This window comes from Caretta caretta, chromosome 13, assembly GCF_965140235.1.
Source record: "Caretta caretta isolate rCarCar2 chromosome 13, rCarCar1.hap1, whole genome shotgun sequence".
In the NCBI taxonomy this organism is placed as follows: domain Eukaryota; kingdom Metazoa; phylum Chordata; order Testudines; family Cheloniidae; genus Caretta; species Caretta caretta.
In genome coordinates, this window is record NC_134218.1 from 37,362,724 (window position 1) to 37,503,828 (window position 141,105).

General features: G+C 49.8%; 5 protein-coding genes, 1 long non-coding RNA gene and 2 pseudogenes across 10 annotated transcripts; 2 read left to right on the plus strand and 6 right to left on the minus strand.

The window, feature by feature from the left end:
- Positions 1-9,217: 9,217 nt before the first annotated feature.
- LOC125622049 (mast cell protease 1A-like) lies at positions 9,218-12,121 on the plus strand. The gene is made up of 5 exons (XM_048819611.2): positions 9,218-9,375; positions 9,701-9,848; positions 10,763-10,898; positions 10,987-11,256; positions 11,828-12,121. Exons 1-5 carry the CDS (start codon positions 9,312-9,314, stop codon positions 11,987-11,989), a joined length of 780 nt encoding a protein of 259 aa, XP_048675568.2. The 5' UTR covers positions 9,218-9,311; the 3' UTR covers positions 11,990-12,121.
- A 4,407-nt stretch (positions 12,122-16,528) lies between these two features.
- On the minus strand, positions 16,529-28,830 carry LOC125622042 (duodenase-1). The gene is made up of 5 exons (XM_048819604.2): positions 28,523-28,830; positions 27,412-27,556; positions 25,136-25,271; positions 24,546-24,800; positions 16,529-20,379 (listed from the first exon to the last, which is right to left on the minus strand). Exons 1-5 carry the CDS (start codon positions 28,740-28,742, stop codon positions 20,233-20,235), a joined length of 903 nt encoding a protein of 300 aa, XP_048675561.2. The 5' UTR covers positions 28,743-28,830; the 3' UTR covers positions 16,529-20,232.
- An 8,249-nt stretch (positions 28,831-37,079) lies between these two features.
- On the minus strand, positions 37,080-44,225 carry LOC125622543 (cathepsin G-like; annotated as a pseudogene).
- A 2,738-nt stretch (positions 44,226-46,963) lies between these two features.
- On the minus strand, positions 46,964-81,913 carry LOC125622544 (mast cell protease 1A-like; annotated as a pseudogene).
- Positions 81,914-86,003: 4,090 nt separating this feature from the next.
- On the plus strand, positions 86,004-101,110 carry LOC125622043 (granzyme B). Of its 4 annotated transcripts, none has more exons than XM_075118910.1 (5): positions 86,004-86,105; positions 98,379-98,526; positions 99,285-99,471; positions 99,650-99,925; positions 100,279-101,110. In XM_075118910.1, the coding sequence occupies exons 2-5, from the start codon at positions 98,426-98,428 to the stop codon at positions 100,495-100,497; spliced, it is 783 nt and encodes a 260-aa protein (XP_074975011.1). In that variant the 5' UTR covers positions 86,004-86,105; positions 98,379-98,425; the 3' UTR covers positions 100,498-101,110. The 4 variants fall into 4 exon arrangements, with proteins under 4 accessions (XP_074975011.1, XP_074975009.1, XP_074975010.1 ...); XM_075118908.1 differs by lacking the exon at positions 86,004-86,105 and adding an exon at positions 96,103-96,635; XM_075118909.1 differs by lacking the exon at positions 86,004-86,105 and adding an exon at positions 96,103-96,264.
- Positions 94,046-96,418, minus strand: LOC142068838 (uncharacterized). Its single transcript, XR_012664762.1, has 2 exons — positions 96,185-96,418; positions 94,046-94,732 (listed from the first exon to the last, which is right to left on the minus strand). It is a non-coding gene; the product is annotated as an uncharacterized LOC142068838 (long non-coding RNA).
- An 8,883-nt stretch (positions 101,111-109,993) lies between the features above and the next one.
- LOC125622057 (mast cell protease 1A) lies at positions 109,994-117,682 on the minus strand. 2 transcript variants are annotated; one of them, XM_075118588.1, is made up of 6 exons: positions 117,480-117,682; positions 115,880-116,024; positions 114,413-114,548; positions 113,912-114,166; positions 111,172-111,320; positions 109,994-110,162 (listed from the first exon to the last, which is right to left on the minus strand). In XM_075118588.1, exons 1-5 carry the CDS (start codon positions 117,550-117,552, stop codon positions 111,174-111,176), a joined length of 756 nt encoding a protein of 251 aa, XP_074974689.1. In that variant the 5' UTR covers positions 117,553-117,682; the 3' UTR covers positions 109,994-110,162; positions 111,172-111,173. The 2 variants fall into 2 exon arrangements, with proteins under 2 accessions (XP_074974689.1, XP_074974688.1); XM_075118587.1 differs by having other exon boundaries at positions 109,994-110,123; positions 117,480-117,625.
- A 6,946-nt stretch (positions 117,683-124,628) lies between these two features.
- LOC142068763 (uncharacterized) lies at positions 124,629-127,080 on the minus strand. The gene is made up of 2 exons (XM_075118589.1): positions 126,094-127,080; positions 124,629-125,358 (listed from the first exon to the last, which is right to left on the minus strand). Exons 1-2 carry the CDS (start codon positions 126,948-126,950, stop codon positions 125,208-125,210), a joined length of 1,008 nt encoding a protein of 335 aa, XP_074974690.1. The 5' UTR covers positions 126,951-127,080; the 3' UTR covers positions 124,629-125,207.
- Between the last annotated feature and the right edge of the window lie 14,025 nt (positions 127,081-141,105).

Consider the following 141,105-nt stretch of genomic DNA (forward strand, 5'->3'; position numbering starts at 1 on the left):
CCCCACCCTCTGTCACGTTCTCTCGTTCCACCAGCAGGTGCAGCTTCAACTGCCGCCGGCGGCGTGTGATGGAGAGGCGCTCAAGGGGTCCTTCTTGGTCCCCTACCAGGGGGCCTGCTACCAGGTGCATTATTCTACGGGGGAGGCCCAGTGCTACCTCTGCCGGGTGATGGGGCACGTCCGGAGGGACTGCCCCTTGGCCTGGCACGGAGGAGCGTCCGGGACCCCCGAGCCCCGGCAGGGCTCTGGCCCCATCATCACAGGCGCCCCAGGCTGTCCAGCGCCTGGAGCCCCCCTCCTCCCTCCCAGTCCACCACTGCTCCCGTCGGGCCCAAGGGGAACCTCTCCCACTATGCCCAGACGAGCAGGAGAGCCCCGCCTCTGCTGCCTGCAATCTGGCGGGGCCCGTGGAGGAGGGTGCAGCAGGGATACCGCTGGGCATAGGAGGGCCCGCCTGAGGGGAAATCTTCCCTCCCTCATGCTGCCCCACCATTTCCTCCCCGAGTCCCTGAGCCATCGCCCCTGCCCCCTGACCCGACCCCTGCTAGCCAGCCCCCAAATGATGCCATGGAGGGCTGGGCCCTAGTACAGGGAAAGCGGGACAAGTGGAAGGCTCGAGCTCTGCTCCTGCCGTCGGATGCGGAGGTCCCCCAGAAGACCAGGAAGCGGGGCACCGATGCCGAGCCTTCTGCCTTGCCCATGGGTGTACTCTATCCACTGGTGCCGGCTGGGGAAGACGTGGCAGCACCAGAGGGTAGCACTGCCCCTCCACTAGAGCCCCTCCTTGTGGAGGCCCCTGATGGAGCCCCCCCTGCCCCTTTGACTCCCGCGGCCCCTGCAAGCCCCAAGGCGAGCGTCGCTTTGGGCGCTGGCGGGGAGAACCCCAGGGTGGTGGGGGGTGATCTCCCCTCCATTTTCGAAGAAATCGAAGCCCTGGGTCTGACCCCAGTTACCCAGGGGGAGGACGACCCTCTGCCAGCGGGCCTCGATCTCAGTGACCTCACTCCAGCCCCGCTTTCCCCATGCTCCCTCCCCCTAACCGTTGCTTCCGCTTCCGACTCCGAGGGTCCCCTGGACTCTTCCATCCGCCCGGAGGCAGATGACACCCCGCTGATGGCTGCCGAGCCCACTGAGGTGACGGCCAGTGCCTCACGGCCGGACCTGAGATAGCAGGGGCATCCCTCGGTGGTGTGGGGCAACCGACCTCCTTCCCGGGCAGGGGCCGCACCGAAGATCGTTCATCTCCTGATGCCGTGGCTGTCACACCCTCCATAGAGCCTGAGCCCGGCATCATGGAGGGCCCCCTTCCCACCCCCCAGACCTCTGTGCCAGATCGAGAGGGACCACCTCCCAGCAGCCTGGCTCCTGGGGCCCAGGATCCCGCCTCTGCCCCCTCCCCAACCCTTTTCCTGACCCGTGCCCTGCCCCTGATCCTGACACCTGCCCTGCTCCACCTCCCATGACGCCATTGCCGCTGCTGGGGCTGTCTCCTTCCCTTTCCCAGAGGATGGCCCCCAGGTAGCGGCCTTCATGTTCCCCTGTCCCAACCCACTCAGGGCTGCTATCTTCCCTCCACCGCCCCCCATTGAGCCGGGATCTGAGGCGGGCCATGTGGTACCAGCCTATCGGGCGCCACATTGGGGATCCGCTCCTTGCCTGCCCATTCAGTGGGCCTTGGGGCTGTGCTGGGAGCCCCTCTGGAGGAAGGCTGGGGGCCAGTGACCCCGGACCCCATATGCTGAGAGAAGAGCGGTGGGAGTTTCTTGAAGACATCCGTGGCTCCTGTAACGAGGTGCAGCTCGCTTTCCAGCGATGGGGGGATTTCCATCAAATCCTCTGGGCCGCGAGGGCCCTTATGGGGGAGGGTAAAAGGACCAGGAAGCAGGCTGCCACGGCCTACCAGCGGGTCCGTGGCTTCCGTGACTCCTTACTCACCTACGGGGTAGGTCACGGTTTGCTGTGCAGCCCAATGGGGACCGTGAGTGACCCTGCCGGTGAGGATACCCTGCAGCCCTCCTCATGGCACCCATCATCTTTGCAACATTGAACACCCGGGGCTGCAGGATGGGTCTCCGCAGGTGCCAGGTGCTCTGCTTCCTTCGGGAAGGGGGATACTCTGTGGTTTTCCTGCAGGAGACCCAAATGAATCTGGCCGCCGAAGACAGCTGGCGGCTGGAATGGGGGGACAGGGTCTACTTTAGCCATCTCACAGTTATGAGAGATGTATGGCTGGAGTGGCGACCCTGTTCCCCCCCACCTGCGGCCGGAGGTGCTGGGGGTCGCCGAGGCTGGGCCGGGCTGCCTGCTGCACCTCTGGGTCAGCATGGAGGGGATCGTGGTCAATCTCGTTAACGTCTATGCCCCGATCACTCTCCTGTAGCCCTCTGGCCTGGAGGGAGGAAGGAGGGAGAGGGCTGCTCCTCCTGCTGCTGGGGCTGCTGCTAGGCCCTAAGCTCTCGCTGCTGCTGCTGCTCCAACTGCTCCCCTGTCTGGGCCAGACACCGCCCCCCCTTCTCTGCTACCTGGTTGCTGGCTGGCTGGTGTACCCCTCACCCCTGGTTGCTGCTGCTAGTCCTGATGCAGCCCCTTGGGGGGTGCTGCTGGCCCGCTCCCCACAGGAGAGGAATGAGAGACCCCTGCTCCATCCCCAGGCGCTGCTGTGGACACCATCACCGCCACAACCACCACCTAAGAGGGGTCCTTTCTGCCTGCCTGGCCACCGGATTGCCACCTGCAATTGCTGGAGTCAACCTCATTAATGTTTATGCCCCGACATCGGGCCCAGAGCGGCTGCGTTTCTATCAGCCGGCGTCCGCCTTCCTCAGCTCCTTGGATCCCCGTGAGTGCCTGGTCCTGGGCGGGGACTTTAATACCACCCTCAAGGAGTGGGACCACTCGGGGACGTCCGCCTTTGTCAAGGTTCCTTCCCCACTCTGAACTCTAGGGTACAGATGTGGGGATCTGCATGAAAACCTCCTAAGCTTACTCTTACCAGCTTAGGTTAAAACTTCCCCAAGGTACAAACTATTTTACCCTTGGACTTCCACTGCCACCACCAAACTTTATCTGGGTTCCTGAAAAAACGTAGTTTGGAAACGTCTTTCCCCCCAGAATCCTCCCAACCCTTGCACCCCACTTCCTGGGGAAGGTTTGGTAAAACTCCTCACCAATTTGCATAAGTGACCACAGACCCAAACCCTTGGCTCTTAGAACAATGAAAAAAACATTCAGTTTCCTTACAAGAAGACTTTTAATAGAAGTAAAAAAGAATCATCTCTGTAAAATCAGGATGGTAAATACCTTACAGGGTAATTAGATTCAAAACATAGAGAATCCCTCTAGGCAAAACCTTAAGTTACAAAAAAGACACACAGACAGGAATATTCATTCTATTCAGCACAGCTATTTTCTCAGCCATTTCAAGAAATCATAATCTAACACATACCTAGCTAGATTACTTACTAAGTTCTAAGACTCCATTCCTGTTCTGTCCCCGGCAAAAGCATCACACAGACAGACCCAGACCCTTTGTTTTTCTCCCTCCTCCCAGCTTTTGAAAGTATCTTGTCTCCTCATTGATCATTTTGGTCAGGTGCCAGCGAGGTTATCCTAGCTTCTTAACCCTTTACAGGTGAGAGGATTTTTTCCTCTGGCCAGGAGGGATTTTAAAGGGGTTTACTCTTCCCTTTATATATATGACAGCCTTCCTCGGCTTCTTGGATCCTCGTGAGTGCCTGGTCCTGGGCGGGGACTTTAACACCACCCTCAAGGAGTGGGACCGCTCAGGGACCGAGCAGTGCCCGGCCGCTGCGGACGTCCTCCGGGAGATTATTGAACATCACTCCCTGGTGGACGTCTGGTGCGACCGGACGACATCTTGACGTTTACTTTTGTCCGGGTGGAGGACTATCAGTTGCGCCACTCCCAGTTGTACCGCATCTACTTGTCACGCTTCCACCTTTCACCGGCCCACTCCTCCAGCATCCTGCCGGCCCCGTTTTCGGATCACCATCTAGCCACCGTGACGGCCTCTCTCTGCGCAGAGAGGCAGGGGCCAGCCTATTGGCACTTCAACAACAGCTTGTTGGAGGATGTGGGCTTCATGGCGTCCTTCCGGGAGCTCTGGCTGGCCTGGCGAGGGCACTGGCATGCCTTTCCCTCAGCATGGTGGTGGTGGGACGTGGGGAAGGTGCGCTCCCAGCTCTTCTGTCCTGACTACACCCGGGGCGCCAGCCGACGGAGGTATGTGGCGATAGAGCGGTTGGAATGGGAGGTCTTAGAGCTGGAGAGGGGTCTGGCTGTCAGCCCCGAGGATCCATCCCTCTGCGGAGCATGCCGGGAGAAGGGGGAGGAGCTCCGAGCCCTCGAGGACCATCGGGCGCAGAGTGCCTTTGTTCGATCCTGCATCTGCCTCCTTCGGGAGATGGATCGCAGCTCCTGCTTCTTCTACGCCCTGGAGAAAAAGAGGGGGCCAAGAAGTATGTCACCTGCCTCCTAGCAGAGGATAGCACCCCCCTCCCGGATCTGGCGGAGATGTGCTGGAGGGCCAGGGCCTTCTACGCAGATCTTTTCTCCCCAGATCTGACCGATCCTGACGCTTGCAAAGTGCTCTGGGATGGACTCCCACTGGTGAGCGCGGGCGACCGAGACCGGCTAGAGCTGCCTCTCACTCTGGCTGAGTTCTCGGAAGCCCTCCACCGCATGCCCACCAATAAATCTCTGGGCATGGATGGGATGACTGTGGAGTTCTACCGTGTGTTCTGGGATGTCCTCAGCCTGGACCTCATCACTGCCTGGTCCGAGTCCTTGCAGAGAGAGGTCCTCCCTCTCTCATGCAGGCGAGCCATGCTCGCCTTATTGCCGAAGAAGCAGGACCTCTGCGACTTATGGTATTGGCATCCCATCTCGCTCCTCAGCATGGACTACAAAGTCGTAGCCAAGGCCATCTCGCTGTGGCTGGAGTCCGTGCTGGCGGATGTGGTCCACCCAGACCAGACCTACACTGTCCCGGGCCGTACCATCTTTGATAACATCTATCTGGTCCGGGATCTCCTGGAGCTTGGGTGTAGGGATGGTCCGTCGTTCACCCTCCTGTCCTTGGATCAGGAGAAGGTGTTCAACAGGGTGGATCACGGGTATCTCCTGGGCACTCTGCGAGCGTTAGGCTTCGGACCACTGAATGAGCAGATCTCCTCTTGGAGTCCCTGCTACACAATCCCCAGCTACGTGTGCAGGTGGCGGAGTCCCCCTCGGTGCACCAGAGGTTGGTCCTGGCAGAAGTTACCAGAGTTGGAGACCTCCTGAACTATGACCGGGGAGACTGGCTGGATCCCCTGACGCTCGCTCTGCGCATGTGGCTCTCCAGACCTCGTACTCTCCAGAGTGTACTTCAGGAGGTGAGGGCCGCTTTACTGCCCGCTGCTCGGGCCTACTTCAACGGGGTCCTGCGAGAGGGCACGCCCTGCCCACTTGGTTTCCAGGTCCTGTGGACCCGCCCCCCCTCTTAGGCTGGGGGTGGGGAGGGAATCCTTTAACAGTGGTTCCCAGTACTATCACTCTCCTGTAGCCATCTGGCCCGACCCTGTCACACTATCTATCCCCATCCATCCACTCCATCCATTGATTAATCCTATCCTGATTTATCTATCTCTCTAGCCAATCCCCATCTATCTATCTATCTATCTATCTATCTATCTATCTATCTATCTATCTATCTATCTAATCCCAATTCATCTATATCCCCATCTATCCATCTGTTTCCATCCATATATCTGTCTATCAATTCACACCCCTATCCATCTATCCCCATCTATCTATCCATCCCAATTCATCTATCTTTCCAGCCCCTTCCCCATCTATCTATCCCCATCCCCATCTATCTATCAATAACACAGTTTTTCTAATCCATTAATCATTCTCATGGCTCTTCTTTGAACCCTCTCCAATTTTTCAACATCCTCTTTGATTTGTGGGCCCCAGAACTGGATACAGGATTCCAGCAGCAGTTGCATCAGTGCCACATACAGAGGTAAAATAATTTCTCTGCTCCTGCTCTAGATTCCCCTGTTTATGCATCACAAGATCGCATTAGCCCTTCAGGCCACAGTGTTGCATTGGGAGCTCTTGTTCAGCTGACTATTCACAAAGACCCCAAAAACTTTTTCCAGGTCACTTCTTCCCAGGATAGAGTCCCTCAGCCTATGAGTATCACCTGTAATTTTTCTTCCTACATTAATACATTTATGTTTAGCCATATTAAAACACTTATTATTTTCTTGCACCCAGTTTACCAAGAAATCCAGATGGCTCTTTATCAATGATCTGTCCTCTTCATTATTTATCACTCCCCCAATTTTTGTGTCATCTGCAAACTTTATCAGTGGGGATTTTATGTTTTCTTCCATGTCACTAAAAAAAGTTAAATAGCACAGGGTCAAGAACAGATCCCTGCAGGACCTCACTAGAAACACTCCTTCGATGACGATTCCCATTTACAATTACATCTAGAGACCTGACAGTGAGCCAGCTTTTTATCCATTTAACTTGTGCCATCCTTATTGTATATCCTTCTAGTTTTCCATCAAAATGTACGGTACCAAGTTAAACACCTTACAAAAGTCTATGTGTATAAATCAACACTATCACCTTTACCAGGGGCTCTTTACATTATCCTCCTTTAGTTCCTTATTAATTGAGTCCCATAACAGCCACTCTGTCTTCCTTGGGATTGATATCAGACTGACAGGCCTATAACTACCTGGGTCGTCCTGGTCACACTTTTTAAATATTGACTCAGCATTAGCTTTCTTGCAGGCTTCTGGAACTTCCCCAGTGCTCTCTGACTTCTTGAAAATTTGCTGCCCCAAAGAGCATCCAATGCAAACAGAGACATTCTTCTCATTGTACAGATGGGGAAACTGAGACCAAGGAAGATTGTTTCAAAACCTGCCTAAGGGGTTTGGGTGCCCATCAGTGATCCATGAAAATCCTTGCCTACTGGGATCCTGGGCACAGCTGGGAAGAGGTCCCAAATTTCTTGGGTCCCTAATGTCTAACCTCCTTGCTGCAGATTAAGCCCATTACTTCTTGATCTGCCTTCAGTGGACATGGAGAACAATTGATCCTCATCCTCTTTGTAACAGCCCTTCACATATTTGAAGACTGTTATCAGGTCCCACCACCGCTTGGCATCTCTGAGAGGCAATACTTCTCCACTTGCAAGCACAGAGTCTGAGTGTAGAAAAGAAACTTTTAATGAAAGGAGGGAAGTGACCTGACATTAATTAGGGAAAATTCCACAAGCAGGATTCAGAATCATAAAACTGTGAGCAGGACGCCCTAGCCCCGCATGTGTGAGGCAGTGTCTCCTGCCTCATGTTCTTGAGTTCTACAACCAGAAGTTCCATTTCTGTGCCCCTCTCTGCTCCTCACCACACCCCACTCACAGGGATTGTCATTGGTTGGTGAGGACCCAGGGTTCAGAGGTGCATCTGTGTGAGTTCACCTCCCACCCGGGGAAGAAGGTTCCTTGCTTGCTCCACCATCTGAGTGCTGGTTCTGGCTGGCTGCCCAGCCAGCCACTGTTCCGCTCCACTGGCCGCTTCACCAGTTCCCGCCACCCACCCTCACTGGCCGCTTGCTCGCTGCTCCCACCAGCCCCCTTCTCGCTGGTCACCTTCTGCTGCCACTTGCCTCTCTGCTGTCACCTCTGCAGCTCAGTCTCTTGAGATTCCACCCAACTCTTAGTGATTGTCAGCTCTTAATGGGGGAACCTGAAGCAAGCTGGGCAGAAACGCTGTCCCACCACAAGTGATTTCAACTCTTGTGAGCACTTAACAAAACAAAAGACTCCTAATGGAGCCTATTTAGCTCTATCTTTGAAGAGTGGGAAGGAACAGGTTAAATCATACCAGGGACCCTTAGGCAGAAGCCACATCTTCTGGCAGGGACACCTGTCCCCACCCCCTCTGACTTTCACAGGGGTCTGGCATTTGAGCCCCTGGCTTAGTGAGTTCCTTTCAGCTGAGGGTGACCCCCTCAATAGGGCCAGGCTAAGCACAGTTCTGCTCCCTTTCCTCATACAATAAAGATAACAACACTGATAACAACACTTCACTACCCCTGCATTCAGTACTAAAATTATTTGAAACCCAACACCAGCCAAAGATGATCACTTTGAACAACACAGCTTCTGTCTGCCGGATACCTAGGAAGAGTAGGTGTGTTCATCTACATACAGTTTGCTCCTGAAGTCTCCCCCTGTCCCAGCTAGCTGTCCAGGGTGAGCTCATTCAGACCCTGCTTACACAGGTATCAAAGGTAGGCTGACCCACTTCACTCCAGTGGGTCCCTAGACACCCACCACAGTGCCCCCATCCCAACAGTCTATCATTCCCTGGGTCCTCTTTGTTCCTCTTTTTAAAGATAAGTTCTATGTTCGCTCTTCTCCAGTCCCCTGGGACCTCACCTGTCCGCCAGAGGTTCTTGAAGATAATTGCTAACAGTTCTGAGGTTGCTTCAGCTAGTTCCTTAAGTACCCTAGGAGGAATGACATCAGGTGCTGCTAAGTTGAATACATCTAACTTATTTAGATGTTCTTTAACCTGTTCTTACCCTATTTTCGCTTGTGTTCCTTCCCCCTTGCTAATATTAATTGCATAGAGTATTTGGTCTAGTGGTTACAGCAGGGGGCTAGGAGCCAGGACTCCTGGGTTCTATTCCTGGCTCTGCTGTGTCATTGCCCCTCTGCTGCTGTACAGTCATAGCTCCCAGCTGTAGCATGTCACAGAGCCTGCCGCATCCCCTTTGCATGAAACCCGCCTGTACGGTTGCTGTTATCGGGGTTGATGGCTGGTCTGCCCAGCCCCAGCCTGCTCACGGCTGGGCCACTGTGAGAAAGATCAAAGGGCCGGGTTCTCACCCACCACTGAGGTCAGTCAGTGTCAGCCACAGAGACACGGGCAGGGAGCTGAGCGAGGGTGGGGCCAGGTGAGTAAGAGCCCCAGATGCGCCCAGCTGTGAGCCGGCACTCAGAGAAGCCCTGGATCCTGCTAGACACGTCCCCAAGGGGGTCTTCTCCATCCAGTGGTGCATCATCCAGCTGTGCTGGGACCCATCTGCCAGGTTGATGCACGGCCTGTCCTCCCCCCAGCCCGTGTGGTTGGTGCGGCTGGAAACTGAGACGCGTGAGCCCCACATGCAGATGAGTGTGTGAGCGACCTTGAGGTTTCCTCCCTTTTATCTTTCCCCAGCTGAGTCTATAAAGCCGCCAGGCGTGAGGCCAATGCACCGTCCCTGCACTGACTCTGAACATGCAGCTCCAGATCTTGCTCCTGCTCCCCATGACCTTTTTCCTGTCCCCCGGTGCTCATACTGGTGAGTACGGCTGGGATCGGGGGCCCCTGGGGCTTTGGGAGCTTTGGGGGGGTCTAAGGGATGGGGGCACTGTGGTTGGTGTCTAGGGACCTGCTGGAGTGAAGTGGGGGGGTTCTCAACATCTGGATCGATGCAGAGCTGGACAGCAGTTGCTGGGGCTGCATCCAATGGACCTCAGTCCCGATGGATGCCAGGCGAGGGTTGGGCAGCTTGGCACATCTGGGGAGTAGGGTTGCCAGCACTGTGGGTGACAAGGCCGCTTCTGCTGGAGTTTTCCATCTGCGCCTGCTCTAATCTATCCCCTCATCTCTCTCCGGGGTTCCAGGGGAGATCATCGGCGGCCAGGAAGCCAAGCCGCATTCCCGCCCCTACATGGCCTATCTCAAGAGAAAAACCTGCACAGGTGAAGAGATGTGTGGGGGGTTCCTGGTGCGGGAGGATTTTGTGCTGACAGCTGCCCACTGCGGCGATGGGTAAGAACCTGTGTCTGCGCCCCAGTGTCTCCCCCAACCCGGGACCCAGCTGTGCAGAGCCCCAACTGTGCAGGGATCCAACTGCGTAGCATGCTGAGACGTGCAGGGATTTAGTTGTGCAGCATCCATCCAGCTGTGCAGAAACCCAGCCATGCAGGAATCCAGATGTTCAGCATCCCCAGCTGTAGAGGGATCCAGCTATGCGGGGATCCAGCCATGCAGCACCCCCACTTGTGCAGAGATCCAGCCATGCAGCATCCATTGGGCTGTGCAGGGCTCCTTTTGTGCAGGGATCCAGCGGTGCAGCACCCTCAGCTGTGCAGGGATCCAGCTGTGCAGGGATCCAGTCATGCAGCATCCCCCACTGTGCAGGGATCAAGCTGTGCAGCATCCATCCAGCTGTGCAGCGATCCAGTTGTGCAGCAGCCCCACCCCCCCCTTACTTTAATGTTTTTCTGTGTGAAAGGCAAACAGAAGACTAACGACCTTCAGACCAATAACTGGATCATTCGTAGTCTATTGACACATTACAATTTATTTAATTTGTTCGATATCAGTTAAGTCGTTATTTAATATCTGCATCATGGTGGTATTTGGGGGCAGGTCTCCGGCCTGTGTTCTCCAGGGGGCCAGATTAGACAATCGTATGGTCCCTCCTGGCCTTGGAACCTAGGAAACTCGAGGAGCTGACTGAGATCAGGGCCCCCAGTGTGCTGGGCACTGCACAGAGCCCGAGCGAGATGGGTGACCTAAGAGAAAGAGACAGATTGCAGTTTTTACAGGGGAGCAACCCCATGCTGAGCTCCACCCCACTCTCTGCAGCACGGCACTCCCTACTGAGCCCCCCATCTTACCCACTGCAGCACTGCCTCCAAGGACCTCCAGATCTAGCCCAATCTCTGTCTGGCTTCCAGGGACATCACCGTGCTCCTTGGAGCCCACAACGTCCTTCGGAAAGAGAAGACCCAGCAACGAGTCTCTGTGCTGCAGAAGATCCCCCATCCCAGATACAACAAGATGAGCATCGAGAATGACCTGATGCTGCTGCAGGTACCTCCCCCCGCAGCTCCCAGCACCCACCCTGGCCTGGCTCCCACCCAGGCAGTGCGCTGACCCCTCTGCCCTCCCCCTATTGCAGCTGGCAGAGCCGGCGGAGCTGGACGATGCCGTATACACCATCCCCCTGCCCCAGGCTGGCCGCACTGTGGATCCGGGGTCCGTGTGCAGCGTGGCAGGATGGGGCAAGACCAACCACGATGCTAAGCTAACCACCAACATCCTCCAAGAGGTGGAACTGGAGGTGATGTCAGATGAGACCTGCCAGAAGGACACGAAGCTCCGATACTACTACAAGCCCTCGAAGATGATGTGTGTGGGGAACCCTAATGAGGACAAGGCCACATTCTCGGTAAACGCCCAGTCCCTGGCGGGCGGCTGCGCTGGGAGCTTCCCCGGGAGGCCAAGGGAGTTAGGGGATCAGTTAGGGTGACCTTCAGTGGGCAACACTGAGACTGGGGTCTGTCTATCTGCCTGTCTGTCCATCCCCATACACTATCTATCTATCTATCTATCTGTCTATTCATGCCCTGAATACAGAGAAGGAAACACCGTGAAGGTGGGAAGGTTTCTATCACGTGGATGCTGAGCTGTTCGTAGAGCCGGAGAGATGACGGCCAGCGGAGACCATCATACCATCTCCTCTGCCCCCACCCCCACACAGTGTGGGCCAGAGCACCCAGCCCAAGGGATCTGAATGACATTGCCTGGGAATTGGCCATTTGAATCCCTTTAGTGGCTGGGCCAGCATCAGGCTCGGAGACGCTGCTGCCAAGGCCTGGGCTGGATTCTCTATCTATTTATCTAGCTAGCTAGGTGGGGCAGTGGGGGACTGCAATCCCTGCTATAGAACAGTTCAAAAAGGACAGGTGAATGCTGTGCTTTGAGCTCATATTTACCCTCTACCTGCTTTGATTTCTCAGGGCGACTCCGGGGGCCCCCTGGTGTGTGACGGGACAGCCCAGGGCATCGTCTCCTTTGGCAAAAAAGACGGGTCCCCTCCGAGGGTGTTCACTAGGGTCTCCGCGTACGTCCCCTGGATCAAGAAAACAATGGGGTCTCAGCAGCCCAGGGTCCCACGCTGAAAGCCCTGCATCCCTTCATTGAAGGGGGCAGAGCTGGGTTTGGGGAGTTTTCTGAGTACGAAGGAGTCCTCCCAACCCAGAATGGTGGTGCCAAGCCCAGCGGGTGCTTGAATAAAAGCCCAGCTTTTTACTCCCCCCACGTAATAAAATCCTACCTGAGAAGAGACTCTTTGGGGAATCATTGTCTGTCTGTACTTTGGCGTCCCCTGAGGGTGAGTGCCCTGCACTGCTGTCCCGGATGCCTGGGTCCCATCCCATCTCCCAGTCTCTACCTCCCAGCATATGCTAACTCAGGGAGCCCCCTAGGGGTGAGTACCCTGCTGTCCCAGACACCTGGGTGCCGTCTCTGTAGAGCATTTGCCTTGCACCATCCGTAGCACCTCTCCTGCCTGACTCCCTGCCACCAATTTTAAAAGGCAGGACCCAATTTTATCCCCCTGCCTTTCCACTCTGCTCCCTCCCCCCACCCACACACACATGAAGGTTCACGAAGGGCAGCATTGACTCGGCCTCAGCCACATGCCTCGCAGGACAAGCTGGAGCTGGGTGTGATGAATGTGGGACTAGTCGTCATATTTTTATGATGCCTGGTCATGCCTCAGTTTCCCCTCTGTGCTTTGCATTGCTGGGCATGGAGGTTAAAGGGTTAAAAAGCTGCTCTTGGAATAGAGCAGAAGACAGGAGGTGCTGGGATATGTCATCCTCTGGGGGGTGGCGTGAATGTGTCATTAACAACTAGCTGAACCCGACCCAGATTGTTGGAGGAGCTGGAAAGCCAATGGGAGTTCCACACTCTCGTGATGGGAAATCCCAGCAGGCCATGCAGGAGGGCTCAGCAGGAGGACAATGGCCCAGATGTGCTGGGGAGCTGGGGAGAGAACTGGCCTTTGCAGAGACATGGGCGCTCTCCCCTGGGACAGACAAAGAAACAAGGACGGGGAGAGGGAGCAGAACTGGGGTGTGCCTAGCATGGCTGGCTCCGTGCACTAGCGGGGCCAGATGGACTATGCCTAACCCAGGCTAAGCCGAGGACATCCCCAATCTGTGTTCAGTCCAGGGAACCAGTACACCCGGCTCTCTTTGGAATAGGCGGCTGGGTGTCACTGCCAATCCCGGCTGGGGTGCACAGGTCCCTGGGGAGCGTAGACACCTGTTAGCAGGAGTCTCTCTCAGTTGGCTTCACCGGGCAGAGCTCACGGTGTGAAGCAGGGGGGCTGGAGCCCAGGGGCTCAGTCTTGGAGGCAGTGAGGCCCCGGGACCCATTCTGAAGGCAATGTGGCACCGTAGGGGGGTCAGCAGAGTGACGGGCCTACACCGAGCAGCGGTTGGAAAGCCAGGGCACAGCAGAGATCCTGTGGAGGCGTGACACCGGGCAGAGGTGAAATGCATCAGCGGGGAGATGCACAGGCCGGCCTGGCCCGGCCCTGGTGATGGATGTGCCTCAGAGGGGGATGTGGAGCGCCCGGGAAGGGGAAGCATGGCAACAAAACTGAGTGCTGGGCTCCAGATGTGCACATCCACCAGGGTGTGCTGGGCCCCAGCTGTGCACAGCCCTAGGGGTCAATGGGCCAGACCCTGAGCGGGTGTGAATGGGCAGTAGCTCCACTGGAGTCAACGGGCCAGATCCCAGCTGGGGTCAGTGGGGCGTAACAGTGCAATAACCTGCAGTGTAACTGCCAGCGGTTAGGGGTCTCCCCTCCCAAGTGCTGGGAGAACCCCGCGGTGTTTGTTACACGGCCAAAGACAGACTCTGTTTAACAGGAATTGCCCTGAATACAGAGAAGGAAACACGGTTGTCAAGGTTCCTTCCCCACTCTGAACTCTAGGGTACAGATGTGGGGACCTGCATGAAAACCTCCTAAGCTTACTTTTACCAGCTTAGGTTAAAACTTCCCGAAGGTACAAACTATTTTACCCTTGGACTTCCACTGCCACCACCAAACTTTATCTGGGTTCCTGAAAAAACCTCCCAACCCTTGCACCCCACTTAGAATCATAGAATATCAGGGTTGGAAGGGACCTCAGGAGGTCATCTAGTCCAACCCGCTGCTCTAAGCAGGACCAATCCCCGACTAAATCATCCCAGCCACGGCTTTGTCAAGCCTGACCTTAAAAACTTCTAGGGAAGGAGATTCCACCACCTCCCTAGGTAACACATTCCAGTGTTTCACCACCCTCATAGTGAAAATGTTTTTCCTAATATCCAACCTAAATCTCCCTCACTGCAACTTGAGACCATTACTCCTTGTTCTGTCATCTGCTACCACTGAGAACAGTCTAGATCCATCCTCTTTGGAACCCCCTTTCAGGTAGTTGAAAGCAGCTATCAAATCCCCCCTCATTCTTCTCTTCTGAAGACTAAACATCCCCAGTTCCCTCAGCCTCTCCTCATAAGTCATGTGTTCCAGTCCCCTCATCATTTTTGTTGCCCTCCGCTGGACTCTTTCCAATTTTTCCACATCCTTCTTGTGGTGTGGGGCCCAAAACTGGACACAGTACTCCAGATGAGGCCTCACCAATGTCGAATAGAGGGGAACGATCACGTCCCTCGATCTGCTGGCAATGCCCCTACTTATACATCCCAAAATGCCATTGGCCTTCTTGGCAACAAGGGCACACTGTTGACTCATATCCAACTTCTCGTCCACTGTAACCCCTAGGTCCTTTTCTGCACAACTGTTGCCGAGCCATTCGGTCCCTAGTCTGTAGCGGTGCATGGGATTCTTCTGTCCTAAGTGCAGGACTCTGCACTTGTCCTTGTTGAATCTCATCAGATTTCTTCTGGCCCAATCCTCCAATTTGTCTAGGTCCCTCTGGATCCTAGCCCTACCCTCCAGTATATCTACCTCTCCTCCCAGTTTAGTGTCATCTGCAAACTTGCTGAGGGTGCAATCCACACCATCCTCCAGATCATTTATGAAGATATTGAACAAAACCGGCCCCAGGACCGACTCCTGGGGCACTCCACTTGATACCGGCTGCCAACTAGACATGGAGCCATTGATCACTACCCATTGAGCCCAACAATCTAGCCAGCTTTCTATCCACCTTATAGTCCATTCATCCAGCCCATACTTCTTTAACTTGCTGGCAAGAATACTGTGGGAGACCGTGTCAAAAGCTTTGCTAAAGTCAAGGAACAACACATCCACTGCTTTCCCTTCATCCACAGAGCCAGTTATCTCGTCATAGAAGGCAATTAGATTAGTCAGGCATGACTTGCCCTTGGTGAATCCACGCTGACTATTCCTGATCACTTTCCTCTCCTCTAAGTGCTTCAGAATTGATTCCTTGAGGACCTGCTCCATGATTTTTCCAGGGACTGAGATGAGGCTGACTGGCCTGTAGTTCCCAGGATCCTCCTTCTTCCCTTTTTTAAAGATGGGCACTACATTAGCCTTTTTCCAGTCATCCGGGACCTCCCCCGATCGCCACGAGTTTTGAAAGATAATGGGCAATGGCTCTGCAATCACATCCGCCAACTCCTTTAGCACTCTCGGATGCACCGCATCCGGCCCCATGGACTTGTGCTCGTCCAGCTTTTCTAAATAGTCCCGAAACACTTCTTTCTCCACAGAGGGCTGGTCACCTGGTCCCCATGCTGTGCTGCCCAGTGCAGCAGTCTGGGAGCTGACCTTGTTCGTGAAGACAGAGGCAAAAAAAGTATTGAGTACATTAGCTTTTTCCACATACTCTGTCATGAGGTTGCCTCCCTCATTCAGTAAGGGGCCCACACTTTCCTTGACTTTCTTCTTGTTGTTAACATACCTGAAGAAACCCTTCTTGTTACTCTTAACATCTCTTGCTAGCTGCAACTCCAGGTGTGATTTGGCCTTCCTGATTTCACTCCTGCAAGCCCGAGCAATATTTTTATACTCATCCCTGGTCATTTGTCCAATCTTCCACTTCTTGTAAGCTTCTTTTTTGTATTTAAGAGCAGCAAGGATTTCACTGTTAAGCCAAGCTAATCGCCTGCCATATTTACTATTCTTTCTACACATCGGGATGGTTTGTCCCTGTAACCTCAATAAGGATTCTTTAAAATACAGCCAGCTCTCCTGGACTCCTTTCCCCCTCATGTTATTCTCCCAGGGGATCTTGCCCATCAATTCCCTGAGGGAGTCAAAGTCTGCTTTTCTGAAGTCCAGGGTCTGTATTCTGCTGCTCTCCTTTCTTCCTTGTGTTAGGATCCTGAACTCGACCATCTCATGGTCACTGCCTCCCAGGTTCCCATCCACTTTTGCTTCCCCTACTAATTCTTCCCGGTTTGTGAGCAGCAGGTCAAGAAGAGCTCTGCCCCTAGTTGGTTCATCCAGCACTTGCACCAGGAAATTGTCCCCTACACTTTCCAAAAACTTCCTGGATTCCCGGGGAAGGTTTGTAAAAATCCTCACCAATTTGCATAAGTGACCACAGACCCAAACCCTTGGATCTTAGAACAATGAAAAAGCATTCAGTTTCCTTACAAGAAGACTTTTAATAGAAGTAAAGGAATCACCTCTGTAAAATCAGGATGGTAGATACCTTACAGGGTAATTAGATTCAAAACATAGAGAATCCCTCTAGGCAAAACCTTAAGTTACAAAAACGACACACAGACAGGAATATTCATTCTATTCAGCACAGCTATTTTCTCAGCCATCTAAAGAAATCATAATCTAACACATACCTAGCTAGATGACTTACTAAGTTCTAAGACTCCATTCCTGTTCTGTCCCCGGCAAAAGCATCATACAGACAGACACAGACCCTTTGTTTTTCTCCCTCCCAGCTTTTGAAAGTATCTTGTCTCCTCATTGGTCATTTGGTCAGGTGCCAGCGAGGTTACCTTTAGCTTCTTAACCCTTTACAGGTGAGAGGTTTTTTCCTCTGGCCAGGAGGGATTTTAAAGGGGTTTACCCTTCCCTTTATATTTATGACAACCGTGAAGGTGGGAAGGTTTCTATCACATGGATGCTGAGCTGTTCGTAGAGTGGAGAGATGACGGCCAGTGGAGACCATCAGACCATCTCCTCTGCCCCCCGCTCCCATACAGTGTGGGCCAGAGCGCCCAGCCCAGGGGATCTGAATGACATTGCCTGGGAGTTGGACATTCGAATCCCTTTAGTGGCTGGGCCAGCATCAGGCTTGGAGATGCTTCTGCCAAGGCCTGGGCTGGATTCTCCTTCCCTGGTGATGTGTAACGCAAGCTGGGACATTTCTCTAACAGCTCTGTTCTAGTTCAAGCCAGGATTAGCTCAGGGCTGTCCCAGGGCCACGGCTATGCAGGGGTCAGACGGGACCAGCACCGTGGTCCCTTCCGGCCTTGGAATGGACGAATCTATCGAAGGAACGTGGGTCTCTTATTGCAGTGGATCGGGGTGGAGGGACCCAGGATATCTGCAGGCAGCTCTGGGAATCTCTGTCATCCCTCTGGCTCAGACAAATCTGGTCTTTATTCAGCCAGGGATCAGGAACACGGCATTGCTCGGTACTGGGGAGCACTGGCCAGCAATGCCCCTGTTAACAGGTGGAGAGAGAGCCAGACGGAGGGGAGTGTGGAGACACACAGATCAATTCCATCTGTATCTGCTTGTCAGCTACTGGATTTGGGTGTCAGGGTGGGGGTTGGGCATAATTCCAGCCCTTTAGGTGTTACAGCCCCACAACCTGTAACCAGAGACCTACCCTGCCTGAGTGGAGTCAGCGCTTGCCCCAGACGACACGGGTCAGCAGGGAACTCAGTGCTGGAGACATTGGTATCAGATCTGTACTGATTCCAGAGTATATAAGACAGGAAGTGAAATTTACAAGCAGTGTGGCGGAGGAGTTTGGGGCGGCCGCAGGTCCTAGAACCATCGGACTGAGGTGCTGCAAGTTGTGGTGAAGCAGTGTGGCCTAGTCGCGAGACCACAGGCCCGCACCTCAGGATACCTGGGTTCTGTTCCCAGCTCTGCTGCTGGGTAACCTTGGGCAAGTCATGGCCCCTCTCCATGCCTCAGTTTTCCCATCTGGGGCTAATGAGCCCAACCACCTTTGTAAAGTGCTTGGAGATCTGCTGATGGGAAGAGCTAGGGGCCCAGATCCACAAAGATATTTAGGCTCCTGGTGATTTCAATGGGAGTTTTGCACCTAAACCCTTCTGTGGATCTGGGCCTAGATGTTCATATTTAGTTCCAATTTTGCTAATTGCTCAACCCAGCTTCCCTGCATCCTGCCCACCGCCCCATTATCCTTACCCAACCCTGGTTCACTCACACACGCAAAGTCCAATCTACAGGCCAGTAATGGAAAAGGCAGCACGAATTGTTCAAACAAGACTGTTCTTATTCAAAAATGGCTTTTTTCCCCTCAAACAACCATCCGTTTTCAATATTTTCCAAATATTTGGAAATACACAATTCTTCATTTTGTCCCAATCTATGCTTTCCAGGTTCCCAGGATTTTGGTTTTACCAACCTCCAGTTAGTATCAAGTAATATATAATAAATAATTAAATATTTGTGGGGCGGGGAGAGGAAAAAAGAAAAGGAAATACTGAAAACAAATAAAAGTCAGGTCTGGCTCAAACTGTGCGAAACAAAACATTCGAAATTTCATATGTTTTCATGCAATTGTTTCAATGTTCTATTGTCATGGGCTGTTTAATTTGACTCGCCACGCTTCGTGGTGATAGGTTGCCCACCTAAGCCACATGGCCCCATTCCTGCTCTCTGGTTGGATGAAAGAAAGTTTTTAAGCCAGCCAATGACACACTGCCGCTAGGAATTTTGATGGTGGAAAACTCCTGAAGAATGGATTAGGTATAAAAATGATCAGCATTTGTAGAGGGTCTATAAAATTCAATAGAAAAAATTTTTACCCTTGCTCCAGAATCCCCTCTGCTGAAGTAAAACCCTGTACACATGGGGGAATTCTAATGACTAATGAATGCTACAGACTAGGGACCGAATGGCTAGGCAGCAGTTCTGCGGAAAAGGACCTAGGGGTGACAGTGGACGAGAAGCTGGATATGAGTCAGCAGTGTGCCCTTGTTGCCAAGAAGGCCAATGGCATTTTGGGATGTATAAGTAGGGGCATAGCGAGCAGATCGAGGGACGTGATCGTTCCCCTCTATTCGACATTGGTGAGGCCTCATCTGGAGTACTGTGTCCAGTTTTGGGCCCCACACTTCAAGAAGGATGTGGATAAATTGGAGAGAGTCCAGCGAAGGGCAACAAAAATGATTAGGGGTCTGGAACACATGAGTTATGAGGAGAGGCTGAGGGAGCTGGGATTGTTTAGCCTGCAGAAGAGAAGAATGAGGGGGGATTTGATAGCTGCTTTCAACTACCTGAAAGGGGGTTCCAAAGAGGATGGCTCTAGACTGTTCTCAATGGTAGTAGATGACAGAACGAGGAATAATGGTCTCAAGTTGCAGTGGGGGAGGTTTAGATGGGATATTAGGAAAAACTTTTTCCACTAAGAGGGTGGTGAAACACTGGAATGAGTTACCTAGGGAGGTGGTAGAATCTCCTTCCTTAGAGGTTTTTAAGGTCAGGCTTGACAAAGCCCTGGCTGGGATGATTTAACTGGGAATTGGTCCTGCTTCGAGCAGGGGGTTGGACTAGATGACCTTCTGGGGTCCCTTCCAACCCTGATATTCTATGATTCTATGATTCTATGACTCAGGAGGAAAGTTTTTCACCAAATATTGTTCTGGGGGTAATGGGGCACTTGGATCGGACAGACACAACACAAATGGAGAGATACGGGGACAGAAGCAAGTCAGACACAAAGTAAAAAGCCAGGCAGAAACAACCTGGAAGCAAAGAAATATGGCCCCGAGAGACAGCTAAGAGAAGAAGCTTTTTGAGCACAGAGATGGAGATGCAGGCTGGAGATGCAGGCTTGGGACAGTGAACAGAGTTGCTGTCTGCTGCTGTTTGATTCCAACTGTGTTCAGGGAAAGAGGACTTGGGATATTCCTTGTAAATAAATAGATCACAGCAAAGGAAATACCAGACTGCATCATCAATCTGCTTCCAACTGGAACACCCTCAGGGTCCCAAACATTGACTAGCCACTTGGGGTGAAAAAAACATAGAATGAAATTTCAAACATCGATGGGGTATTTCTAGCCACAAAAGGATTTCAGGACTGAGCCATTCGTAGCATTTCTCTAACACTAGGAAAAAATACTCTGATCTAAAGCACCGCGGGGGTTCCACACAGGCACATTGCCCAGTATGGCAATATTTGCCCTTTAAAGGGGAGTGTCTCCTTTAACGCAGCTTCTGCAGAGTTTCGTTGATCCAGGGGATGAATTTGGAGATTCTTGTGTATATGCTGGGGGGGTGTCCGTCCGGATCTCCATTGGAAACAATGCCCTGGACCACCCCGTTGCACACCAGGGGCCCGCCGGAATCACCCTGCCAATAAGGAGAATAACATCAGTGACTGACATTACCCAGCCCAGCCTGTCCTGCGGAGATCTCAGACTGCATGTGGTACAGGTGTTCTCTGCAGCTGAAGGCCCAGCCCTTTCCACCACACAGAACAGTCCTCTCAATGGGTGGTCAGAGAGAGAAATCTAGAGCTGGACAGAATGATGTAACCGTGGAAAAGGTAGTTCCTACAATACTGAAATTTTCCACAGCAAACAATCAATTTTCAATTTTTGCTCTAGGCAAATTGAAAGGAAATATTTCATTTTGGGTCAGTTCCACCTGAATCAGAATATTTCAGTTTTTTAAAATGAACTCAAACATTTAGTTTGGAATCAGTTCAACAAAATATTAAACTGCTTTTTCCTATCTGTGCATTGCCTTTCCAGAGTAGTAGTTCAGGTCTGTATTCTCTCCTAAGGGGTTGGCTCCCTTGAGGACTACATCTCCCAGCTCCCAACCTGGAGTTGCCTCTGATTGAATGTTCAGGGCATCAAGGGAATCACCTGACTCAGTGCATTGTAGGAGTTGTAGTCCAGACAGGGCCTACATAAGGGAAAACAGAGGCCTGAACTACAGCTTCCAGAAGGCAATGTGCTGATAAGGAACTGAAGTTTAATGTTGTACTCACTTGAAATGAAGCATTTCAGGTCAGGTCAGCAAACCAAAATCCTAGAATTATAGAAATGTCAGCCTGGAAGTGACCTTGAAAGGTCACCTAGTCTACCCCTTTTCACTGAGGCTGGACCAAATAAACCTAGACCATCCCTGACAGGTATCTTGCCAACCTGGGCTTAAAAACTTCCAATGATGGGGATTCTGCAACCTCCCTAGTTAACCTGTTCCAGACCTTAATGACCCTGAGAGTTAGAAAGTTTTTCCGAATACAGTAACTCCTCGCTTAACCTTATAGTTATGTTCCTGAAAAATGCGATTTTAAGCGAAATGGTGTTAAGCAAATCAAATTTCCCCATAAGAATTAATGTAAATGGGGGGGTTAGGATCCAGGGAAATTTTTTTCACCAGACAAAAGACTATATTATATATATACACACATAGTATACGTTTTAAACAAACAATTTAATACTGGTACACAGTGATGCTGATTGCGAAGCTTGGTTGAGGTGGTGAAGTCAGAGGGTGGGATATTTCCCAGGGGTTGCCTTGCTGCTAAATGATGAACTAGCACTTGGCTGAGCCCTCAAGGGTTAACACTTTGTTGTTAATGTAGCCTCACACTCTACAAGGCAGCATGAATGGAGGGAGGGGAGACAGCGTGGCAGACAGAGACAGAGACAGAGACACACACCCTGTGTGTGAGAGAGAGATGTACATTGCCCCTTTAAGTACGCTGACCCTACTCTAAGCACATTGCCTTTTTAAGTAGATCAGCAAGCTGAGACAGCAGCTGCTGCCAGGAACCTCCTTCCGTCCTGAGCCCTGTCGTGTGTCCTGCTCTATGGAAGATGGGGTAAGTGGGGTGCAGGAGCAGGGGGGAGGGGGACACCCTGATATTAGCTCCCCTCTTCCCCCCCACTCCGCACAGCAAGCAGGAGGCTCCGGGGAGCAGCTACAAGGCAGAGGGCAGGAGCAGCACATGGCAGTGGGAGGAGGGACAGCTGAACTACCGGCAATTGATAGCCTGCTGGGCGGCTGCCCCACAGGGAACTTAGGGGAGCGGGGAGCTGATGGGGGGCTGCCGGCCCACCCTGGTTCCAAGCCCCCACCAGCTCACTGCAACGGGCTGCTCTTCCTGCAAGCAGTGGACAAAGGAGGCGGCTGCCAAACGACGTTATAAGGGAGCATTGCACAGCTTTAAACGAGCATGTTCCCTAACTGATCAGCAATGAAACAACGTTAACCGGGACGACTTTAAGTGAGGAGTTACTGTATCCAACATTAATCTCCCTTGCTGCAGATTAAGCCCAATACTCCTTGTCCCACCTTCAGTGGACATGGAGAATGTTTGGTCACTGTCCTCTTTAGAACAGCCCTTAGCATATCATAGAACCATAGAATCTCAGGGTTGGAAGGGACCTCAGGAGGTCATCTAGTCCGACCCCTGCTCAAAGCAGGACCAGCACCAACTAAATCATATTTGAAGATGGTTATCACATCCCCCCTCCAGCCTCATCTTCCCTAGCCTAAACATGCCCAATTCTTTAGCCTTTCCTCCTAGGTCAGCTGTTCTAAACCTCTGATCATTTTGTTGTTGTTTCTCTCCTCTGGACGCTCTCCAGTTTGTTCACATGGAAGCAGGGGTGAAGTGGGCCGGTACCGGCCAGTACGGTGTAGCGGCAAAAAGCCGGTACCGGCCTGTATGGAGCCAACGTTAAAGCGCTGCCACAGCAGTGCTTTAACGTCACTTCCCCTTTTGCCCCCACTCCGGGCTGCTGCCGGGGGGCAGGGCGGGGGGGAGGGGGGCAAAAAGGGAAGCTGCCCCAGAGCTGGCGATTTTAAAGGGCCCGGGGCTCCCAGCCATTGCCGCTGCTACCACAGCAGCAGCCTGAGCCCCGGGCCCTTTTAAATCACTGCCGGAGCCCCGGACGGCGCAGGCCAGGCAGTGCGGATGGGCTGGCTGGGGGAGGCTGACCCCCAGCCCCTCCCCTTCAGCCTGAGGCCCAGCCCCTTCCAGGGGCCCGGAGCTGGTCCCCTGCACTGGTAAGTGTTTCATATTACTTTCACCCCTGCATGGAAGGAAACATTTCAATCTGTTCACATCTCAGCATGTTTCATTTCCCTTTAAAATGTTGCAATGAAACATTTTGACTTTTCTGAGTCAAACCAGATTTTGGAATTTCTGCTCTGCCAAAAATGTTGAAATCTCAACTCTTCCTCAAAAACAAAGATTGAAATCTTGCCATTTCCTGTGAGATGGGAACACTGATTCTCCCTCAGCTCCAGTGACATCCTGGCCCTATGGATGTCAATAGCAAAGCTCCCATCCACATGTATGGGGCCAGGATTTCATCAGGGTCCTGTCTGTTGGGTGGCCTCAAGGTTGAGTTCACCAGTAGAGCCTCCAGGGAAGGTGAAGAGTAGAGACATGAGAACATGTGGTGGTGGTGGGGGGTCCCCATGTTTTATTAACATTTTCCCTAGAACATGTTTAAAAAAATCAAAGCCCAAAAATGTCTACTCATGAGGCATCATGGGAGTTGTATTTCAGGGGCCTCATGCCATTATGGGAACACAGGATTGGAAGGGGCGTACTGGGTCATGCAGTCCAGTTCCTGCTATCCCAGGCAGCCCTGTCATATCATCCCATCCATAAACTTATCAAGCTCTGTCTGCATCCTTGTTAGGTTGTTCCCCTTGCCCACAACTGCTGCCGTTGGAGGTTGTTCCAGAACCTCCCACCTCTGATGGTTAGAAACCTTCTCCTCATCTCCAGGCTCCATTGATCCCTGCCCCATTTATCCCCATTTGATTTTTCCTGTAGCTTCCACAGCTCGTCTCCCTCCCTGCTGTCCACTCCTCTGCCCACCCTGATGTATTTGTAGAGCAATCAGACCCTGCTCAGCCTGTGTTTTAGGCTAACATAGCTCAGTATTTTACTCCCCTCTCATGAGACTGGCTCTCCATTCCCCCGACCGTCCCACCAGCCCTTCTCGGCACCTGGTCCAGCCGGAATCCTTCTTTTTGGGACAGGGCTGCCCAGAACTCTGCACCGGATTCCAGCTGAGCTCTGCCCGGTGCCTTCTCTGCTGGCATTAAACCCTCCCTCTCTACTGGAGACACCTGAACTTCTCCATCCCAGGATCGCATGGGCCTTTCTCCTGGAGGCCCGTAGTCACCCTGCAATTGACAGACACACCCAGGTCTCCCTTCCGCTCTGTTGCTTCGAGCTCATGAGCCCTCAGCTCAGAGCAGCAATTTTCTTGTTTCTTGTCCCTATGTGCATGAGCCCATGTTAAATTTCAGCCCATTTCCACCAGCACCTTGCACAAGGGCACTAACACCAGAGATACCTCTCTGGAGACGTCCTAGATACTGGTTTCCCTGGGTGGGCTGCATCTCCCATGACGTACTATGGGCTCCCTTTGGGGAAGTGGAGCATGGGAGGGGCACGGCCATACTGGTTTCCACCAGCTCCTTCCCCTGGAGCAGCTTGCTGCACCCCCAGTGGCTCTGGGCTGGGGGGTATTTACCTGGAAGGCTGATTTCTTGGCGTGGGGGCTGCCGGCACACAGCATGGTGGTGGGGTCGTAATGCCGGTACCGCTCTCCGCACAGCCCGTCCGACACCACCTCCTGCTCCGCCTCCTGCAGCCTGTCGGTGGTGGTGTTCACTCCGGTCCGACCCCACCCGGCCACGCTGCACTCGGAGCCTGGGCTGACGTGGTGATCGGCCTCCGGCAGGGGGATGGGCATCACCCATTCGGTCAGCTCCGCGCTGCGCCATAGCTGCCATGGGGAGGAGAGAGAGAGAATGGACCCGGATCAGCGCTGGGACTGGGGCTGGGAAGGGGCAGCACCACCCGGCCAGAGCATGGATGTGAGTCCAGGGAGTGAGTGTGAGGTCACTGGGGGAGGGATGATGGGACGGGAGTGCTACCTTCAGCAGTGCGAGGTCACTGGGGGAGGGATGATGGGATGGGGGTGGTACCTGCAGCAGTGCGAGGTCACTGGGGGAGGGATGATGGGATGGGGGTGGTACCTGCAGCAGTGCGAGGTCACTGGGGGCCGGCTGATGGGATGGGGGTGGTACCCTAGCAGAATGAGGTCACTGGTGGCGGTACCTTCAGCAGCATGATGTCGTTATCAAAGTTCTCATTGCTGAAGTCAGGGTGCTGGATCCAGCGACGGGCCCGGATCCGTTGCCAGTTCTGTCCTGGCTTCATGAAGTCTTGGACTCCCAGGTAGACAAAGATATTGCTGGAAACGAGAAGGAGAGAATATGGGGGCGTTAGTGCCCTTTGGACAGTGAGGTCGGGCCATCACAGCCCCTCGAATAGGGACACCAACCCTGCACCTGGCCTGTGCAAATTTCTATCTATAGTTGTGCAACTGAGTAACACAGAGACCCTCTTATGCACCTACATGTGGATGGACTTCCTCCTTCTCCCCTCTTGTTGGCTAAAGAGACCCCAAAAGACTGACCAATGGACTGTTCTCCTATTCAGAGTGACCCATTGTCCAGTTCTTGTGTCCATTATTCAAAAAGGATGTTGATAAATTGGGGAAGGGTCAGAGAAGAGCCACGAGAATGATCAAAAGATTGGAAAACCTGCCTTATACTGACAGGTTTCAGAGTAACAGCCGTGTTAGTCTGTATTCGCAAAAAGAAAAGGAGTACTTGTGGCACCTTAGAGACTAACCAATTTATTGTAGCTCACGAAAGCTCATGCTCAAATAAATTGGTTAGTCTCTAAGGTGCCATAAGTACTCCTTTTCTTTTTGCCTTATACTGAGAAACTCAAGATCAATTGGTTTCTAATTTAGAGGGACTATAAAGGATTCTGTTTGTTTTTCTTTCTCAATTATTGTTTCATGGTATGAATTATTAACAGGGACTGTAACTAACCATTGGGAGAATTTACCAAAGGTCATCATGGATTCTGATTCACTGACAATTTTTAAACAAGACTGGATTTTTTAAAGATCGGCTGTAGATCAAAAGGAATTATTTGGGAGACATTTTCTGGTCTGTGTTATACAGGAGGTCGCACAAGGTGATCACAATGATCTTGTAATCTCTGAATCATTGAACTGCATACGGCAGAAGAAGGAAAATACCCATCAGAAGGTGTAAGGACCTTACCTGGGTGTAACTTTGAAATATTAAAAGAAATTTCTTAAAGGGGGAGAATCCCAGACGCCTTGGCTGGGCCGACACAGAAATAAGGTCGCTGGAGTGAATGAAACATACAAATAAGAAAAGGATCAAATAATATTTTATGCACCGTCGCCATCTACTGGGTATGGATGGAAGTAGGAAGAAGCCCAAATCTGCAAATGATCCTGGAGAGAGAGGTCATTATGTGAGATGAAAGAGCTTGCTGAGTGCCTCAGAGAAGATGCTGAAGTCCAGAAGGGTTCCCGGACACTTGGCCCAGCACCTCTGCATAGCCCCTTCCCTCCTCCAGAGTTAGCAGGACATGAGAAGTAGTGGTGAGACTTGATGGCAGAGATTGAATCTCTTCATCTTTCTTTAACCTCAGTATCTGGGTGTTCCCCTGTTGTCTCTGCTCTCGGCCTAGAGAGACCTCAAGGAACCATAACTTGGATTTTAACTAAGCTACGCTCTATGCCTGTTTCTCCTTCGTCAGTCCAAGTCAACAGCCTACGACAACCTCCAACAAACAACTTGAGGCAACTGCTTTTGATGCTTTAAACTAGTGTCCCCCCTCCAAACTAGAACTATCAGGGACCACATTCACAGAGCACCTTAAGGCAAAGTGCAACTTTAGCGCATGGAGAATTAATGACAGTGTGAGAAATGTGCTAGAGACATGAAAGTATTGATGGCTGATGATCGTAAGTGAATGTAGTAGGAAATCCTGGGGATTGGATCAGTCTCTGGTGCAACAGCTGAGCCCCAGCGCTGATCTACATCAATTGCTTACAAGGTTGTTGGGTTTGGCAGGGCTCAGATCCCCAAAAGGCAATTATGGGATTTCTTGATTGGTTAAGAAAAACCAAGTGCCTGGGTTTGTGAGGTGATGGACAAGGGAAAAGACCAGAGAAGAAGCCACATTTCAACTGAGTGAAGTGACTCAATCACAGGCATTTGAATACAAAGGTCAGCTGGGATATTCACCATGCTAGTTTGGTGGGTTTGGGCTTTAAAATCTAACAGGCACCCATGAAAATTCATAATTTTCACATCCCATAAACGTCTAGTCTTTGGGGCAACATATTTCCAGCTCTGATCCTGCCCCAGGGTGGGGGACTGGCTGGCTCGGTGGATGGGGAATGGGACAGAGGGCCTTTCCCCTCTAGGGGCACCAGCCCCAATCCAGCCCTAGGGCAGGTGACCAGCTGGCTCAGGGGTGCGGGATGGCATGTTTCTTACCCCAGGTTGCAGTTACAATGAGCCGCCGTCACCACCACGTCCTCCTGGATCAGGAACCCTCCACAGCTTCCCATTGACCCGATTTGCACGTAGGCCATGTAGGGTCTGGAGCCGAGCGGGGCTTCCTGGCCCCTGATGACCCGATCTGGAGAAAGACAGGGAGGGGTTCAAAAGGGAGTCTGGAGAGTGGGACCAAGAGCCCAGTGCAACGCAGACCCTAATCCATCAGCGCCACCTCCTGCTGGCCTGGATCAGCCCCTTGCCCACCTCCAGCCCGGCCTCCCCCTGGATCATCCCCCCAGCCTGGTGTCTACCCATACATGTACCCAGTGTAATCCACATATTCCCACGTGGACATGTCCATCCATCCATCCCTAATCCCACACCCAGCCATCCATTCATCTGTCTCTGGGGCTGCCCCAGGCCATCTCCCCACGCAGAGAAGTAGGCCAGGGATTCCCTAGCATTCTCCAGCCCCATTGCCCCCTCTCCTGACACCTACCTGAGCCTGAGGGCTAATCCCAAACCCTGCCCCTGATGTGGGCTGCCCATGAGCCCTGGTCTCCCTAATCTCACCACTAGAACTGGGCAAATTTTTCTAAGCAATTGGTAAATTTGCCAAAAAATGCAACTTTGGGGCATCAGAAGAACCTGCGAATTCCGGTGGAATTCTGAGGATTTATTTTGACTACCAAAAAAGGAAATTTTTTTCTGGAAAAAGGAGTCAACTTTAGTTCTTGGCATTGGGAAACAAAACAGCTCACCTTTTTCTTTTGAAATGTTGATTTGTTTAGAAATGGAGTGAATTATTTTTGAAAACAGCGGGAAAAAACCCCTCTAAAACAACCTGAAATCAAATGAAAAAACACCCCCAAAGTGTTGTTGGGATTGAAGTAAGCACATGAAAGCAAATGAAAAAGAAAAAACAATTGGTTCTGGATCAACTTTTTTAGTGAGAAAAACCAAATAAAATCATTTTTGGGTTGAAACCAATTTCCCCCAGATTTTATATTTCAGCCCCTGAACCAAAAACTCAGCGATTCGCTCAGCCCCACTCTGACCATTAGCCCCCGAGGGCTGGGAAATCAACCAGTCACTCAGCTCAACTCACCAGCATGAAGCCTCCAGGGCAGGAGAAAGGCTGCAGCCACTGGGAGAAAGGCCGTGGGGAGCAGGAGCAGCAGCATCCTTGGTACAAATCCAGGGGCTGGGTCTGGTGGGTCTGTCTCAGCCCCAGGGTTTATATAGAGCGGGTGGTAGAGAGGGGACCCTGGGAAGAGGTGATCCGGGAAGTGCAGGGTCATGGACCCAGCTACCAAGAAATGCCCCATCAGCGATGTGTCAGAGGTGGAGATTCCCCAAGAGGAAACGCCTGCATGGGGGGGGGGAGGGTTTCCTTCCTGCACTGGTGCCCTCCCTGCCATTGGCTGGGGCCATGGATAACGCTGCTTTCTTCCTGCCCCTGGTTGGGACAGAGCCAGTGCTGAGGCCTCTCAGCTACAGATGGCAGAATCCCCCCTGGTCTGATCTTCCCCTGGATACCTGTGTAAGGGAACTGTTGCCCCCTAACTAACATTCATGGGGGTGTTTTAGTTGCTAGCTGTCAGTACTAAAAAGGGTGAAGGGTCGATGGGGAATCAGGACCCTGAGACTGACAGTCCCCAGGTATAATGGGGAGAGGCCAATGCTCCAGGTCAGCCTGAATGACAGGGCGAGCAGGCTATTCAGGGAGTCAGGAAGCCAGGGAGGTCCCGTTCTCTGTGTGAGCTGGATTTGCCTGGGTCAGACAGAGTGGGGCTGAGCTAACGAGAAAGCAGGGGCCTGAGCTGAGCTGGGGAGCAGAGCTGGACCAGATCCAGAGAGAGCAGACCCTGTCCTGGGAGCAGAGCTGCAGCCCCAAAGCCAGCACAGTCCAGAGAGAACAGACTTGCCCTGGGAGCAGAGCTGCAGCAACCAGAGCCAGAGGGGCCAGAAAAGCAGCCCAGGAAGCAGGTCAGTGCTGGGAGCAGAGTCACAGAAGCAGCCTGCAGAGCAGACCTGTCCTGGGAGCAGAGCTGAGGCAACCAGAGCCAGAGGGGCCAGAAAAGCAGCCCAGGAAGCAGGTCAGTGCTGGGAGCAGAGTCACAGAAGCAGCCTGCAGAGCAGACCTGTCCTGGGAGCAGAGCTGCAGCGACCAGAGCCAAAGAAGCAGCCCAGGGAGCTGGAGGCAGAGCAGCAGCCGTGCAGAGACCGAGTGGTGCAGCCGGGGCTGGAGCAGTCCGGAGCTGGGTGCAGTGAGCAGCTGGGGAGAGCGAGGGGGACCCTGGGCAGTGGGCCCAGCACAGGGAGACCAGGCTTGGATCGTAACCCCGACAGGGCGGGGGCGACACAGGGCAGAAGGGTCCTGCCACTTAGAGCCTGAGACCGTGCGGCCATCACCAGAGCAAGTGTCCAACCCAGAGCATCCCTGCAGCACAACCAGGGCCTGAGCAGGAGGCCTGGGGCTTACAAGGAACAGACTGTGAACTGCCCTGACGTTCCAGAGACACTGTTTGTGATGTTCCCTGCCACAGAGCGGGTTGATGTGTTTCCTTTAACCTTTCCCATTTTTCCTGATTCTTTTTAAAATTAATTGTTGATTAAATAACTTGCATTTGCTTTAACTTGTATGTAATGGTCAGTGGGTCAGAGAAGTGCCCAGTGCAGAGAGAGTACCCCTGGAGTGGGGACACCCTAGCCCCTGTCCTAGGTGATCACAGCAGGGTTGGGGGTCGAGCCCCCCAGGAATCCTGGGCCCAGCCTTGTTGGGGTTACGAGGACTCTGCCAGACAGGAGAGTGGAAGGGGAGTCCTCAAGGGCAGGGAGGCCACTGGGTAAAGGAAGTGGGAGCGAGGACTCAGCTCCTTTCGCTAGCCCACTTCACCAGGGTAGTGCAGAAGCCAGGAAAGTTCCCCACAATAGCGGGACTATTCCCCCGCTTACACCTGGATCCATAGATGTTCGTGCCCTCCTGAGTGACCCCAGCCAGAGAAGCTCACCGAGCTCCCCTGGATTGAGCCCGGTCACTGGTGTTTGACGAACGCCTCTTCCAGCAAGGCAGCAAAGCCGGGTCTGCTGCCACCTGGAGATGGAGGAACCCCCCTGCTCTGTGGAGCTGGTTCCCCTGGTGAATCCCCCTCCCTGTCACATACTGGGGACTCCTTTCCCATTGGATTTGATCAGGCTCCAACTTCCTCTGTTAGATCTTGCTCTGCCTTTCCCTTTTGGATTGAAGAGCCCCCAGCACCCGGCTTTGTCTCCCCGCGAAGGTCCTTGTGCCCTGAGCGGCCACAGACTTGTGGAGAGGCCAAACAGAGCGAGTGCTTTCAGTCTCTTCCTGCCAGGTGTTTTCTCCAGCCCTCCAATCATTTGCCTGGCGCCATCCTGCCCCATCTCCAGTTTGGTGCCAGCCCTTTTAAAGTGCGCAGCCCTGAACTGGGCGCAGGATCCCTGGATCCCCCGGGAAACACCCTCCCTGTTCCTGCTCACCATGGCCCTGTTGCGGTCTTAGCAGCAGTGCAAGTCCAGAATCTATCTATCTATCTATCTATCTATCTATCTATCTATCTATCTATCTATCTATCTATCTATCTATCTATCTATCTAAAGAGATCTCTGAGCCGTTAGTGATTATCTTAGAGAACTCATGAACAAAGGGAGAGATCTCAGAGGACTGGAAAAGAGCAAAGATAGTACCTGTCTATAAAAAGGGGGAATAAGGGTAACCCAGGGAATTATAGACCAGTCACCTATATTTTGGTACCTGGAAAGAGAATGGAGCAAATAATCCAACACTCAGATCTCCATCCTTAGAGGCTTTTAAGGTCCAGCTTGACCAAGCCCTGGCTGGTATGATTTACTTGGGTTTGGTCCTGCTTTGAGCAGGGGGTTGGACTAGCTGACCTCCTGAGGTCTCTTCCAACCCTAATCTTCTATGGATCTATGATTCTATAATTTTAAGCATCTAAAAGAAAAGAAGGTAATAAGTAAGAGTTAACATGGGTTTGTCAAGAACAAATCATGTCTAACCAACGTAGTATCTTTTGACAGGGTAACAAGCCTAGTTGATAGGTGGGGAGCAGTACATGTGATTTATCTCAAGTTTAGTAAAGCTTTTGTTATGTCTTGCATGACCTTCTCATAAACAAACTAGGGAAATATAGCCTAGAAGAACCTACTATAAGGTGGGCACATAACTGGTTGGAAAACTGTTCCCAGAGAGTTGTTATCAGTGGTTCACAGCCAAGCAGAAGCAGCATATCGAGTGGAGTCCTGCAGGGATCTATCCTGGGTCAGGTTCTATTCAATAACTGCATAAATGGCATAGAGAGTACACTTATAAAGTATGCAGATGATACCAATCTGGGAGGAGTTGCGCGTGGTTTGGAGGACAGGATTAGAATTCAAAATGATCTTGACAAACTGCAGAGATGGTGTGAAATAGATAGGACACAATTCAATAACGATAAATGCAAATCACTGTACTTAGGAAGGAACAATCTGTTTCACACATATGAAATGGGAAATGACTGCCTGGGAAGGAGCAGATCAAAAATTGAATATGAGCCAACAGTAATCCTGTTGCAAAACAAGTGAATGTAATTCTGAGATCTATTAGCAGGAGTCTTATAAGCAAGACACAAGAAGCAATTCTTCTGCACTACTCAGCACTGATTAGTCCTCAACTGGAATATTGCATCCAGCTGAGGGTCCCGCATTTCAGGAAAGATGTGGAGAAATTGGAGAAATTCCAGAGGAGAGCAACAAAAATGATTACAGGACTAGAAAACATGATCTCTGAGGAAAGATTGAAGAAACTGGGTTTGTTTAGTCTGGAGAAGAGAAGGCTGAGGAGGACATGATAACAGTCTTCAAATACCTAAAAGATTGTTATGAATAGGAGGGTGATAAATCGTTCTCCTTAATCACTGAGGACAGGACAGGAAGCAATGGGCTTAAACTGTAACAAGGGAGATTTAGGTTGGGCATTAGGAAAAACTTCCTGACTGTCAGGGTGGTTAAGCACTAGAACAAATTGCCCAGGGAGGTTGTGGAATTGCCTTCTTTGGAGATTTCTAAGAGCAGGTTAGACAAACATCTGTTAGGGATGGTCTAGATAATACTTAGACCTACCTCAGTGCAGGGGACTGGATGAGATGACATATCATGGTCCCTTCTAGTTCTTTCTTTCTTTCTTTCTTTCTTTCTTTCTTTCTTTCTTTCTTTCTTTCTTTCTTTCTTTCTTTCTTTCTTTCTTTCTTTCTTTCTTTCGATTTTTGAGTTGTTCAGAGCTTATTTGTTTAATTACATTTGTTTGTTGATGTTGATTTAATTCTGGGTAATTGTTTGCGGTTAGGTTGGGCTTACTAAGGCAGGAGGGTTCGTCAATGTTGCAAGTGTCATCCTTATGGTGGAAAAGACCATCCCTCCATCCAACCATCCATCTCTCTACCCGTCCATGTGTCCATCCGACCATCCATCCATTCATCCTTCCGTTCCTCCATCTGTCTATCCATGTATCCATCCCTGCCTATCCATCCATCCCTCTATCCATTCCTGCACTATCCATCCACCCATCCATCCATCCCCATACACATCCATCCATCCATCCATCCCCACACCTAAATTCATAGATTCCAAGGCCTGCAGGGACCATGGTGATCATCTGGTCTGAACTCCTGTGTAACTCTGCCCAGAGAACTGCCCCACAATTATACCTAGAATGAATTGTTTAGAAAAAACATCCAGTCTTCATTTTAAAATGGTCAGTTATTAAGAATTGACCATGACTCTTTATTAAATCTTTGTTCCCTGTGTAGATACTTATAGACTGTGATCATGTCACCCAATAGCTTTCTCTTTGTTAAACTAAACAGATTGAGCTCTTTGAGTCTATCACTGTCAGGCATGTTTTCTAATCCTTTGATCATTCTCATGGCTCTTCTCTGACCCCTCCCCAATATATCAAAATACTTCTTTAATTGTGGGCCCCAGATTTGGACACAGGATTCCAGCAGAACTTGCACCAGTGTCAAATCCAGAGGTAAAATAACCTCTATACTCCTACTCGACATTCCACTGTATATGAACCCCAGGATTACATTAGAGATTTTGGCCACAGCGTCACACTGGGAGATCATGTTCAGCTGCTTATCCACCATGACCCCCAAATATTTTGCAGAGTCTCTGCTTCCCAGGATAGCATCCCCCATCCTGTAAATATGGCCGACATTTTTTTTCTTGGATGTATACACTGACATTTAGCCATGTCAAAATGCATAATGTTTGCTTGCACTCAGTTTACCAAACAATCTAGATCACTCTGTATCGGTGCCCTGTCATCTTCATTATTGAACACTCCCCCAATTTTTGAGTCATCTACAAACGTTATCAGTGATGATTTCATGTTTTCTTCCAGGGCATTGATAAAAATGGTAAGTGGCATAGGACAAGAACTGATACCTGACCCCACAAGAAACACACCCATTTGATGATGATTCCCCATTTACAATTACATTTTGAGACCTCTAATTTAGCTATCTTTTAATCCATTTCTTGTATGCCATGGTAATCTTATATCATTCTCGTTTTTAATCAGCATGTGCAGTACCAAGTCAAATGCCTTCCAGAATTATAAGTATATAACATTATCACCAAAGTTGTAATCTGATCCAAAGGAGACAAGGTCTGTGAGGGGATATCTTTTATTGGACCAACTTTTATTGGTGAGAAAAACACACTTTTGAGCCTACACAAAGCTCTTCTTCAGGTCTGGGAAAGGATATCGGGGTGTCACAGGTAAGTACAAGTGGAACAGGTTGTTTAGCATAAGTACTTAGTACATATTTCTCTCCAAACTCATCAGAAGCAAGCTCCACGAAGATCAGGACCAGGACCCACCAACTCAAAGTAGCATCAGACCCTGCCAGAACAAAAGATGCAAAACATGCAGAAATATCTCCACTGCTACAATGGTCAACACCCCATCCCACAATGCACCTTTCAAGATCAGTGGGTCCTACACATGCCCATCACAACATGTGGTTTTCCTCATCCAGTTCACTAAATGCCCCAATAAGAACAAAGTGGGTGAAATGAGACAACCACCTTCAAATGAACTCACACAGAAAAATGATGGAAGACAAAAACATGTTACCATCCAGGGACAAACACTTTTCACAAAATGATCACTCCATGTCTGACCTCTCAGTCCTCATCCTCAAAGGAAATCTGCACAACACTTGCAAAAGATGAGCCTGGGAGCTTAAATTCATAACTTTACTAGACACTTAAAAAAAAATAAAAAAAAAATAAAGTGAATAGAGACACCTGATTCTTGGCTTATTACAAGAATCTGTAACCCACTAAACCCCTTTCCCCACACCTTTTCCACCCTCTTTCTCCCCCTATGACTGGAGAGATGTTAACAGGCTACTTCACCTTTTATGATCCCTTGAAATATGTGTTAACTTCTTATGCTAAACAATCTGTTTCCACCTTGCATTGAGCTGTGACACACAGAGGACCCCTCCCGGACCTGAAGATGAGTTCTGTGTAAGCTCCAAAGCTTGTCTCTCTCACTCAGATAAATTAATGCAATAGGATATCACCTTACCCACCTTGTCTTTGACATATCCTCGGATCCACATGGCTACAACAAAGCTGCGTAAATCCAAAAAAGATATCAAGTTCAACAATCGCTGAGCTTTACACCCATTGGGACAGTAGTGGGCACTGTTGCCACAACAGGTGAATTCCTGCTGGGTCGGTATCTCTTGGAGACAGGGAACAGAGTGGCAACAAACCCTCTGTTTAGTATTCAGGGGCCATGAGGTGCAGATGTGGGGCGAATGCCAGGCAGAGCAGTTACAGTCAGACGCAGAAAGGAATCCAGACACACACACACAGAGGCTGCTGCATCAAGCATTGCACCACAAGTGGCATGTGCCGGGTGGAAAGAAGAGGTTAACGAGGGCTTACTCAGCTGTGTCAAGGAACCAGTGTGAACAGAGTGAAGGGTTCATGCACAGGGCAGAATGATGGTCCACACCAGGAGAAGTAGGAACTGAAAAGTTCAGATACAGGACCTGTCCCCTGTAGAGGGTAGCAGCTCTATTCGGACCTCAGGAAGTGGGGATTTGATGGCTAATGGGGGAGAGGGAAATGGGACTTAGGGACTTTTCCCTCTAGGGGGTGCTGGCTCCAATACCAGCCTTTCTATAGTTGTTGTTGTTTTTCTTTTTTTTTTTGCACCATCCAAAAGGGTTTAATAGAGAGAATCTGATCCCTGCTCTAGAATCCCACAGGAGAGTCAAAAAACTCTGAGAGACACAAAGGGTTTTATCTCAACATCTATGGACTGCTTCCCCCACCCCCAATCCATTTTGATACCAATCAATTCATAGCATTTTTCTAAGAGTAATGAAGATAATCTGCATTTCACACTCAAAGCCTAGTTAGCCCATGGCTGGTCTAGCCAGGCAAAGAGCCAGGAAAATGGATGTCTGCTTCAGTGCTGTTTCTGCAGAATGTTCTGGATCCAGGGGATGAAGGTGGAGAGTCTTGTGAACACGCTTGGGTGGTAGAAATTCCCATCAACATATGAAGCGATGCCCTGGGCCACTCCCTCACATACCAAATGGCCACTAGAATCACCTGGGATTAGGAAAAACCCTAATTATGTTTGCATTTCTCTAGCATGTCTTTTTATCTACAGATGTGATTGCATGAGAGTAGAGACAGTTGAAATATTTGGAAAGAAATACGTTTTCTGTAAATAATGGACTTTTTTCAACTTTGGCAACTTCACTAAAATGTTTTCTGTTTGGAAGTGTTTCCTTTTTTTGTTTGTGAAGCACTTGGTAGGGTTAGACAGAGTTTGGTAGAGTTGTGTTTCAGTTGGATAGCATTTCAATTGAGTGGATGTTGGTACGGATGAGTTTGGATAGAGTTTAGTAGGACAGGGGGTATGTTGGGTAGAGCTGGATAGGACAGGAGTTAATTTAGTAGAGATTTGGTAGAGTTGGTAAAGTTTAGGGAGAGTTGGGGTTGGGGAGAGTTTTACAGGACAGGGGTTAAGTTTGATAGAGTTGCATAGGGTTGTTGGGGGTGAGTTTAGTGTAGAGTTGGTAGGTTTGTGTAGGGTGGGGTTTGCATTTGGGGTAGGGTTGTGTTGGGAGGGTTGAGTTTGGGGTAGAGTTGGGTTGTGTTGTGTTGGCCAGGGTTTTGAGATGAAGGAATGTCAATAGCCATGTATAATAATGTATCTTGGCCAAGCTAGTGGGAGCTGTGATGTGTTGGTCTCTTGATCGCCTCACTCTTTGGGCCAATCTGCTGTCTCCATCAACACCCCGTCTCCTGAGCTGGGCTAGGTTGGTAGAGGATCACTGTGCAATTAGATATTTAGCCCTGGAAACCACCTCCCACTTCCCTCCCAGCAGCTGCCTCCTGGAACCAAGGAGCCTCTAGGTCAGCAGGATACTTACCCGATAAGGTAATTTCCCCAGGCTGGGCTTCACCACACACAACATTGATGAGGGATTGTACCTATGGTTCCACTGACACATGTCATCCTTCATGACCTCCAGGTCCACCTCACGGAGAGTATCAGTTCTTTAGTTCCAGCCAGTCTGACCGCACCCAGCCACGCTTCACATGGATCCTGGTCTCACCCTGGAGTTGGTCTTTGGCAGAGCGATGAGCCGCACCCAGCTGCCATGGATGTGAAGGAAAACAGGGAACCAGATCAGCACTGGGCTCGGAGATGGGAGGGGCCAACACGTCCTAACAGAGGAAAATGGAGATGTGTCCAATGCTTGAGTGTGAGGTCGCTGGGGGTGGGGTGATGGAATGGGGATGGTACTTGCAGCAGTGGAAGGTCACTCAGGGCGGGGTGATGTGAGAGAGGGGTGGTACCTGCACCAGTGTGAGGGCACTGGAGGTGAGATAATGGGATGGGTTGGTATCTGCACCTGTGTGAGGGCCCCGGCTGTGAGGTGATGGAATGGGGGTGCTATCTGCAGCAGCATGATGTCATTGTTAATGTTCTCACTGTTGTATTGCGGGTGGGGAATCTGGCGACGCATGGGATCTCTTGTTGGCTCTGTTCCTGTTTGCTAATGTTATGGGCTCCCAGCTTGACAGTGATCTCGCTGTAAAAGCCAAGAGCAATACCTGGGGCATTAGGGGCAGGAGCATATGTGTGGTGGGGGATGGGCACATGTGGGTCTGACTCATGTACAGTGACATGGAGGGGACAGGGCAGTCTGGGGTTCTCATGCAGAGATCTCGGATTCAGCTTCTGACCTGCACTGTATATAGCACTGTACACCTTGCCAACTCTGATCTGGCACCAGGGCTGGGGACTGGCTGGCTGAGGAGGGCAGGAAAAGGCATGAGCTGCCTTTCACTTCAGTCCCTGGAAAAATCATGGAGCAGGTCCTCAAAGAATCAATCCTGAAGCACTTGCATGAGAGGAAAGTGATCAGGAACAGCCAGCATGGATTCACCAAGGGAAGGTCATGCCTGACTAATCTAATCGCCTTCTATGATGAGATTACTGGTTCTGTGGATGAAGGGAAAGCAGTGGATGTATTGTTTCTTGACTTTAGCAAAGCTTTTGACACGGTCTCCCACAGTATTCTTGTCAGCAAGTTAAGGAAGTATGGGCTGGATGAATGCACTACAAGGTGGGTAGAAAGCTGGCTAGATTGTCGGGCTCAACGGGTAGTTATCAATGGCTCCATGTCTAGTTGGCAGCCGGTATCAAGTGGAGTGCCCCAAGGGTCGGTCCTGGGGCCGGTTTTGTTCAATATCTTCATAAATGATCTGGAGGATGGTGTGGATTGCACTCTCAGCAAATTTGCGGATGATACTAAACTGGGAGGAGTGGTAGATACGCTGGAGGGGAGGGGTAGGATACAGAAGGACCTAGACAAATTGGAGGATTGGGCCAAAAGAAATCTGATGAGGTTCAATAAGGATAAGTGCAGGGTCCTGCACTTCGGACGGAAGAACCCAATGCACAGCTACAGACTAGGGACCGAATGTCTAGGCAGCAGTTCTGCGGAAAAGGACCTAGGGGTGACAGTGGACGAGAAGCTGGATATGAGTCAGCAGTGTGCCCTTGTTGCCAAGAAGGCCAATGGCATTTTGGGATGTATAAGTAGGGGCATAGCGAGCAGATCGAGGGACGTGATCGTTCCCCTCTATTCGACATTGGTGAGGCCTCATCTGGAGTACTGTGTCCAGTTTTGGGCCCCACACTTCAAGAAGGATGTGGATAAATTGGAGAGAGTCCAGCGAAGGGCAACAAAAATGATTAGGGGTCTGGAACACATGAGTTATGAGGAGAGGCTGAGGGAGCTGGGATTGTTTAGCCTGCAGAAGAGAAGAATGAGGGGGGATTTGATAGCTGCTTTCAACTACCTGAAAGGGGGTTCCAAAGAGGATGGCTCTAGACTGTTCTCAATGGTATCAGATGACAGAACGAGGAGTAATGGTCTCAAGCTGCAGTGGGGGAGGTTTAGGTTGGATATTAGGAAAAACTTTTTCACTAAGAGGGTGGTGAAACACTGGAATGCGTTACCTAGGGAGGTGGTAGAATCTCCTTCCTTAGAGGTTTTTAAGGTCAGGCTTGACAAAGCCCTGGCTGGGATGATTTAACTGGGAATTGGTCCTGCTTCGAGCAGGGGGTTGGACTAGATGACCTTCTGGTGTCCCTTCCAACCCTTATATTCTATGATTCTATGATTCCCCTCTAGGCAGTGCTGGCTACAGCAGAAAACACCTGCCCAGTGGCTTTAGGGTCCCAGCCTGTGTCTGCACCAGCCCCTTGTGCTGTTCTCCTGAGCTGCTTCACTCCCCATTGTCCTCCCAGCCCCTGGGTCTCAGCTCTCCTGCACCCCAGTAATCTCTCCCCAGTTAGATCCAGACAGGAGTCTATTCCTAGCTCCCCCAAGCCTAGATCCTTGCAGAGCTGTCCTGAGATTCTGAGCCCCTCCCTGCCCTGATCTGGCCAATGGGCCAGACCCCCAGTTGCTGTCAATGGCCTAACTCCATAGATTTTCCCAGCGCTGGATCTGGACCATGGTTTGCAGAGACCCCTAGGCTCTGCTCTCCCAGCCTGTGGTACTAGTTGCTCTTTCCCTGTAACCTACGATGGCGCTAGATCTCCCAGCTCCCCCGTCACTCGCTAATGCCCGACCTGCCCCGACAGAAGAGCCAGTCTGAGAAGAGAAGTGTGAAAAAGCTGGGCTGGATTAGCCTAAAATGCAGGCTGAGATGGGGTCTGATTAATCTCGATATTAGTGGTGAGGAGGGTGGAGAGTTTTTGGAACGTCAGTCAACCTTGTGTGGGGAGAGGGGGCTGTAGAGTTTGGATGGTCTCCTCCTCAGGAGACAGGGGGACAGGGGGATGGGATGGGGCGGTACCTGCAGCAGTGTGAGGTCACCAGGGGCGGGAGGATGGGATGGGGAGATACCTGCAGCAGTGTGAGGTCACAGGGGCGGGGGGATGGGATGGGGCGGTACCTGCAGCAGTGTGAGGTCACCAGGGGCGGGAGGATGGGATGGGGAGATACCTGCAGCAGTGTGAGGTCACCGGGGCGGGGGGATGGGATGGGGCGGTACCTGCAGCAGTGTGAGGTCACCAGGGGTGGGGGGATGGGATGGGGCGGTACCTGCAACAGTGTGAGGTCACTGGGGTGGGGGGATGGGATGGGGAGATACCTGCAGCAATGTGAGGTCACCAGGGGTGGGGGGATGGGATGGGGCGGTACCTGCAGCAGTGTGAGGTCACCAGGGGCGGGGGGATGGGATGGGGCGGTACCTGCAGCAGTGTGAGGTCACAGGGGCGGGGGGATGGGATGGGGCGGTACCTGCAGCAGTGTGAGGTCACCAGGGGCGGGGGGATGGGATGGGGCGGTACCTGCAGCAGTGTGAGGTCACCAGGGGCGGGGGGATGGGATGGGGAGATACCTGCAGCAGTGTGAGGTCACCGGGGCGGGGGGATGGGATGGGGCGGTACCTGCAGCAGTGTGAGGTCACCAGGGGCGGGAGGATGGGATGGGGAGATACCTGCAGCAGTGTGAGGTTACCGGGGCGGGGGGATGGGATGGGGCGGTACCTGCAGCAGTGTGAGGTCACCAGGGGCGGGGGGATGGGATGGGGCGGTACCTGCAGCAGTGTGAGGTCACAGGGGCGGGGGGATGGGATGGGGCGGTACCTGCAGCAGTGTGAGGTCACAGGGGCGGGGGGATGGGATGGGGCGGTACCTGCAGCAGTGTGAGGTCACCAGGGGCGGGGGGATGGGATGGGGAGATACCTGCAGCAGTGTGAGGTCACCGGGGCGGGGGGATGGGATGGGGCGGTACCTGCAGCAGTGTGAGGTCACCAGGGGCGGGAGGATGGGATGGGGAGATACCTGCAGCAGTGTGAGGTCACCGGGGCGGGGGGATGGGATGGGGCGGTACCTGCAGCAGTGTGAGGTCACCAGGGGCAGGGGGATGGGATGGGGCGGTACCTGCAGCAGTGTGAGGTCACCAGGGGCGGGGGGATGGGATGGGGCGGTACCTGCAGCAGTGTGAGGTCACCAGGGGCGGGAGGATGGGATGGGGAGATACCTGCAGCAGTGTGAGGTCACCAGGGGCGGGGGGATGGGATGGGGGAGGTACCTGCAGCAGTGTGAGGTCACTGTGGTCGGGGGGATGGGATGGGGCGGTACCTGAAGCAGTGTGAGGTCACTGGGGCGGGGGGATGGGATGGGGATGGTACCGGCAGCAGTGTGAGGTCACCGTGGTTGGGGGGATGGGATGGGGCGGTACCTGCAGCAGTGTGAGGTCACTGGGGCGGGGGGATGGGATGGGGATGGTACCTGCAGCAGTGTGAGGTCACCGTGGTCGGGGGGATGGGATGGGGCGGTACCTGCAGCAGTGTGAGGTCACTGGGGCGGGGGGATGGGATGGGTACAATACGGTGCCAGTAGGTGGGACACAATACTACACCCACAAGGAGTGTGGGTTACACCGGCAGCAACGTGATGTCATTATTACGGGTCTCTCTGTTGTATTGCGGATGGGGGATCCGGCGGCGCACGGAGAATTTCTGTTGGCTCGGTTCCCCTTGGTTAATGTCTTGGGCTCCCAGGCACACAGTGATCTTGCTGTAAAAGCCAAGAGCAATACATGGGCATTTGGGGCAGGAGTGTACTGAGGTGAGGGGTGGGCACATGTTGGTCTGACATAAGTACTGATCTTGTGGGGACAGGGCAGCATAGAATCATAGAATCATAGAATATAAGGGTTGGAAGGGACCCCAGAAGGTCATCTAGTCCAACCCCCTGCTCAAAGCAGGACCAATTCCCAGTTAAATCATCCCAGCCAGGGCTTTGTCAAGCCTGACCTTAAAAACCTCTAAGGAAGGAGATTCTACCACCTCCCTAGGTAACGCATTCCAGTGTTTCACTACCCTCTTAGTGAAAAAGTTTTTCCTAATATCCAATCTAAACCTCCCCCACTGTAACTTGAGACCATTACTCCTCGTTCTGTCATCTGATACCATTGAGAACAGTCTAGAGCCATCCTCTTTGGAACCCCCTTTCAGGTAGTTGAAAACAGCTATCAAATCCCCCCTCATTCTTCTCTTCTGCAGGCTAAACAATCCCAGCTCCCTCAGCCTCTCCTCATAACTCATATGTTCCAGACCCCTAATCATTTTTGTTGCCCTTCGCTGGACTCTCTCCAATTTATCCACATCCTTCTTGAAGTGTGGGGCCCAAAACTGGACACAGTACTCCAGATGAGGCCTCACCAATGTCGAATAGAGGGGAACGATCACGTCCCTCGATCTGCTCGCTATGCCCCTACTTATACATCCCAAAATGCCATTGGCCTTCTTGGCAACAAGGGCACACTGCTGACTCATATCCAGCTTCTCGTCCACTGTCACCCCTAGGTCCTTTTCCGCAGAACTGCTGCCTAGCCATTCGGTCCCTAGTCTGTAGCTGTGCATTGGGTTCTTCCGTCCTAAGTGCAGGACCCTGCACTTATCCTTATTGAACCTCATCAGATTTCTTTTGGCCCAATCCTCCAATTTGTCTAGGTCCTTCTGTATCCTATCCCTCCCCTCCAGCGTATCTACCACTCCTCCCAGTTTAGTATCATCCGCAAATTTGCTGAGAGTGCAATCCACACCATCCTCCAGATCATTTATGAAGATATTGAACAAAACCGGCCCCAGGACCGACCCTTGGGGCACACCACTTGATACCGGCTGCCAACTAGACATGGAGCCATTGATCACTACCCGTTGAGCCCGACAATCTAGCCAGCTTTCTACCCACCTTGTAGTGCATTCATGCAGCCCATACTTCCTTAACTTGCTGACAAGAATACTGTGGGAGACCGTGTCAAAAGCATGGGACACTCAGGCAGTGATCTCAGACGCCTTCATTCCCCTTGACCTCTGGGTCTCAGCTCCCGTCCAGCCAGGGGACCCCGCCCAGCTAGATCCAGACAGGGGTCTATGCCCAGTTGCCCCCACCCCAGAGCCCTGCAGAGCTGTCCTTGGGTTGTGAGACCCTCCCTGCCCCGATCGGGCCAGTGGGCCAGCGCCCAGCTGGTGTCAACAGGACATAGCTCCATTGGTGTCAATGGGGCCAGACCCCAATGGCTGTAGCTCTATTGACTTACCCAGTGTTGGAGCTGGACCATGGTTTGCAGAGGCCCCTAGAGACATGGCGACGCCCCCTGAGCAGCTCAGACCCCTGGGCTCTGCTCTCCCAGCCTGTCGCACTAACTGCTCCTTCCCTGCAACCTACGACGGTGCCAGAGCTCCCGGCTCCCCGATCACCCTCTAACCCCGACCGGCCCCGACATCCCCAGCACAGAGGCACGTACTCTCCATTGCAGTGAGCGGCCGTCAGCACGAAGTTCTCTGACACCAGGAACCCTCCACAGTGAGACCTCTTGTCTCCGCGACGTATATCCAGACAGGCCATGTATGGCCTGGAGTGGGGCTGGGCTTCCCAGCCTCCGATGATCTCACCTGAGGGGGTGGGGGAACAGATTCATATAAAGAGCCCCATTGTTTCCCTGGCCCAGGCTGGGGTCAATCTCCCCATCCCAGGTGCGTAGATGTATTTAACAAATGGCTGTTATTTGCATGAGGGTTGCACCTAGACTGAGATCCAGGATGCCATTGTCCCAGGTGCTGCGCAGAAGCTAACCGAGATCAGGGACCCCATTGTTTCAGGCCTTTCACTGACCGACAAACACAGCCCCAGAGAGCATCCAGTTCAAACAGACAAAGACAGAATCATTCTTCACATTATACTGATGGGGAAACTGAGGCCCAGGGAGCTCGTTCCTGGACCTGCCTAAGGGATTTGGGTGCCCATCAGCAATCCATGCAAACTCCTGTCCACAGAAATGCTGGGCAGAGTTGGGAACTGGTCCCAGATTTCTTGGGTCCCAGCCCTGTGCCTTAGCCCCACGACTGGCTTCCCAGTGTGGGGCACAGAATGGCAGTGGTGTCGCAAAGGAGCCTGTGAGCACTGGGTCACGCAACCCTTGGGCTGCTCTGAGAGCCCCAGCTGCACTCAAGAGAGGCTGCAGGGTTTGCTACAGCCCCTTGGCCCCAGCAGGATCAGGGGGAGACCCCCACAGCTCCACACAGCTCCCCCTGCTGGGTGAGGGCCCCACTCCCCATGGGCCCTGATCCCACCCCAACTTACCAGCCTCAGCCCCAGGGGGCAGGAGAAAGGCCATGGGGAGCAGGACCAGGATCAAGAGCTGCATCATCAGAGCCATCCAGGGATGGGCACGGAGCCTCTGCCTCAGCCCCGGGGGTTATATGGACCAGGGAAAGGGAGGGAAGGGCAGCGACTGGCAACCACAGAGACGTGTACCCTGCTGCCCAGAAACCCCCACCCCGGATGGTCCAGGGGTGGAGATGCTGATAGGAGAAGCCTGCAGCCACAGCTGTGCCCACATCAGGGTGGGGGGCTTCCTCCCTGATCTGGTGCCAGCCCGGCCTGGCTGCGGATGTGGTTAATCCTGCCCCCTCCCTGCTACAGGTGAAGAAACACTCCTGGGCTTCTCTGCACCGAGATACCCAGACCCATAGATTTCAAGGCCAGAAGGGACCATTGTGACCTTCCAACCTGACCCCCTGGGCACCCATAGCCAGAATCCACCCAGCGACTCCTGCCTCCACCATGGGTCCAGGGCTGTTGTTCCCATGGCTCCGTGTTCAACGTCTGTATATTAGTCTCAGCCAGACCTTTTCTGACTCCAGCTCAGAAATGATAACGTGATCATTGAACATCGTCTGCTCTACATGAACCCATGTTGACTGGCATGAACTTTGTTTCCATCCTTTAGTATCTGCCTATTGGTAGAGCCAATCTCAGCCATTCCATTATTTGGCTCTGGATTCCCCTGTTGGAATTGGCATGTCTGATTAATGAGGGGTGGGACCTGTCCATCCAGATATCAGCAGATCTGTGTGTTACCATGTAGGACCATTCCAGATCTGCTCTGTATCCATTCAAGATCAATACAGATGCATGAATTCCCAACCAACTCCATTTAAATTCAAGCTAGATTCATTTCAGTTGATGCTGTTCTAAATCTATCCATACCCATATAGCTACCTCTCGATACCTTCTAGATCAAGGCACACCCCTGTACATCCATTCTAGAGCCATCTAGATTTCCATACATCCATTCTAGATCCATCTCCCCACCCTACCATTGATGGACCCACCCGCTATCTGGACCCTGCTGGTAGCTACAGGAGGGGTCACTGACCTGACTCGGGGCCAGCAGGGGGATTGGCTGGGAGCATCCATGTCTGGTCCCTGGGGAGGTGGGATGCAGGAATGACTGGATCAGTGATGCTCCTGGCTCTTTGTGTGTGAATCCCCATAAGGGGACAGCACCTCCCCTGACAGGCCAAGGACCCCTTGGGTGGGGATGGGGCTGAGCCCCCTTGGGGGTTGAAAAACTCAGTGAGGCAGCAGAAGCAGGGGAGTTGTCTGTCTCTGACAATGTGGTGGGGGGGGGTCAGAGACACTTTGGGTGTTACGTACACAATGTCTGGGGTGGGGCACTGGTATCCGGGTGATCACAGCCACCCACCTCTATCTCACACACAGGGGAACAGGGGTGTGTTTTCTCACTCAGCACCGACACCGATCAGTGTTACCCACAGCCCACGGAAACAGGTGAGCTGGGGAAGGGCAGAACTTGGTGCTTGGAACAGTGACAGCAGCACAGAGATGCCCTAGAGGGGAAAGGCCCCACGTCTCATTCTGCACCCCCTGAACCAGCCAGTCCCCTGCCATGGGGCTGGATCAGAGCTGCCCCCTCATAGGGGAAAGGCCCCATGTCCATTCCCCACCCCCCCAGAGGCAGCCTATCCCCTGCCCCGGGCCCAGTATCAGTCTCACCAATGCTGCATAGAGAGGCAAAATCGTTTTTCTGCTCCTATGCCCCTGTTTTTACAGCCCAGGCTCTGGGCAGTTTTGCCCCAGCGGTGCATGGGGAGCTCACGGCACTGCTTGTTCACTGTATGCCCTCCTAGATCCTTTGCAGAGCCCCAGTTCTCCAGGAGAGAGTCCCAGCTCTGGGGAGGTGACCAAGTCCTTTGGGAGAATGTTTCATTGGCTGGATTCACACCCCTGGTGTGTGACTGGGCCCAACTCACCAAGTGCCCCAGATCGACCCCTGTACCTTCCCCCGCCTTGTCAGCATTTACCGCACTGCCCAGTGTTGTGACAGCGGCAGATTTGATGGCAGCTTGAGCTGGGTCACTGGGTGTGTTCAGTTTCAGGTGTGGCCAGAGTACCAGCCCCCTGTTGTGCTGGGTGCTGTACATTAATTATTAGGTGTATTACAGTAGCACCTAAGTGCCCCAACCATGGCACAGGACCCCACCATGCCAGGTGCTGAACAAACATAGATCACAGTGATGGCCCCTGGACTAGGTTTGTGATGCACCTTTGTTGCAGGGGAGCTGTTGCAAATGGCAAAGAAGTTTGCCCCCTGCCTGAATAGCCCCTGGCTAGAGTTAGATGGGGAGGGAGTCATAGGGGCTTTCTGGGATCAGATCTTGACATCTGGGCTGAGATGTCTGATGGAGGGGGCTAGCCTGCCTGCTGTTTGTGACCCTTCTGTCCCAGAATACGTGCACAGAGTGGAAGAGGAATGATGTACAAGGGAAACGAAGAATACCCTGGTACTAATTTCTCCTTCAGTGGGCCTAAAGTGCACTCCTGTTGGCAGTGAGCTGGTCCAGGTGTCAGCAGTGGGATATCAGAGTCAGGAGAACTAACAATAAATGCAGTGATTCACTTTTTCACTCATGATTTTCCTTGTCTTTCTAGGAGACCCAGCATGAACTATTCCTAACCTAGGGGATTCATTCCCCACGGGGCTGAAACCAGACCATGGTTACACCTGCAAGGTACAACAATTGGCTGTGGGTCCGAGGCTGGGGGCATTTGTTCAATTCCCAGAAAGGTAACACTTCATTGTTTTGCAACTTCATTTTTATTCATTGCTGGTGAAGAGGCAGCGAGCAAAATGAGCAGGCCACATGGAAGGGCAGGGAAGGGGAGGTTAGAAGGAGGCTCTCAGAGCTGTCATTTCATCTGAAATCAGTTCAGGACATTTGCTGATTTCCTTTCCCATGAACAAACTCCCTCTGGCCTTGCCCGTCCTGGGAACATGTTGTTTGGAATGGGAAGTGGCCAGTGCAGGGTAACTAACACACGGGAAAGGCCCAGTGAGGAAAGGGCAGGCTGCAGTTTTAACACAGCTTAGTAAATCAGGTAACAATGTGGGCCTTCCCTAAATTGTCACTCGATCAGTTGAAATGGGGAAGACCTACAAACTTCCGAGTCCTCATGTCCGTTACTCCAGGGGCAAATAAACCAGCTGTTTCCGAAGCGAAGAGGCAGCCTATGAGATGGGATTTCCAAGGGAGCCAACGAGATCTGGCCTTGAACCTGGCTTCTAACTCCCCTAGGCTCCCTGCCTTGATGCTCATGGGTTGGGCACTGCCTGAGCAGAGCGATAGCTGTGGGACTCAGCCTTGGGGGAGCTCAGCCCCTCTGTGAAGCAGCCCCTAGATCTGGGCCTCTCCAAAGGAAAGACGTGGCATTGCTCCAGCCCCTGCAGCGATTCCCAGCGTGGCTCAAGGCTTCAGCCTCCTCCTCATCGCCCAGATCCAGGGGATAAAGGTGGAGACTCTAGTACACACTGCTGGGGCCGGGGGGTCCCATCCTCGGATCCCCAAGAGACAATGCCCTGGGTTGTTCCCTGGTACACCAGGGGGCCCCCAGAGTCACCCTGTGAAATGAAACAAGAGACAGTTAATTAACAGGTCTCAGCAGCATCCCCTGCAAGCCCAGCCAGTCTCAGCATCACATCCTCCCATCCCTGGCAGCCACCTGGTCTCCGCCTCCTCTGGAAGAAGACCAGCTATTTTCCCATTCATTTGTACAACACCAAGTGCAGACTGACCTCTGATCTTCTCTCTGCAGCCCGACTGCAACATCACCAGGCTCTTAAATAATAACAGTTTGTCAAGGGAGCTTGAAGGCAGGAGGAGATTTACTTGGAAAGAACTTTTGCCCTTCTCTGGGTCCCCCCTCACATAATGGTGGAGGCATGATAGTCACGGTAGAGCCCATCAGGATTCCTCAGACACGCAGCATCCTGCATCACCACCATGTCCACCTCCCATAGCGTGGCTGAGGTCAGCTCATTCTGTGCACTAGTCCAGCCCCAGCCGGCGACACTGCACACAGTCCCTGGACACAATCGATGATCATAGAATCATAGAATAGAATATCAGGGTTGGAAGGGACCTCAGGAGGTCATCTAGTCCAACCCCCTGCTCAAAGCAGGACCGATCCCCAATTAAATCATCTCAGCCAGGGCTTTGTCAAGTCTGACCTTAAAAACTTCTAAGGAAGGAGATTCCACCACCTCCCTAGGTAACGCATTCCAGTGTTTCACCACCCTCCTAGTGAAAAAGTTTTTCCTAATATCCAACCTAAATCTCCCCCACCACAACTTGAGACCATTACTCCTCGTTCTGTCATCTGCTACCACTGAGAACAGTCTAGATCCATCCTCTTTGGAACCCCCTTTCAGGTAGTTGAAAGCAGCTATCAAATCCCCCCTCATTCTTCTCTTCTGCAGACTAAACATCCCCAGTTCCCTCAGCCTCTCCTCATAACTCATGTGGATGATGGGCCAGGGGCAGAAGAATGAGCCCGACATGTTCACTGAGCCGTGCTTTGTGCCCCAGCTACAAACAAGAGGGGACACAGGGACCAGGGTCAATACAATGGTCAGAGACGATGATGGGCAGAGACATCCCGATTCAAGAAGAGAGAAATTAGAGCCAATGCAAAGCCAGAGAGTCACTGGCAGTGAGGAGATGGGATTGGGGCAGTACCTGCAGCAGCATGAGGTCACAGGTGTGGGGTGGTGGGATGGGGGCGGTACCTGCAGCAGTGGGAGATCACTGGGGATGGGTTGATGGGATGGGGGGGTACCTGCCGCAGTGGGAGATCACTGGGGATGGGTTGATGGGATGGGGGGGGTACCTGCAGTAGTGTGAACTTCTTGGGGCAGAGTTATACAAATAGGGTGATACATGGAGCAGCATGATGTCATTTTCATGCATTTCATCATTGTATTCTTTGTGGGGGATTCAGTGACATACCCCAATCTCCTGCCTCCCTGCTTCATCTATTTCAGCATTGTGGGCCCCCAGCAGCACAGTGATGGTGCTGTGAAATACAAGGGGATGCAGGTGCTGCAGACGGGCCAATACAATGGATTCAGTCATGGGCCGTTAACCTCCTTAAAGTGGGTGGGTCTCACAGTCGTCTTGGTCTCAGGATCAATGTACAGAAGCCATTATAAGCTTATTTAGGTAACAAGGAAGCTGAATCACTAGAATCATCACCCATCACACAGGCCTGGCCTACACTTAAAACTTAGCTATGTAGGTTAGGGCTGGGAAAACCCCACATCCCTGCCCAAGGTAGCTATGCTGGTAACCCCCCAGTGTCAAGGTAGCTCTGTTGATGGAAGAGGGCCTCTGTCAATGTAGCTAACATTATTTGGGGAGGTGGTGTTCCTACACCAGCAGAAAAAACCTGTTTTGTCTGAGTATACTGCATCAGCTCTAGAGCGCTGGACTGATACAGGCTGTTTCATGTAGACATAGCCACAAGCATGTCAGAGGAGTAGAAGCTGAAGTGTTTGACCCAAGGGGTTTCCCTGGGGATCAATCTAGCAAACACAGGGGCTGGGGCATTGATCGGTGGAGCTGTGTGTGTCTGCGAGAAGCAGCAGAAAGACCAGAGAATCTGCCAGAGAAGGCACCAGTCACATCCAAAGAAGCATGGGTAGCGTGCCCTGCTCTGAGCCTGGGGAGAGAGATTTTGGGCAGATTGCTGGCTGAAGGAGGCTTGGGTCTGGGAGTAAAGAAACAGTCACTTGTTGTTTCATTCCAACTGCGTTCAGAGAAACAGGACTTTGGACATGCTTTGCAAATAAACAGGAAATAATAGACCTAATGCTACAATCGATTTTTCCTCCTAAGGAAACATCCTGCAACACACCACTTGGTGCTCAGGCCAAGGGGGGTAACCATTCCTGGAGCAGCAGATCAGGCTATCTGTTGCCGACACCTTCTGTACCCAGCCCAATATTAGTGGCCCAAAATGACAAGAGGCAAGCCCCAGGACAGGGGCTGGCTGGCTCATGGGGCAGGGAATGGCACACGGCACCTTTCCCCTCTAGGGGAACTTGTTCAGATATGCCCCAGGACAGGGATCGGCTTGCTCAGGGATGGCAGTTGGTGCATTTCTTACCCCAGGTTGCAGTTACAATGAGCCGCTGTCACCACCACGTTCTCCTGGATCCAGTGTAGTAGTAGGATTTTATGTTTGTATTTTGTATAATTTAGAATGAAGGATAAAGAATAATAATGTAGTGTGTATTAAATGTATTGATGTATGATTTGACCATATCCTGGCAGCCACCCTTTTTGAATAGCAGAAAGGAATGGCCTAATGAACCATTGATAGAGATGCATCAGCCAGAATCTGTGTTTGGACTGATTTCAAGGCAGTAACAGACCTTTTAGGGTCACCACTTTGTTGTAGGTTTAGCATTTTAAAATAAGTAAAAGAATGCAATGATTGTTTTTCTTTTGCTTTGCAACTTGAAGTTCCCGTTCAAAATGTTCTGTGTAAATCAGTTCTGGTTTGTGTGTGATGTGTTAAGAGATAAGAGTGAAGGTCATCACCGAACCAGATGTTCTAGGGAGGAACTGAAGACAGATGCAAGGGTGCCAGGAGGCTGCAACACGCCCCTATTGAAATGTCAGAGGAGGGCAGATTGGCGACTCTAAAGATGAGACAGGCACCTATCAATGGGGACAAGATAGCGGTGATCACACTAGCATGGGGTAACTCCTTGAGAGACTTGATGAAAGAACAAGATAAAGGATGAGAAAACAATTTAAGAAAACAAGCATTAATCAAACCACAATTGATTACAGCATAACGGTGCAAAACTCATTGGTCCCAATGAAGGAAAATCACTATATAAACAGGGGGCCTTGCCATGAAACTTTGGGTTCATCCTGTCAAGACTTCCCCGGACCATCGTGTCGTGACCGACAGAACCTGGCTCCTACCTATCTGTGATCAACCTAGCTGGCCACTAGATTGATCCAGACTCTGGACTGGTAACTATAACATCGACTGGTGGGCACTGTGTGTGTGTTTGTGTGTGTGTGTGTGAATGCATATAGTAATTGTTGTATCTTCAATAAACGTGGTGTATTGCCTTTTCCCCTGAAAAAGATCCCATGTGCTTCTTATAAGCATAACACAGGAATCTTCCACCGCCTCCTTCTCCATCTCCTCTTGTCTCTATATTCACAAAGGCCATGTAGGGTCTGGAGTGACGCCCAGCCTCCCATCCCCTGATGATCTCCCCTGGCAGAGAGAGGGGAGGGGTAAAACTCCCCTGCTTTGGGACAACATGAGGCTGGACAGTTTAACCAAGGACCCCAGTTCCACCCCTACCATCATCCTCAACCTCTGCTGCCCCAGATTGGCCCCTCAACCAGCCAGCCCAGTTTCCCTGCCTCCTTCTCCTGGATCAACCCCTTGACCCAGCTAATGTGGAAATCACTGACAATCCCCTCCCACCCCACTGAGTTCACTGGAGAATCCCATTGAGGCCAGTGGTTGTGGAGCTCTCTTGAAACTCTGCCCCACATGTCTCAGATCAGCTGTGCCCCTCCCCTCCATCATTGGGGTTTTGGTCTTTCCAGACCCACCCTCTCCTTGCAACACCCGCCCCATAAATTAGCTGTAAGCACAATGACTCTGGCAGGCCCCCCAGCAGCCTAGGACTTGGAGGAGCAGATCTATGCCAGGCCATGGAGGTGCCTGGCTCTGACCAGCTACCAGAATGGCCCCTTGGGGCACAGACAGGTTAGGGCAGCCCCGAGGTCACTGTGCCCTGCACAGATGGCCAGAGGAGTCAGCTGCGTTTGGAGCACGGCTGTGCTGGCTACTGGTGCAGGAAGAGTCTGTCTCCAACCAGGGTTGGAAATTGGGGTGGGTTCCCAATCGTGCTGATGCAATAGCCTCCCACCTCTGTGGTTGACCCCAGCCCTGGGGCACAGTCCTTGAGCTAAAGGGGCAAGGCTGTTAGCTGGCAGCAGTAGGAGGTTATTACTTTGCATGTGGCCCCCAGGGGATGTCACACGCCCACGGTCTGTGGCTGATGTTCTTTGGTGAAAAGCTTCCCTAGTGCAGACAGGAACCCCATGGATCTATGGAAACAGCTTCCCCCCCTCTGCTCCCCATTCCACCAGCCCACAGATGCCCACCTCACCCCAAGATGTGTGTGAGGAGAACCTGCCTCCTTTCAGAGCTCCCCAGGATTGCTGTATTGGGGGAGCAGCCACAAGTCCTTTCACCAAGCCATGTGCAGGCTATGCTCCCTGTGCGCCCCCCCCCACACCAATACTCAGCAGCTCGAGCCTTGGGGGGCAGAGGAATGGCCATGGGGAGCAGGAGTAGCAGCAGCATCCTCTTCACCAGAGCAGGGAAGGAGAAGGTGCTTCAAACACAGCCCCAGGGGTTTTATAGACATGGCTGGGGCGGAACACGAAACCTCAGCATCAAACTCTCTGCTGTGTGGCTCTCTGAACACCTTCTCGCGTGGGCGGGGAGGAGGGTCAGGCGCTGCTGAGTCTGCACAGCTGGGCATCTTCTGGGGATGCTCAGCAACTGGAGCCTGGCACAGCTGGGGCTGGCCCATGCCCCATTGTGCACAGCTGGAGCCCTGCAGCCTCTGTCTCCATGCACATTTGGTGCTGAGCTGGGGGACGTGTGTTTGCTGCTAACATTAGAGACACTAGAGTCTCTCCCCGCCTATTGTAGTGGGGGCTGTGGTTAACCTGAACTCATCTCAGCTCTGGATGGGAACCTGGCCTTTTGATCCTTCTCACATCTCCCCACACCATGAGAGAGACAGGGGGAAGTGCTGAGGTCAGAGAGACCAAACACTGCATGTCAAGGTGTTGGTGATAGCAGGGCCTCTCACGCGTACCGTGCTGAGGCCGGGAAAATACAACCCATTGAGCCAGCCAGTTCTCTTCCCTGGGACCATATGGGAGCGGTGGCTCCTAGAGGGAAAAGGCCCCAGGTTCAATTTGCCACCACCCCTGAGCCAGCCAGTCCCCCGCTATGTGGCCAGATCAGAGATAGCGCTGCCTGGACAGGAAAAGCCCCATGTCCCATTCCCTGCCCCCTCACCAAGGTAGTGGCTCACATCCCCAGTTGGTGTCAATGGGGCATAGCTCCATTGGGGTCAATGGAGCAGTTCCCAGCTGGGGTCAGTGGGGCACAGCCAGTGGTGAGCTGGAGCCGGTTCGCACCAGTTCACTGGAACAGGTTGTTTAATTTAGAAGCCCTTTTAGAACTGTTTGCTCTGTGAGGGAGAACCGGTTCTAAAAGGGCTTCGAAATTTAACCGGCCAAAAGTGGTGCCTTAGGCGCCGACTCCACGGGTGCTTCAGCCCTGGAGCACCCAAGGGGAAAATTTGATGGGTGCACCCACCAGCAGCTCCCCGCCCCACCCCTGGCCCCAGCTCACCTCCGCTCCGCCTCCTCCCCTGAACGTGCCGCCCCCCGCTTCTCCGCCCCCCGCCCCTCCAGGCTTCCCGTGAATCAGCTGTTCGCGCGGGAAGCCGGGGCGAGCTGAGAAGCAGGCGGTGGCTTCCCGCTCAGACCCAGGGAGGTGGAGGTGAGCTGGGGGGCGCGAGGAGGGCCACCCGCACAGCAGCAGGTAACCCGGGGGAGGCACGCAGGGGAATCGCTCCCCGCCCCAGCTCATCTCCGCCACCCTCGGCCTGAGCGGGAACCCGCCCCCTGCTTCTCAGCCCTCCCCGGCTTCCAGCCGAACAGCTGATTCGCGGGAAGCCGGCGGGGGGTTGGGGGGCGCGGAGAAGCAGAGCGGGGCGGTGCGTTCAGGGGAGGAGGCAGAGGCGGAGCGGAGGTGAGCTGGGGCCGGGTGCGGGGCAGGGCGGGGAGCTGCCGGTGGGGGCTCTGCACCCACCAAATTTCCCCCATGGGGGCTCCAGGCCCGGAGCACCCAGGGAGTCAGCGCCTAAGGAGCCACTTTTGATGTGATCAGTGGGGGGAGCGGCCGCTCCCCCTGCTCCCCCCCAGCTACACTCCCCCACCCCTAGGAACCAGAGGGACCTGCCGGATGCTTCCTGGGAGCTGCCCCAGGTAAGCACCCCCGGGACTCCCCACCTCGCCCCCCGGCAGGTCCCTCTGGCTCTTAGGGGCGGGGTGGACACCCACTACAGTGGCCCATGAGACCCTCCTGCCCAGTTCTTGGGGAAGTCAGGGGACAGGGGAGGGGGGTAGACGGGGAAGGGGTCCTGGGGGGGGCGTCAAGGAACTTGGGGGGTTGGATGGGGCAGGAGTCCCCGGGGGGCGGGGGTGGGCAACGACCTCCTCGTGGGATGAGGAGGGAACCCGTTGTTAAGATTTTGGCAGCTCATCACTAGGCGTAGCAGTGCAATAACCCGCAGGGTAACTCTCAGCATTTAGGGGTCTCCCCTCCCAAGCGTGGGAGAACCCCGCAGTGTTTGTTACACGGCCGGAGATAGACTCTGTTTAACAGGAATTGCCCTAAATACAGAGAAGGAAACACCGTGAAGGTGGGAAGGTTTCTGTCACTTCGATGCTGAGCTCTTCGTAGAGCCGGAGAGGTGACAGCCAGCGGGGACCATCAGACCATCTCCTCTGCCCCCACCCCCATACAGTGGGGGCCAGAGCGCCCAGCCCAGGGGATCTGAATGACGTTTTCTGGGAATTTCTCATTCAAATCCCTTCAGTGGCTGGGCCAGTGTCAGGCTCAGAGACGCTGCTGCCAAGGCCTGCGCTGGATTCTCCATCCCTGGTGACGTGTAACTCAAGACAGGATGTTTCTCTAACAGCTCTGCTCTAGTTCAAGCCGGGATTAGCTCAGGGCCGTCCCAGGGCCAGGGCTATGCAGGGGTCAGATGGGAGGAGCACCGTGGTCTCCTCTTCTGGCCTTTTAATGGACTAATCTATCAAAGGAATGTGGCTTTCCTATTGCAGCAGGTTGGGGTGGAGGGATGCAGGGCAACTGAGGTCAGCTCTGGGAATCTCTCTCATGCCTCTGGCTCAGACAAATCTGGCCTTTAGCCAGACACGGATCAGCATTACGGCATCGCCCGGGTACCGGGGAGTGCTGCCGAGCACTGCACTTGTTGCCAGACGGAGAGAGCCAGACAAAGGGGAGTGTGGAGACACACAGATCAATTTCGTCTGCATCTGCTCTACAGCCCCTGGGTTTGGAGGTGGGGATGGGGTGAATGTAATTCCAGATTATAGGTGTTACAGCCCCACACCCTCTAACCAGAGACCTGCCCTGCCCTGGTGGACCCAGCGCCTGCCCCAGATGTCTTGGGTCAGGAGGGAATTGATTGCTGGAGACATTTGTATCAGATATGTACTGATTGCAGAGCACTAAAAATGGGAAGTGAAATTAACAAGAAGTGTGGTGGAGGGGCTGGGGAGGGGGGTGCTGCAGGGCCTGGAACTGCCTGACTGAGGTGCTGTGAGTTGGGGGGCAGCAGTGTGGCCTAGCAGCCACAGTTCCTAGTTCTGAGGCTGGGTGACTTTGGACAAGTCATGGCCCCTCTCTGTGCCTCAGTTTCCCCATCTGGGAATAATGATCCCAACCACCTTTGAAAAGTGCTTTGAGATCTGCTGAAAGAAAGGTATGGCTCAGATCCTTAAACATACTTAGGGACCTGGTGATTTCAATGGAAGTTAGAATACTCAACACCTCTGAGGATGTGGGCCTAGATGTTCTTATTTAGCACTAATTTGTTTATGGCTCATCCCAGCTTCCTTTCATCCCCCCCCCACTGCCTTTATCCTCCCCCAATCCTGGATCATTCACACACAGAGAGCCCAATCTACAGGCCAGTGGTAGAAAAGGAAGTGTGAATTGTTCAAAGAAAATGTTTTTTTATTCAAAAACAGCTTTTTTCCCTCAAGTGCCATTTGTTTTTCAAATAAAGGAAATAGGGAAGAAATGGCCAGCCCTCTGTGGAGATAGAGGTGGTTAGGGACTATTTAGAAAAGCTGGACGTGCACAAGTCCATGGGGCTGGACGAGTTGCATCCGAGAGTGCTGAAGGAATTGGCAGCTGTGATTGCAGAGCCATTGGCCATTATCTTTGAAAACTCGTGGCGAACGGGGGAAGTCCCGGATGACTGGAAAAAGGCTAATGTAGTGCCAATCTTTAAAAAAGGGAAGAAGGAGGATCCTGGGAACTACAGGCCAGTCAGCCTCACCTCAGTCCCCGGAAAAATCATGGAGCAGGTCCTCAAAGAATGAATCCTGAAGCACTTGCATGAGAGGAAAGTGATCAGGAACAGCCAGCATGGATTCACCAAGGGAAGGTCATGCCTGACTAATCTAATCGCCTTTTATGATGAGATTACTGGTTCTGTGGATGAAGGGAAAGCAGTGGATGTATTGTTTCTTGACTTTAGCAAAGCTTTTGACACGGTCTCCCACTGTATTCTTGTCAGCAAGTTAAGGAAGTATGGGCTGGAAGAATGCACTATAAGGTGGGTAGAAAGCTGGCTAGATTATCGGACTCAACGGGTAGTTATCAATGGCTCCATGTCTAGTTGGCAGCCGGTATCAAGTGGAGTGCCCCAAGGGTCGGTCCTGGGGACGGTTTTGTTCAATATCTTCATAAATGATCTGGAGGATGGTGTGGATTGCACTCTCAGCAAATTTGCGGATGATACTAAACTGGGAGGAGTGGTAGATACGCTGGAGGGGAGGGATAGGATACAGAAGGACCTAGACAAATTGGAGGATTGGGCCAAAAGAAATCTGATGAGGTTCAATAAGGATAAGTGCAGGGTCCTGCACTTCGGATGGAAGAACCCAATGCACAGCTACAGACTAGGGACCGAATGGCTAGGCAGCAGTTCTGCGGAAAAGGACCTAGGGGTGACAGTGGACGAGAAGCTGGATATGAGTCAGCAGTGTGCCCTTGTTGCCAAGAAGGCCAATGGCATTTTGGGATGTATACGTAGGGGCATAGCGAGCAGATCGAGGGACGTGATCGTTCCCCTCTATTCGACATTGGTGAGGCCTCATCTGGAGTACTGTGTCCAGTTTTGGGCCCCACACTTCAAGAAGGATGTGGATAAATTGGAGAGAGTCCAGCGAAGGGCAACAAAAATGATTAGGGGTCTGGAACACATGAGTTATGAGGAGAGGCTGAGGGAGCTGGGATTGTTTAGCCTGCAGAAGAGAAGAATGAGGGGGGATTTGATAGCTGCTTTCAACTACCTGAAAGGGGGTTCCAAAGAGGATGGCTCTAGACTGTTCTCAATGGTAGCAGATGACAGAACGAGGAGTAATGGTCTCAAGTTGCAGTGGGGGAGGTTTAGATTGGATATTAGGAAAAACTTTTTCACTAAGAGGGTGGTGAAACACTGGAATGCGTTACCTAGGGAGGTGGTAGAATCTCCTTCCTTAGAGGTTTTTAAGGTCAGGCTTGACAAAGCCCTGGCTGGGATGATTTAACTGGGAATTGGTCCTGCTTCGAGCAGGGGGTTGGACTAGATGACCTTCTGGGGTCCCTTCCAACCCTTATATTCTATGATTCTATGATTCTAAAGGTTCGTTTTCAATATTTTCCAAACATTTGGAATATTCTTTATTTTGTCCCAATATAGCTCAGCAATGCTTTCCAGGTTCCCGTGATCTGGGTTTTTCCTACCTCCAGTCAGTATCACAATAATAAATCGTTTCAATGTGCTATTGTCATGGTCTGTTTAATTCGGCTAGCCACGCTTTGTGGTATTATATTGGCCATCTAAAACACATGGCCTTGTTCCTATTCCCTGATTCGGTGAAAGTTTTAAAGCCAGTCAATGACACGCTGCAGCTAGGAATTTTGATAAGAACATAAGAACGGCCATACTGGGTCAGACCAAAGGTCCATCAAGATGAGTATCTTGTTCTCTGACAGTGGCCAATGGCAGGTGCCCCGAAGGGAATGAACAGACAGGTTATCATCAAATGATCCATGCCCTGTCACCCAATCCCAGCTTCTAGCAAACAGAGGCTAGGAACACCATTCCTGCCCATCCTGGCTAATAGCCATTCATGGACCTAACCTCCATGAATCTATCTAGCTCCCTTTTGAACCCCATTATAGTATTGGCCTTCACAACACCCTCTGGCAAGGAGTTCCAGAGGCTGACAGTGCGTTATGTGAAAACATCCTTTCTTGTGTTTGTTTTAAACCTGCTACCTATTAATTTCATTTGGTGGCAACTTGTTCTTGTATTATGAGAAGGAGTAAATAACACTTCCTTATTTACTTTCTCTATTCCACTCATGATTTTATAGACCTCTATCATATCCCCCCTTAATCACCTCTTTTCCAAGATGAAAAGTCCCAGTCTTATTAATCTCTCCTCATTCTATACCCCTAATCATTTTTGTTGCCCTTTTCTGAACCTTTTCCAATTTTAATAGATCTTTTTTGAGATGGGGCGACCACATTGGCAAGCAGTATTCAAGGTGTGGGCGTATCATGGATTTAGATAGAGGCAATATGATATTTTCTGTCTTATTATCTATCCCCTTCTTGATGATTCCCAACATTCTGTTTACTTTTTGACTGTGGCTGCACATTGAGTGGATGATTTCAGAGAACTATCCACAATGACTCCAAGCTCTCTTTCTTGAGCGGTAACAGCTAATTTAGACCCCATCATTGTCTATATATAATAAGGATTATGTTTTCCAATGTGCATTACTTTGCATTTATCAACATTAAATTTCATCAGCCGTTTTGTTGCCCAGTCACCCAGTTTTGCGAGATCCTTTTGTAGCTCTTCGCAGTCTGCCTGGGACTTAACTATCTTGAGAAGTTTTGTATCATCTGCAAATTTTGCTACTTCACTGTTTACTCCTTTTTTCCAAATCATTTATGAATATGTTAAATAGGTCTGGGCCCAGTACAGATCCCTGGGGGACACCACTATTTACCTCTCTCCATTCTGTAAACTGAGCATTTATTCCTACCCTTGGTTTCCTATCTTTTAACCAGTTACCAATCCATGAGAGAACTTTCCCTCTTATCCCATGACTGCTTATTTTGCTCAAGAGCCTTTGGTGAGGGACCTTGTCAAAGACTTTCTGAAAATCTAAATACACTATATCCACTGGATCTCCTTTGTCCGCATGCTTGTTGGCCCCTCAAAGAATTCTAGTAAATTGGCAAGGCATGATTTCCCTTTACAAAAATCATGTTGATTCTTCCCCAACAAATTGTGTTCATCTATGTATCTGACAATTTTGTTCTTTACTATAGTTTCAACCAGTTTGCCCAGTACTGAAGTCAGATGTACCGGCTTGTTATTGCTGGGATCACCTCTGGAGCCCTTTTTAAAAATTGGCATCACATTAGCTATCCCCCAGTCATTTGGTACAGAAGCTGATTTAAATGATAGGAAGTGAGCTGTAGCTCACAAAAGCTCATGCTCAAATAAATTGGTTAGTCTCTAAGGTGCCACAAGTACTCCTTTTCTTTTTGCGAATACAGACTAACACGGCTGTTACTCTGAGACTACAGTGAGTAGTCCTGCAATTTCACATTTGAATTCCTTCAGAACTCTTGGGTGAATACCATCAGGTCCTGGAGACATATTACTGTTTAGTTTATCAATTTATTCCAAAACCTCATCTAATGACACCTCAATTTGGGACAGTTTCTCAGATCTGTCACCCAAAAAGAATGGCTCAGGTTTGGGAATCTCCCTCACATCCTCAACAGTAAAGACCGATGCAAAGAATTCATTTAGTTTCTCTGCAATGGCTTTATCATCTTTGAGTGCTCCTTTTGCACCTTGATTGTCTAGTGGCCCCACCGGTTGTTTAGCAGGCTTTCTGCTTCTGATGTATTTAAAAAAAATTGCTCTTACTTTTGGAGTCTTTGGCTAGCTGTTCTTCAAATTCTTTTTTGGTCTTTCTAATTATATTTTCACACTTCATTTGCCAGAGTTTATCCTCTTTTATATTTTCCTCATTAGGATTGATCTTCCACTCTTTAAAGGATGCCTTTTTTCCTCTCACTGCTTCTTTTACTTTGTTGTTTAACCACGGAGGCTCTTTTTTGGTTCTCTTAATATGGTTTTTAAATTGGAGTACACATTTAAGTTGAACCTTTATTATGGTGTCTTTAAAAAGTTTCCACACAGCTTGCAGGGATTTTACTTTCGGCACTGGACCTTTTCATTTCTGTTTCACTAACCTCCTCATTTTTGTGTAGTTCCCCTTTCTGAAATTAAATGCTACAGTGTTGCGCAGCTGAGGAGTTTTCCCCGCCACAGGGATGTCAATTTTAATTATATTATGGTAACTATTACCAAGGGGTCTAGCTATAATCACCTCTTGGACCTGATCCTAAGCTCTGCTTAGGACTAAATCAAGAATTGCCTCTACTCTTGTTTCAGAGTAACAGCCGTGTTAGTCTGTATTCGCAAAAAGAAAATGAGTACTTGTGGCACCTTAGAGACTAACCAATTTATTTGAGCATGAGCTTTCGTGAGCTACAGCTCACTTCATCGGATGCATCTAGTGAGCTGTAGCTCACGAAAGCTCATGCTCAAATAAATTGGTTAGTCTCTAAGGTGCCACAAGTACTCCTTTTCTCTACTCTTGTGGATTCCAGGACTAGCTGCTCCAAGAAGCAGTCATTTAAGGTGTCAAGAAACTTTATCTCAGCATCCCTTCCTGAGGTGACATGTACCCAGTCAATACGGGGATAGTTGAAATCCCCCATTATTATTATTGAGTTTTTTATTTTAATAGCCTCTCTAATCTCCCATGGCATTTCAGAGTCACTAACACCATCCTGGTTAGGTGGTCTGTAATGTAGCCCTACCGCTATATTTTTATTTTTCAAGCATGAAATTACTATCCATAGAGATTATATAGTACAATTTAGTTTATTTAAGATTTTTACTTCATTTGTTTCTGTGCTTTCTTTCGCAAATAGTGCCACTCCCCCATCAGCACGACCTGTTCTGTCCTTCCGATATATTTTGTATCCTGGTAATACTGGGTACTGGTAGAAAACCAGTTCAGTATTTGTAGAGGGCTTATGGAATTCAACAGAGAAAATTCTAACTTTGCTCCAGAATCCCCTAGGCTGATGTAAAACCCTATACAAAAGTGGGAATTCTAACAACTCAGGAGGAAAGGTCGTCACCGAATATTGTTCAGGGGTAATGGTGCGTGTGGATCGGACAGACACAACAGAAACAGAGAGACCATGGGACAGAAGCAAGTCAGACGCAAAGTAAAAAGCCAGGCAGACACAACGTGTTAGGGGGCTGGAGCACATGAGTTATGAGGAGAGGCTGAGGGAACTGGGATTGTTTAGTCTGCAGAAGAGAAGAAATGAGGGGGGATTTGATAGCTGCTTTCAACTACCTAAAAGGGGGTTCCAAAGAGGATGGATCTAGACTGTTCTCAGTGGTGGCAGATGACAGAACAAGGAGTAATGGTTTCAAGTTGCAGTGGGGGAGGTTTAGGTTGGATATTAGGAAAAACTTTTTCACTAAGAGGGTGGTGAAGCACTGGAGTGGGTTACCTAGGGAGGTGGTGGAATCTTCTTCCTTAGAGGTTTTTAAGGTCAGGCTTGACAAAGCCCTGGCTGGGATGATTTAGTTGGGGATTGGTCCTGCTCTGAGCAGGGGGTTGGACTAGATGACCTCCTGAGGTTCCTTCCAACCCTGATATTCTATTATTCTATGATTCTATGAACGTGGAGGCACAGGAATATGGCCTTGAGAGACACAGCCTAGAGAAGAAGCTTTTTGGACATAAGAGTCTTGTCTGGAAAGGCAGGCTCAGGACAGTGAACAAAGGAGCTGTCTGCTGCTGTTTGATTCCGACTGTACTCAAAGAAACAGGACTTCAGATATTCCTTGTATTCCTTGTATATATTCCAGATTGCATCAAAGGAAATACCAGACTCTATTGTCAATTTCTGTTCCCAACTGGAACAACCGCAGCGCCCCGAACATTGACTAGCCGCTTGGGTGGACAATAGAATAGAATAAAACATTGATGGGGTATTTCTAGCCACAAGGCAATTTCAGGACTGAGCCATTCAGAGCATTTCTCTAACCCTAGGAAAAAATATTCTGATCTAAAGCACCTCAGGGGTTCCACCCAGGCAAGGATCCCAGTATGGCTAAGTTGGCCATTTAAAGGAGAATGTCTCCTTTAACTCATCTTCATTGGAGATGATGCCCTAGAACACCCCTTCACACACCAGGGGCCCACTGGAATCACCCTGCCAATAAGGAGAATAACATCGATGACTGGCATTTCCCAGCCCAGCCTGTCCTCCAGAAATCTCAGATGGCATGTGGGACAGTTGCTCTCTGCTGCTGAAGGCTCAGCCCTTTTTGCCGAAAAGAACCGTCCTGGAAATGGGTCAGCAGAGAGAGAAATCTAGAGCTGCACAGCATGATGTAACCATGGAAATGGCAGTTTCTACAAAATTTAAATATTCCACAGAAAAAAATGAATTTTCAATTTTTGCTTTAGGAAAATTGAAAGGAAATATTTCATTTTGGGTCTGTTCAACCTGAATCAGAATATTTTGCTTTTAAAAAAATGTCCTGAAACATTTAGTTTGGAATCAGTTCAACAAGGTGTTAAACTGCTTTCTCCTTACCATGCATTGGCTTATGGGAGTTGTTGTTCAGGTCTTCATTCTCTCCTAAGGACATGGCTCCCTGGAGCAGTATATCTCCCATAATGCAACTCGGATTTGCTTCTGACTGAGCTCTTTGGGGCATCATGGGAATCACATGACTCAGTGCATTGTGGGAGATGTAGTCCCCACAGGGACTACAGGGAGTACATAAGGGAAAATAGAGGCCTGAACTACAACTCCCAGAAGGTAATGTGCTGATAAGGATCTGCTTCTTAATGTTGAAATGAAGCATTTCAGGTGAGGTCAACAAACCAAAATCCTACAATCATAGAAATGTTGGGCTGGCAGGGACCTAGAGAAGTCATCTAGTCCAGTCTCCTGCACTGAGGCTGGACCAAATAAACCTAGACCATCCCTGACAGATGTTTGCCCAACCTGGTCTTGAACACCTCCCATGAAAGGGGTTCCACAACCTCTCTAGTCAACCTGTTCAGGAGCTTAACTATCCTTAGGGTTAGAGAGTTTTTTTATGGAGAACATTTGATCACTGTCCTCTTTATAACAGCCCTTAACGTATTTGACAATGGTTATCATGTTCCCCCTTCAGCCTCATCTTCTCTAGCCTGAATATGCAGAATTCTTTCAGCCTTTCCTCCTAGATAAGGCTTTCTAAATCTCTGAACTTTTCTTTGTTCTTGTTTCTCTCCTCTGGACTCTCTCCAGTTTATTCACACGGAAGGAAATGTTTCAATCTGTTCATATCTCAGCATGTTTCATTTTGATTAAAAAATGTTGCAATGAAACATTTCAACATTTGTGAGTCAAGTATGCTTTTGGAATTTCCGTTCTGCCAAAAATGTTCTTTGAAAACAAAGATTGAAATGTTGCTATTTCCTGTGAGATGGGAACACTGATTCTCCCTCAGCTCCAGTGCCATCCTGGCCCAAGGGACATCAACAGCAAAGCTCCCATCCACATGTATGAGGCCAGGATTTCACCCAGGGTCCTATCTGTTGGGTGGCCTCAGGGTTGAGTTCACCAGTAGAGCCTCCAGTGAAGGTGAAGAGTAGAGATGGTCAGAATACGTGGTGGTGCGGGGGATTCCCCTTTTTCATCAACCTTTTCCCTGGAACAGTTTGCTAAAAAATCAAAGCCCAACAATGTCTCGTCATGGTGCATCATGGGAGGTGTATTTCAGGTGCCTCATGCCCTTATGGAAACACAGGACTGGAAGGGCCCTACCGAGTCCAGTTCCTGCTGTCTCAGGCAGCCCTGTTTTATCATCCCATCAATAAACTTATCAAGCTCTGTCTGCATCCTTGTTAGGTTGTTCCCCCCCCCACCCTACTCCACTCCAACTGCTCCCATTGGAGGTTGTTCCAGAACCTTCTCCCTCTGATGGTTACAAACCTTCTTCTCATCTCCAGCCTCCATTGATCCCTGCCACATTTATCTCCATTTGATTTGTCCTTTAGCTTCAACAGCTTGTCTCCCTCCCTGGTATTCCCTCCCCCTCCTCATGTATTTATAGAGCAATCAGACCCCGCTCTGCCTATGTTTTAGGCTAACCTAGCCTATGTGTTTTATTCCCCTTTCATCAGACTGTGTCTCCATTCAACTGATCATCCCACCAGCCATTCTCGGCACCTGCTCCAGCCGGGATCCCTCTTTCTGGGACAGGGCTGCCCAGAACTCTGCACCAGATTCCAGCTGAGCTCTGCCCAGTGCCTTCTCCACTGGCATTAAACCCCCTCTCTCTATCTGAGACACCTGACCTGCTCCATCCCAGGATAGCATGGTCCTTTCTCTTGGCCATGGCCCATGGTCATCCAGCAATCCATTGACACATCCAGGTCTCCGCCCTGCTCTGTTGCTTCCAGCTGATGAGCCCCTGACTCAGAGAAGTAATTCTTGTTATTTGTCTATGTGTGCATCAACCCATGTTACATTTCTTCCTGTTTCCACCAGCACCTTGCACAAGGCCACTAACACTGGAGATACCTCTCTGGAGACATCCTAGATACTGGTTTCCCTGGGTGGGCTGTATCTCCCATGATGCACCATGGGCTTCCTTCTTGGAGCACTGGAGCATGGGAGAGGCACGGTCATATTGGTTTCAACCAGCTCCTTGCACTGGAGCAGCTTAGTGTACCCCAAGTGGCTCCGGGTCGGGGGGATCTTTACCTGGAATGCTGATTTCTTGGTGGGGGGGAGCATGGTGATGGGGTTGTCATGGTGGTACCGGTCTCTGCACAGGCGGTCTGACACCACCTCCTGCTCCACCTCCTGCAGCCTGTCGGTGGTGGTGTTCACGCCGGTCTGACCCCACCCGGCCACGCTGCACTCGGAGCCTGGGCTGACGTGGTGATTGGCCTACAGCAGGCGGACGAGCACCACTGACTCGGTCAGCTCCGTGCCGTGCCACAGCCGCCATGGGCAGGAGAGAGAGAGAATGGACCCGGATCAGTGCATGGTTAGCAGCTGGCAAGGAGCAGCAACACCCAGGCAAAGTATGAATGTGAGTCCAAGGAGTGAGTGTGAGCTCACTGGGGGCAGGCTGATGGGATGGGAGCGGCACCTGCAGCAGTGTGAACTCAGTGGGGGTGGGCTGAGTGGATAGGGGTGGTACCTGGAACAACGTGAGGTCACTGAGGGTGGGCTGATGGGATGGGGGCAGTACCTTCAGCAGCATGATGTCATTGTGAATGTTCTCCTTGTTGTAGTCCGGGTTATGTGACAGGGCCGGATCCATTGCCAGTTCTATCCCAGGTCCATAAAGTCTGTGACTCCCAGGAAAACAAAGATGTTGCTGGAAAAGCCAAGCGGAGAATATGGGGGCTTTAGTGCCCATTGGACAGCGGGGTGGGGCCATCACAGCCCCTCTGGAAGGGACACCTGCCCTGCTCCTGGACCTGTGCAGATTTCTACCTACATTTGTGTGACTGAGTAACACAGAGACCATTTTATGCACCTACATATGGATGGACTTCCTCCTTCTCCTCTCTGGTTGGCCAAAGAGACCCCAAAAGACTGACCAATGGACTGATCTGCTATTCGGGGTGACCCATCGTCCAGTTCTTGCATCCACAGTTCAAGAAAGACATTGATAAATTGGAGAGGGGTCAGAGAAGAGCCACACAAATGATGGAAAGGTTGGAAAGCCTGCCTTATACTGAGAAACTCAAGATAAATTGGTTTGAAATGCAGAGGGACTATACAGGATTCTGTTTGTTTTTCTTTCTCAATGATTGTTTCATGATATGAATTTTTAACAAGGACTATAACTAACCATTGGAACAATTTACCGAAGGTCATAGAGGATTCTCCATCACTGACAATTTTTAAACAAGACTGGATTTTTTAAAGATCTGCTGTAGATCAAAAGGAATTATTTGGGAGACATTCTCTGACCTGTGTTGTACAGGAGGTTATATAAGATGATCACAATGATCTTGGACATGCTGAATCATTGAACTGCATATGGAAGAAGAAGGAAAATACCCATGGGAAGGTCTAAGGCCCTAACCTAGTTGTAACTTTGAAATAAGGTCACTGGAGTGAATAAAACATACAAATAAGAAAAGGATCAAAGAGTTTTTTATGCACCGTCACCATATCCTGGATACAGATGGAAGTAGCAAGAAGCCCAGATCTGCCTGTTCAAATAACCCTGGAGAGAGAGGTCATTATGTGGGATGAAAGAGCTTGCTGAGTGCATCAGAGAAGATGTGGAAGTCCAGAAGGGTTCCCAGATGCTTGGCCTAGCCCCTCTGGACAGCTCCTTCCCTCCTCCAGGGTTAGCAGGACAGGAGAAGTAGTGGTGAGACTTCATGACAGAGACTGAATCTCTTCATCTTTCTTTAGTCTCAGTATCTGGGTGTCCCCCGGTTGACTCTGCTCTTGGCCTAGTGAGTCCTCAAGGAACCATAACTTGGATTTTAACTAAGCCAGGCTCTCTGCCCGTTTCTCCTTCATAAGTCACATCAATGGCCTACGAGAACCTCCAACAATAACTTGAGGTGAGTGTATTGGATTCTTTAATATAACACCCCCCAACAAAACTAGAACTAGCAGGGACCACATTCATAGAGCGCCATAAGGCAAAGGGCATCTTTAGTGCTCAGAGAATTAATGATGTGCAGAGTGAGAAATGTGCTAAGGACACGGAGCCATTGATGGCTGATGATTGTAAGTGAATGTAGTAGGAAATCCTAGGGATTGGATCAGTCTCTGGTGCAACAGCTGAGCCCCAGAGTTTATCTATGTCAATTGCCTACAGGGTTGTTCTGTTCAGTAGGGCTCAGGTCCCCAAAGGCAAGTAGGGGGCTTCTTGATTGATTAAGAACAGCCAAGTGTTTGGGTCTGTGAAGCGATGGCCAAGGGAAAAGACCTGAGAAGAAGCCACATTTCAACTGAGTGAAGTGACTCAATCACAGGGATTTGAATACAAAGGTCAGCTGGGATATTCACCATGGTAGTTTCGGGGGTTGGGCTTTAATATCTAACAGGCACCCAGGGAAATTTGTAATTTTCACATCCCATAAACATCTAGTCTTTGGGGCAACATATTGCCAGCTCCAGTCCTGCCCCAGGTTGCAGTTACAATGAGCTGCCGTCACCACCACGTCCTCCCTGATCAGGAACCCTCTGCAACTTCCTGTTGTCCCAATTTGCACGTAGGCCATCCAGGTTCTGGAGCTGAGAGGGGCTTCCTGGCCCCCGATGACCCGATATGCAGTGAGACAGGGAGGGGTTCAAAAGGGAGTCTGGAGAGTAAGACCAAGAGCCCAGTGCAACCCCTAATCCATCAGCCCCATCCCCTGCTGGCCTGGATCAGCTCCTTTGCCCCTCTCCAGCCTGGCCTCCCTCTGGATCATCCCCTCACCCCAACCAGCCTGGTCTCTACCCATAAACTTACCCGCTGTACATCTACATATTCCCACATTGACCTGTCCATCCATCCATCCATCCATCCATCCATCCCTTATCCCACATTCGCCCATCCATTCGTCTGTCTGTGGGGCCACCCCCTGGCCATCTCCCCACTCAGAGAACTAGGCCAGGGATTCCTTATTGCTCCCCCTCCCCGGACCTATTTTCCCATCTCCTGACACCTGCCTGAGGCTGAGGGTTAATTCTATTCCCCTGCCCCTGGTGTGGGCTGCACTGCCCATGGGCCCAGATCTCCCCTCTCGCACCAGTAGAGCAGGGCAAAAGATTTTACACAATTGGTAAATTTTCCAAAAAATGCAACTTTGGGCTGTGACGTTGCACCCCGCAATGCTTTATAGGAATATGCTTATGAGTGTAAATATGACATAACTGGAATATGTTTTATGCTTGATAGGCCATGTAACATATCTTTGCAAAGGTTATGATCTACTGAATATATTCATCCTATTTGTATGCATGCATCATTTTTGTAATCGCAGTTGTGAATATTGGCTGTGTACCTGTTTGATTTTAAGTAGCCTCAGTGAAGCATTTGGTCAGCTTCTTGAGAAAAGTCTATTCTCAGTAAGTGCCCAATCAAAAAACACTTAAGTTGACAATGGTCTTTGATAGATGCCAATCCACATCTGAGCTTTTCTGGGAACATTCGGGCTAACATGTGAACCATGGCGTTGCCTGTAAAGAACTGAGTCATGCATGGACATGTGACTTGCCCATGTGACTCCAAAACTCCATCTTGTAGCTGTGATTCTACACGGGGGAGAGAGGGGTTTCCATCCACAAGAGAGGGACTATATAAGCCCCTGGAAACACCTCCATTTTGTCTTCAGCTGGCTCAAGAGATAGCCTCTCCACCCCAAAGGATGCCTGAAAGAAACTGGAACAAAGGACAGTAACTACGGGGTGTGTGAGTGATTGCTGGACCCAGACTAGGAGGAAGTCTAGTCTGTCAAAGAAGCTTATTGGAACATCTCTGAGGGTGAGATTTACCTGCATTTAGTTTCCTACTGTACTAGGCTTAGACTTGGGTATGTTTTGTTTTATTTTATTTTGTTTGGTAATTTACTTTGTTCTGTCTGTTATTACTTAGAACCACTTAAATCCTACTTTTTGTATTTAATAAAATCACTTTGTACTTATTAATTAACCCAGAGTAAGTATTAATAACCAGGGGGAGGGAAGGGGACAAACAGCTGTGCATATCTCTCTATCAGTGTTACAGAGGACAAAAAGTTTATGAGTTAGAATATCAGGGTTGGAAGGGACCTCAGGAGGTCATCTAGTCCAACCCCCTGCTCAAAGCAGGACCAATCCCCAATTAAATCATCCCAGCCAGGGCTTTGTCAAGCCTGACCTTAAAAAAAAGGAAGGAGATTCTACCAACTCCCTAGGTAACGCATTCCAGTGTTTCACCACCCTCCTAGTGAAAAAGTTTTTCCTAATATCCAACCTAAACCTCCCCCACTGCAACTTCAGACCATTACTCCTTGTCCTGTCCTCTTCCACCACTGAGAATAGTCTAGAACCATCTTCTCTGGAACCACCTCTCAGGTAGTTGAAAGCAGCTATCAAATCCCCCCTCATTCTTCTCTTCTGCAGACTAAACAATCCCAGTTCCCTCAGCCTCTCCTCATAAGTCATGTGTTCCAGACCCCTAATAATTTTTTTTGCCCTTCGCTGGACTCTCTACAATTTATCCACATCCTTCTTGTAGTATGGGGCCCAAAACTGGACACAGTACTCCAAATGAGGCCTCACCAATGTCGAATAGAGGGGGACGATCACGTCCCTCGATCTGCTCACTATGCCCCTACTTATACATCCCAAAATGCCATTGGCCTTCTTGGCAACAAGGGCACACTGCTGACTCATATCCAGCTTCTCGTCCACTGTCACCCCTAGGTCCTTTTCCGCAGAACTGCTGCCTAGCCATTCGGTCCCTAGTCTGTAGCTGTGCATTGGGTTCTTCCGTCCGAAGTGCAGGACCCTGCACTTATCCTTATTGAACCTCATCAGATTTCTTTTGGCCCAATCCTCCAATTTGTCTAGGTCCCTCTGTATCCTATCCCTGCCCTCCAGCGTATCTACCTCTCCTCCCAGTTTAGTATCATCCGCAAATTTGCTGAGAGTGCAATCCACACCATCCTCCAGATCATTTATGAAGATATTGAACAAAACCGGCCCCAGGACCCACCCCTGGGGCACTTCACTTGACACCGGCTGCCAACTAGACATGGAGCCATTGATCACTACCCGTTGAGCCTGACAATCTAGCGAACTTTCTACCCACCTTGTAGTGCATTCATCCAGCCCATACTTCCTTAACTTGCTGACAAGAATACTGTGGGAGACCGTGTCAAAAGCTTTGCTAAAGTCAAGAAACAATACATCCACTGCTTTCCCTTCATCCACAGAACCAGTAATCTCATCATAAAAGGCGATTAGATTAGTCAGGCATGACCTTCCTTTGGTGAATCCATGCTGACTGTTCCTGATCACTTTCCTCTCATGTAAGTACTTCAGAATTGATTCTTTGAGGACCTGCTCCATGATTTTTCCGAGGACTGAGGTGAGGCTGACTGGCCTGTAGTTCCCAGGATCCTCCTTCTTCCCTTTTTTAAAGATTGGCACTACATTAGCCTTTTTCCAGTCATCTGGGACTTCCCCCGTTCGCCACGAGTTTTCAAAGATAATGGCCAATGGCTCTGCAATCACAGCCACCAATTCCTTTAGCACTCTCAGATGCAACTCGTCCGGCCCCATGGACTTGTGCACATCCAGCTTTTCTAAATAGTCCCTAACCACCTCTTTCTCCACAGAGGGCTGCCCTCTATTCCCCATGTTGTGATGCCCAGCGCAGTAGTCTGGGAGCTGACCTTGTTCGTGAAGACAGAGGCAAAAAAAGCATTGAGTACATTAGCTTTTTCCACATCCTCTGTCACTAGGTTGCCTCCCTCATTCATTAAGGGGCCCACACTTTCCTTGGCTTTCTTCTTGTTGCCAACATACCTGAAGAAACCCTTCTTGTTACTCTTGACATCTCTTGCTAGCTGCAGCTCCAGGTGCGATTTGGCCCTCCTGATTTCATTCCTACATGCCCGAGCAATATTTTTATACTCTTCCCTGATCATATGTCCAACCTTCCACTTATTGTAAGCTTCTTTTTTATGTTTAAGATCCGCTAGGATTTCACCATTAAGCCAAGCTGGTCACCTGCCATATTTACTATTCTTTCAACACATCGGGATGTTTTGTCCCTGTAACCTCAACAGGGATTCCCTGAAATACAGCCAGCTTTCCTGGACTCCTTTCCCCTTCATGTTAGTCCCCCAGGGGATCCTACCCATCCGTTCCCTGAGGGAGTCGAAGTCTGCTTTCCTGAAGTCCAGGGCCCATATCCTGCTGCTTACCTTTCTTCTCTGTGTCAGGATCCTGAACTTGACCAACTCATGGTCACTGCCTCCCAGATTCCCATCCACTTTTGCTTCCCCCACTAATTCTTCCCGGTTTACCCTGTATAAGCTTTATACAGAGTAAAACGGATTTATTTGGGGTTTGGACCCCATTGGGAGCTGGGTATCTGAGTGCTGGAGACAGGAACACTTCTTAAGCTGTTTTCAGTTAAGCCTGCATCTTGTGTGGGATGTGGTTGAGACCTGGGTTTGTGTTTGTAGCAGGCAAGCGTGTCTGGCTCAGACAAGGCAAGGTACTGAAGTCCCAAGCTGCCAGGAAAAACGGGCTCAGAGGGGGCACATCAGGTGGTAGTTCCCAAGTGGGTTTCTGTGACCCAGCCCGTCACAGGGGCATCATAAGAACCTGCCAATTCTGGTGGATTATTTTGGCTACAAAAATGGATTTTTTCCCTGGAAAAAATAGGTAACTTTTGTTCTGGGCACTGGGAAATAAAACGTCTCACCTTTCTGTTTTGAAATGTTGTTTTGTTTAGAAATGGAGTGAATTATTTTCTAAAATAATAAATGTTTTAAACAGTGAAAAACACCTCAGTAAAGTGACCTGAAATCAAACGAAAAAACACCCCCCAGTTTTTGGGAAGAATGAAGTAAGCACCTGAAAGCAAATGGAAAAGAAAAAATAATTGCTTCTAGGTCAACATTTTGGTTCAAAACTCAGCTAATTAAAGAAAATAAGGGTGAAAAACACCTGAAGAGGACTGAAAATGAAACCCAAAAACAAAAAAAGAAAAATTTATTTCAGGTCAAAGGAAACACCCCAAAGGAAATGGAAAAAAAATACAATTTTGCTTTGAAAGAAAGTCTTCTTAGGGTTTTCGCTTTGGCGAGAAAAAAATCATTTTTAGGCAGAACCTCACTTTTTCCCAAGTTTTCAGCCCCTGAACCAAAAACTCAGTGATTTGCTCAGCCCCACTCCCAGCATGAGCCCCCCGGGGCCAGGAAATCAACCACTTTCTCAGCTCTACACCCCAGTATGAATCATCAGGGGCAGGAGAAAGGCCGCAGCCAGTGGGAGAAAGGTCGTGGAGAGCAGCAGCAGCAACATCCTTGGTACAAATCCAGGGGCTGGGACTGGTGGGTCTGTCTCAGCCCGGGATTTATATAGAGTGGGCGGCGGGGAGAGGACCCTGGGTAGAGGTGACCAGGGAAATGCAGGGTCTGGTACCCAGCTACTAAGAAATTCCCCGGCAGCGATGTGTCAAGGGTGGAGACTACCGAGAGGGAACATCGAGCCACATTCCCACCTGCATCAGAGGGGTTTCCTTCCTGCACTGGTGCCCTCCCTACCCCTGGCTGGAGATGTGGCCAGCTCTGAGGCCTCCCAGTTGCAGATGGCAGAATCCCCCCTTGTCTGTTCTGCCCCTGGATCCCTGGATCCTCAGATGTTTGGGCTGGCCATTGGACCATCCTGTCTGCCCTCCTGAGTGACCCTGGCTGGAAAACTTCACCCAGCTCCCCCAGACCAAGCCCGGTCACAGCGAGCGCCTCTCCCAGCAAGGCAGCCAGGCTGGGTCTGACACCACCTGGAGATGGAGAAACCCCCCTGTCCCAGGGAGTTGGCTCCTTGGTTAATCCCACTCCCCATCCCATACTGGGGCCTCCTTCCCCTTTGGATTTGGTTGGGCTTCAGCTTCCCTCATTGGATCTTGCTCTGCCTTTCCCTGCTGGATTGAAGATCCCTTAGCACATGGCTTTGTCTCCCCACAAAAGAACTTGTTCCCTGAGCGCCAGGCGCCTGCCCCGTGACTCGTGAAGAAGCCAAACAAAGCGAGAGCTTTCAGTCTCTTCCTGCCAGGAGTTTTCTCCAGCCCTCCAATCATTTGCCTGGCCCCATCCTGCCCCATCTCCAGTTTGCTTCATCCCTTTTAAAGTGTGCACCCCATAAGTGGACGCAGGATCCCAGGATCTCCAGAAAATACCCTTCCCTGGCCCAGCTCATCACAGCCCTCTTTACACGGCCAAGGAAGGCACTATTCTCTTGTGGTGCAGCATGACACCAGGAGCCCGGGGTGGGGAGCGAGGGAGGGTGTTAATCGGGTCGAAATAACTTTTGCCTGGAGAATTCTGCACCAGCAGGGATGGGAGAGAAGCTGCTTTAGGAAGGATCTTGATTCTCTTAGGTTTGGGTCTGCGGGTTCCGGAGATGCTGAAGGCAGCATCAAAATCCCTTAGCAACCTCTGCCTCCAAGAGAAATTGTAGGGCCAGATCATAAATTATGCTAAGCCCCTCAAGTCCGACTGGGGTCTCAGCAGCAGTGCAAGTCCAGAATCTATCTATCTATCTATCTATCTATCTATCTATCTATCTATCTAAAGAGATCTCTGAGGCATTATTGGTTATCTTAGAGAATCATGGACGACGGGAGAGATCTCAGAGGACTGGAAAAGGGCAAAGATAGTACCTGTCTATAAAAAAGGGGAATAAGGGCAACCCAGGGAATTATAGACCAGTCATCTATATTTTGGTACCTGGAAAGAGAATGGAGCTAATAATCCAACACTCAGATCTCCATCCTTAGAGGTTTTAAGGCCCAGCTTGACCAAGCCCTGGCTGGTATGATTTACTTGGATTTGGTCCCGCTTTGAGCAGGGGGTTGGACTAGCTGACCTCCTGAGGTCTCTTCCAACCCTAATCTTCTATGGATCTATGAGTCTATAATTTTAAGCACCAAAAAGAAAAGAAGGTAATAAGTAAGAGTTAACATGGATTTGTCAAGAACAAATCACGTCTAACCAACCTAGTATCCTTTGACAGGGTAACAAGCCTAGTTGATAGGTGGGGAGCAGTACATGTGATTTATCTCAAGTTTAGTAAAGCTTTTGTTATGTCTCACATGACCTTCTCATAAACAAACTAGGGAAATATAGCCTAGAAGAACCTACTATAAGGTGGGCACATAACTGGTTGGAAAACTGTTCCCAGAGAGTTGTTATCAGTGGTTCACAGCCAAGCAGGAGCAGCATATCGAGTGGAGTCCTGCAGGGATCTATCCTGGGTCAGGTTCTATTCAATAACTGCATAAATGGCATAGAAAGTACACTTATAAAGTATGCAGATGATACCAAGATGGGAGGGGTTGTGCGCAGTTCGGAGGACGGGATTAGAATTCAAAATGATCTTGATAAACTGCCGAGATGGTGTGAAATAAATAGGACACAATTCAATAACGACAAATGCAAATCACTGTACTTAGGAAGGAACAACCCATTGCACACATATGAAATGGGAAATGACTGCCTGGGAAGGAGTAGATCACAAATTAAATATGAGCCAACAGTGTAATCCTGTTTCAAAACAAGTGAACATCATTCTGAGATCTATTAGCTGGAGTGTTGTAAGCAAGACACAAGAAGTAATTCTTCTGCGCTACTCAGCACTGATTAGTCCTCAACTGGGATTTTATGTCCTGCTGAGGGTCCAGCATTTCAGGAAAGATGTGGAGAAATTGGAGAAAGTCCAGAGGAGAGCAACAAAAATGATTAAAGGACTAGAACACATGACCTATGAGGAAAGATTGAAGAAACTGGGTTTGTTTAGTCTGGAGAAGAGGAGACTGAGGAGGACATGATAACAGTCTTCGAATACCTAGTAGCATCAGACCCTGCCAGAACAAAAGATGCAAAACATGCAGAAATATCTCCACTGCTACAATGATCAACACCCCATCCCACAATGCACCTTTCAAGATCAGTGGGTCCTACACATGCCCATCACAACATGTGGTTTTCCTCATCCAGTTCACTAATTGCCCCAATAAGAACAAAGTGGGTGAAATGAGACAACAACCTTCAAATGAACTCACACAGAAAAATGATGGAAGACAAAAACATGTTACCATCCAGGGACAAACACTTTTCACAAAATGATCACTCCATGTCTGTCCTCTCAGTCCTCATCCTCAGATTTCAAAGGAAATCTGCACAACACTTGCAAAAGATGAGCCTGGAAGCTTAAATTCATAACTTTACTAGACACTTAAAAAAATAAAAAAAAATAAAGTGAATAGAGACACCTGATTCTTGGCTTATTACAAGAATCTGTAACCCACTGAACCCCTTTCCCCACACCTTTTCCACCCTCTTTCTCCCCCTATGACTGGAGAGATGTTAACAGGCTACTTCACCTTTTATGATCCCTTGAAATATGTGTTAACTTCTTATGCTAAACAATCTGTTTCCACCTTGCATTGAGCTGTGACACACAGAGGACCCCTCCCGGACCTGAAGATGAGTTCTGTGTAAGCTCCAAAGCTTGTGTCTCTCATTCAGAGAAACTGATGCAACAGGATATCAATTACCCACCTTGTCTTTGACATATCCTGGGACCCACATGGCTACAACAAAGCTGCATATATCAAAAAAAGATATCAAGTTCAACAATTACCAAGCTGTACACCCATTGGGACAGTAGTGGGCACTGTTGCCACAACAGGTGAATTCCTGCTGGGTCGGTATCTCTTGGAGACAGGGAACAGAGTGGCAACAAACCCTCTGTTTAGTATTCAGGGGCCATGAGGTGCAGATGTGGGGCAAACGCCAGGCAGAGCAGTTACAGTCAGACGCAGACAGGAATCCAGACACACACACACACAGAGGCTGCTGCATCAAGCATTGCGCCACAAGTGGCAGGTGCCGGGTGGAAAGAAGAGGTTAACGAGGGCTTATTCAGCTGTGTCAAGGAACCAGTGTGAACTGAGTCAAGGGTTCATGTTCAGGGCAGAATGATAGTCCAGATCAGAATAAGTCGGAATAGAAAAGGTCAGATACGGGACCTGTCCCCTGTAGAGGGTAGCAGCTCTATTCGGACCTCAGGAAGTGGGGACTTGATGGCTCATGGGGGAGAGGGAAATGGGACTTAGGGACTTTTCCTTCTAGGGGGTGCTGGCTCCAATACCAGGCTTTCTATAGTTTGTTTGTTTGTTTGTTTGTTTTTTTGCACCATCCAAAAGGGTTTAATAGAGAGAATCTGATCCCTGCTCTAGAATCCCATAGGAGAGTCCAAAAAACTCTGAGAGACACACAGGGGTTCTATCTCAACATCTATGGACTGCTTCCCCCACCCCCAATCCATTTTGATACCAATCAATTCATAGCATTTTTCTAAGAGTAATGAAGATAATCTGCATTTCACACTCAAAGCCTAGTTAGCCCATGGCTGGTCTAGCCAGGCAAAGAGCCAGGAAAATGGATGTCTGCTTCAGTGCTGTTTCTGCAGAATGTTCTGGATCCAGGGGATGAAGGTGGAGAGTCTTGTGAACACGCTTGGGTGGTAGAAATTCCACCATCTTGGGAGCGTCTGTCATCTGGGCCACTCCCTCACATACCAAATAGCCACTAGAATCACCTGGGATTAGGAAAAACCCTAATTATGTTTGCATTTCTCTAGCATGTCTTTTTATCTACAGATGTGATTGCCAAATGGCCACCAGAATCACCCTGGGATTAGGAATAACCACAATTTTGTCTTGCACTTCTCTAGCATGATTTTTTATCTACAGTTGTGATTGCATGAGAGTAGAGATGGTTTAAATATTTGGAAACAAATATTTTGTGTAAAAAATGGCCTTTTTTCAACTTTGGCAGCTTCACCAAAATGTTTTCTGTTTGGAAGTGTTTCCTTTTTTTTTGTTTGGGAGCACTTGGTAGGGTTAGGCAGAGTTTGGTAGAGTTGTGTTTCAGTTGGATAGCATTTGAATTGGGTGGATGTAGGTAGGAATGAGTTTGGGTAGAGTTTACTAGGACGGGGGTATGTTGGGTAGAGCTTGATAGGACAGGGGTTAATTTAGTAGAGATTTGGTAGAGTTGGTAAAGTTTAGGGAGAGTTGGCGTTGGGGAGAGTTTTACAGGACAGGGGTTAAGTTTGATAGAGTTGGGTAGGGTTGTGTGGAGGTAAGTTTAGTGTAGAGTTGATAGGTTTGTGTAGGGTGGGGTTTGCATTTGCGGTAAGGTCGGTAGGATTGTGTTGAGGGGGTTGAGTTTGGGGTAGGGTTGGATTGGGTTGTGTTGGCCAGGGTTTCAGATGAAGGAACATCAATAGCCATGTATAATAATGGATCTTCGCCAAGATAGTGGGAGCTGTGCTGAGCTGGTCTCCCGATCACCTCACCTGTTTGGGCTGATCTGATGTCTGCATCAACACCCCATCTCTTGAGCAGGGCAAGGTTGGAAGGGGATCACTGAGCAATTAGATAGTTAGCCCTGGAAAGCGCCTCCCAATTCCCTCTCAGCAGCTGCCTCCTGGAACCAAAGAGCCTTCAGATCAGCAGGATACTTACCCAATAAGGTAATTTCCCCAGGCCGGGCTTCCCCACACACAGCATCATTGTGGGGTTGTATCCAGGATACAGCTCACACATGTTGTCCCTCATGACCTCCAGGTCCACCTCACGGAGGGTATCAGTTCTTGAGTTCCAACCAGTCCAACCCCACCCGACCACACTGCACATGGATCGCGGCCTCACCCTGGACTTGGCGTTTGGCAGGGGGGTTGAGCCACACCCAGTTATTCAGCACTGCGCTGTATGACAGCAGCCATGTATGTGCGGGAAAACAGGGAACCAGGTCAGCACAGGGATTGGAGCTGGGAAGGGCCAACATGTCCTAACAGAGGAAAATGGAGATGTGTCCAGTGCATGAGTGTGAGGTCATGGGGGTGGAGTGATGGGATGGGGGTGGTACCTCCCGAAGTGTGAGGTGACTGAGGGCAGGGCGATGGGATGGGAGTGGTACCTGCAGCAGTGTGAGGTCACAGGGGGTGGGGTGATAGGATACGGGCGGTACCTGCAGCAGTGTGCGGTCACTGGGTCAGGGTGACAAAATGGGGGCGGTACCTGCAGCAACATGATGTCATTGTCAAGGGTCTCTCTGTTGTATTGCGGATGGGGGATCCGGCGGCGCATGGAGATATTCTGTTGGCTCTGTTCCCATTGTTTAATATTATGGGCTCCCAGGTACAGTGATCTTGCTGTAAAAGCCAAGAGTAATACATGGGCATTTGGGGCAGGAGTGTACCGAGGTGGGGGATGGGGACATGGTCTGACATAAGTACTGATCTTGTGGGGACAGGGCAGTGATCTCATACTCCTTCATTCCCCTTGACCCCTGGTCTCAGCTTCCCTCCAGCCAGGTGACCCCTCCCAGCTAGATCCAGACAGGGGTCTATGCCCAGGTGCCCCCATCCCCACCCCAGAGCCCCGCAGAACTTTCCTGTGGCTGTGAGCCACTCCCTGCCCCTCTCAGGACAGTGGGCCAGAGCCCAGTTTGTGTCAATGGGACATAGCTCCATTGGTGTCAATGGGGTCGGACAGTGTTGGATCTGGACCATGGTTTGCAGAGGCCGCTAGAGACTCTCCGACGCCCCCTGAGCAGATCAGACCCCTGGGCTCTGCTCTCCCAGATTGTCCTACTAACTGTTCCTTCCCTGGAACCCACGACGGCTCCAGAGCTCCCGGCTCCCCCATCACCCTCTAACCCTGACCTGCCTCGACATCCCCAGCACAGAGGCGCTTACTCTCCATTGCAGTGAGCAGCTGTCAGCACAAAGATCCCTGCCACCAGGAACCCTCCATAGCGTTACCTCTTGTCTCCGCGTCATATATCCAAATAGGCCATGTAGGGCCTGGAGTGAGGCTGGGCTTCCTGTCCTCCGATGATCTCACCTGGTGTGTGGGGTGGGGGAACAGATTCATATAAAGAACCCCTTTGTGTCCTTGGGCTGGGCTGGGATCACTCTCCCCATCCCAAAGGGGAGTCCCCACAGCCTCAACCCAACCCCTGTGATGCTATTCCTGGGGGATTCCTGTAGCAGGAACATTGCCCTGTGCTGAGCTTTCCCCCACACTGAACTCCCCACGGTGCTGGAGGGTAAATCTAAAGCTCTCACCTTGCTGGGTGGAGAATCAGTACCAAATACACCAGGAGTGGGTCAGTAATCGCACTGCCCTGAGTTAACAGCTTTGGGGACCAGTATCACCCAGAACGCCACTGACATGTCCCCTGCTGATATTTCACCTTCTCCATCAACCCACAGTGACAAGCCAGGGCTGCTCCCAAGCTGGACCTCCAAACTGTTTTTGTACAGAAAATAGGGTTTTCTAGATAATGAAAAATCTCCCAGAAAGCGTCTCCTTGCCTCAAACATTTCAGCATTTTTCTTGGCAAACTGATCATTTCCCCCAGCTTTCGGCACTTTTCAGCTGACAATTTGTAAGTTTTCGGTCACCAAAATAATTTTCTCTATGGTCACGCTAAAGATTAAGAAGGAGAGGCAAGGTATGCAATGGAAACATGCTGTTCCTCATCCGTTAGCTCTGATGCCATCACCATCCCTGACCCTTTACTGCTGTCATTTCTCCAAATGTTACCTAGATTGCCGAGACCTATGGCAACATTATATGCACAGCTAGCCAGCAAATTTGAACGAAACACTGATCCTCTAAAAAAGCATTGGGAGGAGGAACAAGACCAATTATTTTCTGCTAACCAAATGGAAACAAACTTTAGCCAGTGCTCCAAACTGTTCCTTGGAGCCTCATTTAAGATGAATTCCACAGGAAATCCTATGGAGGATGCACTGGACCCCTCTTCAACTGTTCAATGCACATGCTGCTAAGTCAGCTGTGACACAGAAGGTGCTGACTTCACCCATATGCTCATAGACCAGTAGGCTTTGGGCAGAACTGAAGGGGACGGTGTTTTTTCCCCCCCATCAAATAAAATTAAACCTGTAATTTTCAACCTAGTGGGTGTTAACTGGAAGCAGAATAAAACAGAAAGACTTTGGCTAAGCAGAGCACTAACAGCAGTGAAAAGCAAGTACCGCCAAAATGGAAATCCAAAAAACAACCAACAATCAAAGATTAGAGCGTAGACATCCTCAGCTTGGCTGCCAAGGGAAAGAGCTATCGACTGTTACAGAGATTCCCAAGAGAAGTTGTTAGAGATATGAGATGCTTTCCTGGAAGTATCTGATCATCCTGTCAAATGCATGGGTCCACCTCACCACCCCACTTCCCTACCCACTTCCTTCCACTCCCTGTATCTATCCCTTTCATTTGAATTTTGCTTCTAGCCTTTATCTTACTTTAATAACTTTTCTTTAACTAGCGGGATTTTTATAATGCATATTTTGTTTGTAAATTGTGGAATACAATAAGGGATTGATATTCTAACCATTCATATTATAGATAACTAAATATTTGAAGCCTAGCTAAGGTGAGGTAGCAAATACTTAATATCTTATGAGGTGTTTATGCATTATGAGAAGTTTATGTATATTTTGCTGTTTGTTTTCTGTCTCTATATATCTTTTGAAAAAATAAAAAAAAATACTCGAAAAACAAATTACTTTGGGGGTTTTCAATGAAAAGTCAAAATTTCCCAGGGAAAAACTTTTCTGACCAACTCTGAACACGTCTCAGCCCACGTGGATGAAGTCAAAGCTAGACAATTGGTGTAAAGACATCAGGGTGGAGATGACAGGAGGGGCAGGGAAGAGCTGGTGAAGCTGAAGGACAACGTAGGCAGAAGATGGGGATAAACTGGGCAGGGATAGATGGAGGTGGAAGTGAGAGGGTCTCTAACCATCAGAGGGATGTAGGACTTAGGAATTGCCAGACTGCATGGTTTGTTTTAACCTTGTGCAAATGCACATCCTGAGACACTTGTATGGGTTGAAGGCTGGTTCTCTGAGGTTAACTGGCCCCTGGGAAGTTTCCGATGCTTTGGCCAGGTTTAAATCAATATCAGGGCAGCCACAGGCAGAGCTGACCCAGTTGAACTACAGATGTGGTTTAAAATCAGGTTAATTAAAGCCATACAAGTTTGTGTGCAGCTCACATCTGAACGTTTTAACAGATGACTCATGGATGTTAGTTTGACGTCCATATGAAGGAGGCTGTTTTGACAGTCTGGTGCTGTTATTTGCATATGATGCCACCAACCCAGAGGAGGGCCCCGTTCTGCCGGGTGCTGCGCAGACCCTCAGGGAAAGTCAGTCCCTTCCCTAAAGAACTTCGATTTAAAATGACAGCACAGACAAAAGAAGAATGAGCTAGAACCCAGGAGTCCTGACTCCCAGCCCCAGCCCTGGTCTAATGACTAGACCCTACTCAGACCCTACTCACTAGCCATTCTGGGGCCCTACGCAGCCCCAGGCCTCCGTGGGGTGGGCAGGGGAGAAGGGGGGAACTTCCCGCCACCGGTGAGTGCAGGCCTGACCCTGCTGCAGTCCTCAGGGGAGTGGGGGCGGGGCTGGGGCGGAGGAGGGGCGGGGGCCATGGGGCTGGACAGCACGCAGCTGCGTACTTTGTGTATGGTTAGGGACGGCCCTGACCCTACTCCGAAGCAGGGGATAGAACCCAGGCGTCTTGGCTCCCAGCCCCCACTTGAGATACCCCAGTGTCTCTCTCCTGCTCTCTGTCTCTCTGTGTGTCTCTCGGGGCCATTATCTCAGTACCAGCTCCACCACCCAGCCTTCACTCCCACCTCCAAACCCTTCCCTAGCCGGGTCCTGGGAGCCAGCGATCACCCTGGCAGATGTATCTGACTCTGCGGAGGATCTGGGATTTGCAAACAGCCCAGAAAGCTCCCGGCTCCACTCCCCATGATCCCTGATGCTCCCGCACTCACCAGCCCCAGCCCCAGGGGGCAGGAGAAAGGCTGTGGGCAGCAGGATCAGGATCAGCATCGTCACCGTCTGGGGAAAGTGACAATGCTCGAGCCTAATTAAGGTGGTGGGACCGACTCCTGGGGCACTCCACTTGATACTGGCTGCCAACTAGACATTGAGCCGTTGATCACTACCCGTTGAGCCCAACAATCGAGCCAGCTTTCTATCCAGCTTATAGTCCATTCATCCAATCCATACTTCCTTAACTTGCTTGCTCTTAAATCATACCATGTTCCGCTTAGGCTGTGTCTTTTAATTTTCCTGGAGGACCTCTGCATTAGCACTTTAGTGATCATGACACCTCTGTTTTCAGCAATGTCTCAGGTCTTTCATCTCCTGGTGCATGTTATTTAATACTGTATAGCATCTAGGGTTACAGTTTGCATAAAGACAGCTTTGAGGGTAGCAGTCATGTTAGTCTGTATCTGCAAAAAGAAAAGGAGTACTTGTGGCACCTTAGAGACTAACAAATTTATTTTATGGGGGGAGGGATACCTCAGGGATTTGAGCATCGGCCTGCTAAACCCAGGGTTGTGAGTTCAATCCTTGAGGGGGCCATTTAGGGATCTGGAGCAAAAATTGGGGATTGGTCCTGCTTTGAGCAGGGGGTTGGACTAGATGACCTCCTAAGGTCCCTTCCAACCCTGAGATTCTATGATTCTATTTGAGCATAAGCTTTCATGAGCTACAGCTCACTTCATCAGATGCATTTAGTCTCTAAGGTGCCACAAGTACTCCTCTTCAGTTTGCATAAAAGTGTTTTATAAAAACACAACAAAAAATTCTCTAAGGTGTCGAGACAAGATAATAATAAACGAAATTGTAATTGTTGCTTTGCAGGCACCACTACAAAGTATCTTCAAGTATGTAATCCCTCTGTGTTTTTGTTAATATTATTTATGATAGGCCATTGGCTGGGGGAGATAATACCTCATAGAGTGGGAAAGGGATTCTAAATGACAAACTGTCATAAACATAAAGATAAGGGTAGCATAAAATCCCTCCTTGTAGCTGTACTAAATCGCTTTACCTGTAAGGGGTTAAGAAGCTCAAATAACCTGGTTGGCACCTGACCAGAAGGACCAATAAGAAAAGAAGATACTTTCAAATCTGGGGGAGAGGGGAGGATTTGTTTGGGCTCTCATTGTTTTTTCCCTCTCCAGACAGAGAGAGACCAGGCAGGTAAAACATCTCCTGAAAACCTACCTGAAATGATCCATCTAAGATTATAAAAATTGTAAGTAAGGCAAGGGAATGCGTTAGAGTATCTTTTGTTTTAGCTTGTGAATTTTCCCTATGCTAAGAGGTAGTTTATTCCTTTTTTTGTAACTGTGAAACTGAGTCCAGAGGGGAGTCCTCTGTGTTTTAAATCTTTGTATTACCCTGTAAAGTTACCTTCCATCCTGATTTTGCAGGTGTGATTCTTTTCCTTTTTCTTTTTGTAATAAAGTTCTTCTTTTAAGAACCTGATGGATTTTAGTGTCCTAAAAACCAAAGGGTTTGGTTTGTGCTCACATTGTTAACCAATTGGTTGGTATACTATTCTCAAGCCTCCCCAGGAAAGGGGGTGAAGGGGCTTGGGGGGATATTTTGGGGGAATAGGGACTCCAAGTGACCTTTTCCTGAATTTTTGTGTAAATCACTTGGTGGTGGCAGCAATACTGTCCAAGGACAAGGAAAGGAATTTGTGCATTGGGGAAGTTTTTAACCTAAGCTGGTAGAATATAAGCTTAGGTGGTCTTTCATGCGGGTCCCCGCATCTGTAATCCAGTGTTCAGAGTGGGGAGGGAACCCTGACACAAATGCTTGCCTGTGCACAAGCATAACATCTCACAAAGAATGGCTGCCTACAAACCCGTGTGGCTAAAAAAGAGTTCAGTCAGTTATCAATTTCTCCTAAAACCTCTGGACAGCTCTCTTATCCCCAATGCCCCGTTCTCTATGGCTGTGACTTTTGTCTTTTTAATTTGTTTATTGTAAAACCCATCACTTGTGTGTGTGTGTGTGTGTGTGTGTGTGTGTGTGTGTGTGTGTGTGGTGTTGGGGGGTAGGGAGAGGAGATGTTTAACCACACCCTGGGCTTTTAAAGCTATCATTACAATTTACAGGGAAAGCAGTTTTTTGTATTCCAGGTAATTCACTGAGGCAAAAGTTTAAAAACAAACTAACGCTATATTTTAAGACCCCGCATAACCATTTAGAAAGCTATAACATGTCTTTACATTTTATTTTATTATTGTAAAACCCTGCTTTACGTGAGGGTTTTATATACTATTCCTGTCCCCCAGGAACTTCTTTCTTCACAATTTACATTCCCATGTAGCCTAGCATTACCGGGGGGGGGGGCCTGGGGGGCGGGAGGAGGTTGATCTTATCAGGTAAGGCAGTTAGACTGAGATCTTTGTGTCACAGAGACGATCATTATTTAGTTATGGAAACTGAGTCAACTTAGCATCTTTTTAGGCTTCGGTTATTTCAGTTTAAGCCTGTGTTTTTGCTGCAAAAGTTTAGAGCTTTTTTTAAAAGTATGCTGCTTCAAATTGCCCTGACTGCATGCTAACTCTTCGTTTTGTATTGAAAAACGTTATGTAAACGCCCCTCACTTGCGACAGGTTTCAGCTTCTACTCGGCTCCTGGTTTGGTGCTTGAAAAACACTATTTTTCAAAGGCTAGGCAAGTGTATCGTGAACATTTTTATGTCACTGAACTTCTACAAAATACTGCTAAAAAAGACACCTGGTTACCTTACAGCTCATACAACACTGGTTTTTATGGTTTACTGAAGGCTTGTGTTTCCTCAGATAACCAGGGTGGGCGTTTATCTTAGGAGATGCATCTCTTTGTTGTAAAATACAAGGGTTTCCTTTTTTATTTGAAAAAAGGAGCGACTTTTTGTATAAGCTGCTTTCTTAGCACCATCCACTGTACGAACCTGCTAATATAGGTTCTTTTGAACTTTTATTGTCAATGCTGGGAATGGGACTTTCACACTTTACAAAGTTTTTAGCTAAAGTCATTTTATGGCTTGGGGTCTTTCTGAGGGTTGGGGTTTTTAACCCTGGAGTTGTCGGTCATTATCTTTATTTTAGAAGCGGGGCCTCTGGTTGTAAAAAGTTGTATAATTTCTTTACAGAATTTTTCCTTTGGGCAAAAGTTTAAAAAGCAAGCCAGTGTTTTTTGAGAGAAGTAGAACATCTTTTCTTAAAAGATGTATCTTTGTATTCACTCTTAGCCAAAGAATTAAGAAAGGAGCTTATCTTCAAAACAATTAGAAGGGAGTTTTATCTACTTCCTTCTCACTGTTGTCTTCTAGGCACAAAAAGGAGGGGGGACCTGTTGCTACATAATTTTTCTCCTTTAAACTTTTATTGTCAGTGCTGGGAATAGGACATTCACTGTTTCCTATAAATCTAAAGCAAGTTGGTGTATTTTTTGAGGGAAATAAAACATCTTTTGTTAAAAGGAGTATCTATATTTTCACTGTTAGCCAAAGAAAATACGTATCTTCAAAACAGTTAGAAGGGGGAGGGGGGGAGGAGAAAATACAAGGTTTTCCTTTTAAATTTGAAAAACGTAGCTAATTTTTGTTTAAGCTGTTTTCTTAGTGTCATCCAGTATAAAACCAGCTAATATTCCTGACATGCAGTTATGTTATTTCATGATAAGAAAAGAATTCCTGGGCTTTGCAAAAGTGTTAAATGGAGGAAGGGGGGTTTCTTCAGACAGGCTATCTCTGAGCTTCACAAAGCGATAGTTTTTGTCTTATAAAAGCATGCTAATGAACATTTTATCACAGTAGATAACAGCTTCAAATAACAAGGGAGAACGTGGGGGTATTTAGCGTACTCCTTCACGGAGTTACACATTTCTTTTGAAATGTTCTTGGATGTGACATCCTCCCTTTATAAAGCTTAACAGCTGGGGGAGGGGAGAGGGATGGAGGGAGGTGGAGGGCTCTTGTTTTAAAATCTTGGTATGATATGATTGGTTCAGGAAGAATTTGTGTTATGACGTAGCTGTAGAACAGCTTCTGATTGGTCCATCCGAGAGGCATGATTTGCTCCCAAGGCTCCCCTCCCTGAACAGTTCTCAGTCGGGGGACAGGGGAAAGGCCGGGGGAAGCAGGACCAGGGTCAAGAGCTGCATCGTTGGAACCATCCAGGGACATGAACGGAGACTCTACCTCAGCCCTGGGGGTTATATGGACCAGGTGAGGGGAGGGGAGGGCAGAACCTGCTAACTACAGGGGCATGTACCCTGCTGCTTGGAAACCCCCATCCTGGTTGGGCCAGGTGCAGAGACACCCAGTGGGAAATTGGCAGGTCACAGCCGCACCCACAATGGGGGAAAGGTTTCCTTTCTGCTCTGTTGCCTAAACAAACTGGCTGGGGACAGTGGCTAATGATGCCCCCGCGATGTAGCTGACACTGCTTCCCAATACCCCTGGCTGAGGATGTGGTTAACATTGCTCCCCCTCCAGCTACCAGTGTAAGGAAACCTCTGGACTATTCTGCACCTAGATTCCCAGACACATAGACTTCAAAGCAAGGAGGGACAATGCTGACCTTCCAGACTTACCCACCTGGACACCCCAGAGCCAGAACCCACCCAGTGTCTCTGCCCTCCAGCCCGGCACTGCAGGCAGAGCTAGGGCAGATCTCTAGAGAGCTGACATCTGGAGACCCTTCCTGGTGGGGAGAGCTCCAAGAAGAGCAATCTCCTGGGGGTATTGGAGGCAAAGAGGGGACTCAGCCCCATCTATAGGCACCTCCATGGGGTGGGGGTTTCTGAGAGCAGAGGGTTCTTCAACCTCACTGTTAGGGGGCTTATTCCTTCACCCACTTACTTCCCTGGTCCTTCTCGCATGAACAGATAGCAACAATACCCGAAGTCCAAAGGTGCAAACAATTCGATGTTTATTGGGGTGAACTTCCAGCAAGCATGATTCCAGTTTCCTTCCTTAGTTTCCCCCTTCCCAGCTCTGACACCACAGAATCTTACCTGTGGCCCTGTTCCCATTCCTGCCCTTAGCCAAACATGATTCCCATTCCCCCCCCCCCCACACTTCCTGATTAACTGCAGACTATATAGTAAAACTTGAGTTCTGCTTAGCTATACCTTAACCAATCATTTTCCTGAAATTTAACTAACCAATCCTAACATATTGTAACATGATTATGTAACCAATTATATCCCACCACCTTAATTAGTTTACACCCAGCAAAATTAATTATACAGCAGACAGGAACAATCACAGAACCAGACAGAGATTATACAGACAAACAATAGGAAAATGGGGACTACAGTGATACAACAAACACAGAAATGAGGATTTCACATCCTAGCTATTGCTAAGTGAGTTCTTGCCAGACAGGATGCTATCAAACTAAGTTTCCTTTTACATCTTCGAGGCACGTCCCTTTCTCTGGAGGTGACAGGCACTATCAGGACAGGATTGTATCCTAACAGCCCAATAGCACCTTCTTTCAATGTGACTAGTTTGGAATGTGAGGAGGTGACCGGTCGGTCGCTTCCCAGTTTATGGTTGCCTCTGTTACTTAGCCAAAGGCCTTAGCCTAAGCACAGGGCCTCAGACTGTCACAGTAAGAGAAGGCCCTTACACTGGCAGACAGTGATTTTGATTCTTTCTTTTATACCTCTGTAACTAGCTAAGTGATAAGAATACACCTAAATTCTTAGAGTCTAGGCCTTTACAGACAGTCCTGAATATCTATATCCTCACACTCACTGGCCAAGGCAGGACAAGACCCAACAGCCAGGAGCTGGAGTCAGAAAAGGGTCTGGCTGGGACTAAAATGTGCAAACATTAAACATGGAGCCATGGGAACAACTGACCTGGGGCCGTGGTGGAGGCAGGAGTCGCTGGGTGGGTTCTGGCTCTGGGATGTCCTGGGGGCCAGGTTTGACTGTCACCATAGTCCCTCCTAGTCTTGCAATTGATGGGTCTGAGTATCTCAGTGCAAAAAAGCCCAGGGGTGTTTCTTACACCTGTAGTACGGAGGAGATAGGGTTAATCACATCTGCAGCCAGGCCTGGTGGACACCAGAGCAAGGAAGAAACCTTTCTCCTGCTCCAAGGGGCCCAGTGTCCAAGGGGTGAGGGGGAATGGGGTCTGTGGGAAGCAGGGCCTTCACCCAGTAGCGGAGTTGTGGGCTGCAATGAGGGTCTTCCTGCTTATCCTGCTGGGGCCAAGCACCTGTAGCAAACCCTGCAGCCTCTCCTGAGTGTGACCAGGGCTGGATTTCCCATTAAGCACAGTAGGCATGTGTCATAAACATACAGCTAAGGGTAGCATAAAATCCCTCCTTTACCTGTAAAGGGTTAAGAAGTTCAGATAACCTGGTTGGCATTTGACCAAAAGGCCCAATAAGGGGAGAAGATACTTTCAAATCTGTGGGGGGAAGGTTTTTGCTTTGTCTCTTTGTGTGTGTTCTCTCATAGACAAAGAGAGAGATCGAGCAAGTAATCTAGCTCCTATTGAATGATACATGTAAACTTACAGAAATAGTAAGTAATAGCAAGGAAATGTGTTAGAGTATCTTTTGTTTTAGCTTGTGAATTTTCCCTGTGCTAAGAGGGAAGTTTATCACTGTTTTTTGTAACTTTAAAGTTTTGCCTAGAGGGGAATCCTATGTGTTTTCAACCTGATTACCCTGTAAAATTATCTTCCATTCTCATTTTACGGAGGTGCTTCTTTACTTTTCTTTTCTTTATAATAAATTTCTGTTTTTAAGAATCTGATTGGTTTTTAGTGTCCTAAAAAACCCAAGGGTCTGGTCTGTGCTCACCTGGTTTACCTATTTGGTTGGTAGATTATTCTCAAGCCTCCCCGGGAAAGGGGGTGAAGGGGTTTGGGGGGATATTTTAGGGAAACGGGAACTCCAAATGGTCCTTTGCCTGAATCTTTGTCTAACTCGCTTGGTGGTGGCAGCAGTACCCATCCAAGGAAAAGGAAGGATTTGTGTCTTGGGGAAGTTTTTAACCTAAGGTGGTAGGAAGAAGCTTAGGGGGTGTCATGCATGTGGGTTCCCACATCTGTACCCCAGAGTTCAGAGTGGGGAGGGAACCCTGACAGGTGCCTGGGGTGCCGGCATTCTAGGGGCACCTAAAAATTCAAATTTTGCTGCTCCCAGGTCTGGCTGGGGGCAGAGGTGGGGCTGAGGGGAAGACAGCTACATGCAGACTTCGCTCAGCCCGGCAGACAGAGTCATTTCCCAGTGAAGCCGCTGAGTGCTTGAGAGAGGGTCTCTGGGGCAGATTGTGGGGGGTCTCTGAGCAGTGAGGGGTGGGGGGTGCTGGGCACTGGGGAGTCTGTGTGGGGCACTGGGAAGTTGTGGTGGGCCTGTGCGATGGATGCTGGGCAGTGGAGGGTCTGTGGGTGGAGGGGCTCTAGATGGTGGGGTGCTTAAAAGATAAAAGTGGTGGGGGAACCTCCACTGCCTGCAGCGGTGTGTGTGGGGGGTTCCAAACCCCTGCTTCTAGGGGTGCCAAAGTGCAAATCCAACCCTGAATACAGCTGGGGCTCTCAGACCAGCCCAAGGTATTGTGTGACGCAGCCCCCAGAGGCGCCTTTGGGTCCCTTCTGCTAGTCTATGCCCCAGACAGGGAGGCCAGCTGCAGAGCTAAGGCACAGGGCTGGGACACAAGAAATCTGGGACCAGTTCCCAGATCTGCCCAGGATTTTTGTGGACAGAGATTTCCATGGAACTGCTGATGAGCATCCAAATCCCTTAGGCAGGTTTACAAACAATCTCCCTGGGCCTCAGTTTCCCCATCAGTACAATGTGAAGCATGATTCTGCCTAGGTCTGGACACTATTTGCCAACTTTCCTGACTGGACAGATTGCTGCAAATGGCATCCAGTTGGGAAAATTGGCAACCCTAAGCAAAGGCCAGAGAATTGCTCCACAGTTATTTCTAGAGAAGATCTGTTCAATCAACATCCAACTTTGATTCAAAAATTGCCAGCGATGGAGAATCCATGACTCTTGGTAAATTGTTCCAATGGTTAATTACTCCCACTGTTAAAAATGTTACACATTATTGCCAGTCTGGATTTGTCTGGCTTCAAACTCCAGCCATTGGATCATGTTGGACCTTCCTCTGCTAGACTGAAGAGCCCATTGTTAACTATTTCCCCCCCTCTAGATATTTAGAGCCTATGATCAAGGAACCAGGTAACCTTCTCTTTGTTAAGCTTTAGAATGAGCTCCCTGAGTCTCTTACTCTAAGGCAGGTTTTCTAACCTTGAATCATTCTTGTGGCTCTTCTCTGACCCCTCTCCATTTTTTCAGCATCCTACTTGAACTGTGGATACCACAACTGGACATGGCATCCCAGCAGCAGTTGCATCAGTGCCACATAGAGAGATAAAATAACCTCTCAGCTCCTACTCGAGATTCCCCTCTTTGTACATCCCAAGATCACATTAGCTCTTTTGGCCCAGTATCCCACAGGGAGCTCACATTCAGCTGATTAGTCACCAAGAACTCAAATCCTTTTTCCAAGTCCTGGCTTCCCAAGATAGAGTCCACCAACCTCTAAGTATAGATGGCAAACTTTACTCCTACATGTATATTTGACGGGTTTCCCTCCCGCCTGGGGTGACACCTGGAATTGGGGTACCACTGAGCCCTCTGACCCTCCAGCCTGGGGTATCATATACCGTACTGAAGTGACCAGCCTGCCAAGCTCTCTCCAGGCTCCATCCTGCACTTTCACCAGCACATGTACAGGTAGGGACATGCACATCTGCAGTTACATGCAGTTGCTCTAACCAGCTACTGCACGGGAAGGCTCCAGCTAGGGAACATCCCAGCTAAACAGGCACACACCCCCTCTGGAATGTAAAGCCAAAATTATGCCATCTTGAGCTGCACAGAGAACTGTAAGACATAAGCTCATGAAATTTGCCCCCTCCCTCAATGTGGAGAGGAATATAGAACAGCTTTCTGCCCCTGTTGTATGGTTCCCACACACTGGTTTTAGACAAAGCAAAAACAAGTTTATTAACTACAAAAGATAGACTTTAAATGAATATAAGGGCTAGCAAGCAGATCAAAGCAGATTATCTAGTAAATAAACAAAAAACTAAGCTTAATATACTGCATAGATCATCTATGAATATCAAATTCTCACCCTAAGTGATGATACAAGCAGGCTGCAAATCCTTAAGGGGGCAGCTGCACTTACTTACAGCTTGGAATCCCCAGGTGTTCCATTAATAGGCTAAAAATCCTTTTAGCTTGGGTCCAGCACTTCCCCCAGTTCAGTCTTTGTTCCTCAGGTGTTTCCAGGAGTCTTTTTGGGTGGGGAGTCAGTGAAGAACCACAATGATGTCAATATATTATTATTATATTATTATACTTATATATTGCCTTATTTTGCATATGGCGGGAACCCTTTGTCTCAAAGCTTGGTTCCCACACCAGTCAGTGGAAAAATCCTGACATCACAAGATGAAGTCCAGCATCAGGTGACCTGGTCACATGTCCCTGTAATGTCACAGCAGAGAATTGCTCGCAGACTCTCTGTTGCATCTTCTGGAAGGCTCCCCAGGTGGGAAATAGGTTTCGTTTTAAGCTTATTGTTTCTTCCTAATGCTTATTAACCTGAAGGGGCCTTCCCAACCAGCCATCTAGACTGAGAGCCTTTTGCCTTGTGGGCATTACTCAGGTGTAACTACATGTGAGATACAGATTCATAGTCAGTATTCATAACTTCAGATACAGAAATGATACACGCATACAAATAGGATAATCATATTCAGCAAATCATAACTTTTCCATTGACACCTCACATGCCTTATCTTGCATAAAATACATCATAACTATGTTATAATCATATCATAATAATATCTCTATGAAGAATGAGGGGTGTCGTGTCACTGTATACATTTCCGTTTACCCGTATTTAAACACATTATTTGCTTGTGCCCAGTTTATCACAGGATCAAGATGTCTCTGTATCAGGGATCTGTCCTCTTTATTATTTACCACTCCCCCAATTTTTGTGTCATCTGCAAACTTTATCAATGAGGATTTTATGTTGTACTCCAAGCCATTGACCTGGTCTCCCAGGTCTATGGGGCTGCAGAGCTTTAATGGCCCCCACTTCCAGAGAAGGGGGACCAATCTCCCTGAGCACAATCTGACTAAAGGAGTTAAGAGGGGGTTAAACTAATAGTCAAAGGGGTAGGTAAAAAGAGGAAAGTAATGAGCTCCCAGCACAAAATTGAGAACAAAATTAATCAAGGAACCCAAGGACGTAATGAGAAAAAATTCTTGACTTTCCTGTACCTCAATATAAGGATCCTTTTGAACAAACATGAGGAATTGGAACTGCTCATCTATGAGCATGATTTGGTCTAGTTCATATGACTAGAACCTGGTGAGATGATTCCGATGACTGGTCGGTCAAAATCAATGCTTATAACCTATTCCGGAAGGATGAAGTGGACAAAAGGGGAGAGGCACTCTATGTTGAAACTGATACCACCTGTTTCTAAGTCACTGATACCTTGGAAGAAAATGATCCTGAATGCTTATGGCTCAATGTCCTAGCTGATAAAGCACAAGAGGTCTTATTAGTTGGTGTCTGATACAGAGAAGATGGGAGAGGATGAATGGTTCCTCCTGCACTTATCTATAACATGTATTAAAAAAACTACTTCTTCGTAGGAGACTTTAATTGGAGTGCATTTTCTGGAGAGTATGTACTGCCAGCACTAAAACGTCCTCAGAATTAATAAGTATTATAGATGGTGATTTCCTAACTCAAAAATTGTTGCCCATGAGGGAATTTTGTCCTGGCCCTTGTCATGCCAAATAAAGAGGAACTGATAGCAGTTCTGCGGAAAAGGACCTAGGGGTGACAGTGGACGAGAAGCTGGATATGAGTCAGCAGTGTGCCCTTGTTACCAAGAAGGCCAATGGCATTTTGGGATGTATAAGTAGGGGCATAGCGAGCAGATCGAGGGACGTGATCGTCCCCCTCTATTCGACATTGGTGAGGCCTCATCTGGAGTACTGTGTCCAGTTTTGGGCCCCACACTAGAAGAAGGATGTGGATAAATTGGAGAGAGTCCAGCGAAGGGCAACAAAAATGATTAGGGGTCTGGAACACATGAGTTATGAGGAGAGGCTGAGGGAACTGGGATTGTTTAGTCTGCAGAAGAGAAGAATGAGGGGGGATTTGATAGCTGCTTTCAACTACCTGAGAGGTGGTTCCAGAGAAGATGGTTCTAGACTATTCTCAGTGGTAGAAGAGGACAGGACAAGGAGTAATGGTCTCAAGTTGCAGTAGGGGAGGTTTAGGTTGGATATTAGGAAAAACTTTTTCACTAGGAGGGTGGTGAAACACTGGAATGCATTACCTAGGGAGGTGGTAGAATCTCCTTCCTTAGAAGTTTTTAAGGTCAGGCTTGACAAAGCCCTGGCTGGGATGATTTAATTGGGGATTGGTCCTGCTTTGAGCAGGGGGTTGGACTAGATGACCTCCAGAGGTCCCTTCCAACCCTGAGATTCTATGATTCTATGATCGCAGAACTAGAAATTAATGATACCTTAGGTACGGATGATCACGGCTTGATCACATTTATAATGTGCAATCAGAGCAAAGTCCAGCCCAATGACAGGAATGCGTGGTGCTTTTAAAGGGCCAATTTCCTAAAGCTGAAAATAAGTATGAGCCAAATCGGCCATAAGAATTTAACCAGAAAGATGTCATGGTTAATTGGGAATTTATTCCTGAGGGAATTCTTCATATCTGTGATGTGTCCCATGTAATTTCCCACACCTCACCCCAGCAGAATACATATTTCCACCGAAGAAGTGCTTCAGATCCACCTTCTGCCCACCAGGGCCTCTGTGGCTTCAGAAACCCAGCAGCAGGAATGCAGCTGGCTGGTCTGTTGCCACAGTGGCCTTTTGTGGGCAAACGACAGAACTGCAGCGCTTCTGTTGCTCTATGTATTTTCTGTGTGGGGGGAACGTTCCATGTTAATATGTCTAGCAAGGAATTAACTTGTTGAAAAAATAAAAAGACCAGAATCTTTTTTTTTTTGGTCTGTATTTTTACAGACCTCCTGGCTGACAGATATTTTGAAATAAATTACCAAAATAATTGAAATTGGCATGATTATATTGCTTTATTTTGACAAATAAAATATACAAAATTTTGCAGAATTTTAAAATATGGTGTGCCGAAATTTTAATTTTTGGCACTTTTTTTTCTGGCACAGAATTTCCCTATGAATAGGAATTGTTGCAGAAGACTTTACTCGATGTCCAGAAAGACACAATCAAGAAAAGAGTCTGTTTTGGTTAAAAAATTGTCCAGTGGCTTCCTTTTATTTACTTCCTTCAGCATCCAAGCCCACAGTACTTTTTTGCAGGCAGCATTTCCCATCAACAAGAAGTCCATTCAAAAATCCTTTTTAATGTGAAGGCCCGTGATAGCCCACCTGATTCTGATAGTCCTTCCGGATGTGTGGTGTGTGGGGTGGAGGGAAAATTCCAATGCTTGGGTTCTCATGTTCAGAGCAAACATTTTGGTGTTATAAATCAAAGTGTGCATATTTCCTTATGGAATGTGTTGGAACACAGACATTGAATGTGAGATAGATGCAGGGAGGTACTTCTGAGCATTTCATAGAGTCTGAACACTAAATGCTTTCTTGTAAGACTCATCTCTATTTTGGATGAAACAAACACACAGGTGAAAAGTCTGGTCTCCAGCTATGGGTTTGTTAGTTCTCAGTTAATGCCAGCTGCCTGGGTCCGTCTGTGTCACATGGTGTGGTCCACCACTGGCTAGCTGTGTGGGGAGAGGGAGGGGGATGACAGCTCACTCCTGCATGAATGGGCCATCCCCAAGCCATGAGATTCCCTGGAGGGTCACCCCAAGACCATTAACCGTAGGTGTCAGGGTAAGGATGTTAGCCATCTATACACACAGCTTACAGTGAGCATGAGACTTGACAAGTTTCCAGCTATCAGTAAAGCCCTCACATCCACTAAAGCCCAGGGAAGTGGTGTCTTAGGTGTAGTGAGTTTGTCTGGTCTGAGACCGGAGTGGCTTGTGAAGGACAGTAAACACTTTGCTTGTTGGCACCAATGGGGTCACAGAGGGCTGGGAGCCAGGAGTCCCTAAGTTCCCTGTAAGCTGCGCAGCCATGCAGCCATCTATTTAGCGCTGCGCAGGTGCTCAAGGAGCCTGCCTGGGGACATGCCGCAGCCAGGGGAGAGCCGCCTCTCCCCGGGCGCCAACCTAGCTGGTCCTCCAACATGCCATGGGTGGGGAAGGGGTGGCTGTAACCCAGCGCCGGCCTGGACCTGCCACTGACGGGGTGGCCCTCCCCTGGCTGCAACAATGCCGTGACCCGAACCCAGCCGAGGCCAGGGCGCCCTTACCCTGGCCTGAACTCAGCCGCGGCCAGGGCAGCCCGGAGCTACTGCGGCCAGGGCACCAGGATCTGCGACCCTCCCCTTTTTCCAACCCAGCCCCAGCTGGAACCTGCCAGAGCCGGGAGAGGGGCGCCTTTTCTGCAGCCCCCGCCCTGGACCTGCCATGGTGGAGGGAGGCGCCTCTCCCCCCCAGGTGCTTCTGTAAAGAGAGAGCTGGGGGGAGTCCTCTCTCCTTGCGTTAGCCACAGAGCACCGTCCTTCACCCCAAACCGCTCATCCCCAGCCCCACCCCAGAGCCGGCACCCCCAGTCAGAGCCCTCACACCCATGCACCCCAACCCTCTGCCTCAGGCCTGAGCCCCCTCCCACACTCAGAACCGGGTCGTGTCACACCTCACCTCCATACTGGTCCACATAAGAAAATTTATTCCTCAGAGGAGTGGGAAAAATGAGAGGGAACACTGGTGCCGGCCCCAGGACTCCTGGGTTCTAGCCCTGGCTCTGTGAGGGGAGTGGGGTCTAATATTTAGAGAAGGGGAAGAGGAGGGGGTTGGGAGCAAAGTCTCCGGGGCCCCATCCCTGGCTCTGGGAGGGTTGTGGAGTCTAGCAGTTAGAGTGGGGGAAGGGTAGATGGCTGGGAGCCAGGACACCTGGGTTATATCGCTGGCTCTGCTGTGTCACTTCCCCTCTGGTGCTGCACAGTCGTAGCTTCCAGCTGTACGACATCACAGATGCTGCCACATCCTCTTCACGTGGTCACAGACTCCCAAAAGGGTGGGGGGGGGGCTTGTCAGAAATGGCTGGTCTGCCCAGACCCACCCAGCTCACAGCTGGGCCAATATGAGAAAGATCCGCATTCCTACGAGACACTGAGATCAGTTGCTGTCACTCGTAGCCCCCATAGCAGAGACACGGGCAAGGAGCTGAGCGAGGATGGAGCCAAGTGAGTTTGAGCCCCAGATCTACCCAGCGCTGTCTTCTCCATCCAGTGGTGCATCATCCATCCAGCTGAGCAGGGACCCAGCCATGCAGGATCCAGCCAGCTGTACAGGATCACCGGCTCACGCACGGCGTGTCCTTCCTCCCAGCCCGTGTAGTTGGCTGTGGTTGGAAATTGAGATGCCTGAGCTCTGCATTTAGATGAGTGTGTGGGTGACACTGTGGTTTCCTGCCCCCCCGATACCCCCAAGCTGAGTCTATAAAGCCTGCAGGCCTGAGGCAGATTCACCATCCCTGCACTGACTCCAAACATGCAGGCCCAGATCTTGCTCCCGCTCCCCATGGCCTTTCTCCTGCCCCCCAGGGCCTGGGCTGGTAAGTACAGCTGGGATTAGGGCCCCTGGGTCATTCGGGTGAATGGGGGGGTCTCAGGGATTGGGGTCAGTGATGGTATCTAGGGGGTCTGTGACAATCTGTATCCATATGGTCACTACTTTTACAGGACTATGATACATTTTATGCAAAGAGTGCCTTGTGAATTATCATCTGAAAACTCATAATTTGCTGATCATTATTGTTCTGGTAAAATATTTGTGGCATGTAAAGTTGTCATAAATATTAAGGGAAGGGTAATATCATGTTTTTGTTTCTTTTTGTAACTTAAGGTTTTGCCTAGAGGGATTCTCTATGTTTTGAATCTGATTACCCTGTAAAGTATTTACCATCCTGATTTTACAGAGGTGATTCTTTTACTTTTTCTTTAATTAAAATTCTTCTTTTAAGAAGAATGATTGATTTTTCATTGTTCTTAAGATCCAAGGGTTTGGGTCTGTGTTCACCTGTACCAATTGGTGAGGATTATTATCAAGCCTTCCCCAGGAAAGGGGGTGTAGGGCTTGGGGGGATATTTTGGGGGAAGACGTCTCCAAGTGGTCTCTTTCCCTGTTCTTTGTTTAAAAAGCTTTGTGGTGGCAGCATACTGTTCAAGGACAAGGCAAAGTTTGTACCTTGGGGAAGTTTTTAACCTAAGCTAGTAAGAATAAGCTTAGGGGGTCTTTCATGCAGGTCCCCACATCTGTACCCTAGAGTTCAGAGTGGGGAAGGAACCTTGACATTATAAGATTTTATTGCATGGTGTTACTCAGACATGTTTCAAGTCTGGGGAGCAGCCACAAACCACTTCCCTGGAGACAAACAGCTAGCTGATGCCTCAGCCAGGTGTCAATGTAATCAAATGGATCATCACCTGGTTAAGCGGCCAGTCTTGGGCAGGAAAGATGTGGGTGAAAAATTTACATCTTGACACAGAAACAGCTCAGTGTTACTGTCTGCTCAGACTTTCTGTCTTCTCAATCCCAGCGGAAGATGATTTTTGAAAAAGAGAAAGACCTATAAAAAGGAGAGCAGACCCCTCCCCCCAGTGACCTCTCCCTTTCTCTCTAACCACTGCACTCACAACACCAGAAGTACAAAGGAAGCAGCATAGGGGACAGAAACTGACTGAAAGCGACTCAGTCAGTAAGATTGCAGAAACATGTGATGAGCCAGACCTCACAAGGCATGCTTTGTACAGAATGTATCGACATCCTGTAATGGGTTTAACACAGGGGTACAGAATGTCAGGGGGGATCAGGGCATGTTGTCTCACCCAGCACTGATATCGATCAGTGTCACCCATCGCCTGCATAAGGAAGAGCTTGGGAAGGGCAAAAACAGCGACAACAGCACCAAGCAGTTCAGCACCGAGCAACAGACCCTATGTCCCATTCCTCGCCCAGTCCCCTTCTGGGGGCTCTCTGGCCTAATCTGGGGTGATGTTGGCCCCCAAAGCTGTGAACTCAAGGCAGGGCAATTACTGCCGCACTCCTGGTGCGTTTGTCACCCATTGTCCATCCAGCGACATCAGAGATTTAGATTCTCCTGTCAACCCCAGGGGGTGTCCAGTGTGGGGGAAAGCTGAGCAGGGGGCAGGGTTCCAGGCCCAGGGATCCCCCAGGGAGAGCATCACAGGGGTTGGGTTGAGGCTGTGGGGGCTCCCCTTCGGGATGGGGAGCTCGGTCCCAGCCCAGCCCAGGGAGATGATGGGGTTCTTTAGATGAACCTGGTCTCCCCCTGTAGGTGAGATCATTGGAGGAAAAAATGCCAAGCCCCACTCCAGACCCTACATGGCCTATCTGGATATACAACGCAGAAACAAGCTTATCAGCTGCGGAGGGTTCCTGGTGGCGGAGAACTTCGTGCTGACGGCCGCTCACTGCAATGGAGAGTAAGCGCCTCTGTGCTGGGGATGTCAGGGCAGGTTGGGCGTTAGTGGGTGATGGAGGAGCTGGGAGCTCTGGCGCTGTCCTACGTTGCAGGGAAGGAGCAGTTAGTAGGACAGTCTAGGAGAGCAGAGCCGAGGGGTCTGATCTGCTCAGGGGGAGGCAGCGTGTCTCTAGGGGCCTCTGCAAACCATGGTCGAGATCCAGTGCTGGGTAAGTCAATGGGGCTACTGCCAGTGACACCAGCTGGGGTCTGGCCTATTGCCCAGATCGGGGCAGGGAGGGGCTCATAGCCCCAGGACAGCTCTGCAGGGCTCTGCGCTCGGGGGAGCAGGGCTTAGGCCCCTGTCTGGATCTAGTCAGGGATTGTTCTTCGGGGTGCAGGGGAGATGAGCCCTGGAGAACAATGGGGAATGAAGCAGCTCAGGGGGACAGCACAAGGGGCTGGGGGAGACACTTTGTGCTGCTGCCCTTGAGGGGAAAGGCCACTTGTGCCATTTCCCACCCCCAGCCCCCCCGGCCCCTCACACCTCTCCGAGCTAGCCAGTCCCCAGCCCTGGGGTGGGATCTGCATTGGCAAGGTGTACAATGGTGTATACATTTTTGCAGACCAGAAGCCGAGTCCATGATCACAGCCTGAGAGCCCCAGGGTGCCCTGCCCCATCCATATCATTATTCATGAATCAGACCCACATGTGCCCACCCCCCACCTCATGTACACTCCTGCAACGGATGTCCCATGGGTTGTGCTTGGCTTTTTCAGCAAGATCACTGTCAAGCTGGGAGCGCATAATATTAGTAAACAGGAACGGAGCCAACAAGAGATCCCTGTGTGTCGCCAGATCCTCCACCCACAATACGACAGTGAGACCACTAACAATGACATCATGCTGTTGCAGGTACCACTCCCATCCCATCAGCCGGCCCCCAGTGACCTCACACTGCTGCAGGTACCGCCCCCATCCCATCACCCCTGCCTAGTGACATCACACTGCTGCAGACACCACCCCCAGCCCATCACCCTGTCCCCTTTGAGCACATGGTCAACGGGTTTTGCTGGGAACAGGGTGTGTCTGGGTGTCCATGAGTGTGACCCTCACATTGATGTTCATCATTCTTGTCGCTCAGCTGGCAGAGACAGTGAAGCTGAATAAATGGGTGAAAACCATCCCCCTGCCACGCACCAACAAGAGAGAGAAGCCAGGGACCAAATGCAGTGTCGCCGGCTGGGGCTGCACCAGCAAACAGAGTGAATCAGCCCCAGCCACCACACTCCAGGAGGCAAATTTGAAGGTGCTGGAGGATGACGTGTGTCTGAAAAATCCCGATGTGACCTACTATGACTATGACGCTTCCACCATGATGTGTGTGGGAGATCCGAAGAAGGGCAAAGCCTCTTTTAGGGTAAATCTCCTTCTGGCTTCAAGCTCCCTTGATAAATCGTTATTATGAATGAGGCTTTTGATGTTGCAGTCGGGCCTATGAGAGGCCAATAGGAGATCAGGCTCCACTGTGATTGGTGCTGTACAAATTAATGGGCAAAGGACTGGTCTTGTCTCAGGGGAAGGCAGAGACCTGCTGGACAGGGGAGTGGATGTGGTGTTTAGACCAGCTGGGTCGTGGGGTGCCAGGAGAGCTGGGTGGACATTGTGGGGTGACACTGGGACCAGCTGAACCAGGGGGTGTCACTGAGCTGCACATCAGTAGGAAATGACTCACTGAGCTGTTCTCCATCTATGGCTTGTTTAATTTTGCAGGGTGACTCTGGGGGCCCCCTGGTGTGTGGGAAAAGAGCCCAGGGCATCGTTTCATGGGGATCCCAAAACAGCGCCTCCCCTGGAGTATACACAAGAGTCTCCACCTTCATCTCCTGGATAAAGGAGACGATGAGGACGCTGGAGCCCCGAGCCGAGCCGGGAATTGCTGCACGGGCCAGAGCTGCACCACTTCTGTCCTTTGGAGAGGCCCAGATGTAGGGCCTGCTTTGCAGAGGGGCAGAGCCCCCCCTAGGCTGAGCCCCCTCCCACAGCCTTTGTTACCATCAGGCAGCCCCCCCCCCCCCCCCGCGTCATGAGTGTCAAGGTAGGGAGCTTAGGGGAGTTAGGAGCCAGGTTTGAGGCCAGCTCCCATCAGCTTCCTTGGAAATCCCAACCCTTAGACTACCTCTTTGCTGGGGAAACAGGTGGGTTATTTCCTCCCAGGTAACAGACTTGAGCTGAACCCTGGGGAGGACCCAGTGGTTGGTAGCTCTCATCCGTGTCAGCTGGTCAAGTGACGGTTTATGGGAGATCCTCGTCGTTACCTTGACCTATTAACTCCTGTTGGAACTGCAGCCTGCCCTTTCCTCAATGGGCCTTTCCCAGGGGTTTGTTCCCCCTGGGTGGCCACCTGCTGTTCCAAACACACCTGTTCCCGGCGCCAGCAATGCCAGTGGGAAAGGAACTCAGCAACGGCGACGCTGAACTGACCGTAGATCAAACATTAGTGCTGATCCTCCCCTTCCCACTTCCTCTGCCCTGCCGCGCGGCCTGCTGCATTTCGCTCCCTGCTTCGTAGCCAGCAGTGAATAAAATGAAGTTACAAAAAAGAGTAATTCGTGTACTGCCATATTAACCTGAGCCGTGAAATCCAGAGCAGCCGCTGCATCTGCCAAGGCCAGGAGGGAATTGACCCCTACAGGGGAAGGTGGGCTTGTGGTTAATGCGCTAGGCTGGGACCCAGGACACCTGGGTTCAGTGATTTCATGCAGAATGAGGATCTGGTGGGTGCCAGTGGGGAATTAACCCCCTCAGGGCTGGAGGAATCCCTGCCTGCTGGGACAGAAAGGGAACTACAAGGAAGAAAGCAGCCTGAGCAATCAGCTGTCCAGGTTCCAGAGGTTCAACTTCTGGGACAAAAGTGGGACAGGTTTGAAATAGTTCTAGTGACAAGAAATTGATCTGCCTCTTCCCATCCCCATCCATCGATCTATCCTATCCTGATCTATCTCTCTAGGCAATCCCCATCCATCCATCTATCCCCATCCCACCCTCACCCACACCCACACCCACCCACCCCTCCATCTATCCCCATCCCACCCCCAGCCCTCCATCCATCCATCCATCCATCCATCCCCATCCATCCATCTATATATCCCCCTCCATCTATTCCTCCATCAAACTATCCTATATCTATCTATCTATAGTGTCTCTCCCCATGCTATGTCAGAACCAGTTTTCATCTCTTTCATCTCTAGGAGGTGTGGGGACTGCCTGGCTCAGTGTGGCAGGGAATGGGACATGGGGCCTTTCCCCTTTGGAGATGCTGGCTCCTGTCTGGCCTGGGCAGGGGGACTGGCTGGCTCAGGCGGGTGGAGAATCAGACACATTATTCGCCCCCCACACACACACCTTATCAAGGGGTCTGCAGGAAACCGTGCTATCACAGATTGGGGGATCTGGTCTCTCTGACCCACATCCCTCCTCCCAGCTCACACCCACACTCAGGGCGGGAGGCAGTTGAGAAGAATTCATGGCTTCCTAGATTCCAAGGCCAGAAGTGACCATTGTGATCATCTAGTCTGAGCTCCTGACTTACACAGGTCACAGGCCTGCCCCACAAGAATTCCCAGAGCAGGTCCTGTAGAAAAGCATCCAATCTTAATTCAAAAATCAGCTGTGCTGGACTCTTGGCAAATTGTTCCAATGGTTAATTACTCTCACTCTTAAACATTTACACATTATTTCCAGTCTGAATTTTTCTAGTGTCAACCTCCAGCCATTGGATCACGTTAGACCTTCCTCTGCTAAACTGAAGAGCCCATTGTTAACTATTGCCTCTAGATATTTAGAGCCTGTCATCAAGGAACCAGGTAACCTTCTTTTTGTTAAGCTTCAGAATGAGCTCCCTGAGTCTCTCACTCTAAAACAAGTTTTCTGAACCTTGACTCATTCTTGTGACTCTCCTCTGATCCTACTTGCACTGTGAACACCAGTAGGACGAAACAATAGGCCTAAGGAGAAATTTCTCTCCCAGCTGGGGATCCTTCCTGAAGATGCTATAGAGAGTCTGCGAGCAATGGCTGGTGTGACACTACAGGGACATGTGCGCAGGAATGGGTGGGTGGAGGTGGGGGTGGGGGTGGTGATGGGGACAGATGGATGGATGGGGATTGCCTAGAGAGATAGATCGGGATAGGATTGATCGATGGATGGGGATGGATGGATCGGGATGGGAAGAGGCAGATCAAGGGGTTGCACCAGTGCCACATAGAGAGGTAAAATAACCTCTCAGCTCCTACTCGAGATTCCTCTGTTTGTACATCCCAGGATCACATTAGCCCTTTTGGCCACAGCGTCCCACTGGGAGCTCACATTCAGCTGAGTATTCACCAAGATTCCAAAGATTTTTTTTCCAGATCCCTGCTTTCCACGATAGAATCCCCCATCCTGTGCGTACAGAGTGCAAAACTTTATTCCTACATGTATATGTGATGGGTTCTCCCTGGGGGTGCCACCTGGAACTGGGGTATCACTGAGCCCCTCTGACCCACCACCCTGGGCTCTCTCATACACTGCACTGCAGTGACCAACCTGCAAAGCTCTCTCCAGGCTCCAGCCTCCACTTTCACCAGCACATGTACAGGTAGGGACACGCACAGCTGCAGTTACATGCAGTTGCTTTGACCAGTTACTGCATGGGAAGGCTCCAGCTAGGGAACATCCCAGCTACTCAGGGACCACCCCAGTTCCCCTCCACCCTGGAGTGTAAACCCAAAATTATACCAGCTTGCGCTGCACAGGGAACTGTACAGTGTAAGCTAATTAAATTCGCCCCCTCCCTCAGTGTGGAGAGGAATATACAACAGCTTTCTGCCCCTGAGTTATGACTGCCACACACTCGTTTTAGACAAAGCAAAAACAAGTTTATTAAGTACAAAGATAGACTTTAAGTGATTATAAGGGATATCAAATAGAGAAAGGCAGATTACCTAGCCAAAAAAAAGCAAACTAAGCTTAATATACTGCATAGATTGGCTATGAATAGCAAATTCTCACCCTAAGTGATGATCCACACAGGCTGCAGATTCTTAAGGGGCCAGCTGCACTTGCTTACAGCTTGGAATCTCCAGGTGTTCCATTCACAGGCTAAAAATCCTTTTAGCCTGGGTCCAGCACTTCCTCCAGTTCAGTCTTTGTTCCTCAGGTGTTTCCAGGTGTTTTTTTGGGTGAGGAGTCAGTGAAGAACCACAATGATGTCAGTCCTCTGCCTTATATACTTATATACTGCCTTATTTTGCATATGGCGGGAACCCTTTGTCTCAAAGTTTGGTTCCCACACCAGTCAGTGGAAAAATCCTGACATCCCAACGTGGAGTCCTGCACTAGGTGACCTGGTCACATGTCCCTGTAGTGTCACAGCAGAGAATTGCTCGCAGACTCTCTGTTGAATCTTCTGGAAAGCTCCCCAGGTGGGAGATAGGTTTCATCTTAGGCCTATTGTTTCTTTCTAATACCTCATCAACCTGAAGGGACCCTTCCCAGCCAGCCATCTAGACTGAGAGCCTTTTGCCTTGTGGGCATTACCCAGGTGTAACTACATGTGAGATGTACATCTTTCCTGATCACTCTTGTTACAGTCTGTATGGTAACACCCATTGTTTCATGTTCTCTGTGCATATAAAATCGGCCCACTATATTTTCCACTGTATGCATCTGATGAAGTGAGCTGTAGCTCACAAACGCTTATGCTCTAATAAATTTGTTAGTCTCTAAGGTGCCACAAGTCCTCCTTTTCTTTTTATGTATACGGACTAACACGGCTGCTACTCTGAAACTTGTGAGATATAGATCCATAGTCAATATTCATAACTTCAGATACAAAAACGATACATGCATACAAATAGGATAATTGTATTCAGCAAATCATAACTTTTCCATTGACACCTCACATAACAACATAAGAACATTAGAACAGTCATACTGAGTCTGACCAAAGGTCCATCATAGCCCAGTATCCAGTCTACCAACAGTGGCCAATGCCAGGTGCCCCAGAGGGAGTGAACCTAACAGATAATGATCAAGCGATCTCTCTCCTGCCATCCATCTCCACCCTCTGACAAACAGAGGCTAGGGACACCATTCCTTCCCAATCCTGGCTAATAGCCATTAATGGACTTAATCTCCATGAATTTATCCAGTTTTCTTTTAAACCCTGTTATAGTCCTAGACTTCACAACCTCCTCAGGCAAGGAGTTCCACAGGTTGACTGTGCGCTGTGTGAAGAAAAACTTCCTTTTATTTGTTTTAAACCTGCTGCCCATTAATTTTATTTGGTGGCCCCTACTTCTTATATTATGGGAACAAGTAAATAACTTTTCCTTATTCACTTTCTCTACACCACTCATGATTTTATAGACCTCTATCACATCCCCCCCTAGTCTCCTCTTCTCCAAGCCTATCATGGAATAATAACATGACTTATCTCGCATAAAATACATCATAACTATGTCATAATCATATCATAATAATATATGAAGAACGTGGGGTGCAGTGTCACCATATACATTTCCGTTTAGCCATATTTAAACACATTATTTGCTCGTGCCCAGTTTACTACAGGATCAAGATGTCTTTGTACCAGGGATCTGTCCTCTTCATTATTTACCACTCCCCCAATTTTTGTGTCATCTGCAAACTTTATCAATGAGGATTTTATGTTGTATTCCAAGTCATTGACCTGGTCTCCCAGGTCTATGGGGCTGCAGAGTTTTAATGGCCCCCACCTCCGGAGAAGGGGGACCAATCTCCCTGGGCACAATCTGGCTAAAGGAGTTAAGAGGGGGTTAAAGTAATAGTCCAAGGGGTGGGTAAAAAGAGGAAAGAAATGAGCTCCCAGCACAAACTTGAGAACAAAATTAATCAAGGAACCCAAGGATGCAACGACAAAAAATTCTTGACTTGCCTGTACCTCAATACTAGGACCCTTTAGAACAAACATGAGAAATTGGAACTGCTCATCTATGAGCATCAGTTTGGTCTAGTTCATATGACTGGAACCTGGTGAGATGATTCCCATGACTGGACAGTCAAAATCAATGCTTATAATCTATTCCGGAAGGATGAAGTGGACAAAAGGAGAGGGGGAGAGGCACTCTATATCGAATCTGATACCACCTGTTTCTAAGTCACTGATACCTTGGAGGAAAATGATCCTGAATGCTTATGGCTCAATGTCCTAGCTGATACAGCACAAGAGGGCATATTAGTTGGTGTGTGATACAGAGAAGATGGGCGAGGATGAATGGTTCCTCCTGCACTTGTCTATAACATGTATTAAAAAAACTGCTTCATCGTAGGAGACTTTAATCAGAGTGCATTTTCTGGAGAGTGCTGTGGAAGTGTGAAAGGGAAAAAAAAACGGATTTGTGTGCAGCCATTTAGTTTGGTTCAGAGACAGAGCAAGACTCAGGCTAACCCTAACTCTAATAATGCCAGACTTTAAGGCAGGGCTGGGCAAGTGGGAAAACTGTAAGAGATGCTGTTTTTTGACCTTGCTTTAGATAAGAATGGAATGCTGATTGTAACAGGAATTGCTGAGAAAAATAAGATATCAGGAAGGAATATTTACAAACAAGACACAGCTGTTGACCATTACTGTATGTAACAAAAAGTATAAATGCTTGCCCTAACTGTTTATCTTTCAGAGACCTGCCTAAGGGAGGGATATTCCTTGCCCGTGTGCAGACTCCCCTTGCAATTCCTTGAAAATAAACTGTCTCTGACTTGTTACTGACAACATAAGAGTGAAGACTGAGTTTTCTTCTACAGTACGTACTGCCAGCACTAAAACATCCTCACAATTAATAAGTATTATAGATGATGATTTCCTAACTCAAAAATTGTTGCCCGTGGGGGAATTCTGTCCTGGCCCTTGTCATGCCAAACACAGAGGAATTGATCGCAGAACTAGAAAATAATGATACCTTAGGTACGGATGATCACGGCTTGATCACATTTATAACGTGCAATCAGAGCAAAGTCCAGCCCAATGACAGGAATGCGTGGTGCTTTTAAAGGGCCAATTTCCTAAAGCTGAAAATAATTATGAGCCAAATCGGCCGTAGGAATTTAACCAGAAAAATGTCACTGTTAATTGGGAATTTATTCCTGTGAATTCTTCACATCTGTGGACGTGTCCCACATACTCCCCCCACCCCTCCCAGCAGAAAACACACTTCCACTGAAGAAGTGCTTCAGATCCACCTTCTGCCCACCAGGGCCTCTGTGGCTTCAGAAACCCAGCAGCAGGAATGCAGCTGGCTGGTCTGTTGCCACAGTGGCCTTTTGTGCGCAAACGGCCGAACTGCAGCGCTTCTGTTGCCCTATGTATTTTCTGTGTGTGTGTGTGTGGGGGGGGAACGTTCCATGTTGATATGTCTAGTAAGGAATTCACTTGCTAAAAAAAAAATAAAAAGACCAGAATCTTTTTTTTTTTTTGGTCTGTATTTTTACAGACCTCCTGGCTGACAGAGATTTTCAAATAAATTACCAAAATAATTGAAACTGGCGTGACTACACTGTCTTATTTTGACAAATAAAATATACAAAACTTTGCAGAATTTTAAAATATTGTGTACTGAAATTTTAATTTTTTGGCACTTTTTTTTTCAACTCAGCCAGTAAGACCGAGAAATGTGGTGAGCGAGACCTCACAAGGCATGCTTTGTACAGAATGCATCGCCATCCTGTAATGGGTTTAACACAGGGGTACAGAATGTCAGGGGGGATCAGGGCATGTTGTCTCACCCAGCACTGGTATCGATCAGTGTCACCCATCGCCTGCGTAAGGAAGAGCTTGGGAAGGGCGAAAACAGCGACAACAGCACCGAGCAGCTCAGCACCAAGCAACAGACCCTGTGTCCCATTCCTCGCCCAGTCCCCCTCTGGGGGCTCTCTGGCCTAATCTGGGGTGATGTTGGCCCCCAAAGCTGTGAACTCGGGGCAGGGCAATTACTGACCCACTCCTGGTGCGTTGGGCGAATTAATCCCCGCCGAGCGGGAGGGGTCCTCGCGGGCCGGAGCAGAGATGCAAGGGGAGCTCCAAGGAGAAAAGCAGCCTGAACAATCAGCTGTCATGACCCAGAGGTTCAAGTTCCACAGGTTTGAAACTGTTCTGGTGACAAAATAATCGATCTACCTCTTCCCATCCCCCTCCATCCATTTATCCCCAACTCCAGCCACCTGTCCCCATCCATCGATATATTCTATCCCTTTCTGTCTCTCTAGCCAATCCCTGTCTAATCTATCTATCTAATCCCCATCCAGCTCTCCGTTTCCTTCCCTCTCTGTCTATCAATCCCCCCAGCCATCCATCTATCCCCACTCTTTGGAAAAGGCAACCGGGTGTCACTGCCAATTCCGGCTGAGGTGCACGCGTCCCAGGAGAGTGTAAACGTCTCCAAGAAGGAGTCTGTCTCAGTTGGCTTCACCGGGAAGAGCTCACGGGGTGCAGCAGCGGGGCTGGAGCCCAGGAGCTCAGTCTTAGAGGTGGTGATGCCACATGCCACGCCCCCCTTAGGCAGAGGTGGACCCTGGGGGGCTGGCACAATGATGGGGATCTGAAAAGCCAGGGTGCAGCAGAGATCCTGTGGGGTGGAAGGGAAATAATGTGTCAGTGGGGAGACGCACAGGCTGGGCTGGCCCTGCTGATGGTGGTGGCCTCAAAGAGGGACGCAGAGCCCCCAGGAGAGGGAAGCATGGCAACCAAAGCAAGTGCTGGGCTGCAGATGTGCACGGCCACCACGGGGTCCAGCACCCCAGATGTGCACTGCTCTAGGAGTCAGTGGGCCAGATCCTGAGCTGGATTCAGTGGGGCCAGACCCCAGCTGGTGTCAAAGGGATATAGCTCCATTGGGGTCAATGGGGCCAGATCCCAGCTGGGGTCAGTGGGGCGTAGCCGTGCAATAACCCACAGTGTAACTGTCAGTGGTTAGGGGTCTCCCCTCCCAAGCGGTGGGAGAACCCCGAGGTGTTTGTTACACGGCTGGAGACAGACTCTGTTTAACAGGAATTGCCCTGAACACAGAGAAGGAAACACTGTGAGGGTGAAAAGGTTTCTATCATGTCAATCCTGAGCTGTTCCTAGAGCCGGAGAGATGACATCAGAGGGAAGCATTAGATCATCTCCTCTGCCCTCCCGTACCACAGGGGCCGGAGCACCCAGCCCAGGGGATTTGAATGAGTTTGCCTGGGAATTGGCCATTCAAATCTCTTTGTGGGCTGGGTCTGGATCAGGCTCGGAGATGCTGCTGCCAAGGGTTGGGCTGGATTCTCCATCCCGGATGACATGTGACTCAAGCTGAGACGTTTCTCTAACAGCTCTGCTTTAGTTTGAGCCAGGATTAACTCGGGGACATCCCAGGGTCGGGGCTACACAGGGGTCAGACGGGAGGAGCACCGTGATCCCTTCTGGACTTGGAATGGACGAGTCTATTGAAGGCATGTTATTGCAGCAGGTCGGTGTGGAGGGACCCAGGACATCTGAAGGCAGCTCTGGGAATCTGTCTCGTGTCTCTGGCTCAGACAAATCTGGCCTTTAGCCAGACAGGGATCAGCAACATGGCTTCGCCCGGTACTGGGGAGCTCTGGCCAGTGCAGTACCTCTAACCAGACAGAGAGAGCCAGACGGAGGGGAGTGTGGAGATACACAGATCGATTCTGTCTGTATCTGCCCCACAGCTATTGGATTTGGGTGTCAGGGTGGATCTGGGAGTAATTCCAGCCCTATAGTTGCTACAGCCCCATCCCCTGCAACCAGAGACATTCCCTGCCCTGGCGGATCCAGTGCCTGCCCCACATGACAAGGGGCAGGAGGGAACTCAGTGCTGGAGATGTTTGTATCAGGTCTGTACTGATTCCAGAGGATACAAGACAGGAAGTGAAATTAACAAGCTCTGCGATGGAGGGGCTGCAGGGCCGCAGGCCCTGGGCGTGCCTGACTGAGCTGTTGAGAGTTGTAGCGAAACAGTGTGGTCTAGTAGTCAGACCACAGACCTCTGCTTCAGGATGCATGGGTTCTGTTCCCAGCTCTGCTGCTGGGTGACCTTGGAAGTCATGGCCCCTCTCTGTGCCTCAGCTTCCCCATCTGGGGCTAATGATCCCAACCGCCCTTGTAAAGCACTTTGACATCTGCTTATGAGAAGAGCTAGGGGCCCAGATACATAAAGGCATTTAGGCTCCCAGTGATTTCAATGGGTGTTAGGCATCCAAACACCTCTGAGGTTCCAGGCATAAATGGTCTTATTTAGTTTTAATTTTGTTTATGGCTCAACTCAGCTTCCCTGCATCCTGCCCACCGCCCAATTATCCTCCCCAACCCTGGATCATTCACACATGCAACCTCCAATCTAGAGGCCAGTACTGGAAAAGGTAGAGTGAATTGTTCAAACAAGACTATTTTTTAATTTTTTTAAAATGGATTTTTTTCCCCTGAAGTGCCGTTGGTTATTCAAACAAGTGTCCATTTTCAATATCTTCCAAATAGTTGGAAATACACAATTCTTCTTTTGTCCCAATGTATGTCAGCAATGCTTCCCAGGTTCCCTTCCTTTGGTTTTTCCAACCTTCATTCAGTATCACAATAATAATAAATAAATAAATATCTGTGGGGTGGCAGAGGGAAAAAGAAAAGAAAAGAAAATACTGAAAATAAATAAAGGTTGGGTCCGGCTCAAAATGCACAAAACAAAACATTCAAAATTTAAATATTTTCACACAACCATTTCGGTGTCCTATTTTTGTGTGCTATTTAATTCGGCTAACCATGCTTTGTGGTGAGAGGTTGGCCACCAAAACCAAAAAGCCCCATTCCTGCTCTCTGGCTGGGTGAAAGAAAGTTTTTAAGACACCAATGACACACTGCAGCTAGGAATTTTGATGGTAGAAAACCCTTGAAGACTGCAATAGATATAAAAATGATCAGCATTTGTAGAAGGCGTATAGAATTCAACAATGAAAATTGTACCCTTACTCCAGAATCCCCTATGCTGATGTAAAACACTCTGCACACTTGGGAATTCTAATGAATCAGGAAGAAAGGTTGTCACTGAATATTGTTCTGGGTAATGGGGTATGTGGATCAGACAGATATAACACAGAGAGACCTGGGGACAGAAGAGAGACAGACGGAGAGTAAATAGCCAGGCAGACATAACCTTGAAGCACAGAAATGTGGCCCTGAGAAACAGCTAAGAGAAGTAATTTTTTGCGCACAGAGTCTTTTCTGGAGAGGCAGGCTTTGGACAGTGAACAGAAGAGCTGTCTGTTGCTGTTTGATGCTGATTGTGTTCAGGGAAACAGGACTTTGATATTCCTTGTAAATAAACCGGATTTCATCAAGTAAATACCAGGCACTATTGTGAATTTCTGCTCCGAACCAGAGCACCCGCAGAGCCCCAAAGATTGACTAGCCGTTTGGGGTGACAAAAAAATAGAACAAAATTTCAAACATCGAAGGAGCATTTGTAGCCACAAAAGAATTTCAGGACTGAGCCATTTGTAGCATTTCTTCAACAGTGAAAAAAAAATCCCTCTAATATAAAGCATCTCAGGAGTTGCTCACAGGCACGGAGACCAGTATGGCTAAATTAACCCTTTAAAGGGGAGCGTCACCTTTAACTCAGTTTCTGCAGAGTTTCACTGATCCAGGGGATGAATTTGGAGATTCTTGTGTATATGCTGGGGGGGCGCCCATCCGGATTTCCATTGGAGATGATGCCCTGGACCACACCATCGCACACGAGGGGCCCACCAGAATCACCCTGCCAATAAGAAAAATAACATCAGTGACTGACATTACCCAGCCCGGTCTGTCCTCTGGAGATCTCAGATTGCATGTAGGACAGGTGATCTCTGCAGTTGAAGGCCCAGGGCTCATCGCCAAACAGAACCAGCCTAGAAATGGGTGGGCAGAGAGAGAAATCTAGAGCTGGGCAGGATGATGTACCTGTGGAAAAGGCAGTTTCCACAACACTGAAATTTTCCATAAAATGTTTTTGATATTCCTGAGAATTTTCCATTTTTGCATCAGGAAAATTGAAATTAAATATTTCATTTTGAGCCAGTTCCACCCAAATCAGAATATTCCATAGTTAGTCATCAGTTCGACAAAATGTGAAACTGCTTTTTCCTATCTGTGCTGTGGCTTATGGGTGTTGTAGTTCAGGTCTTCATTCTCTCCTAAGGGCTTGGCTCCGTGGAGGACTTCATCTCCCATAATGCAATTCAGATTTGCTTCTGATGGAGCTCTTTGGGGCATCATGGGAATCGCCTGGCTCAGTGCATTGTGGGAAATGTAGTCCAGACAGGAGCTACTTAAGGGAAAATAGAGGCCTGAATTACAGCTCCCAGAAGGCAATGCGCTGATAAGGAACTGCAGCTTAATGTTGAACTGGCTTGAAATGAAGCATTTTGAGTGAACTCAACAACCAAAATCCTAGATTCATAGAAATGTCAGCCTGAAAGGAACCTTGAGAGGTCATCTAGTCTAACCCTCTGCATGGGGGCCGGATCAAATAAACCTAGATCATTCCTGATAGGTGTTTGTCCAACCTGGTCTTAAAAACCTCCAATGACAGGGATTCCTCAGCCTCCTTAGTTAACCTGTTTCAGAGCTTAAGGACCCTCAGAGTTAGAAAGTTTTTCCTAATATCCAACATGAATCTCCCTTGCTGCATATTAAGCCCATTACTTCTTATCCCACCTTCAGTGGACTTGGAGAACATTTGCTAACTGTCCTCTTGATAGCAGCCCTTAAAATATTTGGAAATGGTTATCATGTCCCCTCTCCAGCCTCATCTTCTCTAGCCTAAATATGCTCAATTCTTTCAGCTTTTCCTCCTAGGTCAGCTGTTCTAAACCTCTGATCATTTATTTGTTCTTATTTCTCTCCTCTGGACTCTCTCCAGTTTGTTCACACAGAAGGAAATGTTTCAATCTGTTCATATCTCAGCATGATTCATTTTGATTAAAAATGTTGCAATGAAACATTTCAACATTTCTGAGTCAAACCTGTTTTTGGAATTTACATTCTGCCAAAAATGTTGACATCTCAACTTTTCTTCGAAAACAAAGATTGAAATGTTGCCAATTCCCGTGAGATGGGAACACTGACTCTCCCTCAGCTCCAGTGCCTTCCTGGCCCCATAGATGTCAAAAGTAAAGCTCCCATCCACATCTATGGGGCCAGGATTTTACTCAGGATCCTGTCTGTTGGGTGGCCTCAGGGTTGAGTTCACCAGTAGATCCTCCATTGATGGTGAAGAGTAGAAAGGGTCAGAATATGTGGTGATGGGGGGGGGGTTCCCTTTTTCATCAACATTGTTCCTGGAACATTTTGCTAAAAAATCAAAGCCCAGCAATTTCTAGTTATGGTGCATCATGGGAGGTGTTTTTCAGGTGCCTCATGCCCTTATGGGAACACAGGACTGGACGGGCCCTACTGGGTCATGGAGTCAAGTCCTCGCTATCCCAGACAGCTCCATTGTATCATCCATCCATAAACTTATCAAGTTCCATGGGCATCCTGGTTAGGCTGTTCCCCCAAACTGCTCCTGTTGGAGGTTGTTCCTCTGATGGTTAGAAACCTTCTCCTCATCTCCAGCCCCCATTGATTCCCACCCCTGATTAGTCCTTTAGCTTCAATGGTCATCTTGCTCCTTTGTGTTCCCCCCATCCCGATGTATTTATAGAGCAATCAGACTCCTCTCAGCCTGTGTTTTAGGCTAAGCTAGCCCAGGTATTTTTCTCCCCTTTCGTCAGACCGGCTCTCCATTCCCCTGATCATCCCACCAGCTCTTCTCAGCACCTGGTCCAGCTGGAATCCCTCTTTCTGGGACAGGGATGCCCAGAATTGTGCACCAGATTCCAGCTGAGCTCTGCCCAGAGCCTTCTCTGCTGGCATTAAACCCTCCCTCTCTACTGGAGACACTTGAACTTCTCCATCCTAGGATCACATGGGCCTTTCTCCTGGCCATGGCCCACTGGCTGCCCATAGTCATCCTGCAAGCAACTGACACACCCTCCCCGTCCCCCTCTGTTGCTTCAAGCTCATGAGCCCCCAGCTCAGAGCAGCAATTTTCTTGTTACTTGTCCTTATATGCATGAGCCCATGTTAAATTTCATCTTGTTTCCACCAGCACCTTGCACAAGGGCACTGACAGTGGCAATTCCTCTCTGGAGACATACTAGGTGCTGATCTCCCTGGCTGGGCTGCATTTCCCATGTTGCACCATGGGCTCCCCTCTTGGGGCACTGGAGCATGGGAGGGGCATGGCCATACTGGTTTCCACCAGCTCCTTTCCCTGGAGCAGCTTGCTGCACCCCTAGTGGCTCTGGACAGGGGGATATTTACATGGAACGGTGATTTATTGACGTGGGGGCTGCCGGCACACAGCATGGTGGTGGAGTTGTAATGCCGGTACCGCTCTCTGCACAGGCTGTCCGACACGACCTCCTGCTCCGCCTCCTGCAGCCTGTCGGTGGTGGTGTTCACTCCGGTCTGACCCCACCCGGCCACGCTGCACTCGGAGCCTGGGCTGACGTGGTGATCGGCCTCCGGCAGGGGGATGGGCATCACCCACTCGGTCAGCTCCGCACTGCGCCACAGCTGCCATGGGGAGGAGAGAGAGAGAATGGACCCAGATCAGCGCCGGGACTGGGGCTGGGAAGGGGCAGCACCACCCGGCCAGAGCATGGATGTGAGTCCAGAGAGAGATTGTGAGGTCATTGGGGTGTTAGGATGGGGCGGTGCCTGCAGCAGTGTGAGGTCACTGGGGGCGGGGTGATGGGATGGGGGCGGCACCTGCAGCAGTGTGAAGTCACTGGGGGCGGGGTGATGGGATGGGGGCGGTACCTTCAGCAGCATGATGTCATTGTCAAAGTTCTCATTGTTGAAGTCAGGGTGCTGGACCCAATGACGGGCCTGGATCCGTTGCCAGTTCTGTCCTGGCTCCATGAAGTCTTGGACTCCCAGGTAGACAAAGATGTTGCTGGAAAAGCCAAGGGGAGAATATAGGGGATTTAGTGCCCATTGGATGGCAGGATGGGTCTGTCATGGGCCCTCTGGAAGGGACACCAGACCTGCTGCTGGCCTGTGCAGATTTCTACCTAAAGTTGTGCAACTGAGTAACACAAAGACCATCTTATGCACCTACATAAGGATGGACTTCCTCCTTCTTCCCTCTGGTTGGCCAAAGAGACCTCAGAAGACTGACCAACACACTACTCTGCTATTCAGAGTGACCCACTGTCCAGTTCTGGTGTCCATGGTTCAAGAAAGACATTGATAAATTGGGGAGAGGTCATAGAACAGCCATGAAAATGATCAAACAATTGGAAAACCTGTCCTATACTAAGAAACTCAAGATCATTTGATTTCAAATTCAGAGGCACTACAAAAGATTCTGTTTGTTTTTCTTTTTCAATGATTGTTTCATGGTTTGATTTTTTAACAGGGACTGTAACTAGCCAGTGGAACAATTTACCAAAGGTCAAGGTGGATTCTTCATCACTGGCCACATTTAACCAAGATTGGATTTTTTTTAAAGATTTGCTGCAGATCAAAATTATTTGGGAGATGTTCTGTCGTCTGTGTTATATAGGAAGTAATGCGAGATGATCACAATGATGTTGCAATCTATGAATCTTTGAACTACATGGCAGAAGAAGGAAAACACACCTGGAAATGTGTAAGGCCCTAACCTGGTTGTAACTCTGAAATAATAAAAGAAAAAGGGGGAATCCAGATGCCTAGGCTGGGCCAGCACAGAAATAAGATCGATGGAAGGAATGAAACATACAAATAAGAAAAGGATCAAATAATTTTTTATGCACTGTTGCCATCTACTGGGTATGGACAAAAGTAGCAGAAAGCCCAGATCTGTCTGTGGAAATGACCCTGGAGACAGAGGTCAGTATGTGGGATATGAGAGGTTGCTGAGTGCATCACAAAAGATGTTGAAGTCCAGAATGGTTCCCTGATGTTTGGCTCAGCACCTCTGGACAGCCCCTTCCCTCCTCCAAGATTAGCAGGACATGAGAAAAAGTGGTGAGAGTTCATGGTAAAGATCGTATCTAGTTTGTGGGGGTTAGGCTTTAAAATCTAACAGGCACCACAGGGAAATTTGTAATTTTCACATCCCGTAAACGCTTCTAGTCTTTGGGCCAATGTATTTCCAGCTCTGATCCAGCCCCAGGGTGGGGGACTGGCTGGCTCAGGGAGCCTTTCCCCCTGGGCCTTTCCCCTCCAGGGGCACCAGCCCCAATCCAGCCTCTGGGCAGAGATCAGCTGGCTCAGGGTGGGGGTTGGCTTGTTTCTTACCCCAGGTTGCAGTTACAATGAGCCGCCGTCACCACCACGTCTTCCTGGATCAGGAATCCTCCACAGTTTCCCGTTGACCCGATTTGCACATAGGCCATGTAGGGTCTGGAGCTGAGCAGGGCTTCCTCACCCCCGATGACCCAGTCTGGAGAGAGACAGGGTGGGGTTCAAAAGGGAATCTGGAGAGTGAGACCAAGAGCCCAGTGCAACCCAGACCCTAATCCCTCAGCCCAGCCCGTAGCTGGCCTGGGGCAGCCCCTTGGGCCCCCCAGCCCAGCCTGCCCCTGGATCATCCCCTCACCCCAGCCAGTCTGGTTCCTATCCATACATGTACTCACTATATATCTACCTATTCCCACATGGACCTGTCCATCCATCCATCCATCCATCCACCCATCCATCCATCCATCCATCCATCCATCCATCCATCCATTCCTTATCCCATACACGCCCATCTATCTTCTGTCTGTGGGGCCACCCGCTGGCCATCATCATTCCCCCTCACCACCGGGCCCCATGCCCAGGACCGGCTCTAGGCACCAGCAAAGCAAGCACGTGCTTGGAGCTGCACAATTCCAGGGGCGGCATTCTGGCTTTTTTTTTTGCTCTCGGAGCTTGGGGCAGCAAAAAACCTAGAGCCGGCCCTGCCCATGTCCCATCTCCTGATACCCATCTGAGCCTGACAGTTAATTCTATCCCCCTGCCCCTGGTGTGGGCTGTGCTGCCCCTGGGCCCTGATTTCCCAGATCTCACCACTAGAGCCAGGTAAAAGTTTTTAAGCAATTGGTTAATTTGCCAAAAATGCAACTTTGGCGCATCAGAAGAACCAAATTCTGAGGATTATTTTGGCTTCAAAAAAAGGATTTTTTTTTCTGGAAAAAGTAGGCAATTTTCATTCTAGGTATCTCACTTCTTTGTTTTGAAATGTTTTGTTTAGAAATGGAGTGAAGTATTTTTTTAAAAAATAAATGATTAAAACAGTGGGGAAAACCCCTCTAAAGAGAGCTGAAATCAAATGAAACCCCCCCCCCAAATTTTGGGGGGGATTGAAGGAAGCACCTGAAAGCAAATAAAAAAGAAAACAAAATTGGTTCTGTTTTCAGAGTAGCAGCCGTGTTAGTCTGTATTCGCAAAAAGAAAAGGAGGACTTGTGGCACCTTAGCGACTAACCAGTTTATTTGAGCATAAGCTTTCGTGAGCTACAGCTCACTTCATCGGATGCATTCAGTGGAAAAATTGGTTCTGGATCAACGTTTTCTTTCACAATTGCATTTTGGTTCAAAACTCAGCTAATTAAAGAAAATAAGGGTGAAAAACACCTGAAACAGACCCCAAAATGAAACCAAAAACAAAAAAAGAAAAATTTATTTCAGGTTGAAGGAAATGCCCCGAAGAAAATGGAAAAAAATGAAAAATATTTGCTTTGAAATCATATCTTTTTAGGGTTTTCATTCGGGAAGAAAAATATTATTTTGGGAGGAACCCCACTTTTGTCCGAATTTTTGGACCCTGAACCAAAAACTCAGCGACTCGATCAGCCCCACTCTGACTGTGAACCCCCCAGGGCTGGGGCATCAACCAGTTTCTCATCTTCACTCACCCATATGAGGCCTCGGGGGCAGGAGAAAGGCCGCGGCGAATGGGAGAAAGGCTGTGAAGAGCAGAAGCAGCATCCTTGGTTCAAATCCAGGGGCTGGGACTGGTGGGTCTGTCTCAGCCCCGGGGTTTATATAGAGTGGGTGGTGGGGAGGAGCCCCTGGGTAGAGGAGAGCTGGGAAGCGCAGGGTCACGTACCTGGTTACCAAGTAATTCGCCAGCAGTGATGTGTCTGGGGTGGAGATTCCCTGAAAGGAAATTTTGAGCCACATCCCCTTCTGCATTGGGCGGGTTTCCTTCCTGCTCTTGTTTCCTCCCTGCCCCCGGCTGGGGCCGTGGCCAGCACTGATGCCTCCCAACTGCAGATGGCAAACTCCCCCCTTATCTGTTCGGCCCCTGGATGTTTAGATCCACATATGTTCAGGCCAGCAGGGTCCATTCCACCCTCCTGTCTGCCCTCCTGAGTGACCAGGCTAGAGAACCTCACCCAGCTCCCCCGGTCTGAGGCCCATCGTTGGTGCTCTCTGCATGCCTCTTCCAGCAAGGCAGCCGGGCTGGGTCTGATGCCAGCAAAAGACAGAGAAACCCCCTTGCCTGAGGGAGCTGGTTCCCTGGTCAATCCCCCTCCCTGTCCCACATTGGGGTTTCCTTTCCTGTTTGATTTGGTTGGGCTTCAGCTATCCTTATAGGATCTTGCGCTGCCTTTCCCTGCTGGATTGAAGAGATTCCCGATACTTGGCTTCATCTCTCTGTGAAGGTCCTTGTGCCCCGAGCGCAGGCACCTCCCCAGCAACTTATGGAGAAGCCAAACAAAGCAAGCTGAGCTCTTTCAGTCTCTCACTGCCAGACAGTTTCTCCAGCCCTCCAATCATTGTCCTGGCCCCGTCCTGCCCCATCTTCAGTTTGCCACCATCCCTTTTAAAATGCACTCCCCAGAATTGCAAAAAGAAAAGGATTACCTGTGGCACCTTAGAGACTAACCAATTTATTTGAGCATGAGCTTTCGTGAGCTACAGCTCACTTCATCGGATGCAGCTTATGCTCAAATAAATTGGTTAGTCTCTAAGGTGCCACAAGTCCTCCTTTTCTTTTTGCGAATACAGACGAACACGGCTGCTACTCTGAAATCTGTCCCCAGAATTGGTGCATGATCCCAGGATCCCCAGGGAAACACTGCTTCCTGCTCATGCTCACCATAGCCCTGTTTCCACGGCCAAGGAGAGCACTACCCCTTGTGCCGCTGCCTCGCACGGGGAGGTCATGGGTCTTGTTGGGTCAAAATAACATTTTGCTGGAGAATTCCGCACCAGCTGGGATGGGAGAGGAGCTGCTTCAGGAAAGAACTTGGTTCTCTTCAGTTTGTTTGTGGGGCACCCTGAGAATGCCGAAGGCAGGATTAAAATCCTTCAGCAACCTCTGCATCTGATAGAAACTGTGGGCCCAGGTCTTAAATTATGCTCAGCCCCAAAGGCCAATAGGGATCTCAGCAGCAGTGCAAGGCCAGAGTCTGTCCCTCTGTCTCTCTCCCTCTCTTTCTCTCTATGTATCTATCTATATCTCTGAGCCATTAGTGATTATCTTTCAGAACTCATGGACAATAGGAGGGATCCCAAAGGACTGGAAAAGGGCAAAGACAGTGCCTGTCTATAAAAAGGGGAATAAGGGTAACCCAGGGAATTATAGACCAGTCATCTATATTTTGGTACCTGGAAAGAGAATGGAGCAAATAATCCAACACTCAGATTGTAAGCACCTAAAAGGAAAGAAGGTGATAAGTAAGAGTTAACATGGATTTGTCAAGAACAAATCATGTCTAACCTACCTAGAATCCTTTGACAGGGTAACAAGCCTAGTGGATGGGGGGAAGCAGTAGATGTGATTTATTTCGACTTTAGTAAAGCTTTTGATACTGTCTCGCATGATCTTCTCATAAACAAACTAGGGAAATGTAGCCTAGATGAACCTTCTATAAGGTGGGTGCTCAACTGGTTGGAAAACCATTCCCAGAAAGTCATTATCAGTGGTTCACAGCCAAGCAGGAAGGGCATAATGAGACAGGTCCTGCAGGGATCTGGCCTGGATCAGGTTCTAGTCAATAACTTAATAAATGATTAGATAATGGTGTAGAGAGTACCCTTATATAGTATGTGGATGATGCCAAACTGGGAGGGGTTGCGAGCACTTTGGAGGACAGGATTAGAATTCAAACTGATCTTGACAAACTGGAGAGATGGTCTGAAATAAACAGGACACAATTCAATAAGGACAAATGCAAATCTCAGTATTTAGGAAGGAGCAATCAGTTGCACACATATGAAATGGGAAATGACTGCCTGGGAAGGAGAACTGCAGAAAAGTATCTGGGGTCATAGTGGTTCAAAAACTAAATAAGAGTCAACAATGTAATTCTGTTGCAAAACAAGCGGATGTCATTCTGGGATGTATTAGCAGGAGTGTCGTAAGCAAGACATGAGAAGTAATTCTTCGGTTGTACTCAGCACTGATTAGGCCTCAACTGGAATATTGTGTCCATCTGAGGGCACACCACTTCAGGAACAATACGGAGAAACTGGGGAAAGTCCAGAGGAGAGCAACAAAAGTGATTAAAGGACTAGAACACATGATCTATGAGGAAAGATTGAGAAAATTGGGTTTGTTTAGTCTGGAGATGAGAAGGCTGATGGGGACATGATAATAGTCTTCAAATGCCTACAAGATTGTTATGAATAGGAGGGTGATAAATTGTTCTCCTTAACCGCTGAGGACAGGACAGGAAGCAATGGGCATAAATTTCAGCAAGGGAGTTTTACGTCGGACATTAGGAAAAAATTCCTGACTATCAGGGTGGTTAAGCACTAGAACAAATTGCCCAGGGAGATTGTGGAATTGCTTTCTTTGGAAATTTTTAAGAGCAGGTTCCACAAACACCTGTCAGGGATAGTCTAGATAATACTTAGACCTGCCTCATTGCAGGGGACTGTACCAGATGACGTATCGAGGTCCCATCCAGTCCTACATTTCTTTCTTTCTTGCTTGCTTGCTTCCGAATTTTGAGTTGTTCAGATCTTATTTAGTAAAATTTGTTTGTTGTTGTTGATTTCATTCTGGGTAATTATTTCAGGTTATGTTGGGCTTAATAAGAAGGGTGCATCAATGTTGCGAGCGTAATTCTTATGGTGGAAAAGACCATCCCTCCATCCACCATCCATCCCTGCCTATGCATCCATCCGAGCCACCTTTACATCCTTCCCTGCCCATGCATATCCATACATGCACTGATCCCCTCCTATCCATCCATTCATCCGTGCATCCATCTGTTCATCCATCCATCCCATTCATCTGTACATCATAGAATCATAGAATCATAGAATATAAGGGTTGGAAGGGACCCCAGAAGGTCATCTAGTCCAACCCCCTGCTCGAAGCAGGACCAATTCCCAGTTAAATCATCCCAGCCAGGGCTTTGTCAAGCCTGACCTTAAAAACCTCTAAGGAAGGAGATTCTACCACCTCCCTAGGTAACGCATTCCAGTGTTTCACCACCCTCTTAGTGAAAAAGTTTTTCCTAATATCCAATCTAAACCTCCCCCACTGCAGCTTGAGACCATTACTCCTCGTTCTGTCATCTGATACCATTGAGAACAGTCTAGAGCCATCCTCTTTGGAACCCCCTTTCAGGTAGTTGAAAGCAGCTATCAAATCCCCCCTCATTCTTCTCTTCTGCAGGCTAAAAGATCCATCCATCCATCCCCATAAACTTCCATCCATCCATCTGTCAGGAAAGAGTGAAAATTTAGTGAACAGCTAAGACAAAAACTGCAGAACAAGCAGGAATGCTTCAGTAGCATTCAGTAACAAGGACACTGACAACCGTAAACAGCTGATAAGATTATATGGTCAATGCCCGCCCAGTATTTCAGTTCTTAGAAGAGGACAAACTCTCCCTTCACAGCCCACCGGATATCTGTAAGCACCCATCCCTACCCCCCGCCACCCCGCCTCCTTCCCCCACAAGGTAGCCATAGCCATTTGATGCAATTAGGATGACCTCTATATGTACGTACTGATCTTATTTTTATCTTTGTTCAGGGTTCTCTCTTGACTTGTAACAATGTCTGTCTCTGTATGTACAGATAAATGCAAATGAATTGATAAGAGAATGTATAAAACTGGCCACTAGGGCACCATATCTCGGAAGCTGCTTGTCAGTCTTCCCGGTACCGTGATCAAACCCCCTTCAGTACTGTCTGTGCTTGCCTGATTCTTGGGGAAAAGAATCTTTTGCCGAACAGTTTTGGCGCAGCGAGCAGGGTGTGATCGGGAATCCTCAGAGAGTTTCTCACAACCAGGGATAGAGCTGAGGACCGTTTTACTTACCACCTCTAGCACACACCTTGGTTTGGGACTCCCCTCTGCACCCCTTTTTAATAGGAACCACATATAGGACACACAGGCAAGAGGACTGAATGGGACTGTGTTTGTGGCCAAGATTGTTGGGGTGCAGGGATCGCTGGAGGGGAAGGCAGCACTGCCAGGCACTGAGCACCAGGGCGTGTCCTGCGGGGATCGTCGGGACGCGGGGGTCGCCGGAGGCGAAGGCTGCGGGGATCGTCGGGACGCGGGGGTCGCCGGAGGCGAAGGCTGCGGGGATCGTCGGGGTGCGGGGGTCGCCGGAGGCGAAGGCTGCGGGGATCGTCGGGGCGCGGGGGTCGCCGGAGGCGAAGGCTGCGGGGATCGTCGGGGCGCGGGGGTCATAGAATCATAGAATATAAGGGTTGGAAGGGACCCCAGAAGGTCATCTAGTCCAACCCCCTGCTCGAAGCAGGACCAATTCCCAGTTAAATCATCCCAGCCAGGGCTTTGTCAAGCCTGACCTTAAAAACCTCTAAGGAAGGAGATTCTACCACCTCCCTAGGTAACGCATTCCAGTGTTTCACCACCCTCTTAGTGAAAAAGTTTTTCCTAATATCCAATCTAAACCTCCCCCACTGCAACTTGAGACCATTACTCCTCGTTCTGTCATCTGCTACCATTGAGAACAGTCTAGAGCCATCCTCTTTGGAACCCCCTTTCAGGTAGTTGAAAGCAGCTATCAAATCCCCCCTCATTCTTCTCTTCTGCAGGCTAAACAAGCCCAGCTCCCTCAGCCTCTCCTCATAACTCATGTGTTCCAGACCCCTAATCATTTTTGTTGCCCTTCGCTGGACTCTCTCCAATTTATCCACATCCTTCTTGAAGTGTGGGGCCCAAAACTGGACACAGTACTCCAGATGAGGCCTCACCAATGTCGAATAGAGGGGAACGATCACGTCCCTCGATCTGCTCGCTATGCCCCTACTTATACATCCCAAAATGCCATTGGCCTTCTTGGCAACAAGGGCACACTGCTGACTCATATCCAGCTTCTCGTCCACTGTCACCCCTAGGTCCTTTTCCGCAGAACTGCTGCCTAGCCATTCGGTCCCTAGTCTGTAGCTGTGCATTGGGTTCTTCCGTCCGAAGTGCAGGACCCTGCACTTATCCTTATTGAACCTCATCAGATTTCTTTTGGCCCAATCCTCCAATTTGTCTAGGTCCTTCTGTATCCTATCCCTCCCCTCCAGCGTATCTACCACTCCTCCCAGTTTAGTATCATCCGCAAATTTGCTAAGAGTGCAATCCACACCATCCTCCAGATCATTTATGAAGATATTGAACAAAACCGGCCCCAGGACCGACCCTTGGGGCACTCCACTTGATACCGGCTGCCAACTAGACATGGAGCCATTGATAACTACCCGTTGAGCCCGACAATCTAGCCAGCTTTCTACCCACCTTGTAGTGCTTTCATCCAGCCCATACTTCCTTAACTTGCTGACAAGAATACTGTGGGAGACCGTGTCAAAAGCTTTGCTAAAGTCAAGAAACAATACATCCACTGCTTTCTCTTCATCCACAGAACCAGTAATCTCATCATAGAAGGCGATTAGATTAGTCAAGCATGACCTTCCCTTGGTGAATCCATGCTGGCTGTTCCTGATCACTTTCCTCTCATGCAAGTGCTTCAGGATTGATTCTTTGAGGACCTGCTCCATGATTTTTCCAGGGACTGAAGTGAGGCTGACTGGCCTGTAGTTCCCAGGATCCTCCTTCTTCCCTTTTTTAAAGATTGGCACTACATTAGCCTTTTTCCAGTCATCCGGGACTTCCCCGGTTCGCCACGAGTTTTCAAAGATAATGGCCAATGGCTCTGCAATCACAGCCGCCAGTTCCTTCAGCACTCTCGGATGCAACTCGTCCGGCCCCATGGACTTGTGCACATCCAGCTTTTCTAAATAGTCCCTAACCACCTCTATCTCCACAGAGGGCTGTCCATCTCTTCCCCATTTTGTGATGCCCAGCGTAGCAGTCTGGGAGCTGACCTTGTTAGTGAAAACAGAGGCAAAAAAAGCATTGAGTACATTAGCTTTTTCCACATCCTCTGTCACTAGTTTGCCTCCCTCATTCAGTAAGGGGCCCACACATTCCTTGGCTTTCTTCTTGTTGCCAACATACCTGAAGAAACCCTTCTAGTTACTCTTGACATCTCTGGCTAGCTGCAGCTCCAGGTGCGATTTGGCCCTCCTGATAACATTCCTACATGCCCGAGCAATATTTTTATACTCTTCCCTGGTCATATGTCCAACCTTCCACTTCTTTTAAGCTTCTTTTTTATGTTTAAGATCCGCTAAGATTTCACCATTAAGCCAAGCTGGTCGCCTGCCATATTTATTATTCTTTCGACTCATTGGGATGGTTTGTCCCTGTAACCTCAACAGGGATTCCTTGAAATACAGCCAGCTCTCCTGGACTCCTTTCCCCTTCAAGTTAGTCCCCCAGGGGATCCTGGCCATCCGTTCCCTGACGGAGTCGAAGTCTGCTTTCCTGAAGTCCAGGGTCCGTATCGTGCTGCTTACCTTTCTTCCCTGTGTCAGGATCCTGAACTCAACCAACTCATGGTCACTGCCTCCCAGATTCCCATCCACTTTTGCTTCCCCCACTAATTCTACCCGGTTTGTGAGCAGCAGGTCAAGAAAAGCGCCCCCCCTAGTTGGCTCCTCTAGCACTTGCGCCAGGAAATTGTCCCCTACATTTTCCAAAAACTTCCTGGATTGTCTATGCACCGCTGTATTGCTCTCCCAGCAGATATCAGGAAAATTAAAGTCGCCCATGAGAATCAGGGCATGCGATCCAGTAGCTTCCGTGAGCTGCCGGAAGAAAGCCTCATCTACCTCATCCCCCTGGTCCGGTGGTCTATAGCAGACTCCCACCACTACATCACTCTTGTTGCACACACTTCTAAACTTAATCCAGAGACACTCAGGTTTTTCTGCAGTTTCGCACCGGAGCTCTGAGCAGTCATACTGCTCCCTTACATACAGTGCTACTCCCCCACCTTTTCTGCCCTGCCTGTCCTTCCTGAACAGTTTATAACCATCCATGACAGTACTCCAGTCATGTGAGTTATCCCACCAAGTCTCTGTTATTCCGATCACGTCATAGTTCTTTGACATCACCAGGACCTCCAGTTCTCCCTGCTTGTTTCCAAGGCTTTGTGCATTTGTATATAAGCACTTGAGATAACCTGCTGATCGCCCCTCATTCCCAGTATGAGGCAGGAGCCCTCCCCTCACAGACATTCCTGCCTGTGCTTCCTCCCGGTATCCCGCTTTCCCACTTACCTCAGGGCTTTGGTCTCCTTCCCCCGGTGAACCTAGTTTAAAGCCCTCCTCACTAGGTTAGCCAGCCTGCTTGCGAAGATGCTCTTCCCTCTCTTCGTTAAGTGGAGCCCGTCTCTGCCTAGCACTCCTTCTTGGAACACCATCCCATGGTCGAAGAATCCAAAGCCTTCTCTCCGACACCACCTGCTGTGACGAAGTGGGACTGTTCTTAATGTTTCCTCTGAATAGTGTGGGGGTGCCTCAGTTTCCCCTAGGCAGTTCTTAAGTATCTAGGGGGTGGAGTAAGGGTGTATGATCATTGCAGAGCCCTAGAGGGCAGGTGTGTGCAGGAGTCTGGACACAGAGAATGGCTGACACCCTGTTTCCTGGCAACTGATGGCCTGGGCCCTTCCCCCCCTGGAAGGTGAGAGCTGAAGGGTTGGAGAACAAAGGAATCAGGTGACCACCTGGCCCGGGAAAGGAACAAAGCCCAGAGGAGGAGGGGCTGGAGGGAGTTTCAGTTTGGGGCTGGCTGGGACATGGAGTGAAGTGCAGACGTGGTTGTCTGGCTCACTGCCCCCCAAAATGGACCCAGCTGAGGGGTCCCGTTCTCTGCACCTGCAAGCTCTGTTTTAGACCATGTTCCTGTCGTCTAATAAACCTTCTGTTTTACTGGCTGGCTGAGAGTCACGTCTGACTGCGAAGTTGGGGTGCAGGACCCTCTGGCTGCCCCAGGAGCCCCGCCTGAGCGGACTCGCTGTGGGAAGCGCACGGAGGGGCAGAGGATGCTGAATGCTCCGAGGTCAGACCCAGGAAGGTGGAAGCTGTGTGAGCTGCGTGTCCTGAAGACAGGCTGCTCACAGAAAGGCGACTGCCCCAGAGTCCTGACTGGCTTCATGGGGAGCAGTTCCAGAGCATCGCCCAGAGACTCCGTGACACCTGCGTAGCCATTCGTTGACTTCCACGATTCGACGCTCCCTACCTAGGCCTTTTCCTTCCACGGGGAGGATGGACGAGAACACCACTTGCGCCTCCAACTCCTTTATCCTTCTTCCTAGAGCCACATAGTCCGCAGTGATCCGCTCAAGGTCATTCTTGGCAGTATCATTGGTGCCCACGTGGAGAAGCAGGAAGGGGTAGCGATCCGAGGGCTTGATGAGTCTCGGCAGTCTCTCCGTCACATCGCGAATCTTAGCCCCCGGCAAGCAGCAGACTTCTCGGTTTTCCCGGTCAGGGCGGCAGATAGATGACTCAGTCCCCCGGAGGAGAGAGTCCCCGACCACCACCACCCGCCTTCTCCTCTTGGGAGTGGTGGTCGTGGAACTCCCAACCTCAGGACAGCGCATCTCATGCCTTCCAACCAGCGGAGTCTCCTTCTGCTTTCTCGCCCCAGACATATCATCTGGTCCACTCTCCGCAACGGTACCTGTGGAGAGAACATGAAAGCGGTTAGTTACTTGTGTCTGTGTTACTGGAACCCGGACATTCCGCTTACCTCTTCTGGAGGTCACATGTTGCCAAGCTTCTTCACTGGCCTCTTGGCTCCTCTGTGCAACCTGCTCTATATCTGTAGAGCTTTGTGCCCCTAGAAGCCTATCCTGAGTTTTGTCCAGAAAATCCTCAGTTTCCCGTATGCAACGCAGGGTTGTTATCTGTTGCTCCAGACCTTCAATCTTCTCTTCCAATATGGAGACCAGCTTGCACTTTGTACAGACAAAGTCGCTTCTGTCCTGTGGAAGAAAGACAAACATGGCACATCCAGTGCAGGTCACAACAGCTGAACCCCCCCCTTCCATATCACCTTCCTACTATGAGCTTCCTCAGAGCAGTTTGCAAGACGTAAGCCTCACTGGGCTCACTCCAGGCGAACTCCCAGGCAAACTCCTGCTGTGAGCTGCTCTGCTGTCCCCGCTGCTCAGCTGGTTCTCCGCCGGAGGCGAAGGCTGCGGGGATTGTCGGGGCGCGGGGGTCGCCGGAGGCGAAGGCTGCGGGGATCGTCGGGGCGCGGGGGTCGCCGGAGGCGAAGGCTGCGGGGATCGTCGGGGCGCGGGGGTCGCCGGAGGCGAAGGCTGCGGGGATCGTCGGGGCGCGGGGGTCGCAGGAGGCGAAGGCTGCGGGGATCGTCGGGGCGCGGGGGTCGCAGGAGGCGAAGGCTGCGGGGATCGTCGGGGTGCGGGGGTCGCCGGAGGCGAAGGCTGCGGGGATCGTCGGGGCGCGGGGGTCGCCGGAGGCGAAGGCTGCGGGGATCGTCGGGGCGCGGGGGTCGCCGGAGGCGAAGGCTGTGGGGATCGTCAGGGGGCGGGGGTCGCTGGAGGCGAAGGCTGCGGGGATCGTCGGGGCGCGGGGGTCGACGGAGGCGAAGGCTGCGCTGCCAGGTACTCAGCACCATGTGGACAAGGGTGTGCTCAGTCAGGCTCCCCTGAAGCGCCCCTGAAGTGGGTTTCAGCAAGCTGGGATACAATGTCTTATGAATTGACCCCGAATTCATCAACGATTCCCTCACGGGGGGGGGGGGGGGGGGAGGACTCGCTGGCGTGCCCCAGGGTGCACCAGTGGTGCCCTCTACAGGAGGGAGACTCACTGACTGGCCCTGGGGAACATCAGAGATGCCCCCCAAGGGAGAGAGACTCATTGATTTTATAAAAGGGAAACATGAGACGGTTCAAAAGACAATGACAAAAGCTGGATGGAATGAGGGTATGAGTCCGATGAATAGCGTGTTGTGGTGCGCTGCTCAGAGGAAAGGAAGATTCGAGAAAGGGATCGTAATAATGTATTGCGAATATGAAAGGAAATTGCAAGAGTTGGAAACACTCCAAAAAGCTCTTACATCAGAGCTGAATCCAAAGGCAGATTTCAGCTACAAGCTGAGTGAGCTTGAAGCAGAAAACAAGGCTCGAAAAACAAAACTCAAAAAACCCAACTCCTCTGCATGTCGTGTTGTTGCTAGCACACAACAGAAGGGTGATTTTACTGACCCTGACTCAAGCAGCCATACGGATAAGGACCAAAATGAAATTAATTGGAAACACCTTGAGAAACAAATTCAGAATTGGAACCTGGCACACACGGGGGAAGATCAAGATAATTGGCCCCCCTCCTCCTCCCCCCCCAACCCAAAATTAAGTGCCCGTGCTCCCTTGGCCCTTCTCCAAGTGACCACTTGGTGGTCAGGGACAGGTGAAAACAGAGTGGCTCATAATACTTATAAGCACACTCCTCTCATCACAGAGGAAATGAGGGGCTTACTGAAAGATCTCCCTGATCTAAAGCCCAAAGACCCAAATTTGATATTCTGGAAAAGAATAAACCAGATGGTTACCTTACATCCCAGGGATCTTCATATCTTAACAAAAGCTAAATGCCCCAATCTATCATGGGTCATGACACGTGGCTCTGGGAAGAAGGATAAAGGAGTTTGAGGCGCAAGTGGTGTTCTCGTCCATCCTCCCTGTGGAAGGAAAAGGCCTGGGTAGAGACCGTCGAATCGTGGAAGTCAATGAATGGCTACGCAGGTGGTGTCGGAGAGAAGGCATTGGATTCTTTGACCATGGGATGGTGTTCCAAGAAGGAGGACTGCTGGGCAGAGACGGGCTCCATCTAACGAAGAGAGGGAAGAGCATCTTCGCAAGCAGGCTGGCTAACCTAGTGAGGAGGGCTTTAAACGAGGTTCACCGGGGGAAGGAGACCAAAGCCCTGAGGTAAGCGGGGAAGTGGGATACCAGGAGGAAGCACAAGCAGGAGAGCGCAAGAGGGGAGGGCTCCTGCCTCATACTGAGAAAGAGGGGCAATCAGCAGGTTATCTCAAGTGCTTATACACAAATGCACGAAGCCTGGGAAACAAGCAGGGAGAACTGGAAGTCCTGGCAAAGTCAAGGAATTATGATGTGATTGGAATAACAGAGACTTGGTGGGATAACTCCCATGACTGGAGTACTGTCATGGATGGATATAAGCTGTTCAGGAAGGACAGGCAGGGCAGAAAAGGTGGGGGAGTTGCACTGTATGTAAGGGAGCAGTATGACTGCTCAGAGCTGAAGTATGAAACTGCAGAAAAACCTGAGAGTCTCTGGATTAAGTTTAGAAGTGTGAGCAACAACGGTGATGTCATGGTGGGAGTCTGTGATAGACCACCAGACCAGGGGGATGAGGTGGACGAGGCTTTCTTCCGGCAACTCGCAGAAGTTACTAGATCGCACGCCCTGGTTCTCATGGGAGACTTCAATCACCCTGATATCTGCTGGGAGAGCAATACAGCGGTGCACAGACAATCCAGGAAGTTTTTGGAAACTGTGGGGGACAATTTCCTGGTGCAAGTGCTGGAGGAACCAACTAGGGGCAGAGCTCTTCTCGACCTGCTGCTCACAAAGCGGGAAGAATTAATAGGGGAAGCAAAAGTGGACGGGAACCTGGGAGGCAGTGACCACGAGATGGTCGAGTTCAGGATCCTGACACAGGGAAGAAAGGAGAGCAGCAGAATACGGACCCTGGACTTCAGAAAAGCAGACTTTGACTCCCTCAGGGAACTGATGGGCAAGATCCCCTGGGAGAATAACATGAGGGGGAAAGGAGTCCAGGAAAGCTGGCTGTATTTTAAAGAATCCTTATTGAGTTTACAGGGACAAATCATCCCGATGTGTAGAAAGAATAATAAATATGGCAAGCGACCAGCTTGGCTTAACAGTGAAATCCTTGCTGATCTTAAATACAAAAAAGAAGCTTACAAGAAGTGGAAGATTGGACAAATGACCAGGGATGAGTATAAAAATATTGCTCGAGCTTGCAGGAGTGAAATCAGGAAGGCCAAATCACACCTGGAGTTGCTGTTAGCAAGAGATGTTAAGAGTAACAAGAAGGGTTTCTTCAGGGATGTTAGCAACAAGAAGAAAGTCAAGGAAAGTGTGGGCCCCTTACTGAATGAGGGAGGCAACCTCGTGACAGAGGATGTGGAAAAAGCTAATGTACTCAATGCTTTTTTTGCCTCTGTCTTCACAAACAAGGTCAGCTCCCAGACTGCTGCACTGGGCAGCACAGCATGGGGAGGAGGTGACCAGCCCTCTGTGGAGAAAGAAGTGGTTCAGGACGATTTAGAAAAGCTGGACGTGCACAAGTCCATGGGGCCGGATGCGTTGCATCCGAGAGTGCTAAAGGAGTTGTCAGATGTGATTGCAGAGCCATTGGCTATTATCTTTGAAAACTCATGGCGATCGGGGGAAGTCCCAGATGACTTGAAAAAAGCTAATGTAGTGCCCATCTTTAAAAAAGGGAAGAAGGAGGATCCGGGGAACTACAGGCCAGACAGCCTCACCTCAGTCCCTGGAAAAATCATGGAGCAGGTCCTCAAGGAATCAATTCTGAAGCACTTAGAGGGGAGGAAAGTGATCAGGAACTGTTGGCATGGATTCACCAAGGGCAAGTCATGCTTGACTAATCTAATTGCCTTCTATGACGAGATAACTGGCTCTGTGGATGAAGGGAAAGTAGTGGACGTGTTGTTCCTTGACTTTAGCAAAGCCTTTGACACGGTCTCCCACAGTATTCTTGCCAGCAAGTTAAAGAAATATGGGCTGGATGAATGGACTGTAAGGTGGATAGAAAGTTGGCTAGATTGTTGGGCTCATTGGGTAGTGATCAATGTCTCCATGTCTAGTTGGCAGCCGGTATCAAGTGGAGTGCCCCAAGGGTTGGTCCTGGGGCCTGTTTTGTTCAATATCTTCACAAATGATCTGGAGGATGGTGTGGATTGCACCCTCAGCAAGTTTGCAGATGACACTAAACTGGGAGGAGAGGTAGATACCCTGGAGGGTAGGGATAGGATCCAGACGGTCCTAGACAAATTAGAGGATTGGGCCAAAAGAAATCTGATGAGGTTCAACAAGGACAAGTGCAGAGTCCTGCACTTAGGACGGAAGAATCCAATGCACCGCTACAGACTAGGAACCGAATGGCTCGGCAGCAGTTCTGCAGAAAAGGACCTAGGGGTTACAGTGGGCGAGAAGCTGGATATGAGTCAACAGTGTGCCCTTGTTGCCAAGAAGGCCAATGGCATTTTGGGATATATAAGTGGGGGCATTACCAGCAGATCGAGGGACATGATCGTTCCCCTCTATTCGACACTGGTGAGGCCTCATCTGGAGTACTGTGTCCAGTTTTGGGCCCCACAGTACAAGAAGGATGTGGAAAAATTGGAAAGAGTCCAGCGGAGAGCAACAAAAATGATTAGGGGACTGGAACACATGACTTATGAGGAGAGGCTGAGGGAACTGGGGATGTTTAGTCTGCGGAAGAGAAGAATGAGTGGGGATTTGATATTTGCTTTCAGCTACCTGAAAGGGGGTTCCAAAGAAGATGGCTCTAGACTGTTCTCAGTGGTAGCAGATGACAGAACAAGGAGTAATGGTCTCAAGTTGCAGTGGGGGAGGTTTACGTTGGATATTAGGAAAAACTTTTTCACTATGAGAGTGGTGAAACACTGGAATGCATTACCTAGGGAGGTGGTGGAATCGCCTCCCTTAGAAGTTTTTAAGGTCAGGCTTGACAAAGGTCAATGCTTTTTTTGCCTCTGTTTTCACTAACAAGGTCAGCTCCCAGACTGCTGCGCTGGGCATCACAAAATGGGGAAGAGATGGCCAGCCCTCTGTGGAGATAGAGGTGGTTAGGGACTATTTAGAAAAGCTGGACGTGCACAAGTCCATGGGGCCGGACGAGTTGCATCCGAGAGTGCTGAAGGAATTGGCGGCTGTGATTGCAGAGCCATTGGCCATTATCTTTGAAAACTCATGGCGAACCGGGGAAGTCCCGGAAGACTGGAAAAAGGCTAATGTAGTGCCAATCTTTAAAAAAGGGAAGAAGGAGGATCCTGGGAACTACAGGCCAGTCAGCCTCACTTCAGTCCCTGGAAAAATCATGGAGCAGGTCCTCAAAGAATCAATCCTGAAGCACTTGCATGAGAGGAAAGCTGCTTTCAACTACCTGAAAGGGGGTTCCAAAGAGGATGGCTCTAGACTGTTCTCAATGGTATCAGATGACAGAACGAGGAGTAATGGTCTCAAGTTGCAGTGGGGGAGGTTTAGATTGGATATTAGGAAAAACTTTTTCACTAAGAGGGTGGTGAAACACTGGAATGCGTTACCTAGGGAGGTGGTAGAATCTCCTTCCTTAGAGGTTTTTAAGGTCAGGCTTGACAAAGCCCTGGCTGGGATGATTTAACTGGGAATTGGTCCTGCTTCGAGCAGGGGGTTGGACTAGATGACGTTCTGGGGTCCCTTCCAACCCTGATATTCTATGATTCTATGCCCTGGTCTACACTAGGACTTTAGGTCGAATTTAGCAGCGTTAAATCGATGTAAACCTGCACCCGTCCACACAATGAAGCCCTTTATTTCGACTTAAAGGGCTCTTAAAATCGATTTCCTTACTCCACCCCTGACAAGTGGATTAGCGCTTAAATCGACGTTGCCGGCTCGAATTTGGGGTACTGTGGACACAATTCGATGGTATTGGCCTCTGGGAGCTATCCCAGAGTGCTCCATTATGACCGCTCTGGACAGCACTCTCAACTCAGATGCACTGGCCAGGTAGACAGGAAAAGAACCGCGAACTTTTGAATCTCATTTCCTGTTTGGCCAGCGTGGCAAGCTGCAGGTGACCATGCAGAGCTCATCAGCACAGGTGACCATGATGGAGTCCCAGAATCGCAAAAGAGCTCCAGCACGGACCGAACGGGAGGTACGGGATCTGATCGCTGTTTGGGGAGAGGAATCCGTGCTATCAGAACTCCGTTCCAGTTTTCGAAATGCCAAAACCTTTGTGAAAATCTCCCAGGGCATGAAGGACAGAGGCCATAACAGGGACCCGAAGCAGTGCCACGTGAAACTGAAGGAGCTGAGGCAAGCCTACCAGAAAACCAGAGAGGCGAACAGCCGCTCTGGGTCAGAGCCCCAAACATGCCGCTTCTATGATGAGCTGCATGCCATTTTAGGGGGTTCAGCCACCACTACCCCAGCCATGTTGTTTGACTCCTTCAATGGAGATGGAGGCAATACGGAAGCAGGTTTTGGGGACGAAGAAGATGATGATGAAGAGGAGGTTGTAGATAGCTCACAGCAAGCAAGCGGAGAAACCGGTTTTCCCAACAGCCAGGAACTGTTTCTCACCCTAGACCTGGAGCCAGTACTCCCCGAACCCACCCAAGGCTGCCTCCTGGACCCAGCAGGCGGAGAAGGGACCTCTGGTGAGTGTACCTTTTAAAATACTATACATGGTTTAAAAGCAAGCATGTGAAAGGATTACTTTGCCCTGGCATTTGCGGTTCTCCTAGATGTAGTCCTAAAGCCTTTGCAAAAGGTTTCTGGGGAGGGCAGCCTTATTGCGTCCTTCATGGTAGGACACTTTACCACTCCAGGCCAGTAACACGTACTCGGGAATCATTGTACAACAAAGCATTGCAGTGTATGTTTGCTGGCATTCAAACAACATCCGTTCTTTATCTCTCTGTGTTATCCTCAGGAGAGTGAGATATCATTCATGGTCACCTGGTTGAAATAGAGTGCTTTTCTTCAGGGGACACTCAGAGGAGTCCATTCCTGCTGGGCTGTTTGCCTGTGGCTAAACAGAAATGTTCCCCGCTGTTAGCCACAGGGAGGGGGGAAGGTTGAGGGGGTAGTCACGCGGTGGGAGGAGGCAAAATGCGACCTTGTAACGAAAGCACATGTGCTATGTATGTAATGTTAACAGCAAGGTTTACCCTGAAAGAGTGTAGCCACTGTTTTATAAAATGTGTCTTTTTAAATACCGCTGTCCCTTTTTTTTTCTCCACCAGCTGCATGTGTTTCAATGATCACAGGATCTTCTCCTTCCCAGAGGCTAGTGAAGCTTAGAAAGAAAAAAAAACGCACTCGCGATGAAATGTTCTCCGAGCTCATGCTGTCCTCCCACACTGACAGAGCACAGACGAATGCGTGGAGGCAAATAATGTCAGAGTGCAGGAAAGCACAAAATGACCGGGAGGAGAGGTGGCGGGCTGAAGAGAGTAAGTGGCGGGCTGAAGAGAGGGCTCAAGCTCAAATGTGGCGGCAGCGTGATGAGAGGAGGCAGGATTCAATGCTGAGGCTGCTGCAGGACCAAACCAGTATGCTCCAGTGTACGGTTGAGCTGCAGCAAAGGCAGCTCAAGCACAGACTGCCACTGCTGCCCCTCTGTAACCAACCGCCCTCCTCCCCAAGTTCCATAGCCTCCACACCCAGACGCCCAAGAACGCGGTGGTGGGGGGGCCTCCGGCCAACCAGCCACTCCACCACAGAGGATTGCCCAAAAAAAGAAGGCTGTCATTCAATAAATTTTAAAGTTGTAAACTTTTAAAGTGCTGTGCTTAAAGTGCTGTGTGGCATTTTCCTTCCCTCCTCCACCACCCCTCCTGGGCTACCTTGGTAGTCATCCCCCTATTTGTGTGATGAATGAATAAAGAATGCATGAATGTGAAGCAACAATGACTTTATTGCCTCTGCAAGCGGTGATTGAAGGGAGGAGGGGCGGGTGGTTAGCTTACAGGGAAGTAGAGTGAACCAAGGGGCGGGGGGTTTCATCAAGGAGAAACAAACAGAACTTTCACACCGTAGCCTGGCCAGTCATGAAACTGGTTTTCAAAGCTTCTCTGATGCGTACCGTGCCCTCCTGTGCTCTTCTAACCGCCCTGGTGTCTGGCTGCGCGTAACCAGCAGCCAGGCGATTTGCCTCAACCTCCCACCCCACCATAAACGTCTCCCCCTTACTCTCACAGATATTGTGGAGCACACAGCAAGCAGTAATAACAGTGGGAATATTGGTTTCGCTGAGGTCTAAGCGAGTCAGTAAACTGCGCCAGCGCGCCTTTAAACGTCCAAATGCACATTCTACCACCATTCTGCACTTGCTCAGCCTGTAGTTGAACAGCTCCTGACTACTGTCCAGGCTGCCTGTGTACGGCTTCATGAGCCATGGCATTAAGGGGTAGGCTGGGTCCCCAAGGATACATATAGGCATTTCAACATCCCCAACAGTTATTTTCTGGTCTGGGAATAAAGTCCCTTCCTGCAGCTTTTGAAACAGACCAGAGTTCCTGAAGATGCGAGCATCATGCACCTTTCCCGGCCATCCCACGTTGATGTTGGTGAAACGTCCCTTGTGATCCACCAGAGCTTGCAGCACTATTGAAAAGTACCCCTTGCGGTTTATGTACTCGGCGGCTTGGTGCTCCGGTGCCAAGATAGGGATATGGGTTCCGTCTATAGCCCCACCACAGTTAGGGAATCCCATTGCAGCAAAGCCATCTACTATGACCTGCACATTTCCCAGGGTCACTACCCTTGATATCAGCAGATCTTTGATTGTGTGGGCTACTTGCATCACAGCAGCCCCCACAGTAGATTTGCCCACTCCAAATTGATTCCCAACTGACCGGTAGCTGTCTGGCGTTGCAAGCTTCCACAGGGCTATCGCCACTCGCTTCTCAACTGTGAGGGCTGCTCTCATCTTGGTATTCATGCGCCTCAGGGCAGGGGAAAGCAAGTCACAAAGTTCCATGAAAGTGCCCTTACGCATGCGAAAGTTTCGCAGCCACTGGGAATCGTCCCAGACCTGCAACACTATGCGGTCCCACCAGTCTGTGCTTGTTTCCCGAGCCCAGAATCGGCGTTCCACAGCATGAACCTGCCCCATTAGCACCATGATGCATGCATTGGCAGGGCCCATGCTTTCAGAGAAATCTGTGTCCATGTCCTGATCACTCACGCGACCGCGCTGACGTCGCCTCCTCGCCCGGTATCGCTTTGCCAGGTTCTGGTGCTGCATATACTGCTGGATAATGCGTGTGGTGTTTAATGTGCTCCTAATTGCCAAAGTGAGCTGAGCGGCCTCCATGCTTGCCTTGGTATGGCGTCTGCACAGAAAAAAGGCGCGGAACGATTGTCTGCCGTTGCTCTGATGGAGGGAGGGGCGACTGATGACACGGCTTACAGGGTTGGCTTCAGGGAGCTAAAATCAACAAAGGGGGTGCCTGTACATCAAGGAGTATTTCAGGCAGGACTGCACGGAGGGTTCCAATAAGAAATGGTGCACCTAAGTTATCGTTCTTATTGGAACAAGGAGGTTAGCCTGGCCTCTGATTGATACATGGCTAGATTTACCTCGCTGCACCTTCTCTGTGAGTGACTGCAGTGTGATCTAGAGGAATGAGTCCCCTAGACAGGGGAGGAGGCAAATGAGTACAAAACAAATCTGGTCTATTTCTTGTTTTGATCCACTCCATCTATCTTTTACATCTTTGGCTGGCAGCAGACGGTGCAGAAGGACTGCATGCCATCCACATCTCATGGCTGCTCGGCAGAAGATGGTACAGTACAACTGCTAGCCATCTTCATCTCTTGCCTGCCTGGCAGAAGATGGTACAATACGACTGCTAGCAATCCTCATCTCTTGCCTGCCCGGCAGAAGATGGTACAGTATGACTGCTAGCAGTCCGTATCGCCTGCCCGCTCGCCATAAGACGGTTCAATAGGACTGACTGCAGGACTAAAGAGAATGACCTGGTCAAGTCACTCCAAATTTAGTCCCTGCGCCCATGTCTGCCCAGGCGCTCCCAGCTTACGTGGCCAGGAGCACCTCGGACACGACGAGGACGACTACCAGTCGTACTGCACCGTCTGCTGCCAGAAGGCAATGGGTTGCTGCTACTGTGCAGCAAAGCCGTACCGCGTCTGCCAGCACCCAGGAGACATAGGGTGACGGTTACCTGAGCGGGCTCCATGCTTGCCGTGGTATGGCGTCTGCACAGGTAACTCAGGAAAAAAGGCGCGAAATGATTGTCTGCCCTTGCTTTCACGGAGGGAGGGAGGGAACGGGGGGCCTGACAATATGTACCCAGAACCACCCGCGACAATGTTTTAGCCCCATCAGGCATTGGGATCTCAACCCAGAATTCCAATGGGCATCGGAGACTGCGGGAACTGTGGGATAGCTACCCACAGTGCAACGCTCCGGAAGTCGACTCTAGCCTCGGTACTGTGGAAGCGCTCAGCCAAGTTAATGCACTTAATGCACTTAGAGCATTTTCTGTGGGGACGCGCACACTCGAATATATAAAACCGATTTCTAAAAAACCGACTTCTATAAATTCGACCTTATTCCATAGTGTAGACATACCCTATGATTCTAAAGCCCTGGCTGGGATGATTTAGTTGGAGTTGGTCCTGCTTTGAGCAGGGGGTTGGACTAGATGATCTCCTGAGGTCCCTTCCAACCCTGATATTCTATGATTCTATGATCCCTACAGAAGGACACCGAAACAGCATTTGGGCCTCTGTTAAATTTGAATCTGAAAATGATATGACCCGTGCCTGCACTGAGTTTAAGGAAGCTGTCCAAGAAGCCTTGGGGAACAGAGCCGGTAACTGGGGACTGATCGTGGGCTGTGTACAAGGCATGAATGAGTCTGCCTCTCAATATTGTGAGAGAAAGTGGGAGATGTATTCCAGCAATGCAGGTACTGCAGACCCCCCAGAAAACTAATCAGTCATTTTAAAAAATGTTAAAGGAAGATTTTAACTCCCACCTGCAAACATCCCTTAATTTGGGAGTGAACCCAGGCTCTGATTATGAATCCATCTGTACGTGGGCCTCTGAATGCGAAGCCAGACAGGCCAAAGAGATAAAAAGCCGAGTCAGGGACAGAATCATGGCCAGTCGAATCCTGGCAGCACCTCACTGCCCTTTCAATCTGGTCCTGGTCCCATCCCCACCTCACAGTGTTTTGTATGTGGGGAAAACGGACATTGGGCAGCTGGATGCCCAAGCTGAGTAGCCCTGGGCAACTGGTCTCAACTGGTATTTCAACCAGCTGCCAACCCTTACTCACACCTAAGCAAAGAGGAAATAGCCAGGCTTTTAAATTCCATGGCCCGCTAGGATCCAGCAGCCCCCCCCCCCCATCCTTTGCCTGTCAGTACTGCTGATGCAGGTATAAATCCCTCAAGGCCACACTTACAAGCCTGGATAAGGGGCCGACCATGCACAATTCTCATGGACTCAGGAGCGTCTGTTTCCATTACTGACCTCCCCCTCCCCACTACTAAACAGTATTTTACTATTTCAGGGGTGGGAGGTGCACAACTCACAGCTTACAAAAGCTACCCTGTTCTTGTAAAATCTAATCTAGTCTTCTGGACTCAGTCTTTTTTTAAATGTAGCTCCAAATGCAGAGGGGACTATTTTGGGCATGGATGCCCTCTGCAACCTTGCAGCAACTCTTAACCTTGCTCAGAGTACAGTTACTAATAAACTTCTGCATCCCCCTCCGCAATGATACATCCCTCTCTTCGGTTGCAACTACCAAATCTGTGGCTCTCACTTGGGACACCTCTAACGCTTTTCAAGAATTATGTTCCAGGTTCCCCTCTGTATGGGCAAAAATAAGCTGTCTTGCATTGGTGCCTGCTCATCTCTGCCCACCCATCCAGGTTACCAGCCAACTCCCTCCATACCAAGCAATACCCTCGCAAACCTGAGGCCATGAACGCAGTAGGTAGCATTATTCACTCTTTACTTCAGCAAGGCATACTGGTTCCTTGTGGAAATGCACCTTCTTAAGCCCAGGACCCTCCAGAAACCCCCTCTTGGGCAGACGTACAGGAGAGAGAACAGGTCATGGTGACACACACAACCCCGGAGTACTTCAGTCAAAATACTCCAACCTGCACATGGTATTGGCCCACACAAATACCCCTGTGAAAATGAAAGGAATTCCAACATGGGTCCATAAAACCAGAATTAAAATGTATAAATACGTTCATTCTGTTTATATTGTATCCTTTTAGGTAACAACTGTGACTCCCCATGTTAATCCTCCTGGCAAACATACCTGATGCAGCCTCCTGGGACCCGCCCTTGGTACATGCTACACAAGATACCTGCTTCAAAGATGGCCAGTATGTGCAACTGCCTGCAGGAGACAGTGGCGAATGGGTAAAGAAACCAGACACTTGGCTTGCCCCCAACCTGAACCATCTGGGACCTATTGTGGTAACAGCTCGCTTCCCAAAACATCTAGGCTCCAATGTCTCAATCTGACTACCACAGCCCGGGAGCAGTCTTTGGCTCCCTCCCTGCATTTCACCAGATCTGGACTGTAACTGTGTATTTAGCTTCAGGGGATGTGGGCACACACATATAGGACCCCCACGCAAGCCCTTAGACATATCAACACCCGGTTATCTTATGCTCTGACTGCAATTCATAGATTCATAGATTCATAGATATTTAGGTCAGAAGGGACCATTATGATCATCTAGTCTGACCTCCTGCACAGCGCAGGCCACAGAATTTCACCCACCCACTCCTGCAAAAAACCTCTCACCTATGTCTGTGCTATTGAAGTCCTCAAATCGTGGTTTAAAGACTTCAAGGAGCAGAGAATCCTCCAGCAAGTGACCTGTGCCCCATGCTACAGAGGAAGGGGAAAAACCACCAGGGCCTCTTCCAATCTGCCCTGGAGGAAAATTCCTTCCCGACCCCAAATATGGCAATCAGCTAAACCCTGAGCATATGGGCAAGATTCACCAGCCAGATACTACAGAAAATTCTTTCCTGGGTAACTCAGATCCCACCCCATCTAATATCCCATCACAGGCCATTGGGCCTATTTACCATGAATATTTAATTACCAAAACCATGTTATCCCATCATACCATCTCCTCCATAAACTTATTGAGTTTAATCTCAAAGCCAGATAGATCTTTTGTCCCCACTGCTTCCCTTGGAAGGCTGTTCCAGAACTTCACTCCTCTGATGGTTAGAAACCTTCGTCTAATTTCTAGTCTAAATTTCCTGGTGGCCAGTTTATATCCATTTGTTCTTGTGTCCACATTGGTACTGAGCTTAAATAATTCCTCTCCCTCACCGGTATTTATCCCTCTGATATATTTATAGAGAGCAATCATATCTCCCCTCAACTGACATAGCCATAGAGGATTTTTACAAAATCATTGAGAAAACCTCAAATGCTACAGTCAACCTGGCCAAGTCACAAGCTAAAGGTCATGCTTATGATATCCTGGCTCGTAATCTGTTTAATATTTCAAAAGAAGACATGCTAGATGTATGCCTGGGTTTTCCCCCATCCCATACCCTTTCCTCCCCCACCCTTGCCCACCTTGCGGGCATCTCTACACAACTAATAGTAGCCTCTCTACTTCCTCCAGGCTCACCCTCCTCCTTCAATTTCCTTCTGGTGTATCCCTCTGTTATTCCTACTCGTGTGTTTCCTTCTTCTTCCCATTTCAAGTCTATTGAATATATGGTTAATAATATGGCATACAAAGTAGGGCTGTCTGGATACCTGACACCACCCCCTGGCAATGCTACACTGATGACAACCTCAGACTGTTGTACAGAAACGTGTGTACATCGTGTGTTCCTGTTCTACTCTTCACCCTTTGACCTCATCCTCTTGTGTTGCTCTGGGTGGCCTTCCTCTTGCGCATGGTGAAGTTGCTGTACAAGTATCCGCTACCCAGTGGTGTTTCATCACCACTGCATCTTATTACATGTACGGACCATTACAGTGCCAGGCAAACGCTTCCATGTGCCTGCAGATTACTGACTCCTTCACCCTAGGTGATGTGCACCTCCCTGGCCGTGTGTTCTCTGGAATGACAGCGGCTCCTCGGTGGTATAATAACCTATATCTGGAGAAGTATCAGAGGGGGAGCCATGTTAGTCTGGATCTGTAAAAGCGGCAAAGAGTCCTGTGTCACCTTATAGACTAACAGACGTATTGGAGTAGAAGCTTTCGTGGGTGAATACCCACTTCGTCGGACGCATGTATCTGGACAATACACCGGTTCAACTGGCTAAGGAGCTACTTCTCAAAGTGGTCCTGGCTGCTCCATCTGCGTTTACCACCGTTCATAACCACGTCAC

Excerpts from the sequence above, each read along its gene's own strand:
- LOC125622049 (XM_048819611.2), top strand. The coding sequence starts at position 9,312 with ATGCAGCTCCAGATCTTGCTCCTGCTCCCCATGACCTTTTTCCTGTCC. Across the intron at positions 9,376-9,700 it reads GTCCCCCGGTGCTCATACTG|GGGAGATCATCGGCGGCCAG; the intron begins GTGAGTACGGCT and ends CCGGGGTTCCAG. Across the intron at positions 9,849-10,762 it reads GCTGCCCACTGCGGCGATGG|GGACATCACCGTGCTCCTTG; the intron begins GTAAGAACCTGT and ends TCTGGCTTCCAG.
- LOC125622042 (XM_048819604.2), bottom strand. The coding sequence starts at position 28,742 with ATGGGGCATTTCTTGGTAGCTGGGTCCATGACCCTGCACTTCCCGGAT. Across the intron at positions 27,557-28,522 it reads GCCCTGGAGGCTTCATGCTG|ATCGGGTCATCAGGGGCCAG; the intron begins GTGAGTTGAGCT and ends GTCTTTCTCCAG. Across the intron at positions 25,272-27,411 it reads CATTGTAACTGCAACCTGGG|CAATATCTTTGTCTACCTGG; the intron begins GTAAGAAACATG and ends TCTCGTTTCCAG.
- LOC125622043 (XM_075118908.1), top strand. The coding sequence starts at position 96,572 with ATGCAGGCCCAGATCTTGCTCCCGCTCCCCATGGCCTTTCTCCTGCCC. Across the intron at positions 98,527-99,284 it reads GCCGCTCACTGCAATGGAGA|CAAGATCACTGTCAAGCTGG; the intron begins GTAAGCGCCTCT and ends TGGCTTTTTCAG. Across the intron at positions 99,472-99,649 it reads GTGACCTCACACTGCTGCAG|CTGGCAGAGACAGTGAAGCT; the intron begins GTACCGCCCCCA and ends CTTGTCGCTCAG.
- LOC125622057 (XM_075118588.1), bottom strand. The coding sequence starts at position 117,552 with ATGCTGCTTCTGCTCTTCACAGCCTTTCTCCCATTCGCCGCGGCCTTT. Across the intron at positions 116,025-117,479 it reads GCCCCCGAGGCCTCATATGG|ACTGGGTCATCGGGGGTGAG; the intron begins GTGAGTGAAGAT and ends GTCTCTCTCCAG. Across the intron at positions 114,549-115,879 it reads CATTGTAACTGCAACCTGGG|CAACATCTTTGTCTACCTGG; the intron begins GTAAGAAACAAG and ends TGGCTTTTCCAG.
- LOC142068763 (XM_075118589.1), bottom strand. The coding sequence starts at position 126,950 with ATGGAAGGGGGGGGTTCAGCTGTTGTGACCTGCACTGGATGTGCCATG. Across the intron at positions 125,359-126,093 it reads GTCAACGAATGGCTACGCAG|GTGGTGTCGGAGAGAAGGCT; the intron begins GTGTCACGGAGT and ends TCGTCACAGCAG.